The sequence below is a fragment of the Lactuca virosa genome, chromosome 5 (genome assembly GCF_052849685.1).
Source record: "Lactuca virosa cultivar CGN04683 chromosome 5, Lactuca_virosa_CGN04683_v6, whole genome shotgun sequence".
In the NCBI taxonomy this organism is placed as follows: Eukaryota; Viridiplantae; Streptophyta; class Magnoliopsida; order Asterales; family Asteraceae; genus Lactuca; species Lactuca virosa.
In genome coordinates this window covers 404,325,397-404,468,797 of record NC_136430.1, presented here as the reverse complement: position 1 = coordinate 404,468,797, position 143,401 = coordinate 404,325,397, and the positions used below count along the sequence as shown (strand labels likewise).

The window sequence follows — 143,401 nt, the reverse complement described above, 5'->3', positions numbered from 1 at the left end:
AAATGTATTTACCTGGTCACGGAAGGGAAATGCTTTCTTTTTCCCAAAATCAAACTCCTTGGGATTGTAGTGAACGAGTTCAGGCTCGGGGAATCCACCAGCCTACAAGGAGTAAATTGTAATTTTATGTTGTAAATTTCAGATTACAAATAATTTCGGTATTTATAGGGAAATTTAATTTACCTTAGCACATGCTCTTGCGAGTCCATCAAAAGTAACATATCTATCTCCTGATATGTTGAACACTTGCTTACTTGCTTTTGGGTTCCCCAACACCTTTATAAAAGCTGTAGCAAGATCCTACATTTACTCAGAAGTTGACACGTTTCATAAGTAAATTTGATTAAAATTGGATGAAAGTGACGTAAGTGATAAAGTATTTTGATATGTTACTAACCTTCACATGACCAAGTTGGGTTACTTGCAAACCCGAGTTAGGGATTGGGATTGGTCTGCCTGCTTTCAACCTATGGAAAAACCACTCTTCCACAGGGTTGTAATTCAATGGGCCATAGATATAAACGGGTCTTATTGAAGTGTAATTAACACCCTTTGACTCCAATAACGCCTCTGTCTCAAGTTTGCCCTTGTGTCGACTTTTAGGGTCAACAGCATCCGTCTATTGCCAAAAAAAAGAACAGAAATTTAATACTATATATAATTATAATAAAGAGGTATCTTTTAGATTATATTATAGAAAAATGATGATAAACTGACCTCGCAATGTGGTAAAAGATCAGATTTAAGGTAAACACCGGCTGAAGAGCAGTAAATGTACCTGCGATATAGTAAAATAGTAAAAAATACAAACAAAAAAAGATTAATTTTGCTTGATCATTGCCTCATTGGATTATTCTTGTGTGAATTTACAGGGCCTATGTTGAGAACTTACTGTTCTAGATTCGGTAATGCATCTAATATAGGCTCCACCTCGACTGCCTCACGCCCTGAGAAAATAAAAAGATTTTTTTTTTTTTTTTTTTTTGCTTATTATATTAAATCCTTCATTTATAGCACTATAGATGGAAAATTAAGAATTTTATGATTCTACGCACCATTTATATCATAGACAACATCGAAGCCTTCAGCAGCAAGACTAGTCTTCACAAAGTCAAAATCCTTCCTATCACCTTTCAAGTGTAATATCTAAATCATGAAAAATACCACTATTACTTGAGAACATAAGTATAAACATGAGAAACAATATAAGTAAGTCTAAACAAACCTTGGATTTGAAAGCATTGTATGCCTCATCTGCTTCACCAGGCAAGGGTTGTGTGATGGGTGCTTTTCCTCTAGTGAACAGAGTTACCTGTATAAATTGATCATCCAAATTTCATACAAGAATTAGTTATGAACGATTATATACATTGTAATATGGAGAATATGGAGAAATTGTAAGATTATTCATGTAAAAATGAATCAAACAAACATAGGAGAGAAGGGTAAATGAGGAAAAGTGAACCTGATGGCCTTCTTCAACCAGTAGCCTGGAAAGAAAGATCCCGATGAAACGTGTACCTCCCATTACAAGAATTTTTTTGGCACCAGATGCTGTTACGTTCAAAGCGCCTTTTGGTTGACATACTTTCCTCTTATACTGAAAACATACATCACAAAGGGGATTCATTAATATGCAAAATTAAACAAAGAATCATAAATTCAGAAACCCTATGTCCTGTGTTTGTTTCTTTTCTTTCCTTATGGCAATACAAAGGAGATTCAATTAGACATTTGATTCGAAGTAATTACGTTCCTAATTCGAGATTGATCATGATTACGCTACAAATTTTACACCAAAACTCTGGTAATCAGTAGAAATCGTTTCAGACGTGTTTTGCTTTTCAAGATTAAGCAATGCATGACAAGGGTAAACGGGTACCTGAATGGAGGTGTTGAATTTGGTGCCACAGAATGAGGATTGAGAAGAGGGGAGGAGTGAGACAGAAGGCTGCATCTTGAGGTTATGCTGCACCGTTGCAACACCACCCGCCATGGAGAAGCCGGTGAAGATGAATATGGGGATGAATATGAGAGACGGGGGTTGTGCCTAATGAAGAAGAAGAAGAAGAGTAGTCTGGTTTGCGACTCATATCCTGTGTCGTTGTTTGTGAGTCTCATTTTTTCGGGAAGAAGATAAGACGAAATGACCCCACAGTCGTTCCTTCGGTTATATCCATGAACTACACTCTCACCCATATCTTCCTTCTTTTCCCCATGGCCCCACAACCCCATTTGTCTAAATTAATAATTTTTTTTTTGTCTAAATTAATAATTGATATAAAAATATTAACACCATTATTTACAATTTTCATATTTATACTTCTCTTTAAATATCAAATTATCAAATTATCTTTCTTCAATATGGATACAATGGACGATGGTCAATTTGAATATGAATTTCACAAGCAAATATAGTTAATCTATAACATGAACTTTGAAACTTATACACAATTAAGATAAAAAAAAAAAACTTACCAAACGTAAAAAGCGATATCAACTAATTTGATAATGTGTATGATATATATAATATATTACACTGAAATATAATGAAGACTTACAATAAAAAAGACAACTTTTTATAATTCATAATATTATTAAGAATAAGAAAATGCATATATAGCTCCTTTCAAAAATACAAATCTGAAGCGCAGAATCATCATACATTTAATGAATTTTGATTTTTGATAATATGTGATTTTCTTATGCACAATAAATAAATAAATAAAATGTACTGTTTGGATGACCCATATCAAACTCTCACAAGACTTATCACATGGAGTTGAACCCTATACATTATAGAATTTCACACTTCAAACAATAGACTTCGTGATACCGACCAAATGAGTCTGTTTGCCGCTTGATTTCATAACAGAGCCGTTATTCCCGGCTGGCATAGAAGTCTCTCGCGCGGGCGAAGGAGATGCATTTCTCGCGGTTGAGTCATCAGTGATCATAAGAGAAGTGGCCTAGTTTATCGGATATCGGATTTCGTGCCTTTACCACTTAGCTTTGAAGTTGAATGCCAAATAAATAGGATAAGGCCTGGGCCAAGACGCCTTAAGTCATCGGGTGAAGCACCTGCAGATAGGGCATTCTATCACGAGTATTACAATAATGAAGAATGAATGTGTTTTTTATTTAAAGTATTATATCATATTTTTTCATTTTGATTTATGTATTGTATCACATTATATCGCAATGTGATGGTTATACAAGTTGTACTAACTTCAACTTTGCAAAAATAGGTGGAAATTCATGCTAATATGAAGAAAACCATTGTATGTTGCTATAGTACATAAAAAGGTACAATGTTGAGAATGAAAATTACACTAAAATATTTGACTAATATCTATTTATGTGCATTTAGCTTTATTTTATAGGGTTCATAGTGCTCTAATTTCTTGACTAGGTTATAGCTTATATGATGTTAGTAATTTTACTTTAACGATTCTTAACAATAAGAACGAGCTGACTTTCACCTCTCCCATTATTGCTCATACGAGAAGTAATAAAGAATGGCACAAGCTCGAGCCATACGTAGCATGAAAAACAAAGGGAATAGAGGTAAAAGAATAGAGTCCTAACCTTAGGAAAAACTTTAGGGACTACTTATAATCTTATGCTAAAAAATAAGGACAAATTTTGACAACATATACAAGTTTATGGATTGTTTATGTCTCTTCCCATATGTTTTTAGGGTTTAACAGCAAAAGGGGGTTTAAGCGGGTTCTTTTCTTCACCTCTGATCTCTCTGGTTTTCATTTCTCAAGACGCCATTATGTGGGCGCTTCGACGAACCTCCTCGATTGCTCTCAGGTAATGTTCCGCTTTCTTGTAAATGTCTACGCATATTTCTTGTTATCGTGTCATGATTCTCAAATTTGCGTAAATTATAGAAGAAATAACCTGGCTATTGCCTTACCATGATTGATCTTCCGAAAGTAGTAGCTCGATTTCACTGGCTTTTAGCGGTTGTAAGTCGGTTGCATCCTTTTAAACAAAACGTCTCTATGTTGCTTTACCAATCCCGAAACATTTTTGTTAATCGGGAAAAGGGGATGACATCGCCGGAAATACTGGTGTGTACTATTCTTAATGGCTACCAATAAGAAGCTTGGTATGCTGTCATAGCAACGATGGATGCAGCCCTGTTCTCAGTATTTGTAAATTTTACATAAATCTTCTTCTATAGGTTAACGTCGTTAGCAAAATATTCTTGAAATGTTGATAATCTATAGATTAACGAGGTTAGCCAGTTCATCTTCTATCGACTGACTTTTATCCTTAATATACCATATGTTTTCCATGTCCCTTTTTCTATAGATTAGCGAGTTTGTACATAGAGGCTATTGCTCATTTAGATATGAAATTGTATTGTATATGAATTAGATCAACATGTTTCTTTCGTTCACATTCACGCAGCATATTTATCTTTTCTATTACTTATTCACATTATCATCCAGGTCACAAACGTTTTCAGCAGTCACCTTTCGTGCATCATATCCTGAACACAAAACACCATTTTCTACCTACGTGGACAAAACCAGATTCACCAATCCTTCAAGAAACACATGTGAATCCCAGAAGATATTAAATAAATATTCTTCCAATACACATTCCAATGCCACTTCAAACCACTCCTATTCTTCAATGGCTAGCACAAAAAGCAGTGGAGAAGAAGATGATGATGAATTGGAGGATGGATTTTCTGAGCTTGAAGGAAACAATGATGAAGATGAAAGTGATAATGAATCAACCTCTGAACCTGAACTTTCAGAAAATGAGATGGAAGTATCAGTTCCGGAAATTACAAAAACCCATCAACAAAAAAGAGCTTCTTCAGCCATTTTCAAGGCTCTGATGGATTCTCCATTGCAGCCTGCTCAAAAGACCCTTGATAAATGGCTTGAAAAAGGAGACAGTGTAAGCAGATCAGACGTATCTATAGCCATGCTTGAACTCCGGAGGCGTAGGATGTATGGAAAAGCTTTACAGGTTCTTTAAGACATTTCATTCTGAATAATTTACCTGATTGAATAAATATGTTTTTGCTTATCAAATATTGACAGAAGTACAATGCTATTTCTTACTCCTGCAGCTGTCTGAATGGTTACAGACCCGAAAACAGTTAGAACTCAATGAAAAAGATTATTCTTCTCATATTGACTTAATCAGCAAAGTCAGCGGTCTCCAAGCTGCAGAAAACCACATTTCAAGAATCCCAAAGTCCTTTCAAGGCGAACTTCTCTACCGAACTCTCCTAGCAAACTCTGTTCGATCCACCAACACAACAAAATCCGAGCAAATCTTCAACAAAATGAAGGACTTAAAATTACCAATAACGCCCTTCGTCTGCAACCAACTCCTCCTTCTATACAAAAGAACCAACAAGAAAAAAATCCCCGATGTCTTAAAGCTAATGGAGGACGAAAACGTAAAACCATCACTTTTCACTTACCGAATGTTAATCGACATCAAAGGTCAAAGCAACGACATATCCGGAATCGAGCAAATCCTCGAGGTAATGAAAGCCGAAGACATCGACATCGACACGGATCCCAAAATACGCGCCATTTTAGCGCGACATTATATAAACTTTGGATTAAAAGAAAAAGCAAAAATTGTATTAAAAGAATTGGAAGGATCCGATTTGAAAGAAAACCGATCGGCTTGCGCGTATTTACTTCCACTTTACGCCTCCCTCGGAAGCCTAGAGGAAGTCAACCGAATCTGGTCAATCTGCGAGTCAAACCCGATGCTCAACGAATGCTTATACGCGATCACCGCATACGGAACCCTAAACAAAGTTGACCAAGCGGAAACCGTGTTTGACCAAATGTCGAAGCGATACAAACGGATTTCCGCGAGACATTACGCGGTGATGTTAAAAGTTTATGCGAATAACAAAATGTTATCGAAAGGGAAGGATCTTGTGAAACGGATGGCTGAGATCGGTTGCCAGATCGGGCCGTTGACTTGGGACGCGTTGGTCAAACTTTATGTCGAAGCTGGTGAGATTGAAAAAGCTGACTTGATTTTGCGTAGGGCTTCGGAGCAAAATTGGGTGAAGCCGTTTTTTAATAGTTATATGGTGGTTATGGATGAGTATGCGAAAAAGGGAGATGTGCATAATGCTGAGAAGATGTTTCATAGAATGAGACAAGATGGGTATGTGTCGAGGTTGAGGCAATATCATTCGCTTTTGAAAACTTATATAAATGCGAAGATGCCTGCGTATGGGTTTAGGGAACGGATGAAAGCGGATAATATTTTCCCGACTAAATCGTTGGCGGGACAGCTGGCGCAGGTGGACGCGTTTAAACGGACTGCAGTGTCTAATCTTTTGGATTAAGTAAAAAAAACGAGTTACGTGATTTGTTTGGAACTTTTAATGGTTTGGTTTTGATTTACATTTATGATGGAAGATAGAGGTAATTTGTTAGCTATGTTCAAACTTCAAATTCAAACTAGTGAGGTTTCGCATTTTGAGAGTGTATGCATCAAAATTAATTTTAGATACTTTTTCCAGATAAAATGATATTTTCTGTTAAGTTACTTACCCTTAGAAAATGTGAAGTTTAAGTGTTTAAATGAAAATAAAGATATAGGTGGCAACCAATCAACCATCTACCTCTACCTCCTCTAATAAACAAAACCTATAATTTGCCACATGTCCCCTTTCTATATTGCAAACCTGCCACGTGTCATCTAATGCATTTAATCCTATTTTATAAAATAATTAAAACTTAAAAATTTGCATAAATTGCATAAATGTAGGAAAAATCCCGATTTATTTTCAGCTTTCTCATTTTCGGATCATATAACTTTCAAAATTCAAATTAAAAATCCATGTTTTTTTGAAAACAATAACAATTTAGGTTCAATTTCATTGACTACAAATCTTATCTTTTTTAAACTCTTTTCAAGATTTAAATGAATCCCAACAAATCAGGAATTTCAAAATCATATTCTAACTCCGTTTATATTGTGCTTTGTCGTCTTCAACATCCATTCCCATTATCAATTATAATTCTTCTTTCTCATCTTCAATATTACGATTTCTGCATACTGTCGACATAAGAAATCTGGTGAGTTCATCTTCATAACTCAAAATTTATAACCTTTTTGTGAAAATATATTAATACCAATGCTGTTCTGTTTGCTAAAAACATCTGTTGTGAAATCATTATTCGTTATTTGTATTTTGATGTTCTTTGAAGTGTGATTTTCATTGTTGTGTTGGACAGAAAATGGTCCCAAGGGTATTTTAGTCTTTTATTGACTTTTTTTTTTACTTTCGTTATTTGTGTTTTGATGTTCTTTGAAGTGTGATGGGTTGTTACTAAAAGTGTACCAACAACAAGAAATTGATGATCAGTATGATTGCTAATGATCAACAATGTTGATATTGTTTTTGTATTTGAATGTGTGTGTTTTGATGCACAAATTACCTTTTTGGTGACAACTTTAATTTTGAAAGTTCCAGCACTAAATACCACTCTGGTCCTTTTATTTTTACTTTGGAGGTCAAATTTTATGTTATTAAAACATTACCTGAATGTTGTTTATGAATTCATGGCGTTGACATAACCTTTTTTTTGCATGTTTATAATCAGTGTAGTTAATCTTTTTTATTTTTCTTAAAATCCAAACATATTTGTTGTTAATTTTCAATTTTCTATTTTCAAATAGTATGTTTGACCCATAAAGTAAGAAATAAAAAACAGTGGCCGAAGTATCCACCTTTTGGATGATTCAAGTTAATTGAAATGTGTAAAAGTATAAATTGGATTTAAAGTACAGAAAATAACCCTCAAATTTCATTGGTGTTCCAATCAAACCCTCATTGATTTTTGCAAATAAGTTGGTAAAGTTCTGGAATGGACGATCTTTCTATAATTCAATTCTATTCATTTTTGCAAATAAGTTATTTTTTTTAATTTAAGATATCATTTTTAACGAATGTCATAAAACTACCCCCTCAAAGGTCTAAAGGAGAGCTTTTTTTTTTGTTTTTTCAGTTTTGGTCAATAAAAGAAATTGAAGATATTGAAGCTATAAATATAAAATAAATTGAACAAATCGATAATTTTTTCCTTTTTGGTCATTTTGGTGATTTTATGTTATTTTTTTGTTTTTGTTTTTTTTTTTTGCATATACTAGCATCCTACTTTTGTTTTTTGTTTTTTTTTACTTTTGTTTTTTCTGGAGGGCAAAATGGGCAGATGGGTGACATTTTCATGGTTATGTTGGATAGAAAATGGTCACAGGGGTATTTTAGTTTTTAATTGACTTTTTTGTTTTCTGTTTTATCTAACAAATAACTCCATTATCTTTACATCATTTAGAGGTACTTTATCTAATTAATCCTAACATAAGGTAAATTTTTTTTTACTGAAATCGATTATTTTTACCTTTTTGGTCATTTTGGTGATTTTTAGTGAAATCACATTACTCAGTTAATTAATAATTTCCAGATTGTTGGCTCTCAGTTTTTATATAATTGATTTTTTTTTTGAATTTTGTTGTTCATCTTTATATATCAAGTAAACGTATTATAGATTATATATGCTATTTTAAAATTTTGGGGGGACAAAGAAAATAGAAGTTGTAATTCCCTTTTCAAGTGAACTACAAATTGATTGTAATTCCCAAGTCTTTTCAATATTTATTCTCATTTCATTGACTTTTCTAATTTTTTTTACAGATATGGCTACTTCAAAGATTACATTCATAAAAGACATTGACCCAGTCAATTTGGATGAACACTGACTTATTTCTAGAGGGCAATATGGGCAGATGGGTGACATTTTCCTGATTTTGTTGGACAGAAAATAGCATCCTACTTTTGTTTTTTAGTTATTTTTTTGGTCATTTTGGTGATTTTTTTTTTTCATATAATAGCATCTTAATGCCAGCTATGCGTAGAGGGCCTGTCTTTTGAATTTTAGAGGAGTGAAGGATCTGCCCTTTGGGAATAAGTGCTTATATTAATCATCATTTTTGATTTTCTAATACAGATATATTGTTATATCTAACTGAAATTCTCCCATAGATACCTATATTTAAAGCCTAAGGAAAACCTTATTTGCTACCTTAACAAGAAAAAGCTGTACGTATGGAAATTTGTGAACTACAAAGTGTTTGTGTAAACTTGTGTAATGATACTGAACTAATTGAAGCACAATAAGTTGAAATTTCTAAATGCTCATAAACACATAAATTAGAGAAAACTAACACTGAAATTATTATACTGTGATAGTTTCTTCTCAACCTAATGCAAACAAAGATGCATCCTAACCCTAACAAACAAACATATAATAAAAATTCCTATTATACCCTTTTATAATAGTTTGATTTTATTACATTTTATACACCCCCGTCATATGAACACTGACTTATTTTTAAAAATTCATCATTTTTGTTAATTTCAAATTACATGATAAAACACCAAGCAGGAAATCAAATATAAAACCAAAATTTCACATGCTGTATTTTGAATTTTACGCACATTAACACTGAAAATTCAAATTTCGATTTTCAAGTTCAATCACCTAAACAGTTTAATAAATACTTAATCTTCAATTATTTGTGCATCTTCTGCAAAAAAAAAAAAAGAAAAATTAGGTTTTACCTTGATTCCTCTTCTTCAAACGTGTTGCAGCATCAGAGCCATTAATTCTTGAAAACCTTTTTTCCAGATTTTGACCTCCATCCAGGTATCTTTCTTCTATACTATCTATTCATTCCTTTTTCAAAACCAAAATCGCCACTAAGGTTGAAAAAAAAGTCATTATTGATACCAAATTGATAATTTTTACCACAAAAGTCAGATCGAGTCTTCAATTTTTTACCCTTTTATTCGCCTAGCACGCAGTGAGTCACCGATTCCACAATCGGCCGTCGTCGCTACCCTCTACATCTTCGTTGCCGTCGTTGCTTTCTTCTTTGCTTGCTGGAGTGTTTTGTTTGTCAAGGCTCGGCTTCTTAGTAATTCTTCGTTGTTAATTTTCAATTTTCAAATAGTTTGTTTGACCCATAAAGTAAGAAATAAAAAACAATGGCAACTTCATATATGTTATTTCTGTGATTTCAATATTCAAAAATAATACATTGAATTTGAATGTATTATTTAATATAATTAATATGTAATTTGACATCTATGGTTATTGTTATTTTTTTTTATAACTATAGTAAATTAATAAATTCAAACATGTCAACTTGATAAGTGTTATTTGGGTGATTTAAATATCGAGAGTAATAAATTGAGTTTTTATGTATTATTTAATATCTGTAACAATTGTTTCCATTGTTTTGAGTCATGAACAGTAAATATTAAACCTTTTTTTTTTTTTTTTTTTTTTGCAGATTCAATGAACAATATGGTGATGCAGTTATTCGTATTCCTAAAAATCTTCTTATTACTCAATCTTCTGATCCTATAGGTTCATTAGTTGAGTTTGTATATCCATCATTTCTTGACAACTTGAACGACCTCAAATATTTTGAAGAAAGATCAATACTTGCACCGAAAAATGAAGTTGTTCAAGAAATAAATGATTGTCTGCTTTCATTGTTTCCTGGAGAAGAAAAAGAATACCTCAGTTCAGATAGCATCTGCCAGAGTTTATTCACAATCAGTTTGATGAGAGTTTATATTCACCTGATGTTCTAAATGGACTTAAAATCTCCGGTTTGCCAAACCATAAGTTGATTTTAAAGGTCGGTGTTCCGGTTATGTTACTAAGAAATATCGACCAGAAAAATAGGTTATGTAATGGTACTAGACTTCAGCTCGTATCATTGGGTAATCGCGTCATAGAAACAGTGGTCTTAACTGGAAGTAACATTGGCCATCGAGTTTTGATTTCAAGGTTGTCTTTAACACCTTCAGACAACAAAATTCCATATAAGTTCAAAAGGAGACAATTTCCCCTAGCGGTTTGTTTTGCTATGACCATAAATAAAAGTCAGGGCCAATCTTTAAAAAGGGTCGGGTTGTTTTTGCGAGAACCGGTTTTCTCACACGGTCAGTTATACGTTGATTTATCTAGAGTAAAGAGCAGAGAAGGATTGAAGTTATTGATTTTAGATAAGGATGGTAATTTGACTAATAAAACTTCCAATGTTGTGTTCAAGGAAGTATTTCAAAATCTATGTTGAAGTTTTATGTTTATTTTTTTTAAATCAAATAAAGTTGTACTTACTTACCATCCACAATCAAATGCTTTTTTATATTTATTAATTTTTTTGGTCTATATAAATTTTTTAAGTTACCTCCCGTGGTTTCCACGGGTTATAACCTAGTTTTGCATAAAACAAAGTAGTTGCAGCCTATTAAATATGTAGTACCGCACTAACTTTAACTCGATATTGTTGGGCGAAGTGGGAAAATGGATGCATTTCCTTTTTATATATTAATATGGTAAAATAAGTTTGGGATTTTGTGTCTTCTTAGCTTCTGTCTATGTTTTCTTAGTGTTCTAAATACTTTGTTTATGAAGCACATAGTATTAAATCTTTTTGTATTTTTTCAAACCACTTTTTGATTAACGAATAACCGGCTATAGGAATATTGATATTGGTTGACAAGGGATATGAGTTAGGATATACCATGGAATATCAAGCTTTTAGATCTAAATGTTGAATTACACATGCTTTTGGGAGAGGTTGTGATAATTAAATGAACGAATACTTATGTAGAGTTCGTAATAATTTTTGTGTCAATTTGTAATGTGCGTGTTTGCGTGTTCTGTTATGTCAATTTCTTTACTTTGTGTAAATTGTTTATGTTGCGATTTCGTATATTTTTGTTACCTTAAGTTCACAGTTTATCTATTGACTTGAGATGCGTTTCTAATGTTCCTGTGATGCCTATATAAAGGAACATTGGTTAGAGGATTGAGTCAGAGTTTTGGGGATAAAATAGTTCTTTGCTTCTGTATCGAATTGTTCCGACTCATTAATCAAAGTGAAATCTTATTACCTTGTGTGTACTTGTGAACCTCATTATCGTTTGAATCGTGAATCTAATCGTTCTTTCACTTGGTATCAGAGCGGGTGATCATTTGAGCTTTTTCAAATCTCGATTTTGTTATTGTTCATCGTGTTCATCTTGTTTTCCAGATTTGTTCATCGAATTCTAGATCTATTCTGCATTTTGCAAATCTCTTTGCAAATTGATCTTTAATTCCTTGTTTGAATCTTTCGATTTGATTCTAAAACTCTTTTTTCAAGTTCATTGATTTGATTCTCGTTTCATTTCTTTAAAATGTCAAAAGAGGATTCACACTCAATCACGTTCAACCTTCCAAGCAATATCGATTCTACATCGAGAATTCCTATTCTATTACCTGAAGACTATGAAGTTTGGGTTCTTCACTTTTGTAACATCCCAAAGTAAGAAGGGAAAATTTTCATTTTTAAAACAACCAAAACACTCATTTATCATTTATTCAGACTCTTAAAGACATTTTATAATAAAAGCAGTTATCAGAGTACAATCCCAAAATCTCAAGGTTGCGGAAAAATATGGGTGTATGCGTTGCGATCAAGCTAGGACCTTCCCATTTGAATCGGGAGTACCTGAAACCATAAACAAAAAACTGTAAGCACAAAGCTTAGTGAGTACCCTAAAATACCACATACTATACATAACATACGAGTCATACATATCAACATGCAATAGGAGGTGCTATGTGCCAACCATAGTCTTGCCATTATGCCACGAGCCGTATCATGGTCTTTTCTTGCCAGGTCGGGGGCCAAAACCCTGGGTCTTACAGACAAGTGCCAGGAGCCACCTCTTGGTTTTCCATGCAAGCATCACAAAGACAACTAGCATACAGTCTACAACTACTTATCTACTTATCTTCCAGAGTCCAAACTATGGTCTTGCATACAAATTTGCTAGGAGCCACCTCCTAGTCTTTCATATAAATGCCAAGGGCCACCCCTGGTCTTCCTATAATACATAAACCAATAGGCCGACATTGGTGCCTTCTACCCAATAGTACAGTGAGGAGACTCACCTCAGACAATTGAAACCCATGGATAAAACTCTGACTGCACACCCGCTAAAATCCCCATGCTATCAAATACCAAAATGACAACCCATTAATAACTAGATCCTAACTCACACGAAGAGTCCAAATTAGGGTAAAAGACCTTTTTACCCTTCCTCTAACATGGCCTAAAGCCAAGGCCCAATCCAATGTCCAAAAGCCTAAAAATGTAAAATAACACCCAAGGCCCAGCTACGGCCCGATTTTACAAATTAGGCCCAATCCTTCTCATGGTCTTCACCCAATGGAGTCCACTAAAATCTATATAGCCCAACCATAACATTATGATGGCCCAAACATGGCCCAAAACAATCAAGCCCAAACTTAGACCAACACTGAAGCCCAAAACAAAGAAACTCAAGTATGCTGAGTATGTGGGGCGTACCCAGCTTGTACGCTCAGCGTACTACATGAGAGGCTTGTACGCGCAACGTACAAACTTGTACGCCCAACATACTCACCAATCATGGCCAACTTTTCCAATTCAACACTTAACCCATTAAGACTTTGATCTAAACTCAGATTTGACTTCCACAAGGTGGTTAATCACATAAAGTTGCCAAATTTATGTGCATGCATGGCTAAATGGGGCTCTAGAGCTCAAATGAGCTTAATAATTGACTTAATACATGCATGGGGCCAAAACCACCATAAAGTTTGCACCTTTATGCCCAAAGAACCCATAATATACCCAGATCTATAAGATTGAGCTCCAAAAACGACCCTAACTCCCAATCACCAATCAAAAGGACCAAAATGACCAAAAATGTGCCAAGAAGTAGATCTATGAAATGGAATGGCAAGGTTTGAACTTTATACCTTCCAAGCCACCAAAAGAAGATGCTAATGCTGGATCTCAAAGCCATCTTCCAAAGAATGAGTATTCAAGCTTCACCTTTGTCCTCTAGATGCACAAGATCATCCATAAGAGCTCAAAATCACCAAACATAGGCTAAGGAACGAATTAGGGTTTTTAGGGTATGGAGGCTGGCTAGGAAATGATCAAAAGAGGCAAACATGTGGCTTATAAAGGGTACACTTGAAAAAAAATAAGGTTTTCTTACTGAAGGGAGTACCCCTCGCGTACCCTTTGTATGCCTGGCGTACTCATGAACCATGCATGATGCCTTAATCCATTACGCCCAGTGTACATGGTGAGTACGCCCTGCGTACTCAACCATGCTCCAAAAACCCATGATCTTCAATTGGCCATAACTCCTTGGTCTTAAGTCCGTTTCCAACAAACTTTATATCCACGAAAAGGCGACGAGAAGCCCTACACTTCTATCAACTCACCTTCACCTTAGAACTTCCCGGACAAATACTCAAAATTCATAAAGACCCGAACTGTCAAAATTACGATTATACCCTTGAGCTCCAAAACACGAAAGAACACTCGGATCACTCAAACTACATTATCCCCACCCAAAGTGGCCTAAATCTCTTTTTCCCCAAGGCCCCAAAGCCTTATGATAATCGATAATTGGGCCACGGTCCCGAATAATGAAACGATTCAAAACTAAGTGTTACAACTTTGAAGATTATGTTTTAGGGATAGAAACTCATGGATCTTGCATCTGGCATGCAATCACAAAAGAAACATACAAGTATTCCAAGATGAAGACTGAAGTCAGAACTCAAGAAGCTTTTGACACCATTGTTGCTGATGACATTGAAATTGATTCTGTGGTGAAAGACAAATTGAAGTGCAATCTAAAAGCATTGAGAATCATAAGGTTTTCTCTTCCTCCTGACACTTTTCTTTGGTCAGTTCTTATCAAACTGCAAAAGAGATATGTGACAAATTGAAAGAATTATATTTTGGAGATGCTGATCTCACTCATTCTCTACAAACGTCACTTCTGTCTGAATTCGGATCTTTTGAGCAAAAGTCCGATGAAACTATTGAAGAAACTGTTAATCGATTTAATCATCTTTTAAGTCGTATGCTAATACGCAATTTGAAGAGTGAAATCAAAGAAAAAAAGGTCAGATTCATGAATAGTTTGAGGTCAGAATGGAAGTCAATTATTTCTGCTGTTAAAGCTCACTAACAATTCAAGAATTACTCTCTTGTACAAACTGTTGGTATACTGAAGTCTCATGAAGATGAAGGAAGCAAAGATGGTTACAAGTGTTGGTTCGTTGGCCTTGGTGACAAAAAGTGAAAGTTCAAAGCAAAAGAAGACAAAGATTGTGGTGGAAGATTCTGAATCTGATATCTCAGAGGAGGAACTTACAAAAGAAGACAAAGTCCTAATGTTAACTAATCCAAATAAATTCTTCAAAACAAACTTCTCTCGTTTAAAAAACAACAACAAAAACAAATCTACTAGAAACAATTACAAGCAAGGAAGTTAAAACTCTGAAAAATCCAAGAGTGAAAGTTTCAAAAACTTTCAAAGAAATGATGAAAAGAAGGAGAAGAAGTTACTTAGTGACTCAGGCTTTGACTGCAACTATTTTCATGGAAAGAATCATTTTGCAATGGAATGCATGTTATGAAAACAGAATGAGAAGAAGGAAAAAGACAAAGATGAAGCCTATTACGTGAAGAAAATCGAAGAACTTCGCAAGAATTCTAGCAAAGCAGTTCTAGTGGTAACTGAAGACAACAATGATTATGGAAACGTGGAAGTGTGGTCAACTGACTCGGAAGACGGTGAAGTTTGCAGACCGACTCATGGTGATTGTTTGATGGTAAAGGATGAGAAGAAGAATAACGAACACATGTGTTTCATGGTTACAAGTGCCATATCAGAAAATCAAGGCTACTTCACAGATGAAGGAACATTTTCAGATGCTTATTTTTCTGCGAAGACGGTGAAGGAGCATGTCATTGAGTGCGAAAAGGTAATTGATAAGGTACATTTTATTCTTAAATCTCTCGATATTCCTGTTTCTCGTTTTGATACTAAATTAACTAATTTGCATGATGTTGTTTCTGATTTAAGTGATATTTTAAAGAGAACTCACGTAAGAAATTCTAATCTTGATGACACTCTTAGTAGGATTACATCTAAGAATGAAGAAAGACGTATGCGAATAGAGGCTTTGGAATTAGATCTTGTTAGGTCTAAAGATCATGTAATAAAACTTAAGAAGACAATAGGAGTATGCTAAAACTGAGAAATATTTTTGTCTTATTGTGAAATGTCTTTACACTAACATTACACAATTGCATCTTGATTGTGAGATAGGATAAGGTTTGCATAAGATGATTTTACCTTTCTTAGAGTTAAAAGAAAATGAAATTGATGCTGAATGTTATAGATGTGAATCAATGGTATCATCAAATGAACCTGTTGAAGATTCTTACAAGGTTCGACTTGAGAAAATTGAAGAATACATTAAGTCCCAAGAGAACAAAAAGATGTTGAAAGAAGTTTTAACTGAAAATGATAAACAACAAATCAAAATCATTTCAATTGAGAAATATAACTTGTTGTGCAAGTAATTAAGTTCAGAAGAAAACCTCAATTATGAGAATATGTCTGAATTTGATGAAAGTGAAATGAGTGAAATATCAGTTAAAGATGAAGTTGATTGTTCATCTTTTGTGAATAATAATGAACAACCAAAAATAAATTTGATCTTTGAAGATTCAGTTGAGTTTGGACAGTTTGTTCAAAATGATGTAATGAAACATTTAAAAGTTCAAGCAACATTTTTTCCAAAAATTAAGGAAACTCCAAATCATGTTTTTGTGAAAAAGGGACTAGACAAAAATCGAACTTCAAAATTAACGTCAATGGTCAATATTGATAATGCGAAAGGTTGTGAAGAATCCTTTTGGTCCGCATCAATTGACAACATTGCTGAAATGAAAGGTTTTGTCTGAATTGACTTCGTGAAAAGCCAAAGGGAAATATGCTTCAGAACCATTGAACAATGTGAAATCTTCACAAAATGAAGCTAGACCAAGTGGAACAAAAGTTGTTCCAATTCATATTCAAAAAGAAAATGTGGTGAAAAGCAATTCTAAAAGCAAAAGGATGAGCAATGAATGCAAGATAAAAAAGAATTTGATTAAAAGAAAACAGTTGTGGAAGAAAAGTGAAATTGATAATAATGTTTCTCGTTTTAATAACCAAAATCAAAAGTTTATTGGTACGAAAAGATCTTCTAATCAAAATACTAATTCATTCATTCTTTCGAAAGGTAAATCCAACTCATCAACAAAAACAAAGTATATTCCAAAGAAAGAGTCGAAAGAACATGATGATAATATTGTAGCATATAAGGCAAAATTAAAAGAGGAAGAAGAAATTTTTTTTTTTTTGAAAAGATGGCAAAAAAAAGCAAACTCTAATTAGAAAACTTCTTTTGTTGAAATAGATCTTTGTGATGCAAAAATTCAAGTTTTCAAAATTCAAAAGGGGGTGAATAATACGTTGATCAGAAAATCATTTTGGATTGATAAAACAATGTTTTTTCTTGTTTCATCTTCTAAATCAAAATTCTCATCAGGGCCCAAGATGGTTTAGGTTCCTAAATCTGCTTAATTTTTTTAGGTGATTCGTGACAAGCAGTTCGATTCGGAATGGTACATTAATAGTGGATGTATTCGTCATATGACTGGAAGAAAATCGTAACTATGAGAATTTTGTACTTTAAAAGATGGTGGAAGAGTGAAATATGGGAACAATGCAACTAGAGAAATCAAAGGATATGGAATGATAACAAATGGCGAATTCACAATTCATAAGGTAGCTTATGTAGAAGGCTTACAACACAATCTAATTAGTGTTTCTCAACTTCTTGTAGTTACTGGTCTTTAAGTTTCTTTTGACGAAGAAGGTTCAAAAATTATACACAAAGAGCCCAATAAAACTATATTGAAGTTAAAAAGAAAAGGCGAAATGTACCCTCACAACCTGAATCATATTCAAGGAAAACCTTCTGTGTGTCTACTTGTAAAAGCATCATCAGATGATAGTTGGTTGTGGCATAGGAGAGTTTCGCATCTTAACTTCAAAGACATTAACAAACTTGTCCTCGGAGATCTGGTTAGAGGTCTTCCAATTCTCAAATATGATAAAGACCATTTGTGTGATGATTGCAAACTGGGAAAGCAAAGCAGAAAAAGTCATTCTTCGATCATGAATACCAAGACAATCGAACCACTGGAATTAATACATATTGATAGTTGTGGTCCATCATCAATTGAAAACATTGGCGGTAATAAATACATTTTGTTTATTGTTGATGATTTTTCTCGTTTCACTTGGCTATTCTTTCTTAAACAGAAATCTGAAACAACTATGAAGATGATTGACTTTATCAAGCAAATTGAACTTTAATTGCGAAAGCTTGTTCGGAATATACGAAGTGATAACGGAACGGAGTTTAAGAATCATGCTTTTGATGAGTTCTTAACTAACAAAGGAATCAATCATAACTTTTCTTCTCCGCATACTCCACAACAGAATGGTGTTGTTGAAAGACGAAATCGTTCTTTGTGTGAAGCTGGGAGAACCATGTTACCATTCGCAAAATTGCCATTATACTTTTGGGCTGATGAAATCACAACTGCTTGTTTTACACAAAATCATTCTTATATCAATAAACACTTTTTGATTACACCTTATGAACTTTTGAATAATCGTAACCTAACGTAAAATTCTTTCATATTTTTGGTTCCAAGTGTTTCATTTTTAACTCTAAAGAACATTGCAACAAGTTCGACATGAAAGCTGATGAAACAATAGTTTTAGGATATTCTATGAACTCCAAAGCATATCGTGTTTTGAACAAGAAGTCAAAGAAAATAGAAGAAACATACTATGTCAACTTTGATGACAAATATGTGAAGTCAATTCTATAGGATGTTGTCTAAATAGGAGAAATTTTTCCTAAATCTTGCAAGCAAACAACTCCTCTCACAAACCTTTATGGGGAATCTTTAGATTTGTTTGGTGAACCTAAAAAGGAAATATCTTTTAAACCAAAGCAACTGATAATCATGGTGATGAATTATTAAAATTAGTTGATGAAGCATTACAAAATGTTCAAACTTCAGAAGAAAATGTTGTTTATACTACTCATCCTGTTGAGGGGGAGAGTATAAAAAACTTTGATTATCTAATAATTGAAAATATTACACAATCAAATGAAAAGAAATATTGATGATTGTGTGTAGGGGGAGAGTTCAAATCCAAATTTCCAGGGGGAAAGTTCAATTTCAAATTATCAAGAAGAAGAAATTTCAGAAACTGAATTTGATGCTCAATCAGAAGTTGAAAAATCAATGCTGAGTTAAACCCTGATTATGATCTAAACTATCCACCTTTGACGAAATGGTCTAGAGATCATCCTCGAACTCAAGTCATTGGAGATATATTTTTGGGGGTTTTGAGTCGTTCGCAAAAAAGACGAAACAAGCATCTTTGAATACTAATAAAGAATTTTGCATGTTTAATTTTTTCACATCTAAAATCGAACCTAAATTGTTAAAATGGATCTTGATCATGCATATTGGGTAAAGGATATGCAAGAAGAATTGAATGAATTTGAGCGAAACAAGGTTTGAAGATTAATTCCAACTCCAGAGAATGCATCAGTTGTTGGTTTGAAGTGGTATTTTGGAACAAAATGGACAAAGAAGGAAATGTAATTCGGAATAAAGCACGAATTGTTGTCAAATGATATTGTCAAAAGGAAGGAATAGATTACGAAGAAACATATGCTCTTGTAGCAAGACTGGAGTCAGTTTTCATTTCTTTGGCTTATGTTGCTCATAAAATTTTTTGAAGTGTTTCAAATGGATGTGAAGTGTGCATTTCTCAACGGAGAACTAGAAGAAATAGTTTATGTTGAACAAACTCCAGGTTTCATAAATGAGAAATTTCCTAATCATTATTATGTGTTAGATAAATCAGTATATGGTCTTAAGCAAGCTCATCGTGGATGGTATGCAACTCTCGCTAAATTCTTAAAACAATCAAAATTTTAATAAGGTTCAGTTCATCCTACCTTCTTTCACAAGAAATCAGGTAATCATTTGATGATTGTTCAAATTTATGTTGATGACATCATTTTTGGTTCAATAGATCCTAATTTAACTGCTAAATTTCGTAAATTGATGGAAACTAAATTTGAAATGAGTTATATGGGTCCAATTAACTTTTTCCTTGGAATAAATATTAGACAGAGTACAGAGGGCGTATTCATCATTGAAGAAGATTTTATGAAGTTTTTACTTGCTAAGTTTGGCATGAATGGTGATTCAAAGGTTAAAGTTTCGATGACATTTGGGACGAAGCTCACTCCTTCTCTTGATAAACCTACAACTGATCTTAAATTTTACTGGCAAATGAGTGGTTCTTTATTGTATATAACATCTAGTCGTCCTGATATTATGTTTGTAGTTTGTTATTGTGCGAGATTTCAAGCTAATCCATGAGAACCACATATGATGGCCTTGTAGAATATTTTTAGATATCTTCGTAAGACTGCTTCACTTAGATTGTGGTATCCATCTAACTCTGGGTTCTTTTTTCAGACATACTCTGATTCTGATATTGGAGGTTGTGGTCTTGATCACAAAAGTAAATCAGGTGGATGCCATTTTTTAGATGGAAAACTTGTTAGCTGGCAATCAAAGAAACATACTTGCGTTTCGTTATCAACTATTGAAGGTGAATACATTATTGTGGCTTCATGTAATTCACAAATAATTTGGATTCAAAGTCAGATTAGAGACTATGGCATTAGCATGAAAAAGATTCCTTTGTATTGTGATTCAGAAAGTGCCATATGCATTTTCCATAATCATGTTCAACATTCAAATACAAAACACATTGCTTTAAGATACCATTTTATAAAAGACCATGTTGAAGATGGAAATGTTGAAGTCCATTTTGTACGATCAACGGATCAATTAGCTGACATATTCATGAATGCCTGACCAGAAATTACATTTAACAGAATTTTACAAGGGCTTGGATGAAAGATCTAGTATGCTCAAGAATCATATTAAAGTGATATTGCTAATTAACATATGATACTAAAGGGCCACACTAACAACAACTTGATATAATTGATTATATATTAGAAATTAATTTTAATAAATATTCAATAAACTATTATAATTAAATTATTTCTAGGAAATAGTAATTTTCATTAGCAAGTAACATTATATATAATTTATATGGTATGAATGAATAAGTCATGCACAACATTTTGGACTAGATAAATTCTTTTGTCTTTTACCACAAAGTTAAAGTTTATATTTTATAAACTTGGCATTTTTGTGTTGTCTCACAAAAATGTCATTAGTTGGTTATGTTTATGCACATATATTTTTATGCATGTTTGTGTTGTTTATTTTATGAAATTATTATGTGTGGTTGATAAATTAGTTTTTCACATGCTAAAATAATTTTGGACAAAATAAACATCACATGGAGTTTCGTTTTCAAAATTTATAACGTGGACATAAGATGTAACAACTTATTGTTTTAAAATAAAATCCGGTTTTATAAAAACGTTAATAACGTCAAATTTTGAAATACTCAAATATATGTTTTAAAATGGTGATTTTTTATAACTTATACAAACTCCAAATATATAAGTAATAAAAAAGAAGTTTTATTAAAGATATAAAAGGTTCAAATGCACTCAAACTTAATACCGCTTATTAAAATTGAATCGCGTCAAATCATATAAAAACAGCTTTTTATATCGAACCTTTAAAAGTGATTTTCTTTTGAAAATTGGTACCATGGTTTATTATATGCATGTAATAACCATGATATCATATGCTTTTTAAAACTGAAATTATAAAACATATAAAAGACCATTTTACAAACCTCAAATCTATGCAATCATTTTTGAAGAACACTCGCACATCTGTTGTATGTACTAGTGGGATAAAGGATACCTAACCACTTAGTGTTATCTTTTGATGGCCGGGTTGTCTTTGCGATTTCTATAACCAAGTTATAGGCTGATTACACATGTTTTTCAAATTGGACGATTTGATCGAAAATCTTTTGTGATAAACGATACCTAAGCAAGAGCGTTCTGAGGCATAGATAGGATCACACATGTCTAATTAAATTTATTATTAGCGATCCCATAAATCTAGGAATTATATAGTAAGATATAATTGATAATCGATATCTACCAAGGTGAATTCAAATGGATGAGATAAAGGATACCTAACCATTTATTTGTTTTGCAATTTGGATCTTAGATTTTGATAATTAATGTTTTTAGAAACTAAAAGGGTATTAATTATTAAAGAGTTTAAATATTGAAAATCCTAAATGATATTTGTTAAAATTTTGTAGTTAAATAATCCATTCTCATTACCATGAATTGTCATTTTCTTTAATGACTTAATGAAACAATAACATTCAATAGATACAACTTCAATGAATGGGTTCATGTATTAAGAGACAATCTCATGAGAGATATGAAATTGTATACACTAAAAGGTCCAAGCCCTAAACTATTTGCGTTGAGCAATAAGCCTGAACATGTTACCTAGTAAAGGCATCACTGTGATGCTAAAGATGTTTCTAACATCAAACTAGGAATAGTTCAAGGCCCAAAAGAGTCACCTTTTGTGATCTATGAGGCCCATGTTTTATGTACTGATCACCTTTAAGCCCACTAAATCCTATAAGGCCCACATAGATGGATCTTGTTTCTTTTGTGGAGAAAATGGACACTAGATCTGCTCTTCTTCTCATTTTGGAAAGAAATGTTGGAAAAAGTAGGGTTTGTAGTGGACACCTGGATACCACTTGGATCGTGAGAACACTTTCCGAACTGATATTTCTACCCTATGCCCGGGTTTCAAGAAATTCAACCTAGGATAATCCAAGAGGACACTTACGATTCTAGGCACAGAAGTCGTAAGCCAAATTACTAGAAGGATTCTATGTTTGTTTGATGAAAACGAGAGCTTAATAATTTCGTGTATCTCCTCTCAAAGAGAAGAGTCGTTTATATAATAAAGGAGATTAGGGTTTCTATTAGGGTTGGCTGTCATGGGTTGCTTCAGAAGTAAGTCAAGGAAATCCGGATTTTAATGAGGATTTAGGGTTTCCAAAACTGACGAATTTCGTCAGTTTTACCATAATCACCCTCAAGAATTCGTTAGCGGGACCCCAGCCAGGGGCTCTGCCCCTAGACCCCACCAAAGGGGTGCCGCCCCTTTGGAAACCCCGGACCCAGGGGCACTTCCCCCGGACCCCCGACTTGTCGTTGAACCGGATTCTAATTTGATCTTATACATGCGTGCACTCTGCACAAACCCATACAAATATTATAGTACAAATTATGAAGCCCATTAGCTCACATGTTAGTTCCAGTTACATAAAATGACATAGTGACACTAAAATCACCAAAAATCCTCCCCCATTTTAGTGTAACCCTTGAACAAACATAACCTTATCAAAACAAACCAAACTAGTACATAATGAAAATATCGAAACGATTGAATTTCCACTTAGTATCATACACTTGCAAATACTCGAGAATCAGGGTGTTCTAAGAATTGAACATATCAACCCATTTGAATACAAGAAAGTAAAATGCATACTAGTTTATTGAATTTCTAGCAAAATACAACTTGACACTAATATAAAGTCGTGTGTCCTAATCCTCTCATGATCGTATCAAGGTCAAGTCCAAAACCTCTTGAAATGCGGCTACACTTCACAATAACGTAGGCAACTCCTTTCCATGTATCTGCAAATACATTTATCAAAGGAATTATTAAGAAGTTAAACTTCAACCTGGCTAACTCGCAGAACCGAACACATACATGGGATGAATACTTAATGTGTTCCAATCTATAAGTATGATCTTTCCACATTGAATTCAACTCCTAATATTATATTAGGAGGGAATTGGATGTCTCATCATTATAGAATTAAATGGACTTTAATCCCATCCCGATTACAGACTTGTGCCAAATTTTGTTGCGATTTCACAAACTCAACCGAAATCACACCATTCATGATTAGTTCTCTAATCATACTATGTCTAACACCTAGGTGTCTAGACTTGCCATTATAAACCTGGCTATATGCCTTCGCCAAAGCGGTTGCACTATCACAAATAATAGAAATAGGTGCTATCGGTTTAGACCATAAAGGAATCTCATAAACTAAATTCCTTAGCCACTATGCTTCTTTATCAACAACTACTAACGCAACAAACTTAGATTCCATTGTTTAGTTTGTAATGCAAGATTGCTTCTCAGAAGCCCAAGAAATGGCACCTCCCCCAAGCAAGAATACCCTATACAGAAGTTGAGGAATGGTCTTCCATGTTGATTATCCAACTTGCATCCGAATGACCTTCTAAAAACGAAGGACTCTGCAAGTAACTCAAACCATAATCCATGGTTCCTTTGAGATACTTAAACACTCTATTCACTGCTTGCCAATGTTGAGCACTAGGATTACTAGTGTACCTGCTCAATTTACCCACATCAAAAGCAATATCAGATCTGGTACTTGTCATGGCATACATCACGCTACCAATAGCCTTAGTGTATTCCAACTATGAAATGGGAACGCCGTTATTTGGCATTAATTTCATACTTGGATCCATAGGAGTACTCACAGGAGAACAATCGGTAAATTAAACCGCTTGAGAATTTTCTCAATATAAGACTTTGAGTCATCAACAAACCTTTATTCATCCTTTTAATTCTTATTCCAAGAATTACATCAGCCTCTCCTAAATCTTTCATGGAAAACTTAGATGATAACAATTTCTTTGTTTCATCTACTTGATTTTGGTTGGTATCAAAGATCAATATGTCATCTACATATAAGCAAATAATCACTCCAGCTCTAGTAGCATCATCAAATCTACTATAAACACATTTGTCACATTGATTTGTCTTGAAACCAGAAGACAAAATAGCCTCATCAAATTTTTTATTCCATTGTTTAGGTGCTTGTTTCAGCCCATACAAAGATTTGACAAGTTTACACACCATATGCTCTTTACCGGGCATAATGAAACCTTCTGGTTTTTTTATGTAAACTTCCTCATCAAGATCACCATTTAAAAAGGCTATTTCACATCCACTTTGTGCATAACCAGATTATGGATACTTGCTAAGGCAATCAACAATCTAATAGTAGAAATATGTGCAACCGGAGCATACGTATCAAAATAGTCAACACTGGGTTTTTGTCTAAAACCTTGAATGACTAACCGGTATTTGAACTTGTCAATAATCCCATTAACATTCATTTTCTTTTTAAAAATCCATTTGCAACCAATTGATTTAGAACCTGGAGTCAAATCAGACAACACACATGTGTTGTTCTCAAGAGATGATGACATTTCATCATCAATTGCTTCCTTCCAAAAGGCACTATCACGAGACTCCATGGCCTCTTGTTATGTCTTAGGATCATCTTCAATACTATAACAATAAGAGTATTCAAGATTAATTTCATCCCTTGAACCTTCCACCAAATACAGTTGGCAGTCAGATCCGAAATTTTTTGCAATTTGGCCTTTTTTGCTTCTACGAAGCTCTTGTGGTTCTTGTACATTACCACCATCTTGAATTTCTAAATTTTTAACTTTATTAGTACCAAGAGTCAGATCCTTAGGCCTTTGAATTGATGAAAAATGCATCTCATCAAAAATTGCATCCCGTGATTCGATAACGGTGTTAATCGAAACCGAATCATTAGGTTCTATTACATAAAACCTATATGCCTTGGAATGTTCAACATATCCAATGAATATACAATCAATTCCACGTTCTCCCAAAATTTTCTTTTTTGGGCTCAGTGAGTTTTACAAGTGCCCGACATCCCCAAACCCGAAAATAACTCAGACTCGGCTTTTTCTTGAACCAAATTTCATATGGGACTGTTTTGTTCCTTTTATTTGGAACCCTATTTAATAAATAGCAGGCCATTAACATGGCCTCTCCCCAGAATCCTTCACTCAATCCTGAGTATGTTAACATCGGGTTTACCATTCCCTTTAAAACTCGATTTTTGTGTTCATCAATACTATTCTGTTGGGGCGTGTAAGGTGTCATGGTCTCATGAATGATACCCACTGATTGGAAGTATATAGGATCCATAGATTCAACTACTCTATCAGTCCTGAGACGTTTAACCGGAATGCCCAATTGCAATTCCACCTCAGTTTTGTATATTTTGAGTTTATCTAAGGCTTCATACTTAGAATATAACAAATACACATAGCAAAACCTAGTGTAGTCATCAATAAAAGTGACTACATACTTTTTATTTCCCAAAGAAGGAGTGGTGTGAAAATCACACATGTCAGTGTGTACAAGTTCCAAAACAGCTGAATTTCTAGTGACACTAGGAAAGGGCTGTTTTTTCACTTTTGTAAGCATGCATGTTTTACATTTATCATACGTCATATCAAAGGATGGAATTAATCCATCTTTTGATATATCATGCATCCTTCTAAATTTGACATGACCTAATCTTACATGCCAAAGCATAGATTTATCAACATTAGAAGCAGAAGTTACAAATGCATAATTTTGAACAGGTAATAATTTGTCAACAATATTCAAATGAAACATTCTATTATTTAAATATCCAAAGTCAACAAACATTCCACCCTTAGACAAAATAAACTTATCCGACTCAATTACTTCTTTAAAACCATAAAAACTCAAACAACTAGAACTGACAAGATTCTTGCGAATCTTAGGAACAAACAAAACATCAAAAAGCCTAATTGTCTTTCCAGAAGTAAATTCAGGACACACGACACCAACACCACAAATAGGAATAAATGAATCATCTCCCATTTTCAGCACCAACCCATCTTCAAGAGGAGTTAATGTTTCAAACATCTGTTTATCCTTGCATACATGGTTCGTTGCCCCACAGTCGATCCACCAAGCAACATCATCATCCTGTACATAGATTGATTCAGGAATGAATGAAACACAGTAAACATAATTCTGATTAGAATTATCAAAGTTAGTAAAAAACTGACCTCCTTTAACTTGGGCCGAAGACCCGTTCACCTTCCCATTGGCTCCATTGTTTCCAACAACATTGTTGCGTAAATTTACACGACAATCACGCTTGTAATGCCCAACTTGATTGCACCTCCAACAAACCAAATCCTTTCTCTTTTTTTGGAGTTGCTTGGGACATGTTCCTGCTTACGTTTTCCATGTCATTTGTGGTTCTGATTCCTTGGTTTGTTTTCAAACATATGAACCGAGAGCTATCAAGATTCAACTTTTCCTTTGGTCTTATCCGATTTGTCACTTTCCTTCGCACAAAGAGATTATTCAATATGAATGTGACTAACAAGTTGAACCAAAGACAATTCCTCTTTTTGATGTTTTAAGTTATGTTTGAAATCTTTCTAAGATGGAGGTATTTTGTCAATAATGGTTGACACAGCAATGGATTCATCCATATTCATACGGTACAGTTTAAACTGACCATATATTCCAAGGAGTTCATTGTATTGTTCAGTGATAGACCTTGAATCATCCATCTTATAATTATTTAAGTCATTGACCAGAAACTTCTTACTAGAAGCATCCTCAGTAATGTATTTCAATTTAGGGTTTCCAAAACTGAAGAATTTCTTCAGTTTTACCATAATCAACCTCAAGAATTCGTCAGCTGGACCCCAGCCAGGGGCTCTGACCCTTAGACCGCACCAAAGGGGTGCCGCCCTTTTGGAAACCCCGGACCCTGACTTGTCGTCGAACCGGCTTCTAATTCGATCTTATACATACGTCCACTCCGCACAAACCCGTACATATATTAGAGTACACATTATGAAGCCCCTTAGCTCACATGTTAGTTCCAGTTAAATAAAATGACATGGTGACACTAAAATCTCCAATAAGAAAGTCTGGAAGAGACTAGTATTTCAGGTATCTAGTAGATAGAACTCATACTTTTCATATAACACTTAGGTACTTGGTACTTAAATGGTAATCTAATATTTGTAAATGGATTGCAGATATTTACAGAAGAGTAACCAGCTGAGCACAATGAAGTTGGAACTACACTCTCGGAGTTTAGTTTATTAATTATGCTAGGAAAATAATTCACTTGTAATATGAAACAATGTTTTTTTGGAACAATGTATGTTTTAATTAGCTTGCCTAAATATATGTCTCAGTTTAATTTATAAATGATTGATTATTTTCTTAAATCATTTTTCATAATGATCACCATCATATTCAGAAATGATTAAAATGCTTTTTATGAGACTAGATCTCTTAATAAGAATTATAAAGTAAATATCAATGTTTTATAAATACAAGTTCTATATGCAAAATACTTTTGGCTTAAACTTGTTTTAAATCAAACTCATATTTGACATTGTTATCTTTATTATATAAATAAGATTCACATATTCCAACTTCAAGAAAATGGTCTTTGAAGGAAAATAATGTGGTTTATTTGACATATTGTAACAACCCGTTATTTTTCAAGTCAATAAAAGGCAAACCCCTTTAAATAAAAACTCGAATTTTATTGATTTTGTTGATTTGGTTAGGAACATAAGGGTTAAATATTATTTAAATTATATAAATGATGTTTTTATATAAGTATTTGGAATAAAATACACTTAAAAATTGACATTTTTCCCTTTGGAACCGAGAACCCTCGGACCGAAAACATTTTTTCGGCCGAGAACCCTCGGACCGCAAACCCTTCGGACCGAATTCCCCTTTCCGGCCGAAAACCCAACCGCTATATATATATTTTCCTCGAAAAATAAGTCATTTTCTCACTTTTTCAATCGAAAACACTCCCATTTTTCTTTCAAGTATCATACAAGAACCTTCAAACCTTCAAGAAAAATCCTTCAAATCTTCATAATTTTCACCAAGAACAATCTTCAAATCTTTAAGCTGACCAAAAACACCTGGACCGAGAACACGTTTCGGACCGAAAACACCATAAGACTGATTACGTGTTTAAATATTATAACCTGGTTCTCGGTTGAGGTTTTAAGACCGAAATCAAGGATTTCGGTGAAGGCTAGACCGAAAACCCTCATCAACACTCCAAATAATTCGCGGTAATTATTCCTTACATAAAATAAGTGTTGTCTAACACATTAATTAATTATTTCGCTAATTAAATATGATTACGTGTTTAAATATTATTAGGATACCGTTCTTCCCACGTACGCTAGCCCGATGATCATCTCTACAGTTCCACTATCCAGACTCGAACACACTAGAGGTGAGTTCATACCCCTACGTTTTCACTATTTTCAATATTTTTAGGGGGGGGGGATACAAGTTAAACACAAGGACTTTTGTGTTAACATTCAAACGATTTCAAACCATTTGCAATTGTTCCAAGCCGATTTATCACTGCATTTACCAAAATATATTTTTATATAATTTTAACCCTTTTGTAGCATGTCGAGCAAAAGGGTATTTTTCATAAACCTCTTACTACAGATTTATACACACCATTACATTTAAACTATAGTTGGTATAGTTTATGAATCGCTACACTATTTTGCTAAGTTCATTAAACAATACAAAAACATACATTTAAACTATAGTTGGTATAGTTTATGAATCGCTACACTATTTTGCTAAGTTCATTAAACAATACAAAAACATACATTTAAACTATAATACGTATAGTTTGGAAGACACTACACTATTTTACAAGCTCAAGAACACTAAACAGGAACAAAAACATACATTTAAACTATAATAGGTATAGTTTATTGAACACTACTCTATTTCACTAATTCAAGGATACACTACTAAATAATTATTTAAGTATAATTATTTTACACTACAAAGTACACTACTACAAGGTTATACATATAGTTTCAAGTACAAGAGAACACTACTACATTACACGTAAACTAGTTAATACAGGGTTGTGAGGCACTACTTCGAGGTACCCATCAAGGTACCGGTTCATGTCCTATAAATTATAACCAGAGTCTCCTGGAGGCAGAGCGTGAATTTGTGTATAGATATAACATGACTGACAATCCCGTACCTGAGCTGCTTGCAACAGCTAGACCGGCAGGCCTGGGGTGACAAATGTCATAACATTCTGACGCCTGAAGAACGTTGTAGAGGCCACTAGGTCATATCAAGCATGGTTATATGAAACTCACAATAGTATCAACTACAATATTTGTTTACGGGATTAACACTACTTCAAATGGTTTCATTTTAAATAATGAAACTACTGTACACTATTTTACACTACAGCTGGTGGATTTCCAGGCTCTCATATAAGTGGTTTTATTTTAAATAATGAAACTATAGTACACTACTTTACACTACAGCTGGTGGATATCCAGGCTCTCATATAAGTGGTTTTATTTTAAATAATGAAACTACAATACACTATTTTACACTACAGCTGGTGGATTCCAGGCATTCATACAATGAGGTTTTCATACAAACACTACTACAGTACACAACTTTTCTAGTACTGAATACACTAGTACAACATACAATTTCAAGAAACATTCATGTCATAGTTTTATTTATTAATAAGACTACAGTTTACTATTACGAAGTACAACTCACTATTTCAAAGTACAGATCACTATTTCAGAATACAGTAACTAGATACATTTTGGTCTTAAGGACTAAGACTACATTTTATTCACTAAAGAAAATATTGAGTTTTCTGGAAGTACACTATAACATTTTCAAAGAACAAAGACAAGTTTTCCATCTCAAATACATACTTATGAACTCACCAAATTAAATGTTGATACACTTTCAAAACCACTTGTATTCTCAGGGAACCGGTAGACAGGTACACCCGCAGGTTTTGAGAAGATGGAGCTTTTAGAGTCGCGTCTTTTATAATTTTGTTATACATTTTTGATGTCATACAAACTATGTATTGAACAGATGTAAATACTATATTTTATCAATGTAATGGTTGTGTTTGCTTTGATTACTATTATGCAATTGTTGTGATACTGTACATGGCGTCCTCCACCCCCGAACGTTTCCGTCGTTCGGGTTTGGGGGTGTGACAGATTGGTATCAGAGCATTGTTTATAGCGAACTAAGTATATCAAACCTAACAAGACATACAACTATAAGCACAATGGGGCCGAAGTGCTCTGACTAAAAGTATACTTTTAAAATATAAGTATTTTATAAGAAGTATACAAACATACATACATACCAGAAACAGTATCACAGAAAGAACTATAAAAAAGTATTTAGATGTTGGACACTGCAGTTAAACCTGGACAGTTATGTAATCATATCTGGGATAAATATAGCCTGATCAACTATATTTATTTGAGATACGACCAACATGTGTTTGGGAGTGATAGTGGTGTTGCAGCAAGTCTAAAACTTACCAACAATACATACGAGAGAAACTCTAGAACCAAACATGAAATTAAAATACTATAGGAATATTTTATGATTCTACAACACTAGAATGAAATAAGTGCAACTTTCATCATTTCGGAGCCTGCCGAGAGATGCATTGCAATAATTGCAACAAGAAGGGGCACACTGCCCACTTCTGCAAGGCACCAACACAACAAACCACTCAAGCCACTAACACTGGAGTGAGCCAGGATTGCTACGAATGTGGTGAAACATGGCATTTAAAGAGGGATTGCCCAAAAGCGAGGAATGTCGGAGGTGTGTGAAGAGTTTTAACGATGGGGCATGAGGAGGCCATGAATGAGCCTACCGTGGTTACCGGTACGTTCCTCCTCAATAACTCATATGCATGCATACTTTTCGATAGTGGTGCGGAGAAAAGTTTCGTGAGCCACAAGTTTAAACACTTACTTAAACAAAATCCCCAATCACTAAAAGACAAAGTCACCGTAGAAATGGAAAATGGAAAGACAGAGAGCACTAACGATATATACACAGTATGTACCCTCACTCTAAACAACTATTCCTTCCAAATCGACCTAATGTCGGTCACAATAAAAAGTTTCGATGTCATCATTGGCATGGATTGGTTAAGTCCTCACCATGCCAATATCTCGTGTTACGAAAAAGTCATTCGCCTTAATCTGCCAAGTAGCGAAACCCTCGTCATTTATGGCGACAAACCCGGCACGAACCTTCAAATCATTTCCTGCGTCAAAGCTCAAAAGTATCTTCGCAAAGAATACTACGCCTTCTTAGACCACACAGTGGATAAGAAACAAGAGGTAAAAGATATCAAGGATATTCCCAAAGTTTGTAACTTCCCCGAAATATTTCCCGAATATCTCCCAGGAGTACCTCCCGAACGTCAGGTCGAGATCAAAATCGACTTGATTCCCGGAGCTCCCCCCGTAGCCAAATCCCCATACCGCTTAGCACCGGCAGAAATGTAGTAATTGTCCAGTCAACTGAACGAACTGCTAAGCAAAGGATTCATCAGACCAAGCTTCTCTCCTTGGGGAGCACCGATCTTGTTCATGAAGAAGAAGGATGGATCATTCCGCATGTGCATAGACTACCGGAAACTAAATCAACTCACCATAAAAAACTGATATCCTTTACCACAAATCGACGACCTCTTTGACCAATTACAAGGAGCAAGTTACTTCTCAAAGATAGACCTCAGATCTGGGTATCATCAGCTGCGAGTCCAGGAGGAAGATATCCCCAAGACCGCATTCATAACTCGCTACGGTCACTATGAATTCGTAGTAATGCCCTTCATATTAACAAATGCACCCACGTTTTTCATGGACCTGATGAACCGTGTATGCTGCTCTTACTTAGATAAATTCGTAATATTATTCATCGATGACATACTAGTCTACTCACGAAGTAAGGAAGAACACAATCAATACCTACGAAAAGTCTTGGGAACATTAAGAGCAGAGAAGTTGTATGCGAAGTTCTCGAAATGTGAATTCTGGATTCGAAAGGTGGATTTCCTAGGTCACGTGGTCAACGAGGAATGGATACACGTAGATCCTTCCAAAATCAAATCAATCGAAAACTGGGCGACACCAAGAACCCCAACCGAAATTCTCCAATTTTTAGGTCTCGCTGGCTACAACCGGAGGTTCATACAAAACTTCTCCAAGATTGCAAAGCCACTCACCACCTTGACTCATAAAGGTGTAGCTTTCAACTGGGAGGAGAAATAAGAAACTGCTTTCCAAACACTAAAGCGAGCACTATGCAGCGCCCCAATCTTGTCCCTCCCAGAAGGGATGGAAGATTTTGTAGTTTACTGCGATGCGTCCAAGCAAAGGCTAGGTTATGTTCTTATGCAATGAGAAAAGGTCATTTCCTATGCCTCGAGACAGCTCAAGAATCACGAAGTCAACTATACCACACATGACCTCGAACTGGGAGCAGTGGTATTTGCTCTGAAGATCTAGAGACACTACCTTTATGGTACGAAGTGCACAATCTTCACGGATCATAAGAGTCTCCAGCACATCTTCGATAAAAAAAAATTCAACATGAGGCAACGACGATGGGTAGAACTATGAAATGATTACGAATGCGAGATTCACTATCATCCAGGCAAGGCCAATGTAGTAGCAGATGCCCTTAGTCGAAAAGATTACTCGGGCCGCCGAGTAAAGTCATTAACCATGACCATCCATTCACATCTGTCCACGTAGATAAAAGAGGCTCAGTTGGAAGCCTTGAAGCTAGAGAATGTGGTAGGCGAAACCTTAAGAGAAATGGATAAAAACCTAGAAGTTAAGGGTGACAGAGTTCGCTACCTCATGAATCGAATTTGGACACCGAAGTTCGGTGGGTACAGAGACGTTGTCATGAATGAAGCTCACAAGACCAGATACTCCGTTCATCCCGGTTCAGACAAGATGTACCTGGAACTCAAGAAACTTTATTGGTGGCCAAACATGAAGGCGGAAATCGCTACCTATATGGGCAAGTGCCTGACTTGCACCAAGGTCAAGGTAGAATACCAGAAGCCTTCGGGTTTACTATAACAACTAGAAATATCCGAGTGGAAGTGGGAGCGGATAACCATGGATTTCATAACCAAGTTGCCCAAGACAATGGGTGGTCTTGGCACCATTTGGGTAATCGTTGACAGGTTAATCAAATCCGCGCACTTCCTACCAATAAAAGAGAACGACAAGATGGAGAAGTTAACCAAGACGTACATTAAAGAGATAGTACGATTACATGGTGTGCCAATATCCATTATCTCTGACAGAGATAGTAGATTTACCTCACGGTTTTGGCAATCACTACAAAAGTCCTTGGGAACCAAAATCGACATGAGTACAACGTACCATCCTCAAACTGACGGGCAAAGTGAGAGAACTATTCAGACGTTGGAAGACATGAGCTTTTGTGATAGACTTTGGTAAAGCTTGGGATACCCACTTACCACTCGTCGAATTCTCGTACAATAATAGCTATCACACTAGCATCAAAGTTTCTCCGTTTGAAGCCCTCTATGGCCGTAAGTGCAGATCACCTATGTGCTGGGCTGAAGTGGGTGACACACAACTAGAAAAGAAGCAAGTTCCTGACAGCACTCTCACCGGCCCTGAGATCATAAGAGAGAGAACAGGACTGTCCAAATTCGGGAACGACTAAAAGCATCTAGGGACCGACAAAAGAGTTATGTGGATAAACGATGAAAGCCCTTGGAGTTTCAGGTTGGTGACCGCGTCCTGTTAAAGGTCTCACCCTGGAAAGGAATGATACATTTCGGAAGACGTGGAAAACTAAATCCAAGGTACATCGGACCATTCGAGATTCTTGCTAGAATTGGCCCGGTGACTTACAAACTTTAGCTACCGCAGGAACTCAGTAATATACATCCCACCTTCCACGTGTCCAATCTAAAGAAGTGTCTGTCCGACGAGACTCTTATAATCCCACTTGATGAAATCGAGATAAACGAGAGTCTACACTTCGTAGAGGAACCTGTGGAAAACATGGACAGGGAAATCAAGAGAACGAAACAAAGTCGTATACCAATAGTGAAGGTCCGTTGGAACGTCAAGCGAGGACCTGAATTCACGTGGGAACGAGAAGACCAAATGAAACAAAAATACCCGCATATTTACCCTAGTTCATGAGTAACCAATTTATAAATAATTTCGGGACGACATTCCCTCTAACGGGGGGATAATGCAACAACCGGTTATTTCGGGTCAATAAAAGTTAAAGAAAGTCAAATAAAAGTCAATTGTTCCAACAAATGTCAAATAGTTAAAATTAAATAATGAATTATACCCCACTTTAAGGGTTTTCGGTTTTGAGAATCAAAATCACAAGCCTTGGCCGAGAACCCTCCTTGACCGAGAACACTTCTTGGACCGAGAACACCTAGGCCGAAATCTCTCCCATGACCGAGATCCCTTTGGACCGAAATCCCCTAGACCGAAGACTAGGTTCTCAGTTGAAGCTTGACCGAAATCACCTATGATTTCGGTGAGGATAAGCCGAAATCTCAATTTGGAAACGGTAGCACATTATCCAATATGATAAAATACACTTACCAATGCAAATGTCAAATCACCTTTACCCCCAGATATATATATATATATATATATATATATATATATATATATATATATATATATATATATATATATATATATATATATATATATATATAGGGGATAGTTCAAATAAAAACAATAAATAGTGAGAGAACGTAAAAACAATATTTTTATGTTATTATTCTGCAATGAATTTTGTATCCACAACTTATATCATTATTCAACAATGAATAAATGAATAGTCACAAGTTAAAACTAAAATTATAATTTACTACAAAAATGCACGCACATGAAATTATAATAGAATAATAACATTCTAATGAATATATGAATAATTAAATGTTAATATTCATATTAGAATTACTTCAACAATACACATATACAACATTCATTACAGAATAATAACATAAATATAGTGTTTTTACGTTCTCACACTATTTACTGTTTTTATTTGAACTTACTTCTCTATATATATATATATATATATATATATATATATATATATATATATATATATATATATATATTCAACTGAAATCATTCCTCCCATTCCTCATTTTCACTTCAAAGTTCCTTCACATTTGCTCTCAAAACTCATACGGACACCTTCAGATATTCATACCATCATCAAATCTTCATCAGTTTCTCAAGAACACCTTAAAAAATGTTATTTTAAACAAATAAATAAATCATTATTACAACACATATATTAGGGTCTTGGCATAAATGTTACTTTTATTGTAATCTGTAATATAAATATTTATGTCAGCAGTTGCAAACTCAGAATTGTGATGATGATTTTTCATGAAACCTTTCCAATTATGAGGTTGTTATCTTAATATAATAAGTAAAATTGTTGTTTAATACAACTGGGGCTCGTAGAAGAACTAAACTCATTATTTCTCATTTATCTACAATGTTATATAACAGGGAACTCAAATTAATTGGAGTTCAAAAATTCATACTTTATTTTCGGTCGCAAGGTTATATCAGCAAGTATAAACTTAAGGTTTAGTCGTACCTTTGAAATATCCTTTATCAATATTGAGAATAAGTTTTGGTGCATTGTTAACCTTAGGCCCGCAAACGACTGTAAACTTATGTTTTAGTCAAACCATTGAAATATACTTTATCAATATTGGGTAGACATTTTGGTGCAATGTTTATCTTAGGCATGCAGTCTTAAACCTAACAATTGTATGTTTATTTTTATATTTATAATTTGAACAAATTACTGAAATAGTCCTTATGGTTTGGCTAAAGTTGCGCGTTTGGTCCCTATCTTTTGTTTTGCACTCGGACCATCCTCACGTTTTCTTTTTATTACCCGCCTGTTCCGTGGGTCCGTTAGTCATCAATTCCAAATGTTAAGTCCCCCACGTGCTTCACACATGAGAGGTACTTTCGTCATTTTATACATGGCGCCTAAATGCAATGCCAATCGTTTCTTCATTCCGATCATTTTACGATCACCTCCCCTCTCTCTCTCTCTCTCTCACTTAATCTGTAACTCAACAAAATCAAGTAGAAACCCTAACTCCTCAAAATTCTGCAATAATCATCGAAGCAACAATGGTGGGTTGGAGGATTAGAGCAAACATGGAAGAAATAGACGTTGAAAAACATTACGGTAACCCCTTATTTCCAAAAGTTAAATTTATCACTTACAAATTTTAAGCTAATAAGTTGAAGCTTTCTTTTTTACAGCTGGTCATCCAACTATCTTCTCCATCAGATTATTCTATGGTGGAGAGTTTACATTACTGCCTTGATGAAACAAAAGATAAGTACATTGATAGCATAAATTAAAGCTTGTAAATTAAAATTGACACAAAAAAACCCAACTGAACACTAATAACAGCCTCAAGGCCCTATTCTCATGTTGAAGCTCGTCCAATGACTTCTGCAAATCAGGGGAGATACTTTTTTCAGTTTTTTCACCATTAAAGTTGTTCTCATCAACCCAATCTATGAAACCATATTTTGCTCCCTGCATTTTGAGTAATTTTTTGTGTGTTAAAGGTATATGATATATAGATATACTTAAGAAGAAATTGCCCTTACCTTCCCAGTACAACAATAGAAAAGTCTTCCAAGGTTTTTCTTGGTAGTCGATCTTTGTATCACACCAACTTGACCACACTTGCAGTTTTTTTCCATTAGGGTCGATCGACACGTCACAGAAGAGGAAATGAAAAAGACAAAGAAAGGGCGTATTTCAAAATAAAGAGAATCAGGGTTTAAGGGTGTTCTAATAGATTTTTTATATAAAATGACGAAAATACCCCTCATGTGCGAAGCACGTGGGGGGACGTAAAGTTTGGAATTGACGACTAACGGACCCAGGGACTAGGCGGGTAATAAAAGGAAAACGTGAGGATGGTCCGAGTGCAAAACAAAAGATAGGGACCAAACGCGCAACTTTAGCCAAACCACAGGGACTATTTCAGTAATTTGTTCTTATAATTTTCATCATTTTCTTTATTAATAAGATTAATATAAATTAAATTAATAAATATAAGGTGAGGGTCATTTTTATAAACATCTAGCATTTATCACCAAAGATTTATAATATAGGTAATGTGTACAAGTGTAGTCTTTTAATTAATGAGTAATCATACACTACTTAGTATCGATGCACGAACACATAAAACAGTTACATTGCCTATTATGATAAGTTTTGGAACCCCAAACATCCGTTGTTTTATTATAATAGAGAACACCTCGTACACAAGCAAAGCGAGTTATGTTTAGATTACAATACATCCACTTCCTACATGCCATGCTACTCAACCACTTGTTATTACATTAACTACATAAAAACAAAACATGACATCATCAATATAAATACACATGCAAAAGTGATGTGTGCAACATACATAGCATCTACTTTCATACAAATTACATTTGGAGTATACACGTGACTAAAACTATCAACGGGAAAATGGAACACAAAATTTAATATATATTTGCTATATAACGTTAAAAGAAGTCAAATAAAGAAACCAAATGTCCCATGAATGGTGATGCGTGAACGTAAAAAAGTCACATGCTAGATTTCAACGTATGAAAAAAGGAACTCAAAAAAACAACAGAATGGTTCGGAGGAGTGGATAAATAAATAAAAAAAAATCAAAATTGTACCTAGTTTTTCATGCATATGCAATCACTTGTGCGTTTATTTTGTTCTTTTTGATTTTTATTTTTATATATTTATTTTTCAAGCATATGTGGTCTCTAATGTATGGAGTAACAAAATATTATAGTATTTCAAAAGAATCTAGTACCATCTTCGAATCTCTAAATACAATTCGTTAGGTCAACATATTTTTTATGTTTGGAACTCGACTAAAAGCTAATATTCTAATGGTAGATTATACACAAGGATCTAGTATCCATACATAACATACCTACAATACTATTTGAAAAAGTAGTATCATTTTTTCTTTTGCTTTTCCATTTGGAGTAACAAATGTTTGTGTGTCTTGCAACCAAAAGTATGCCAACATGCATGGGCATCGCAAAGTCGGTTGTCATTCCTTCTGAATGATGATGCATATGTATCGTTAAGTTACATAATAAATATGATGAGGTCCCCACTTCCAACTAGATACTTAAGAACACATGCGATATAAATACTCGACGAGCTAAGTCATGGCAGAAGGAATGGATAACCGGGGTGACGGGTACCAAGTTGTCTTGGACAAAAACCCCTCCACGGCTGCAATAATTGCCAAACAGTCTCAAAGAATTTCATCACTCAATTCTTCAACCAACCTAGAGTTCTCTCTCGTTGCTGTTGAAAAATAATTATGTTGGGCTCCTAAACAAATAATTATCCCTTTCGAGTTCTCTCTCTGCCGTGTTACTTACCTTTAGAAAATGTGAAGTTTAAATAGTGAAATGAAAATAAATATAGAGGTAGCAACCATTTTGCATGAAACAAAATAGTTGCAGCCTATTAACAATGTTATACCGCGGGTAACTTCAACTCAGTATTGTTGGACGAAATGGGAAAATTGATGCATTTCCTTCTTATCAATTAATATGGTAAAATATGTAAGGTATTTTTATGTGTTTTCTTACCTTTTGTAAATCTTTTCTTGTTAGGAATCGGATCAGGTACACGCAGCGGAAACACACTCTCACACACACACAAACTCACGAAAATAAAGCAAGAAGAACACAAGGATTTTACGTGGTTCGGATTCGGTGCAAATCCTACATCCACGGGCTGCAACTAGAGAATTTTATTAACACTCACAAGATTACAATTGGCTTGACACTCTACACTTGATGTTCTCTCAAGTTTTTGCACACAAAATATGCAAAACATACATGCATATATATAGGTGAGAGAGCCGCAATTTGCACATGAAATTGAGTCGTCGTAACAATAATACTCAAATGTGAAAGCCGCAAATGTTGAGTCGTCGTAACAATAGTACTCAAATGTGAAAGCCGCAAATGTTGAGTCGTCGTAACAATAGTACTCAAATGTGAAAGCCGCATGTTTTCAACCTTTCATATTTTACCTAACAATCTCCCACTTGAAAGTTTGAACAACATGGTCCGTCTCTGTCATCCAACTCCAGTAATCTTAAAACAACCAAGTCTTCCAAGCCTCCAGTTCCTAAGAACAAGCTAAACTTAGTCCCATTTCTCTAATTGCAGCCGCCCCTCATCTTCAAGTACTAGAAGGGACAGTTGAAGCTCCCACTAGCTCCAACTCAGTCGTGGCTAATCCCACCACCGACTCATCCTCTGTCTCAACCGGTTTGGACACTCCACCAGATCCAGAGATACACCGAGGACCACTAACACTCTCCCAACTTTGCAAACTTTCAACAGGAGAGACTTTTTCAGTCTTAGTCTTCAAAACCCAACGGCTCTTTGTAACTGTACCCGAAACACACCCCGTGCTCCCACTGTCACAGAATCCCCTGAATGGTTTAGAATTTCTGACTCGTTCAGCTAACATCCCCTTGGCTCCAGAATTCATGTTTGCAAAATGAACTCTCTTAGCCGTAGATTTAGCGAACCAGATTTTGTCTTGCTTAACAGGGACGGTCATACTTCCCTCAGCAGATACCTCAACCATATACAATGACCCACACTTCATACCATGAGCAATCACTAGATTATCATTGATCACCCTCCATTTACCACCACCAAACCTTACTTCCATTCCTTGTTTATCCAGCTGACCAACAGAAATCAATTTCTTCTTCAGCTCCGGAATCACCCTGACATCCTTCAGGCTCCATGTAGTTCCCAATGAAGTAACCAAATCAATATCTCCCATGCCCGTTACCTGAAGCATCTCGTCATTTGCCAAACGTACCTTTCCAAAATCTCCTTCTTTTAGATTCACCATCGTTTCCCCGTTGTCCATGGCGTGAAACGAAGCCCCTGAATCCATGACCCAAGAGTCCATAGAACTTTCCATATTGAGTATCAGTGCATCATCCTCAGACACACTCTCAGCACCAGCAATGTTTAATTCTTTCTTTGGACATTGACTCTTAACATGTCCCACCTCCTGGCAGTTCCAGCACTTCACATTCTTCTTAGTTCTAGATGAACTTCTTCCCCGACTCCCACTGCTTCCACTATTCCTGCTATTCCCTCTACCTCTTCCGACATTTAATAAATCAGAAGAGGAAGATCCACCTTGATTCTTGCGTCTGATATCCTCGCCTAGAACCAAATCTCTAACCCCTTCAAAAGTCATACCACTGGTCCCCACGGAACTCGTAACAGCAGTAACTGTTCCGGACCAGCTATCAGGTAGAGAAGCTAGTAGCAGTGATGCTTGAGTCTCGTTATCAAATTTAATTCCCACAGATGATAATCTGGACAGAATTGAATTTAGATTGTTAATGTGAACCGTAACTGAGCCCTCCTCATTCATCCTTGTAGTGAACAACTCCTTCATCAAGAACACCTTCTTAGCCGCCGATGGTTTCTCATACATATTTGACAGAGCCTCCATCATACCACGCGCCGTGGTTTCATTCATGATGTTGAAAGCAACGCTCTTCGTCAATGACAATGTAATAACCGCCTTGGCTTTCTTGTCCTTTGAGTTCCACGCATCTTCAAAAGCTTTTTCCATTTTCTCCGGTTTGTCTCCGAGTACCATGTCCAAGTCTTTCTGACATAGCAATGCTTCTAATTGCATTTTCCACCAGCTAAAATCAGAACCGTTGAACTTTTCGATTATGATCTTGTCTTCAGCCATTACGACAAACAAGATACAAATCAGGTACACTCGTGCGTGATAAAAAAAAACGATCGTACCCTCCAAACCTCGCTAACCAGGCTCTGATACCAGTTGTTAGGAATCGGATCAGGTACACGCAGCGGAAACACACTCACACACACACACAAACTCACGAAAATAAAGCAAGAAGAACACAAGGATTTTACGTGGTTCGGATTCGGTGCAAATCCTACATCCACGGGCTGCAACTAGAGAATTTTATTAACACTCACAAGATTACAATTGGCTTGACACTCTACACTTGATGTTCTCTCAAGTTTTTGCACACAAAATATGCAAAACATACATGCATATATATAGGTGAGAGAGCCGCAATTTGCACATGAAATTGAGTCGTCGTAACAATAGTACTCAAATGTGAAAGCCGCAAATGTTGAGTCGTCGTAACAATAGTACTCAAATGTGAAAGCCGCAAATGTTGAGTCGTCGTAACAATAGTACTCAAATGTGAAAGCCGCATGTTTTCAACCTTTCATATTTTACCTAACATTTCTTAATGTTTTAAATACTTTGTTTATCAAACACACAGTCACGTTAACATATGTGAATCCTTTTATATGTATTCAAACCACTTTTTAATCGCAAATCATCGACGAAAGGAATATTATATTAGTTGATAAAGGATATAAGTCATGATATATCATTAAATATCAAGATTTTTGACCTAAATTTTGTATTACACTTGTGCCTTTGAGAGTGGTGAAACTTAAATGAACAAATACTTTCCCGAGTTTTATACTAAAAAGTCTCATTATTTTGGAATTTTTTTTGATAAGTTCATAAATCTTTTTTTTTGAACAAAAATGTCTCATTATTTTGGGAAAATCACATAATCTATCTTTTCCAATTAAAAAAAACTTTTTCTTAATTTGGGGAAAATGTTAAACAATCAGGTTTATTCTATTTAAAAAAAGATTTAGGACTTTATCAAAAAAAATCTCAAAATAATTAGACTTTTCTGCATAAAACGCATACTTATCCTATCAATATTGCTTGATAAAAGGATATAAGTCATGATATACCAATGAATATTATGCCTTTAGATCTTGATTTTGAATTAAAATTATGTTTATGAGAGTTGTGATAATTAAACAAACCATTACTTAATACCGACCGAAATGTGTGTGTGACAACCCGAAACTTTTTCCGTTATTCCTTACCCAGTTTCCGTTTATAAAATTTGGGTTTTTATTTATTTCCGTTCATGTTAACACTATTTTGGTCTAACGGAATATTATAAGCTTAGTACAATCCAAGTTTGGGTCCAAAAATGAGTTTTTCCAAGTCAACGCATAGCATCCGGGCCAAACGACCATTCGAGAGGGGTTCACGGCCGCAAACATAGATTACGGCCGTAAACTTTGTTTACGACCGTAAACCCTATTTACGGCCATAAACCCTCCACCCTACCCCTTACCGTAAACTCACCCCCTATATAAGGGATGAGTGGCCTTCATTTCTCACTTTTCACACTCCAAAAGCTTTCTCTCTCTACTCTCTCTCTCTTTCTCTCTCTACAAACTTCGAAATTGCTCTAAATCTTCAAGAAGTGTTTTTCCACCTTAAATGTTATTTCAAATCTATTTCTAGTGGTAAATCCATGTTCCTAGCTCATAATTCTCATCTTTTTCTAGATTTTCTCTCTCACCAAGAACACCAAGAACACACACTAATGTTTTTGGACTCTAACCACCCTTTCAAGCTTCCATTACGTAAGTACTCTACCCTTAGCTTGTTGGATACAAGAATCTCTTGCTGAACATCTAGAAATCGTGACCAAAAGAGTGTTTACGGTCAAAGGCAATCTCCCTTGACCGTAAAATCTATTTATAGGGTGCAAAGTTGCCACAACACCCTCCTAAGCTTAGAAACGAGGCTTAGAACACTTCCAGAAGGCTAGAAAGGACCTTGAACATCGAAAATCACACTTATTCGCCAAGTGTTTACGGCCGTAAACACCTGGACCGTAAACCCAGGGACCGTAAACACCTGGACCGTAAACCCATGGACCGTAAACTCCTGATTACGGCCGCAAACACCCCTCTTCAAACAAATGTGATTCTAACACTTAGTTTTAAGTGTTTCCTAGTCCCTAAGGTGGTTTCCTTCCATAACAAATAGTGTTATGCCCTCACCTAATGTATATATGTACTTTTACATGCTAAATAGGATCCATTTGTGTCCGAGGCTTTATTTGACACTCAGCAATTCCTAGCAACTTACACTCGAATCCCATGTCAAAACAGTGAGTTCATACCCCTACGCTTTTTCCGAGTTTTTCATATTTTCAGGGGGGGAATACAAGCAAAAGTACAAGGAAACTTGGGCTCAAGTATATTATTTTGTATAAATAATTATATGTTCAGTATGCTTTTAACTCAGAAAACCGTTTTACCAATCGATTAAGAAATCAACTCATAGAAACAGTTTTCAAAACTAAAGCAAGGAACTTGTAAATCTTATCATAAAATGTGATTTTTATAAAGGATTTATACAAATCATAAACAAGATTTTCGATACTATTACTTGTAAGTTTGTTATTTTAGGATTGGAGACACGTCCTTGGTAACACTCCACCGGATTTCGTGAGTGTAGGACTAACTCTTATAACCAGAATCTCTTGTAGGGAGAATGTGACTATTGTGTATAGATCTATACGGGACTGACTATCCCGCACCTAAACTGCTAGCTACAGTTAGGTAGCCATGCCTGGGGTGACAAAGTCATAAAAGATACTGGCCCCGTTACGTGCCATATCCAGTTTAATGTATGGTTATAAAACTCGCAACCTAGATAACAGAGATTTACTTTGGTAATAATGAATCAAGTGAACTAACCTCAAAGTAATAACCGATTTGATTACTAGAGGGTATGGATAATACCCTTAGGATCTAGTTCACTACCTACTTCTTTATTAGTTTTATTTATGTAATAAGGCTAGTACATCTCATAGAGAGTAAACAGGGTTTTTCAAGGAAACTACATCTAACGATACAAGTATGGTAGATACTTGTACACCTCATTTCAGAATCGATAACCAACTATCAACTTTTAAGGAAAAGATAGGATTTTCCTGGGATAACTTAACTTTTCATAATCAGGCTGTTTAACATATAACTAATGGATAATCAAACCTCTTTCATAAGAAAATATAGGATTTTCTTGGGATACACTTTTCAAAGGATCAAAGAAACATTTCTTTTACCAGAACTAAACGCTTATGAACTCACCAGCTTTATGCTGATATTTTAAAACTGCTTGTATTCTCAGGGCATCAATAGACAGGTACTCCTGCCGACTTTTGGAGAAGACGGAACATTCTGAAGTCATGTCTTTTACTTTTGCTATATTGACTGATATGTATAAACCATGTTTTTGAACAATGTAAATACTCATATTATAATGTAATGTTTGTGTTTACTTCGCTTACTATGATACAACTGTTGTGATACTACACATGACATCCTCCGCCCCAGAAAGTTTCCACCATCGGTTTCGGGGTGTGACAGATTGGTATCAAAGCTATTGTTTATAGTGAACTAAGTATACCGAACCTTACATGGTATACAACTATAAACACTAAGGGGCCGAAGTGCTCTGAACTAAAAGTATACTTTTAAAAATATAAGTATTTTTACAAAAAGTATACAAGTATACCTACATACCAGAAACAATATCATGAGTAGAACAAAACAAAAGTATTTTAGATGTTGAACACTGCGGTTAAACCTGGGCAGTTATGTAATCATGTCTAGGGTCAATATAGCCTGATCAACTATATTTATTCGAGACATGACCAACATGTGCTTGGGAGTGACTTTGGTGTCGCAACAGGCCTAAAACTTACCCAGTATCCATTCAACAAGGTATCAAAAGAACAAAACATGCAACTTAAAATACTGTAGGAGTATTTTAGCCAGAGCCGAATACATTGTAGAAATTCATTTCTAGTGTTGCTACCTATTCGTTTCTTAGCGATAACTTACTTGCATTAGTAACCTTTCTTTGCTTATCGCTTGGTAGAACACTTTATTATCAGGACGAGATATATTTTGTTTCATATATCTTAAGGACTTACCATCCTCTTCTTCCTGGTTGTTTTTAGAACAAGATGCCTCCCCGAAAAAGACCCATCAGAAGAAATGATAACACTCCACCACCACCACCGCCCCCTCAGTTCGATCCCGCTATGTTCCAGGCAGCTATTACTGCTGCTGTGGCTGTCACAATGTCACAGATTAATTCTGGCGGATCTGGTGGGCAGGGAGGTGGTACTCATCCCCAAAATCATGAAGGTGGTCAGGGACACCAAAAGGAGTGCTCCTATAAGGATTTCATGAATGCGAAACCCACATCTTTCGACGGCAAAGGAGGTGTCATTGCCCTGACTCAATGGTTTGAGAAAATCGAGTCCATTTTTGAAATCTGTTCCTTTTCTGAAGCCAACAAAGTAAAATTCGCCGCTTGTACTTTCGCCAACAGGGCACTGACCTGGTGGAATGGTCGGGTCAAATCCCTAACCCTGCCAGTGGCAAATGCTATGGGTTGGGAAAGTTTAAAGGAACTCATGCTAGCTGAGTATTGCCCAAGAGGCGAAATGCAGAAACTAGAGCACGAACTCTGGAACCTAAGGATGAAGGAATCTGACATTGCTGCTTACACTTCTAGGTTTGAAGACCTATCACTACTTTGCCCGGGAATGGTCACCCCGGAAAGCAAGAAGATAGAGAGATACATTTGGGGACCGACACAACCCACCAAAGGAAATGTCTTGGCTGCTAGACCAAACACCTTTGACAGCGCTAAATGTATGGCGCAAACTCTCATAGATCACGGAGTTGATCTTGATAAAGTGGCAACCGCTCCTGAGCCAGCTAAAGGGAGTGGTGAGAAAAGAAAGTTTTGGAAGCAGCGGAAGGGCCAGTCTTCACAGGAGTCCTCGAAGAAACAACAAACGGTGGCAGTCCACGCTGCTACTACTCCTGCCGCTGCTCCTGCCACTCAAGCACCTACCAGTGGATATACTGGTACCCTACCTTGGTGCAACAAATGCAACTATCATCATCGCATCCCCGGCCCATGCCGAGAAATGTCATGCACCAGCTGTGGTAAAAAGGGACACACAGCTCGAGTTTGCAAAACACCAGTACCACCAACCAATCAGGCATCTGGAGCAGGTGTCGGTCAAGCCTGTTATGGCTGTGGGGAAGTCAGGCATTTCAAGAGAAACTGCCCCAAGGCAACAACAGCAGGTGGCACGGGGAGAGTGCTAACGATGGGTCAAGAAGAGGCAGTCGCTGATCCCACTGTTGTTTCAGGTACGTTCCTCCTCGACAACTCTTATGCATGCATTCTTTTCGATTCTGGTGGGGAGAGAAGTTTTGTTAGCCATGCATTCAAACATCTTCTTAAGCATAAGCCTCAACCATTAACTGAAACATTTATCGTCGAGATGGCTAACGGTGAGAAAGAGAGCACTAATGATATATATGTAGGCTGTACTCTTACCCTAAACGATCATTCTTTTCCCATCGACCTTATGCTAGTCTCCATAAAAAGCTTCGATTTCATCATCGGCATGGATTGGTTGAGCCCCAATCATGCTGATATCCTTTGTTACGAAAAAGCTATCCGCCTCAATCTCTCCTCTGATGAAACTCTCGTGATTTACGGTGATAAACTCAGTTCGAACCTCCGTATCATGTCATGCATCCAAGCCCAGAAACTCCTGCGAAAGGAGTGTTATGCATTCCTATCCCATGTCATTAACGAGAAGCAAGAAGTTAAAGACCTCGAGAGCATCCCCGAAGTCTGCAACTTTCCCGATGTTTTTCCTGAAGATCTTCCGGGAATCCCTCCCGAACGCCAAGTCGAGTTTCATATCGACTTAGTCCCCGGAGCTACCCCCGTAGCTAAATCCCCATACCGATTAGCGCCGGCAGAAATGCAGGAGTTATCCAGTCAGCTCAATGAGCTGCTCAGCAAAGGGTTCATCAGACCGAGTTCCTCACCCTGGGGAGCCCCGATCTTATTTGTGAAAAAGAAGGATGGATCCTTTCGGATGTGCATCGACTACCGCGAGCTGAATAAGCTTACAGTCAAAAACCGTTACCCTATTCCTCGAATCGACGAACTCTTCGATCAACTTCAAGGAGCCAGTTACTTTTCCAAAATAGACCTAAGATCAGGATACCATCAGCTGCGAGTCCATGAGAGTGATGTTCCTAAGACAGCATTTCGGACTCGGTATGGTCACTACGAATTTGTAGTGATGCCCTTCGGTCTAACCAACGCACTGGCAGTATTCATGGACCTGATGAATCGGGTGTGCCATTCTTTCCTGGACAAGTTTGTAATCGTGTTCATCGATGATATACTTGTCTATTCTAGAAGTGAATAAGATCATCGACAGCACTTGAGATCGGTGCTGGAAACCCTAAGGACAGAAAAACTGTACGCGAAATTCTCCAAGTGCGAATTCTGGATTCGAAAAGTAACCTTCTTAGGCCACGTGATAAGCGAGGAAGGCATACACGTGGACCCCTCCAAAATCAAAGCGATAGAGAACTGGTCAGCACCGAAGACACCCACATAAATCCGTCAATTCTTGGGTCTTGCTGGCTACTATCGCAGATTTATCCAGAATTTCTCAAGAATTGCCAAACCCTTAACCACTCTGACTCAGAAAGGCGTACCCTTTTGTTGGAGTGAAAAGCAAGACACTGCGTTCCAAACATTGAAGCGGGCCCTATGCAGCGCACCTATCTTGTCTCTACCCGAAGGGACGGAGGACTTCGTTGTCTACTGTGATGCACTCAATCAGGGCCTAGGCTGTGTGCTCATGCAACGGGGAAAAGTCATTGTTTATGCCTCAAGACAGATGAAAGCACACGAAGTCAAATATACAACGCACGACCTGGAATTGGGAGCAGTGGTCTTCGCATTGAAGATATGGAGACATTATCTCTACGGAACCAAGTGCACTATCTTCACGGACCATAAACGTTTGCAGCATATCTTCGACCAGAAGGAGCTGAACATGAGACAACGGCGATGGGTTGAGCTACTCAGGGATTACGAGTGCGAAATCCGCTACCATCCCGGCAAGGCCAATGTGGTGGCAGATGCCCTCAGCCGGAAGGAGTACTCAGGTCGTAGAGTGAAGGCACTAACCATGACTATCCATTCCCATTTGTCCGCACAAATCAAGGAGGCTCAGCTAGAAGCCTTAAAACCAGAGAACATGTCGGGTGAATCCTTGAGAGGAATGGAAAAGAACCTAGAAATCAAGGGAAACGGAGTCTATTATTTCATGGACCGGATCTGGACCCCAAAGTTCGGTGGTTACAGAGAGGTTGTGATGAACGAAGCTCACAAGACTAGATACTCCGTTCACCCAGGTTCGGACAAGATGTATCTCGATCTTAAGAAACTATATTGGTGGCCAAACATGAAAGCAGAGATCGCTACCTTCGTGGGCAAGTGCCTGACTTGCGCCAAGGTGAAGGTCGAATATCAGAAGCCCTCGGGTCTACTCCACCAGCCGGAGATACCTGAGTGGAAGTGGGAGATAATTACTATGGATTTTATCACCAAACTACCCAAGTCTCCGAGTGGGCACGACGCCATTTGGGTAATTGTCGACCGGCTAACTAAATCCGCCCACTTCCTGCCAATCAAGGAAAACTTCAAAATGGAGAGACTCACGAGAATCTACATCCGAGAGATAGTTCGACTGCATGGTGTGTCTGTGTCCATTATCTCCGATCGAGATAGCAGGTTCACTTCGAGGTTCTGGCAGCCACTACAGAAGGCTCTTGGAACTAAGCTGGATATGAGCAAAAGTGTATTCTGAATAAACTTTAATTAATGAGTAATCATACACTACTTAGTATCGATGCACGAACACATAAAAAATGATAAGGGAGTGTTTCCTCACTAGTCTTCTAAAAGTATTGGTTTAAGATCTATCGAATTTCCTTCTAAGCAGTTACATTGCCTATTATGATAGGTTTTGGAACCCCAAACATCCATTGTTTTATTATAATAGGGAACACCTCGTACACAAGCAAAGCGAGTTATGTTTAGATTACAATACATCCACTTGCTACATGCCATGCTACTCAACCACTTGTTATTACATTAACTACATAAAAACAAAACATGACATCATCAATATAAATTCACATGCAAAAGTGATGTGTGCAACATACATAACATCTACTTTGATACAAATTCCATTTGGAGAATACACGTGATAAAAACTATCAACAGAAAAATGGAACATAAAATTTAATATATATTTGCTATATGACGTTAAAAGAAGTCAAATAAAGAAACCAAATGTCCCATGAATGGTGATGCGTAAACGTAAGAAAGTCACATGCTAGATTTCAACGTATGAAAAAAGGAACCCGAAAAAACAACAAAATGGTTTGGAGGAGTGGGGAAATAAATATATAAATAAATCAAATTGTACCTAGTTTTTCATGCACAAGCAATGACTTGTGCGTTTATTTTGGGGTTTTTGTTTTTTATTTTTATATATTTATTTTTCAAGCACATGTGGTCTCCAAGTAACAAAATATTATAGTATTTCAAAAGAATCTAGTACCATCTTCGAATCTCTAAATACAATTCGTTTGGTCAACATATTTTTTATGTTTGGAACTCGACTAAAAGCTAATCTTTTAATGGTAGATTATGCACAAGGATCTAGTATCCAAACATAACATACCTACAATAGTGCAGTATTAATTTTTCTTTTGCTTTTCCATTTGGAGTAACAAATGTTTGTGTGTCTTACAACCAAAAGTATGGTACCGTGCATGGGCATCGCAAAGTCGCTTGTCATTCCTTATGAATGATGATGCATATGTATCGTTAAGTTACATAATAAATATGATGAGGTCCCCACTTCCAACTAGATTCTTAACAAGACATGCGATATAAATACTCGAAGAGCTAAGTGGACAAGAGAAAACACACTACTTTCCATCCATTACTCTAAACATTGGTTACTAACTTTCCTATTTCATATATCCACTATTAAAGATTAGCGATTTTTTAACCATGCCAGGAAAAGGAAATGCAGTTCTAAAAGGAGACTGCAAGGGTAAATGCCACCCGTCAACCATTAACGATAGTTTTGTGGAGACAAGGACACATCATTTCATGGTTAATGGAAAGCCGTTGTATTTTAATGGCTTTAACGCCTACTGGTTAATGTGTATGGCTTCTGATCCATCTACAAGGGTGAAGGTCACAGATGCATTTCAAGAATCTTCCAAGATAGGAATGAACCTGGTTAGGACTTGGGCTTTTAGTGATGGTGGCAACAAACCCCTGCAAACCTCTCCCGGTTTTTACAATGAGGACATGTTTAAGGTAACTTTATCTATTATTTTAGTCTCTATTTTTTATTCAACATGATCCGTAAACATTAAAAGGTAATTTCTTATCAACCATACGACAAATCGACACGGACATATTGAAATAAAAGTTAGTAATAATCAAGATCACAAACACTTAACACCTCTGTTTTATGTTACTTGTGATAACCATCTACACCTTTTCATTCCAGGGATTGGATTTTGTGATATCAGAAGCGAAAAAGTATGGGATTCACTTGATTCTCAGCTTGGTTAATAACTGGGATGATTTTGGAGGTAAAAAACAATATGTTCAGTGGGCAAGGGATCATGGAGGACAATACTTGAATAGTGATGATGAGTTCTTTACCAACGTTGTAGTTAAAGGATATTATAAGAATCATTTGAAGGTATATATATGTTTGGGAAACAATGTTTCCATTATATCACAAAAATTTTCTACAACAGCTGTATTTGCATTTTGTTAGAAAATTTGAACATGTTGCAAATACTGTTTTGCTACAGACCATTCTTACGAGACGCAACTCAATCACCGGGGTTGACTACAAGGATGATTCCACCATCTTTGCATGGGAGCTAATGAACGAACCCCGCTGCCAGTCTGATCTATCAGGGAAATTTCTACAGGTTGTTGTTTTCTCTGTTTTCTCACGGTTAAGTTGTTCATATGAGAAAATGCCCGAATCAATTATCCAGAAAGAAGGAAATCTTTTACTTTCAAATGATAGGAGTACATAGAGGAAACTGGTTTTTTATGAAACTATATGGTGCATAACCTATAACCATCGGTATCTCTTCTTTGTGCAGGAATGGATAGTAGAAATGGCAGCCGAAATAAAGTCCATTGATAAGAACCATCTTCTCGAAATCGGACTTGAAGGGTTTTATGGGGAATCAATGCCTGAAAAGAAGCAAACCAATCCGGGCTATGAAGTAGGGACCGACTTCATTACAAACAACGGCGTCAACAATGTGGATTTTGCTACAATCCATCTGTATCCCGACCAATGGTATGATCGAGTCTATACCGACATATAAACTCCATCACAATGCTTTTGTTCGTATATATACTTTGCATGTCACGCTAGCCAACACCCGAACGTAGTTAGCATCCTAAAAATGTTTCATGAAATGCATGTTTCTTATTTATAACTAAAACAATCTTTTATGTTATTTAATTTTATTGAATAACATATGTGGATATTTCGATATTTGACTTAGGGTTCCGGGAGCTAGCGATGAAGCTCGAGCTAAATTTGTTGAAAAATGGATTAATGCACATATTGAGGATTGTGATTCCATCTTGAGAAAACCTTTACTGATTGCAGAATTTGGCAAGTCCTCTTGGTCTTCAGGTTACACCGTAGAAGCAAGGGATGAGTACTTTGGTGGGATATTCAACACGGCCTATGAAAGTGCAAGAAACCGGGGTTCGTGTTCAGGTACAACTTTTTGGCAAGTCATGGCAGAAGGAATGGATAACTGGGGTGACGGGTACCAAGTTGTCTTGGACCAAAACCCCTCCACTGCTGCAATAATTGCCAAACAGTCTCAAAGAATTTCATCACTCTGCTCTTCAACCAACCTAGAGTTCTCTCCCGTTGCTTTTGAAAAATAATTATGTTGGGCTCCTGAACAAATAATTATCCCTTTCGAGATAAAATGATATTTCTATCGGCCGCGTTACTTACCTTTAGAAAATGTGAAGTTTAAATAGTGAAATGAAAATAAAGATAGAGGTAGCAACCATTTTGCATGAAACAAAATAGTTTCAGCCTATTAATAATGTTGTACCGCGGGTAACTTCAACTCAGTATTGTTGGACGAAGTGGGAAAATTGATGCATTTCATTTTTATCAATAAATATGGTAAAATATGTAAGGTATTTTTATGTGTTTTCTTAGCTTTTGTCTATCTTTTCTTAATGTTATAAATACTTTGTTTATCAAACACACAGTCACGTCAACATATGTGAATCCTTTTATATGTATTCAAACCACTTTTTGATCGCAAATCATCGACGAGAGGAATATTAATATTAGTTGATAAGGGATATAAGTCATGATATATCATTAAATATCAAGATTTTTTACCTAAATTTTGTATTACACTTGTGCCTTTGGGAGTGGTGATACTTAAATGAACAAATACTTTCCCGAGTTTTATACTGAAAAGTCTCAATATTTTGGAATTTTTTTTGATAAATTCATAAATCTTTTTTTTTTGAACAAAAAAGTCTCGTTCTTTTCGGAAAATCACATAATCTATCTTTTCCAATTATAAAAAACTTTTTCCTTAATTTGGGCAAAATGTTAAACAATCAGGTTTATTTTATTCAAAAAAAAGATTTAAGACTTTATCAAAAAAAATCTCAAAATAATTAGACTTTTCTGCATTAAACGCATACTTATCCTGACAAAGGATATAAGTGATGATATACCAATGAATATTATGCCTTTAGATCTTGATTTTGAATTAAAATTATGTTTGTGGGAGTTGTGATAATTAAACAAACCATTACTTAATACCGACCGAAATGTGTGTGTATGTGTATGTGTGTGAGAGAGTCAGCTGCGAGTGTACAAAGCTATTGGATCACTTTTTCCAAGTGATATTAACACAGAAAAAAAAACATCTTGTTAATATGCCGCTAAACCTATTTCAATATAATTTGTAGAATACTAATTCATTTTTTAAACAATATTACCTAAGTTTTAACAAACAAAAGAAAATCAATTAAAAACTATTTAAGTTATTTTTGACATCAAACTCCAAATAAAGAAGATAAATGATTAAGTTATGTATGCTGGTGAAGAAGATATAGTCTTAAGGAGTGATTAACACATATATTGGTGTCTTGGCGCAAATGTTATTTTTTTATTATCTAAAATCCAGTTTTTTTAAACAAATAGATAAATCATTATTAATACACATATATTAGGGTCTTGGCAAAGATGTTACTTTTATTATAATCTGTAATATGAATATTTCCAATTATAAGGTTGTTATCTTAATATAATAAGTAAAGTCATTGATTAATACAACTGGGGCTCGTAGAAGAACTAAACTCATTATTTCTCATTTGTCTACAATGTTATATAACAGGGAACTCAAATTAATTGGAGTTCAAAAATTCATACTTTATTTTCAGTCACAAAGTTATATCAGCAACTATAAACTTAAGGTTTAGTCGTACCTTTGAAATATCCTTTATCAATATTGGGAATAAATTTTGGTGCATTGTTAACCTTAGGCCCGCAAACGACTGTAAACTTATGTTTTAGTCATACCATTGAAATATACTTTATCAATATTGGGTAGACATTTTGGTGCAATGTTTATCTTAGGCATGCACTCTTAAACCTAACAATTGTATGTTTATTTTTATATTTATAATTTTCATAATTTTCTTTATAAATAAGATTAATATCAATTAAATTAATAAATATAAGGTGAGGGTCATTTTTATAAACATCTAGCATTTATCACCAAAGATTTATAATATAGATAATGTGTACAAGTGTAGTCTGAATAAACTTTAATTAATGAGTAATCATACACTACTTAGTATCGATGCACGAACACATAAAAAATGATAAGGGAGTGTTTCCTCACTAGTCTTCTAAAAGTATTGGTTTAAGATCTATCGAATTTCCTTCTAAGCAGTTACATTGCCTATTATGATAGGTTTTGGAACCCCAAACATCCGTTGTTTTATTATCATAGGGAACACCTCGTACACAAGCAAAGCGAGTTATGTTTAGATTACAATACATCCACTTGCTACATGCCATGCTACTCAACCACTTGTTATTACATTAACTACATAAAAACAAAACATGATATCATCAATATAAATTCAAATGCAAAAGTGATGTGTGCAACATACATAACATCTACTTTGATACAAATTCCATTTGGAGAACACACGTGATAAAAACAATCAACAGGAAAATGGAACATAAAATTTAATATATATTTGCTATATGACGTTGAAAGAAGTCAAATAAAGAAACAAAATGTCCCATGAATGGTGATGTGTAAACGTAAGAAAGTCACATGCTAGATTTCAACGTATGAAAAAAGGAACCCAAAAAAACAACAAAATGGTTTGGAGGAGTGGGGAAATAAATAGATAAATATATCAAATTGTACCTAGTTTTTCATGCACAAGCAATGACTTGTGCGTTTATTTTGGGCTTTTTGTTTTTTATTTTTATATATTTATTTTTCAAGCACATGTGGTCTCGGAGTAACAAAATATTATAGTATTTCAAAAGAATCTAGTACCATCTTCGAATCTCTAAATACAATTCGTTTGGTCAACATATTTTTTATGTTTGGAACTCGACTAAAAGCTAATCTTTTAATGGTAGATTATGCACAAGGATCTAGTATCCAAACATAACATACCTACAATAGTGCAGTATCATTTTTTTCTTTTGCTTTTCTATTTGGAGTAACAAATGTTTGTGTGTCTTACAACCAAAAGTATGGCACCGTGCATGGGCATCGCAAAGTCGCTTGTCATTCCTTATGAATGATGATGCATATGTATCGTTAAGTTACATAATAAATATGATGAGGTCCCCACTTCCAACTAGATTCTTAACAAGACATGCGATATAAATACTCGACGAGCTAAGTGGACAAGAGAAAACACACTACTTTCCATCCATTACTCTAAACATTGGTTACTAACTTTCCTATTTCATATATCCACTATTAAAGATTAGCGATTTTTAACCATGCCAGGAAAAGGAAATGCAGTTCTAAAAGGAGACTGCAAGGGTAAATGCCACCCGTCAACCATTAACGATAGTTTTGTGGAGACAAGGACACATCATTTCATGGTTAATGGAAAGCCGTTGTATTTTAATGGCTTTAACGCCTACTGGTTAATGTGTATGGCTTCTGATCCATCTACAAGGGTGAAGGTCACAGACGCATTTCAAGAATCTTCCAAGATAGGAATGAACCTGGTTAGGACTTGGGCTTTTAGTGATGGTGGCAACAAACCCCTGCAAACCTCTCCCGGTTTTTACAATGAGGACATGTTTAAGGTAACTTTATCTATTATTTTAGTCTCTGTTTTTTATTCAACATGATCTGTAAACATTAAAAGTAATTTCTTATCGACCATACGACAAATCGACACGGACATATTGAAATAAAAGTTAGTAATAACCAAGATCACAAACACTTAACACCTCTGTTTTATGTTACTTGTGATAACCATCTACACCTTTTCATTCCAGGGATTGGATTTTGTGATATCAGAAGCGAAAAAGTATGGGATTCACTTGATTCTCAGCTTGGTTAATAACTGGGATGATTTTGGAGGTAAAAAACAATATGTTCAGTGGGCAAGGGATCATGGAGGACAATACTTGAATAGTGATGATGAGTTCTTTACCAACGTTGTAGCTAAAGGATATTATAAGAATCATTTGAAGGTATATATATGTTTGGGAAACAATGTTTCCATTATATCACAAAAATTTTCTACAACAGCTGTATTTGCATTTTGTTAGAAAATTTGAACATGTTGCAAATACTGTTTTGCTACAGACCATTCTTACGAGACGCAACTCAATCACCGGGGTTGACTACAAGGATGATTCCACCATCTTTGCATGGGAGCTAATGAACGAACCCCGCTGCCAGTCTGATCTATCAGGGAAATTTCTACAGGTTCTTGTTTTCTCTGTTTTCTCACGGTTAAGTTGTTCATATGAGAAAATGCCCGAATCAATTATCCAGAAAGAAGGAAATCTTTTACTTTCAAATGATAGGAGTACATAGAGGAAACTGGTTTTTTATGAAACTATATGGTGCATAACCTATAACCATCGGTATCTCTTCTTTGTGCAGGAATGGATAGTAGAAATGGCAGCCGAAATAAAGTCCACTGATAAGAACCATCTTCTCGAAATCGGACTTGAAGGGTTTTATGGGGAATCAATGCCTGAAAAGAAGCAAAACAATCCGGGCTATGAAGTAGGGACCGACTTCATTACAAACAACGGCGTCAACAATGTGGATTTTGCTACAATCCATCTGTATCCCGACCAATGGTATGATCGAGTCTATACCGACATATAAACTCCATCACAATGCTTTTGTTCGTATATATACTTTGCATGTCACGCTAGCCAACACCCGAACGTAGTTAGCATCCTAAAAATGTTTCATGAAATGCATGTTTCTTATTTATAACTAAAACAATCTTTTATGTTATTTAATTTTATTGAATAACATATGTGGATATTTCGATATTTGACTTAGGGTTCCGGGAGCTAGCGATGAAGCTCGAGCTAAATTTGTTGAAAAATGGATTAATGCACATATTGAGGATTGTGATTCCATCTTGAGAAAACCTTTACTGATTGCAGAATTTGGCAAGTCCTCTTGGTCTTCAGGTTACACCGTAGAAGCAAGGGATGAGTACTTTGGTGGGATATTCAACACGGCCTATGAAAGTGCAAGAAACCGGGGTTCGTGTTCAGGTACAACTTTTTGGCAAGTCATGGCAGAAGGAATGGATAACTGGGGTGACGGGTACCAAGTTGTCTTGGACCAAAACCCCTCCACTGCTGCAATAATTGCCAAACAGTCTCAAAGAATTTCATCACTCTGCTCTTCAACCAACCTAGAGTTCTCTCCCGTTGCTTTTGAAAAATAATTATGTTGGGCTCCTGAACAAATAATTATCCCTTTCGAGATAAAATGATATTTCTATCGGCCGCGTTACTTACCTTTAGAAAATGTGAAGTTTAAATAGTGAAATGAAAATAAAGATAGAGGTAGCAACCATTTTGCATGAAACAAAATAGTTTCAGCCTATTAATAATGTTGTACCGCGGGTAACTTCAACTCAGTATTGTTGGACGAAGTGGGAAAATTGATGCATTTCATTTTTATCAATAAATATGGTAAAATATGTAAGGTATTTTTATGTGTTTTCTTAGTTTTTGTCTATCTTTTCTTAATGTTATAAATACTTTGTTTATCAAACACACAGTCACGTCAACATATGTGAATCCTTTTATATGTATTCAAACCACTTTTTGATCGCAAATCATCGACGAGAGGAATATTAATATTAGTTGATAAGGGATATAAGTCATGATATATCATTAAATATCAAGATTTTTTACCTAAATTTTGTATTACACTTGTGCCTTTGGGAGTGGTGATACTTAAATGAACAAATACTTTCCCGAGTTTTATACTGAAAAGTCTCATTATTTTGGAATTTTTTTTGATAAATTCATAAATCTTTTTTTTTTAACAAAAAAGTCTCGTTATTTTCGGAAAATCACATAATCTATCTTTTCCAATTATAAAAAACTTTTTTCTTAATTTGGGCAAAATGTTAAACAATCAGGTTTATTCTATTCAAAAAAAAGATTTAGGACTTTATCAAAAAAAATCTCAAAATAATTAGACTTTTCTGCATGAAACGCATACTTATCCTATCAATATTGCTTGACAAAGGATATAAGTCATGATATACCAATGAATATTATGCCTTTAGATCTTGATTTTGAATTAAAATTATGTTTGTGAGAGTTGTGATTATTAAACAAACCATTACTTAATGGAAATGTGTGTGTATGTGTCTGTGTGTGAGAGAGCCAGGTGCGAATGTACAAAAGCTATTGGATCACTTTTTCCAAGTGATGTTAACACAGAAAAAAAAACATCTTGTTAATATGCCACTAAACCTATTTCAATATAATTTCTAGAATACTAATTCATGTTTAAAAAATATTACCTAAGTTTTAACAAACAAAAGAAGATCAATTCAAAACTATTTAAGTTATTTTTGACATCAAACTCCTAATAAAGAATATAAATGATTAAGTTACGTATGCTGGTGAAGAAAATATAGTCTTAAGGAGTAATTAACACATATATTGGTGTCTTGGCGCAAATGTTAATTTTTGGTAATCTAAAATGCAATTTTTTTAAACAAATACATAAATCATTATTAATACACATATATTAGGGTCTTGGCACAAATGTTACTTTTATTGTAATCTGTAGTATGAATATTTATGTCACCAAACTCAGAATTATGATGATGATTTTTCATGAAACCTTTCCAATTATGAGGTTGTTATCTTATATAATAAGTAAAATCATTGATTAATACAACTGGGGCTCGTAGAAGAACTAAACTCATTATTTCTCATTTGTCTACAAGATTATATTATAGGGAACTCAAATTAATTGGAGTTCAAAAATTCCTACTTTATTTTCGGTCGCAAGGTTATATCAACAACTATAAACTTAAGGTTTCGTGGTACCTTTGAAATATCCTTTATCAATATTGGGATTAAATTTTGGTGCATTTTTAACCTTAGGCCCGCAAACGACTGTAAATTTATGTTTTAGTCATACCATTGAAATATACTTTATCAATATTGGGTAGACATTTTGGTGCAATGTTTATCTTAGGCATGCAGTCTTAAACCTAACAATTGTATGTTTATTTTTATATTTCTAATTTTCATAATTTTCTTTATAAATAAGATTAATATCAATTAAATTAATAAATATAAGGTGAGGGTCATTTTTATAAACATCTAGCATTTATCACCAAAGATTTATAATATAGATAATGTGTACAAGTGTAGTCTGAATAAACTTTAATTAATAAGTAATCATACACTACTTAGTATCGATGCACGAACACATAAAAAATGATAAAGGGAGTGTTTCCTCACTAGTCTTCTAAAAGTATTGGTTTAAGATCTATCGAATTTCCTTCTAAGCAGTTACATTGCCTATTATGATAGGTTTTGGAACCCCAAACATCCGTTGTTTTATTATAATAGGGAACACCTCGTACACAAGCAAAGCGAGTTATGTTTAGATTACAATACATCCACTTGCTACATGTCATGCTACTCAACCACTTGTTATTACATTAACTACATAAAAACAAAACATGACATCATCAATATAAATTCACATGCAAAAGTGATGTGTGCAACATACATAACATCTACTTTGATACAAATTCCATTTGGAGAATACACGTGATAAAAACTATCAACAGAAAAATGGAACATAAAATTTAATATATATTTGCTATATGACGTTAAAAGAAGTCAAATAAAGAAACCAAATGTCCCATGAATGGTGATGCGTAAACGTAAGAAAGTCACATGCTAGATTTCAACGTATGAAAAAAGGAACCCGAAAAAACAACAAAATGGTTTGGAGGAGTGGGGAAATAAATAGATAAATAAATCAAATTGTACCTAGTTTTTCATGCACAAGCAATGACTTGTGCGTTTATTTTGGGCTTTTTGTTTTTTATTTTTATATATTTATTTTTCAAGCACATGTGGTCTCGGAGTAACAAAATATTATAGTATTTCAAAAGAATCTAGTACCATCTTCGAATCTCTAAATACAATTCGTTTGGTCAACATATTTTTTATGTTTGGAACTCGACTAAAAGCTAATCTTTTAATGGTAGATTATGCACAAGGATCTAGTATCCAAACATAACATACCTACAATAGTGCAGTATCATTTTTTTCTTTTGCTTTTCCATTTGGAGTAACAAATGTTTGTGTGTCTTACAACCAAAAGTATGGCACCGTGCATGGGCATCGCAAAGTCGCTTGTCATTCCTTATGAATGATGATGCATATGTATCGTTAAGTTACATAATAAATATGATGAGGTCCCCACTTCCAACTAGATTCTTAACAAGACATGCGATATAAATACTCGACGAGCTAAGTGGACAAGAGAAAACACACTACTTTCCATCCATTACTCTAAACATTGGTTACTAACTTTCCTATTTCATATATCCACTATTAAAGATTAGCGATTTTTAACCATGCCAGGAAAAGGAAATGCAGTTCTAAAAGGAGACTGCAAGGGTAAATGCCACCCGTCAACCATTAACGATAGTTTTGTGGAGACAAGGACACATCATTTCATGGTTAATGGAAAGCCGTTGTATTTTAATGGCTTTAACGCCTACTGGTTAATGTGTATGGCTTCTGATCCATCTACAAGGGTGAAGGTCACAGACGCATTTCAAGAATCTTCCAAGATAGGAATGAACCTGGTTAGGACTTGGGCTTTTAGTGATGGTGGCAACAAACCCCTGCAAACCTCTCCCGGTTTTTACAATGAGGACATGTTTAAGGTAACTTTATCTATTATTTTAGTCTCTGTTTTTTATTCAACATGATCTGTAAACATTAAAAGGTAATTTCTTATCGACCATACGACAAATCGACACGGACATATTGAAATAAAAGTTAGTAATAACCAAGATCACAAACACTTAACACCTCTGTTTTATGTTACTTGTGATAACCATCTACACCTTTTCATTCCAGGGATTGGATTTTGTGATATCAGAAGCGAAAAAGTATGGGATTCACTTGATTCTCAGCTTGGTTAATAACTGGGATGATTTTGGAGGTAAAAAACAATATGTTCAGTGGGCAAGGGATCATGGAGGACAATACTTGAATAGTGATGATGAGTTCTTTACCAACGTTGTAGTTAAAGGATATTATAAGAATCATTTGAAGGTATATATATGTTTGGGAAACAATGTTTCCATTATATCACAAAAATTTTCTACAACAGCTGTATTTGCATTTTGTTAGAAAATTTGAACATGTTGCAAATACTGTTTTGCTACAGACCATTCTTACGAGACGCAACTCAATCACCGGGGTTGACTACAAGGATGATTCCACCATCTTTGCATGGGAGCTAATGAACGAACCCCGCTGCCAGTCTGATCTATCAGGGAAATTTCTACAGGTTCTTGTTTTCTCTGTTTTCTCACGGTTAAGTTGTTCATATGAGAAAATGCCCGAATCAATTATCCAGAAAGAAGGAAATCTTTTACTTTCAAATGATAGGAGTACATAGAGGAAACTGGTTTTTTATGAAACTATATGGTGCATAACCTATAACCATCGGTATCTCTTCTTTGTGCAGGAATGGATAGTAGAAATGGCAGCCGAAATAAAGTCCACTGATAAGAACCATCTTCTCGAAATCGGACTTGAAGGGTTTTATGGGGAATCAATGCCTGAAAAGAAGCAAACCAATCCGGGCTATGAAGTAGGGACCGACTTCATTACAAACAACGGCGTCAACAATGTGGATTTTGCTACAATCCATCTGTATCCCGACCAATGGTATGATCGAGTCTATACCGACATATAAACTCCATCACAATGCTTTTGTTCGTATATATACTTTGCATGTCACGCTAGCCAACACCCGAACGTAGTTAGCATCCTAAAAATGTTTCATGAAATGCATGTTTCTTATTTATAACTAAAACAATCTTTTATGTTATTTAATTTTATTGAATAACATATGTGGATATTTCGATATTTGACTTAGGGTTCCGGGAGCTAGCGATGAAGCTCGAGCTAAATTTGTTGAAAAATGGATTAATGCACATATTGAGGATTGTGATTCCATCTTGAGAAAACCTTTACTGATTGCAGAATTTGGCAAGTCCTCTTGGTCTTCAGGTTACACCGTAGAAGCAAGGGATGAGTACTTTGGTGGGATATTCAACACGGCCTATGAAAGTGCAAGAAACCGGGGTTCGTGTTCAGGTACAACTTTTTGGCAAGTCATGGCAGAAGGAATGGATAACTGGGGTGACGGGTACCAAGTTGTCTTGGACCAAAACCCCTCCACTGCTGCAATAATTGCCAAACAGTCTCAAAGAATTTCATCACTCTGCTCTTCAACCAACCTAGAGTTCTCTCCCGTTGCTGTTGAAAAATAATTATGTTGGGCTCCTGAACAAATAATTATCCCTTTCGAGATAAAATGATATTTCTATCGGCCGCGTTACTTACCTTTAGAAAATGTGAAGTTTAAATAGTGAAATGAAAATAAAGATAGAGGTAGCAACCATTTTGCATGAAACAAAATAGTTGCAGCCTATTAATAATGTTGTACCGCGGGTAACTTCAACTCAGTATTGTTGGACGAAGTGGGAAAATTGATGCATTTCATTTTTATCAATAAATATGGTAAAATATGTAAGGTATTTTTATGTGTTTTCTTATCTTTTGTCTATCTTTTCTTAATGTTATAAATACTTTGTTTATCAAACACACAGTCACGTCAACATATGTGAATCCTTTTATATGTATTCAAACCACTTTTTGATCGCAAATCATCGACGAGAGGAATATTGATATTAGTTGATAAGGGATATAAGTCATGATATATCATTAAATATCAAGATTTTTTACCTAAATTTTGTATTACACTTGTGCCTTTGGGAGTGGTGATACTTAAATGAACAAATACTTTCCCGAGTTTTATACTGAAAAGTCTCATTATTTTGGAATTTTTTTTGATAAATTCATAAATCTTTTTTTTAGCAAAAAAGTCTCGTTATTTTCGGAAAATCACATAATCTATCTTTTCCAATTATAAAAAACTTTTTTCTTAATTTGGGCAAAATGTTAAACAATCAGGTTTATTCTATTCAAAAAAAAGATTTAGGACTTTATCAAAAAAAATCTCAAAATAATTAGACTTTTCTGCATGAAACGCATATTTATCCTATCAATATTGCTTGACAAAGGATATAAGTCATGATATACCAATGAATATTATGCCTTTAGATCTTGATTTTGAATTAAAATTATGTTTGTGAGAGTTGTGATAATTAAACAAAGCATTACTTAATACTGACCGAAATGTGTGTGTATGTGTCTGTGTGTGAGAGAGCCAGGTGCGAATGTACAAAAGCTATTGGATCACTTTTTCCAAGTGATGTTAACACAGAAAAAAAAACATCTTGTTAATATGCCACTAAACCTATTTCAATATAATTTCTAGAATACTAATTCATGTTTAAAAAATATTACCTAAGTTTTAACAAACAAAAGAAGATCAATTCAAAACTATTTAAGTTATTTTTGACATCAAACTCCTAATAAAGAAGATAAATGATTTGGTGAAGAAAATATAGTCTTAAGGAGTAATTAACACATATATTGGTGTCTTGGCGCAAATGTTAATTTTTGGTAATCTAAAATGCAATTTTTTTAAACAAATACATAAATCATTATTAATACACATATATTAGGGTCTTGGCACAAATGTTACTTTTATTGTAATCTGTAGTATGAATATTTATGTCACCAAACTCAGAATTATGTCACCAAACTCAGAATTATGATGATGATTTTTCATGAAACCTTTCCAATTATGAGGTTGTTATCTTATATAATAAGTAAAATCATTGATTAATACAACTGGGGCTCATAGAAGAACAAAACTCATTATTTCTCATTTGTCTACAAGATTATATTATAGGGAACTCAAATTAATTGGAGTTCAAAAATTCCTACTTTATTTTCGGTCGCAAGGTTATATCAACAACTATAAACTTAAGGTTTCGTGGTACCTTTGAAATATACTTTATCAATATTGGGATTAAATTTTGGTGCATTGTTAACCTTAGGCCCGCAAACGACTGTAAACTTATGTTTTAGTCATACCATTGAAATATACTTTATCAATATTGGGTAGACATTTTGGTGCAATGTTTATCTTAGGCATGCATTCTTAAACCTAACAATTGTATGTTTATTTTTATATTTATAATTTTCATAATTTTCTTTATAAATAAGATTAATATCAATTAAATTAATAAATATAAGGTGAGGGTCATTTTTATAAACATCTAGCATTTATCACCAAAGATTTATAATATAGATAATGTGTACAATTGTAGTCTGAATAAACTTTAATTAATGAGTAATCATACACTACTTAGTATCGATGCACGAACACATAAAAAATGATAAGGGAGTGTTTCCTCACTAGTCTTCTAAAAGTATTGGTTTAAGATCTATCGAATTTCCTTCTAAGCAGTTACATTGCCTATTATGATAGGTTTTGGAACCCCAAACATCCGTTGTTTTATTATCATAGGGAACACCTCGTACACAAGCAAAGCGAGTTATGTTTAGATTACAATACATCCACTTGCTACATGCCATGCTACTCAACCACTTGTTATTACATTAACTACATAAAAACAAAACATGATATCATCAATATAAATTCAAATGCAAAAGTGATGTGTGCAACATACATAACATCTACTTTGATACAAATTCCATTTGGAGAACACACGTGATAAAAACAATCAACAGGAAAATGGAACATAAAATTTAATATGTATTTGCTATATGACGTTGAAAGAAGTCAAATAAAGAAACAAAATGTCCCATGAATGGTGATGTGTAAACGTAAGAAAGTCACATGCTAGATTTCAACGTATGAAAAAAGGAACCCGAAAAAACAACAAAATGGTTTGGAGGAGTGGGGAAATAAATAGATAAATAAATCAAATTGTACCTAGTTTTTCATGCACAAGCAATGACTTGTGCGTTTATTTTGGGCTTTTTGTTTTTTATTTTTATATATTTATTTTTCAAGCACATGTGGTCTCGGAGTAACAAAATATTATAGTATTTCAAAAGAATCTAGTACCATCTTCGAATCTCTAAATACAATTCGTTTGGTCAACATATTTTTTATGTTTGGAACTCGACTAAAAGCTAATCTTTTAATGGTAGATTATGCACAAGGATCTAGTATCCAAACATAACATACCTACAATAGTGCAGTATCATTTTTTTCTTTTGCTTTTCCATTTGGAGTAACAAATGTTTGTGTGTCTTACAACCAAAAGTATGGCACCGTGCATGGGCATCGCAAAGTCGCTTGTCATTCCTTATGAATGATGATGCATATGTATCGTTAAGTTACATAATAAATATGATGAGGTCCCCACTTCCAACTAGATTCTTAACAAGACATGCGATATAAATACTCGACGAGCTAAGTGGACAAGAGAAAACACACTACTTTCCATCCATTACTCTAAACATTGGTTACTAACTTTCCTATTTCATATATCCACTATTAAAGATTAGCGATTTTTAACCATGCCAGGAAAAGGAAATGCAGTTCTAAAAGGAGACTGCAAGGGTAAATGCCACCCGTCAACCATTAACGATAGTTTTGTGGAGACAAGGACACATCATTTCATGGTTAATGGAAAGCCGTTGTATTTTAATGGCTTTAACGCCTACTGGTTAATGTGTATGGCTTCTGATCCATCTACAAGGGTGAAGGTCACAGACGCATTTCAAGAATCTTCCAAGATAGGAATGAACCTGGTTAGGACTTGGGCTTTTAGTGATGGTGGCAACAAACCCCTGCAAACCTCTCCCGGTTTTTACAATGAGGACATGTTTAAGGTAACTTTATCTATTATTTTAGTCTCTGTTTTTTATTCAACATGATCTGTAAACATTAAAAGGTAATTTCTTATCGACCATACGACAAATCGACACGGACATATTGAAATAAAAGTTAGTAATAACCAAGATCACAAACACTTAACACCTCTGTTTTATGTTACTTGTGATAACCATCTACACCTTTTCATTCCAGGGATTGGATTTTGTGATATCAGAAGCGAAAAAGTATGGGATTCACTTGATTCTCAGCTTGGTTAATAACTGGGATGATTTTGGAGGTAAAAAACAATATGTTCAGTGGGCAAGGGATCATGGAGGACAATACTTGAATAGTGATGATGAGTTCTTTACCAACGTTGTAGTTAAAGGATATTATAAGAATCATTTGAAGGTATATATATGTTTGGGAAACAATGTTTCCATTATATCACAAAAATTTTCTACAACAGCTGTATTTGCATTTTGTTAGAAAATTTGAACATGTTGCAAATACTGTTTTGCTACAGACCATTCTTACGAGACGCAAATCAATCACCGGGGTTGACTACAAGGATGATTCCACCATCTTTGCATGGGAGCTAATGAACGAACCCCGCTGCCAGTCTGATCTATCAGGGAAATTTCTACAGGTTCTTGTTTTCTCTGTTTTCTCACGGTTAAGTTGTTCATATGAGAAAATGCCCGAATCAATTATCCAGAAAGAAGGAAATCTTTTACTTTCAAATGATAGGAGTACATAGAGGAAACTGGTTTTTTATGAAACTATATGGTGCATAACCTATAACCATCGGTATCTCTTCTTTGTGCAGGAATGGATAGTAGAAATGGCAGCCGAAATAAAGTCCAGTGATAAGAACCATCTTCTCGAAATCGGACTTGAAGGGTTTTATGGGGAATCAATGCCTGAAAAGAAGCAAAACAATCCGGGCTATTTAGTAGGGACCGACTTCATTACAAACAACGGCGTCAACAATGTGGATTTTGCTACAATCCATCTGTATCCCGACCAATGGTATGATCGAGTCTATACCGACATATAAACTCCATCACAATGCTTTTGTTCGTATATATACTTTGCATGTCACGCTAGCCAACACCCGAACGTAGTTAGCATCCTAAAAATGTTTCATGAAATGCATGTTTCTTATTTATAACTAAAACAATCTTTTATGTTATTTAATTTTATTGAATAACATATGTGGATATTTCGATATTTGACTTAGGGTTCCGGGAGCTAGCGATGAAGCTGGAGCTAAATTTGTTGAAAAATGGATTAATGCACATATTGAGGATTGTGATTCCATCTTGAGAAAACCTTTACTGATTGCAGAATTTGGCAAGTCCTCTTGGTCTTCAGGTTACACCGTAGAAGCAAGGGATGAGTACTTTGGTGGGATATTCAACACGGCCTATGAAAGTGCAAGAAACCGGGTTCGTGTTCAGGTACAACTTTTTGGCAAGTCATGGCAGAAGGAATGGATAACTGGGGTGACGGGTACCAAGTTGTCTTGGACCAAAACCCCTCCACTGCTGCAATAATTGCCAAACAGTCTCAAAGAATTTCATCACTCTGCTCTTCAACCAACCTAGAGTTCTCTCCCGTTGCTTTTGAAAAATAATTATGTTGGGCTCCTGAACAAATAATTATCCCTTTCGTGATAAAATGATATTTCTATCGGCCGAGTTACTTACCTTTAGAAAATGTGAAGTTTAAATAGTGAAATGAAAATAAAGATAGAGGTAGCAACCATTTTGCATGAAACAAAATAGTTGCAGCCTATTAATAATGTTGTACCGCGGGTAACTTCAACTCAGTATTGTTGGACGAAGTGGGAAAATTGATGCATTTCATTTTTATCAATAAATATGGTAAAATATGTAAGATATTTTTATGTGTTTTCTTAGCTTTTGTCTATCTTTTCTTAATGTTATAAATACTTTGTTTATCAAACACACAGTCACGTCAACATATGTGAATCCTTTTATATGTATTCAAACCACTTTTTGATCGCAAATCATCGACGAGAGGAATATTAATATTAGTTGATAAGGGATATAAGTCATGATATATCATTAAATATCAAGATTTTTTACCTAAATTTTGTATTACACTTGTGCCTTTGGGAGTGGTGATACTTAAATGAACAAATACTTTCCCGAGTTTTATACTGAAAAGTCTCATTATTTTGGAATTTTTTTTGATAAATTCATAAATCTTTTTTTTTTAACAAAAAAGTCTCGTTATTTTCGGAAAATCACATAATCTATCTTTTCCAATTATAAAAAACTTTTTCCTTAATTTGGGCAAAATGTTAAACAATCAGGTTTATTCTATTCAAAAAAAAGATTTAGGACTTTATCAAAAAAAATCTCAAAATAATTAGACTTTTCTGCATGAAACGCATATTTATCCTATCAATATTGCTTGACAAAGGATATAAGTCATGATATACCAATGAATATTATGCCTTTAGATCTTGATTTTGAATTAAAATTATGTTAGTGAGAGTTGTGATTATTAAACAAACCATTACTTAATGGAAATGTGTGTGTATGTGTCTGTGTGTGAGAGAGCCAGGTGCGAATGTACAAAAGCTATTGGATCACTTTTTCCAAGTGATGTTAACACAGAAAAAAAAACATCTTGTTAATATGCCACTAAACCTATTTCAATATAATTTCTAGAATACTAATTCATGTTTAAAAAATATTACCTAAGTTTTAACAAACAAAAGAAGATCAATTCAAAACTATTTAAGTTATTTTTGACATCAAACTCCTAATAAAGAATATAAATGATTAAGTTACGTATGCTGGTGAAGAAAATATAGTCTTAAGGAGTAATTAACACATATATTGGTGTCTTGGCGCAAATGTTAATTTTTGGTAATCTAAAATGCAATTTTTTTAAACAAATACATAAATCATTATTAATACACATATATTAGGGTCTTGGCACAAATGTTACTTTTATTGTAATCTGTAGTATGAATATTTATGTCACCAAACTCAGAATTATGATGATGATTTTTCATGAAACCTTTCCAATTATGAGGTTGTTATCTTATATAATAAGTAAAATCATTGATTAATACAACTGGGGCTCGTAGAAGAACTAAACTCATTATTTCTCATTTGTCTACAAGATTATATTATAGGGAACTCAAATTAATTGGAGTTCAAAAATTCCTACTTTATTTTCGGTCGCAAGGTTATATCAACAACTATAAACTTAAGGTTTCGTGGTACCTTTGAAATATCCTTTATCAATATTGGGATTAAATTTTGGTGCATTTTTAACCTTAGGCCCGCAAACGACTGTAAATTTATGTTTTAGTCATACCATTGAAATACACTTTATCAATATTGGGTAGACATTTTGGTGCAATGTTTATCTTAGGCATGCAGTCTTAAACCTAACAATTGTATGTTTATTTTTATATTTCTAATTTTCATAATTTTCTTTATAAATAAGATTAATATCAATTAAATTAATAAATATAAGGTGAGGGTCATTTTTATAAACATCTAGCATTTATCACCAAAGATTTATAATATAGATAATGTGTACAAGTGTAGTCTGAATAAACTTTAATTAATGAGTAATCATACACTACTTAGTATCGATGCACGAACACACAAAAAATGATAAAGGGAGTGTTTCCTCACTAGTCTTCTAAAAGTATTGGTTTAAGATCTATCGAATTTCCTTCTAAGCAGTTACATTGCCTATTATGATAGGTTTTGGAACCCCAAACATCCGTTGTTTTATTATAATAGGGAACACCTCGTACACAAGCAAAGCGAGTTATGTTTAGATTACAATACATCCACTTGCTACATGTCATGCTACTCAACCACTTGTTATTACATTAACTACATAAAAACAAAACATGACATCATCAATATACATTCACATGCAAAAGTGATGTGTGCAACATACATAACATCTACTTTGATACAAATTCCATTTGGAGAATACACGTGATAAAAACTATCAACAGAAAAATGGAACATAAAATTTAATATATATTTGCTATATGACGTTAAAAGAAGTCAAATAAAGAAACCAAATGTCCCATGAATGGTGATGCGTAAACGTAAGAAAGTCACATGCTAGATTTCAACGTATGAAAAAAGGAACCCGAAAAAACAACAAAATGGTTTGGAGGAGTGGGGAAATAAATAGATAAATAAATCAAATTGTACCTAGTTTTTCATGCACAAGCAATGACTTGTGCGTTTATTTTGGGCTTTTTGTTTTTTATTTTTATATATTTATTTTTCAAGCACATGTGGTCTCGGAGTAACAAAATATTATAGTATTTCAAAAGAATCTAGTACCATCTTCGAATCTCTAAATACAATTCGTTTGGTCAACATATTTTTTATGTTTGGAACTCGACTAAAAGCTAATCTTTTAATGGTAGATTATGCACAAGGATCTAGTATCCAAACATAACATACCTACAATAGTGCAGTATCATTTTTTTCTTTTGCTTTTCCATTTGGAGTAACAAATGTTTGTGTGTCTTACAACCAAAAGTATGGCACCGTGCATGGGCATCGCAAAGTCGCTTGTCATTCCTTATGAATGATGATGCATATGTATCGTTAAGTTACATAATAAATATGATGAGGTCCCCACTTCCAACTAGATTCTTAACAAGACATGCGATATAAATACTCGACGAGCTAAGTGGACAAGAGAAAACACACTACTTTCCATCCATTACTCTAAACATTGGTTACTAACTTTCCTATTTCATATATCCACTATTAAAGATTAGCGATTTTTAACCATGCCAGGAAAAGGAAATGCAGTTCTAAAAGGAGACTGCAAGGGTAAATGCCACCCGTCAACCATTAACGATAGTTTTGTGGAGACAAGGACACATCATTTCATGGTTAATGGAAAGCCGTTGTATTTTAATGGCTTTAACGCCTACTGGTTAATGTGTATGGCTTCTGATCCATCTACAAGGGTGAAGGTCACAGACGCATTTCAAGAATCTTCCAAGATAGGAATGAACCTGGTTAGGACTTGGGCTTTTAGTGATGGTGGCAACAAACCCCTGCAAACCTCTCCCGGTTTTTACAATGAGGACATGTTTAAGGTAACTTTATCTATTATTTTAGTCTCTGTTTTTTATTCAACATGATCTGTAAACATTAAAAGGTAATTTCTTATCGACCATACGACAAATCGACACGGACATATTGAAATAAAAGTTAGTAATAACCAAGATCACAAACACTTAACACCTCTGTTTTATGTTACTTGTGATAACCATCTACACCTTTTCATTCCAGGGATTGGATTTTGTGATATCAGAAGCGAAAAAGTATGGGATTCACTTGATTCTCAGCTTGGTTAATAACTGGGATGATTTTGGAGGTAAAAAACAATATGTTCAGTGGGCAAGGGATCATGGAGGACAATACTTGAATAGTGATGATGAGTTCTTTACCAACGTTGTAGTTAAAGGATATTATAAGAATCATTTGAAGGTATATATATGTTTGGGAAACAATGTTTCCATTATATCACAAAAAATTTCTACAACAGCTGTATTTGCATTTTGTTAGAAAATTTGAACATGTTGCAAATACTGTTTTGCTACAGACCATTCTTACGAGACGCAACTCAATCACCGGGGTTGACTACAAGGATGATTCCACCATCTTTGCATGGGAGCTAATGAACGAACCCCGCTGCCAGTCTGATCTATCAGGGAAATTTCTACAGGTTGTTGTTTTCTCTGTTTTCTCACGGTTAAGTTGTTCATATGAGAAAATGCCCGAATCAATTATCCAGAAAGAAGGAAATCTTTTACTTTCAAATGATAGGAGTACATAGAGGAAACTGGTTTTTTATGAAACTATATGGTGCATAACCTATAACCATCGGTATCTCTTCTTTGTGCAGGAATGGATAGTAGAAATGGCAGCCGAAATAAAGTCCACTGATAAGAACCATCTTCTCGAAATCGGACTTGAAGGGTTTTATGGGGAATCAATGCCTGAAAAGAAGCAAACCAATCCGGGCTATGAAGTAGGGACCGACTTCATTACAAACAACGGCGTCAACAATGTGGATTTTGCTACAATCCATCTGTATCCCGACCAATGGTATGATCGAGTCTATACCGACATATAAACTCCATCACAATGCTTTTGTTCGTATATATACTTTGCATGTCACGCTAGCCAACACCCGAACGTAGTTAGCATCCTAAAAATGTTTCATGAAATGCATGTTTCTTATTTATAACTAAAACAATCTTTTATGTTATTTAATTTTATTGAATAACATATGTGGATATTTCGATATTTGACTTAGGGTTCCGGGAGCTAGCGATGAAGCTCGAGCTAAATTTGTTGAAAAATGGATTAATGCACATATTGAGGATTGTGATTCCATCTTGAGAAAACCTTTACTGATTGCAGAATTTGGCAAGTCCTCTTGGTCTTCAGGTTACACCGTAGAAGCAAGGGATGAGTACTTTGGTGGGATATTCAACACGGCCTATGAAAGTGCAAGAAACCGGGGTTCGTGTTCAGGTACAACTTTTTGGCAAGTCATGGCAGAAGGAATGGATAACTGGGGTGACGGGTACCAAGTTGTCTTGGACCAAAACCACTCCACTGCTGCAATAATTGCCAAACAGTCTCAAAGAATTTCATCACTCTGCTCTTCAACCAACCTAGAGTTCTCTCCCGTTGCTGTTGAAAAATAATTATGTTGGGCTCCTGAACAAATAATTATCCCTTTCGAGATAAAATGATATTTCTATCGGCCGCGTTACTTACCTTTAGAAAATGTGAAGTTTAAATAGTGAAATGAAAATAAAGATAGAGGTAGCAACCATTTTGCATGAAACAAAATAGTTGCAGCCTATTAATAATGTTGTACCGCGGGTAACTTCAACTCAGTATTGTTGGACGAAGTGGGAAAATTGATGCATTTCATTTTTATCAATAAATATGGTAAAATATGTAAGGTATTTTTATGTGTTTTCTTAGCTTTTGTCTATCTTTTCTTAATGTTATAAATACTTTGTTTATCAAACACACAGTCACGTCAACATATGTGAATCCTTTTATATGTATTCAAACCACTTTTTGATCGCAAATCATCGACGAGAGGAATATTAATATTAGTTGATAAGGGATATAAGTCATGATATATCATTAAATATCAAGATTTTTTACCTAAATTTTGTATTACACTTGTGCCTTTGGGAGTGGTGATACTTAAATGAACAAATACTTTCCCGAGTTTTATACTGAAAAGTCTCATTATTTTGGAATTTTTTTTGATAAATTCATAAATCTTTTTTTTTTAACAAAAAAGTCTCGTTATTTTCGGAAAATCACATAATCTATCTTTTCCAATTATAAAAAACTTTTTCCTTAATTTGGGCAAAATGTTAAACAATCAGGTTTATTCTATTCAAAAAAAAGATTTAGGACTTTATCAAAAAAAATCTCAAAATAATTAGACTTTTCTGCATGAAACGCATACTTATCCTATCAATATTGCTTGACAAAGGATATAAGTCATGATATACCAATGAATATTATGCCTTTAGATCTTGATTTTTAATTAAAATTATGTTAGTGAGAGTTGTGATTATTAAACAAACCATTACTTAATACTGACCGAAATGTGTGTGTATGTGTCTGTGTGTGAGAGAGCCAGGTGCGAATGTACAAAAGCTATTGGATCACTTTTTCCAAGTGATGTTAACACAGAAAAAAAAACATCTTGTTAATATGCCACTAAACCTATTTCAATATAATTTCTAGAATACTAATTCATGTTTAAAAAATATTACCTAAGTTTTAACAAACAAAAGAAGATCAATTCAAAACTATTTAAGTTATTTTTGACATCAAACTCCTAATAAAGAAGATAAATGATTTGGTGAAGAAAATATAGTCTTAAGGAGTAATTAACACATATATTGGTGTCTTGGCGCAAATGTTAATTTTTGGTAATCTAAAATGCAATTTTTTTAAACAAATATATAAATCATTATTAATACACATATATTAGGGTCTTGGCACAAATGTTACTTTTATTGTAATCTGTAGTATGAATATTTATGTCACCAAACTCAGAATTATGATGATGATTTTTCATGAAACCTTTCCAATTATGAGGTTGTTATCTTATATAATAAGTAAAATCATTGATTAATACAACTGGGGCTCGTAGAAGAACTAAACTCATTATTTCTCATTTGTCTACAAGATTATATTATAGGGAACTCAAATTAATTGGAGTTCAAAAATTCCTACTTTATTTTCGGTCGCAAGGTTATATCAACAACTATAAACTTAAGGTTTCGTGGTACCTTTGAAATATCCTTTATCAATATTGGGATTAAATTTTGGTGCATTTTTAACCTTAGGCCCGCAAACGACTGTAAATTTATGTTTTAGTCATACCATTGAAATACACTTTATCAATATTGGGTAGACATTTTGGTGCAATGTTTATCTTAGGCATGCAGTCTTAAACCTAACAATTGTATGTTTATTTTTATATTTCTAATTTTCATAATTTTCTTTATAAATAAGATTAATATCAATTAAATTAATAAATATAAGGTGAGGGTCATTTTTATAAACATCTAGCATTTATCACCAAAGATTTATAATATAGATAATGTGTACAAGTGTAGTCTGAATAAACTTTAATTAATAAGTAATCATACACTACTTAGTATCGATGCACGAACACATAAAAAATGATAAAGGGAGTGTTTCCTCACTAGTCTTCTAAAAGTATTGGTTTAAGATCTATCGAATTTCCTTCTAAGCAGTTACATTGCCTATTATGATAGGTTTTGGAACCCCAAACATCCGTTGTTTTATTATAATAGGGAACACCTCGTACACAAGCAAAGCGAGTTATGTTTAGATTACAATACATCCACTTGCTACATGTCATGCTACTCAACCACTTGTTATTACATTAACTACATAAAAACAAAACATGACATCATCAATATAAATTCACATGCAAAAGTGATGTGTGCAACATACATAACATCTACTTTGATACAAATTCCATTTGGAGAATACACGTGATAAAAACTATCAACAGAAAAATGGAACATAAAATTTAATATATATTTGCTATATGACGTTAAAAGAAGTCAAATAAAGAAACCAAATGTCCCATGAATGGTGATGCGTAAACGTAAGAAAGTCACATGCTAGATTTCAACGTATGAAAAAAGGAACCCGAAAAAACAACAAAATGGTTTGGAGGAGTGGGGAAATAAATAGATAAATAAATCAAATTGTACCTAGTTTTTCATGCACAAGCAATGACTTGTGCGTTTATTTTGGGCTTTTTGTTTTTTATTTTTATATATTTATTTTTCAAGCACATGTGGTCTCGGAGTAACAAAATATTATAGTATTTCAAAAGAATCTAGTACCATCTTCGAATCTCTAAATACAATTCGTTTGGTCAACATATTTTTTATGTTTGGAACTCGACTAAAAGCTAATCTTTTAATGGTAGATTATGCACAAGGATCTAGTATCCAAACATAACATACCTACAATAGTGCAGTATCATTTTTTTCTTTTGCTTTTCCATTTGGAGTAACAAATGTTTGTGTGTCTTACAACCAAAAGTATGGCACCGTGCATGGGCATCGCAAAGTCGCTTGTCATTCCTTATGAATGATGATGCATATGTATCGTTAAGTTACATAATAAATATGATGAGGTCCCCACTTCCAACTAGATTCTTAACAAGACATGCAATATAAATACTCGACGAGCTAAGTGGACAAGAGAAAACACACTACTTTCCATCCATTACTCTAAACATTGGTTACTAACTTTCCTATTTCATATATCCACTATTAAAGATTAGCGATTTTTAACCATGCCAGGAAAAGGAAATGCAGTTCTAAAAGGAGACTGCAAGGGTAAATGCCACTCGTCAACCATTAACGATAGTTTTGTGGAGACAAGGACACATCATTTCATGGTTAATGGAAAGCCGTTGTATTTTAATGGCTTTAACGCCTACTGGTTAATGTGTATGGCTTCTGATCCATCTACAAGGGTGAAGGTCACAGACGCATTTCAAGAATCTTCCAAGATAGGAATGAACCTGGTTAGGACTTGGGCTTTTAGTGATGGTGGCAACAAACCCCTGCAAACCTCTCCCGGTTTTTACAATGAGGACATGTTTAAGGTAACTTTATCTATTATTTTAGTCTCTGTTTTTTATTCAACATGATCTGTAAACATTAAAAGGTAATTTCTTATCGACCATACGACAAATCGACACGGACATATTGAAATAAAAGTTAGTAATAACCAAGATCACAAACACTTAACACCTCTGTTTTATGTTACTTGTGATAACCATCTACACCTTTTCATTCCAGGGATTGGATTTTGTGATATCAGAAGCGAAAAAGTATGGGATTCACTTGATTCTCAGCTTGGTTAATAACTGGGATGATTTTGGAGGTAAAAAACAATATGTTCAGTGGGCAAGGGATCATGGAGGACAATACTTGAATAGTGATGATGAGTTCTTTACCAACGTTGTAGTTAAAGGATATTATAAGAATCATTTGAAGGTATATATATGTTTGGGAAACAATGTTTCCATTATATCACAAAAAATTTCTACAACAGCTGTATTTGCATTTTGTTAGAAAATTTGAACATGTTGCAAATACTGTTTTGCTACAGACCATTCTTACGAGACGCAACTCAATCACCGGGGTTGACTACAAGGATGATTCCACCATCTTTGCATGGGAGCTAATGAACGAACCCCGCTGCCAGTCTGATCTATCAGGGAAATTTCTACAGGTTCTTGTTTTCTCTGTTTTCTCACGGTTAAGTTGTTCATATGAGAAAATGCCCGAATCAATTATCCAGAAAGAAGGAAATCTTTTACTTTCAAATGATAGGAGTACATAGAGGAAACTGGTTTTTTATGAAACTATATGGTGCATAACCTATAACCATCGGTATCTCTTCTTTGTGCAGGAATGGATAGTAGAAATGGCAGCCGAAATAAAGTCCACTGATAAGAACCATCTTCTCGAAATCGGACTTGAAGGGTTTTATGGGGAATCAATGCCTGAAAAGAAGCAAAACAATCCGGGCTATGAAGTAGGGACCGACTTCATTACAAACAACGGCGTCAACAATGTGGATTTTGCTACAATCCATCTGTATCCCGACCAATGGTATGATCGAGTCTATACCGACATATAAACTCCATCACAATGCTTTTGTTCGTATATATACTTTGCATGTCACGCTAGCCAACACCCGAACGTAGTTAGCATCCTAAAAATGTTTCATGAAATGCATGTTTCTTATTTATAACTAAAACAATCTTTTATGTTATTTAATTTTATTGAATAACATATGTGGATATTTCGATATTTGACTTAGGGTTCCGGGAGCTAGCGATGAAGCTCGAGCTAAATTTGTTGAAAAATGGATTAATGCACATATTGAGGATTGTGATTCCATCTTGAGAAAACCTTTACTGATTGCAGAATTTGGCAAGTCCTCTTGGTCTTCAGGTTACACCGTAGAAGCAAGGGATGAGTACTTTGGTGGGATATTCAACACGGCCTATGAAAGTGCAAGAAACCGGGGTTCGTGTTCAGGTACAACTTTTTGGCAAGTCATGGCAGAAGGAATGGATAACTGGGGTGACGGGTACCAAGTTGTCTTGAACCAAAACCCCTCCACTGCTGCAATAATTGCCAAACAGTCTCAAAGAATTTCATCACTCTGCTCTTCAACCAACCTAGAGTTCTCTCCCGTTGCTTTTGAAAAATAATTATGTTGGGCTCCTGAACAAATAATTATCCCTTTCGAGATAAAATGATATTTCTATCGGCCGAGTTACTTACCTTTAGAAAATGTGAAGTTTAAATAGTGAAATGAAAATAAAGATAGAGGTAGCAACCATTTTGCATGAAACAAAATAGTTGCAGCCTATTAATAATGTTGTACCGCGGGTAACTTCAACTCAGTATTGTTGGACGAAGTGGGAAAATTGATGCATTTCATTTTTATCAATAAATATGGTAAAATATGTAAGGTATTTTTATGTGTTTTCTTAGCTTTTGTCTATCTTTTCTTAATGTTATAAATACTTTGTTTATCAAACACACAGTCACGTCAACATATGTGAATCCTTTTATATGTATTCAAACCACTTTTTGATCGCAAATCATCGACGAGAGGAATATTAATATTAGTTGATAAGGGATATAAGTCATGATATATCATTAAATATCAAGATTTTTTTACCTAAATTTTGTATTACACTTGGTGATACTTAAATGAACAAATACTTTCCCGAGTTTTATACTGAAAAGTCTCATTATTTTGGAATTTTTTTTGATAAATTCATAAATCTTTTTTTTTAACAAAAAAGTCTCGTTATTTTCGGAAAATCACATAATCTATCTTTTCCAATTATAAAAAACTTTTTCCTTAATTTGGGCAAAATGTTAAACAATCAGGTTTATTCTATTCAAAAAAAAGATTTAGGACTTTATCAAAAAAAATCTCAAAATAATTAGACTTTTCTGCATGAAACGCATACTTATCCTATCAATATTGCTTGACAAAGGATATAAGTCATGATATACCAATGAATATTATGCCTTTAGATCTTGATTTTGAATTAAAATTATGTTAGTGAGAGTTGTGATTATTAAACAAACCATTACTTAATGGAAATGTGTGTGTATGTGTCTGTGTGTGAGAGAGCCAGGTGCGAATGTACAAAAGCTATTGGATCACTTTTTCCAAGTGATGTTAACACAGAAAAAAAAACATCTTGTTAATATGCCACTAAACATATTTCAATATAATTTCTAGAATACTAATTCATGTTTAAAAAATATTACCTAAGTTTTAACAAACAAAAGAAGATCAATTCAAAACTATTTAAGTTATTTTTGACATCAAACTCCTAATAAAGAATATAAATGATTAAGTTACGTATGCTGGTGAAGAAAATATAGTCTTAAGGAGTAATTAACACATATATTGGTGTCTTGGCGCAAATGTTAATTTTTGGTAATCTAAAATGCAATTTTTTTAAACAAATACATAAATCATTATTAATACACATATATTAGGGTCTTGGCACAAATGTTACTTTTATTGTAATCTGTAGTATGAATATTTATGTCACCAAACTCAGAATTATGATGATGATTTTTCATGAAACCTTTCCAATTATGAGGTTGTTATCTTATATAATAAGTAAAATCATTGATTAATACAACTGGGGCTCGTAGAAGAACTAAACTCATTATTTCTCATTTGTCTACAAGATTATATTATAGGGAACTCAAATTAATTGGAGTTCAAAAATTCCTACTTTATTTTCGGTCGCAAGGTTATATCAACAACTATAAACTTAAGGTTTCGTGGTACCTTTGAAATATCCTTTATCAATATTGGGATTAAATTTTGGTGCATTTTTAACCTTAGGCCCGCAAACGACTGTAAATTTATGTTTTAGTCATACCATTGAAATATACTTTATCAATATTGGGTAGACATTTTGGTGCAATGTTTATCTTAGGCATGCAGTCTTAAACCTAACAATTGTATGTTTATTTTTATATTTCTAATTTTCATAATTTTCTTTATAAATAAGATTAATATCAATTAAATTAATAAATATAAGGTGAGGGTCATTTTTATAAACATCTAGCATTTATCACCAAAGATTTATAATATAGATAATGTGTACAAGTGTAGTCTGAATAAACTTTAATTAATGAGTAATCATACACTACTTAGTATCGATGCACGAACACATAAAAAATGATAAAGGGAGTGTTTCCTCACTAGTCTTCTAAAAGTATTGGTTTAAGATCTATCGAATTTCCTTCTAAGCAGTTACATTGCCTATTATGATAGGTTTTGGAACCCCAAACATCCGTTGTTTTATTATAATAGGGAACACCTCGTACACAAGCAAAGCGAGTTATGTTTAGATTACAATACATCCACTTGCTACATGTCATGCTACTCAACCACTTGTTATTACATTAACTACATAAAAACAAAACATGACATCATCAATATAAATTCACATGCAAAAGTGATGTGTGCAACATACATAACATCTACTTTGATACAAATTCCATTTGGAGAATACACGTGATAAAAACTATCAACAGAAAAATGGAACATAAAATTTAATATATATTTGCTATATGACGTTAAAAGAAGTCAAATAAAGAAACCAAATGTCCCATGAATGGTGATGCGTAAACGTAAGAAAGTCACATGCTAGATTTCAACGTATGAAAAAAGGAACCCGAAAAAACAACAAAATGGTTTGGAGGAGTGGGGAAATAAATAGATAAATAAATCAAATTGTACCTAGTTTTTCATGCACAAGCAATGACTTGTGCGTTTATTTTGGGCTTTTTGTTTTTTATTTTTATATATTTATTTTTCAAGCACATGTGGTCTCGGAGTAACAAAATATTATAGTATTTCAAAAGAATCTAGTACCATCTTCGAATCTCTAAATACAATTCGTTTGGTCAACATATTTTTTATGTTTGGAACTCGACTAAAAGCTAATCTTTTAATGGTAGATTATGCACAAGGATCTAGTATCCAAACATAACATACCTACAATAGTGCAGTATCATTTTTTTCTTTTGCTTTTCCATTTGGAGTAACAAATGTTTGTGTGTCTTACAACCAAAAGTATGGCACCGTGCATGGGCATCGCAAAGTCGCTTGTCATTCCTTATGAATGATGATGCATATGTATCGTTAAGTTACATAATAAATATGATGAGGTCCCAACTTCCAACTAGATTCTTAACAAGACATGCGATATAAATACTCGACGAGCTAAGTGGACAAGAGAAAACACACTACTTTCCATCCATTACTCTAAACATTGGTTACTAACTTTCCTATTTCATATATCCACTATTAAAGATTAGCGATTTTTAACCATGCCAGGAAAAGGAAATGCAGTTCTAAAAGGAGACTGCAAGGGTAAATGCCACCCGTCAACCATTAACGATAGTTTTGTGGAGACAAGGACACATCATTTCATGGTTAATGGAAAGCCGTTGTATTTTAATGGCTTTAACGCCTACTGGTTAATGTGTATGGCTTCTGATCCATCTACAAGGGTGAAGGTCACAGACGCATTTCAAGAATCTTCCAAGATAGGAATGAACCTGGTTAGGACTTGGGCTTTTAGTGATGGTGGCAACAAACCCCTGCAAACCTCTCCCGGTTTTTACAATGAGGACATGTTTAAGGTAACTTTATCTATTATTTTAGTCTCTGTTTTTTATTCAACATGATCTGTAAACATTAAAAGGTAATTTCTTATCGACCATACGACAAATCGACACGGACATATTGAAATAAAAGTTAGTAATAACCAAGATCACAAACACTTAACACCTCTGTTTTATGTTACTTGTGATAACCATCTACACCTTTTCATTCCAGGGATTGGATTTTGTGATATCAGAAGCGAAAAAGTATGGGATTCACTTGATTCTCAGCTTGGTTAATAACTGGGATGATTTTGGAGGTAAAAAACAATATGTTCAGTGGGCAAGGGATCATGGAGGACAATACTTGAATAGTGATGATGAGTTCTTTACCAACGTTGTAGTTAAAGGATATTATAAGAATCATTTGAAGGTATATATATGTTTGGGAAACAATGTTTCCATTATATCACAAAAAATTTCTACAACAGCTGTATTTGCATTTTGTTAGAAAATTTGAACATGTTGCAAATACTGTTTTGCTACAGACCATTCTTACGAGACGCAACTCAATCACCGGGGTTGACTACAAGGATGATTCCACCATCTTTGCATGGGAGCTAATGAACGAACCCCGCTGCCAGTCTGATCTATCAGGGAAATTTCTACAGGTTCTTGTTTTCTCTGTTTTCTCACGGTTAAGTTGTTCATATGAGAAAATGCCCGAATCAATTATCCAGAAAGAAGGAAATCTTTTACTTTCAAATGATAGGAGTACATAGAGGAAACTGGTTTTTTATGAAACTATATGGTGCATAACCTATAACCATCGGTATCTCTTCTTTGTGCAGGAATGGATAGTAGAAATGGCAGCCGAAATAAAGTCCACTGATAAGAACCATCTTCTCGAAATCGGACTTGAAGGGTTTTATGGGGAATCAATGCCTGAAAAGAAGCAAAACAATCCGGGCTATGAAGTAGGGACCGACTTCATTACAAACAACGGCGTCAACAATGTGGATTTTGCTACAATCCATCTGTATCCCGACCAATGGTATGATCGAGTCTATACCGACATATAAACTCCATCACAATGCTTTTGTTCGTATATATACTTTGCATGTCACGCTAGCCAACACCCGAACGTAGTTAGCATCCTAAAAATGTTTCATGAAATGCATGTTTCTTATTTATAACTAAAACAATCTTTTATGTTATTTAATTTTATTGAATAACATATGTGGATATTTCGATATTTGACTTAGGGTTCCGGGAGCTAGCGATGAAGCTCGAGCTAAATTTGTTGAAAAATGGATTAATGCACATATTGAGGATTGTGATTCCATCTTGAGAAAACCTTTACTGATTGCAGAATTTGGCAAGTCCTCTTGGTCTTCAGGTTACACCGTAGAAGCAAGGGATGAGTACTTTGGTGGGATATTCAACACGGCCTATGAAAGTGCAAGAAACCGGGGTTCGTGTTCAGGTACAACTTTTTGGCAAGTCATGGCAGAAGGAATGGATAACTGGGGTGACGGGTACCAAGTTGTCTTGGACCAAAACCCCTCCACTGCTGCAATAATTGCCAAACAGTCTCAAAGAATTTCATCACTCTGCTCTTCAACCAACCTAGAGTTCTCTCCCGTTGCTGTTGAAAAATAATTATGTTGGGCTCCTGAACAAATAATTATCCCTTTCGAGATAAAATGATATTTCTATCGGCCGCGTTACTTACCTTTAGAAAATGTGAAGTTTAAATAGTGAAATGAAAATAAAGATAGAGGTAGCAACCATTTTGCATGAAACAAAATAGTTGCAGCCTATTAATAATGTTGTACCGCGGGTAACTTCAACTCAGTATTGTTGGACGAAGTGGGAAAATTGATGCATTTCATTTTTATCAATAAATATGGTAAAATATGTAAGGTATTTTTATGTGTTTTCTTAGCTTTTGTCTATCTTTTCTTAATGTTATAAATACTTTGTTTATCAAACACACAGTCACGTCAACATATGTGAATCCTTTTATATGTATTCAAACCACTTTTTGATCGCAAATCATCGACGAGAGGAATATTAATATTAGTTGATAAGGGATATAAGTCATGATATATCATTAAATATCAAGATTTTTTTACCTAAATTTTGTATTACACTTGTGCCTTTGGGAGTGGTGATACTTAAATGAACAAATACTTTCCCGAGTTTTATACTGAAAAGTCTCATTATTTTGGAATTTTTTTTGATAAATTCATAAATCTTTTTTTTTAACAAAAAAGTCTCGTTATTTTCGGAAAATCACATAATCTATCTTTTCCAATTATAAAAAACTTTTTCCTTAATTTGGGCAAAATGTTAAACAATCAGGTTTATTCTATTCAAAAAAAAGATTTAGGACTTTATCAAAAAAAATCTCAAAATAATTAGACTTTTCTGCATGAAACGCATACTTATCCTATCAATATTGCTTGACAAAGGATATAAGTCATGATATACCAATGAATATTATGCCTTTAGATCTTGATTTTGAATTAAAATTATGTTTGTGAGAGTTGTGATAATTAAACAAACCATTACTTAATACTGACCGAAATGTGTGTGTATGTGTCTGTGTGTGATGTGTGTGAGAGAGCCAGGTGCGAATGTACAAAAGCTATTGGATCACTTTTTCCAAGTGATGTTAACACAGAAAAAAAAAACATCTTGTTAATATGCCACTAAACCTATTTCAATATAATTTCTAGAATACTAATTCATGTTTAAAAAATATTACCTAAGTTTTAACAAACAAAAGAAGATCAATTCAAAACTATTTAAGTTATTTTTGACATCAAACTCCTAATAAAGAAGATAAATGATTTGGTGAAGAAAATATAGTCTTAAGGAGTAATTAACACATATATTGGTGTCTTGGCGCAAATGTTAATTTTTGGTAATCTAAAATGCAATTTTTTTAAACAAATACATAAATCATTATTAATACACATATATTAGGGTCTTGGCACAAATGTTACTTTTATTGTAATCTGTAATATGAATATTTATGTCACCAAACACAGAATTATGATGATGATTTTTCATGAAACCTTTCCAATTATGAGGTTGTTATCTTATATAATAAGTAAAATCATTGATTAATACAACTGGGGCTCGTAGAAGAACTAAACTCATTATTTCTCATTTGTCTACAAGATTATATTATAGGGAACTCAAATTAATTGGAGTTCAAAAATTCCTACTTTATTTTCGGTCGCAAGGTTATATCAACAACTATAAACTTAAGGTTTCGTGGTACCTTTGAAATATCCTTTATCAATATTGGGATTAAATTTTGGTGCATTTTTAACCTTAGGCCCGCAAACGACTGTAAATTTATGTTTTAGTCATACCATTGAAATATACTTTATCAATATTGGGTAGACATTTTGGTGCAATGTTTATCTTAGGCATGCAGTCTTAAACCTAACAATTGTATGTTTATTTTTATATTTCTAATTTTCATAATTTTCTTTATAAATAAGATTAATATCAATTAAATTAATAAATATAAGGTGAGGGTCATTTTTATAAACATCTAGCATTTATCACCAAAGATTTATAATATAGATAATGTGTACAAGTGTACTCTGAATAAACTTTAATTAATGAGTAATCATACACTACTTAGTATCGATGCACGAACACATAAAAAATGATAAAGGGAGTGTTTCCTCACTAGTCTTCTAAAAGTATTGGTTTAAGATCTATCGAATTTCCTTCTAAGCAGTTACATTGCCTATTATGATAGGTTTTGGAACCCCAAACATCCGTTGTTTTATTATAATAGGGAACACCTCGTACACAAGCAAAGCGAGTTATGTTTAGATTACAATACATCCACTTGCTACATGTCATGCTACTCAACCACTTGTTATTACATTAACTACATAAAAACAAAACATGACATCATCAATATAAATTCACATGCAAAAGTGATGTGTGCAACATACATAACATCTACTTTGATACAAATTCCATTTGGAGAATACACGTGATAAAAACTATCAACAGAAAAATGGAACATAAAATTTAATATATATTTGCTATATGACGTTAAAAGAAGTCAAATAAAGAAACCAAATGTCCCATGAATGGTGATGCGTAAACGTAAGAAAGTCACATGCTAGATTTCAACGTATGAAAAAAGGAACCCGAAAAAACAACAAAATGGTTTGGAGGAGTGGGGAAATAAATAGATAAATAAATCAAATTGTACCTAGTTTTTCATGCACAAGCAATGACTTGTGCGTTTATTTTGGGCTTTTTGTTTTTTATTTTTATATATTTATTTTTCAAGCACATGTGGTCTCGGAGTAACAAAATATTATAGTATTTCAAAAGAATCTAGTACCATCTTCGAATCTCTAAATACAATTCGTTTGGTCAACATATTTTTTATGTTTGGAACTCGACTAAAAGCTAATCTTTTAATGGTAGATTATGCACAAGGATCTAGTATCCAAACATAACATACCTACAATAGTGCAGTATCATTTTTTTCTTTTGCTTTTCCATTTGGAGTAACAAATGTTTGTGTGTCTTACAACCAAAAGTATGGCACCGTGCATGGGCATCGCAAAGTCGCTTGTCATTCCTTATGAATGATGATGCATATGTATCGTTAAGTTACATAATAAATATGATGAGGTCCCCACTTCCAACTAGATTCTTAACAAGACATGCGATATAAATACTCGACGAGCTAAGTGGACAAGAGAAAACACACTACTTTCCATCCATTACTCTAAACATTGGTTACTAACTTTCCTATTTCATATATCCACTATTAAAGATTAGCGATTTTTAACCATGCCAGGAAAAGGAAATGCAGTTCTAAAAGGAGACTGCAAGGGTAAATGCCACCCGTCAACCATTAACGATAGTTTTGTGGAGACAAGGACACATCATTTCATGGTTAATGGAAAGCCGTTGTATTTTAATGGCTTTAACGCCTACTGGTTAATGTGTATGGCTTCTGATCCATCTACAAGGGTGAAGGTCACAGACGCATTTCAAGAATCTTCCAAGATAGGAATGAACCTGGTTAGGACTTGGGCTTTTAGTGATGGTGGCAACAAACCCCTGCAAACCTCTCCCGGTTTTTACAATGAGGACATGTTTAAGGTAACTTTATCTATTATTTTAGTCTCTGTTTTTTATTCAACATGATCTGTAAACATTAAAAGGTAATTTCTTATCGACCATACGACAAATCGACACGGACATATTGAAATAAAAGTTAGTAATAACCAAGATCACAAACACTTAACACCTCTGTTTTATGTTACTTGTGATAACCATCTATACCTTTTCATTCCAGGGATTGGATTTTGTGATATCAGAAGCGAAAAAGTATGGGATTCACTTGATTCTCAGCTTGGTTAATAACTGGGATGATTTTGGAGGTAAAAAACAATATGTTCAGTGGGCAAGGGATCATGGAGGACAATACTTGAATAGTGATGATGAGTTCTTTACCAACGTTGTAGTTAAAGGATATTATAAGAATCATTTGAAGGTATATATATGTTTGGGAAACAATGTTTCCATTATATCACAAAAATTTTCTACAACAGCTGTATTTGCATTTTGTTAGAAAATTTGAACATGTTGCAAATACTGTTTTGCTACAGACCATTCTTACGAGACGCAACTCAATCACCGGGGTTGACTACAAGGATGATTCCACCATCTTTGCATGGGAGCTAATGAACGAACCCCGCTGCCAGTCTGATCTATCAGGGAAATTTCTACAGGTTCTTGTTTTCTCTGTTTTCTCACGGTTAAGTTGTTCATATGAGAAAATGCCCGAATCAATTATCCAGAAAGAAGGAAATCTTTTACTTTCAAATGATAGGAGTACATAGAGGAAACTGGTTTTTTATGAAACTATATGGTGCATAACCTATAACCATCGGTATCTCTTCTTTGTGCAGGAATGGATAGTAGAAATGGCAGCCGAAATAAAGTCCACTGATAAGAACCATCTTCTCGAAATCGGACTTGAAGGGTTTTATGGGGAATCAATGCCTGAAAAGAAGCAAAACAATCCGGGCTATGAAGTAGGGACCGACTTCATTACAAACAACGGCGTCAACAATGTGGATTTTGCTACAATCCATCTGTATCCCGACCAATGGTATGATCGAGTCTATACCGACATATAAACTCCATCACAATGCTTTTGTTCGTATATATACTTTGCATGTCACGCTAGCCAACACCCGAACGTAGTTAGCATCCTAAAAATGTTTCATGAAATGCATGTTTCTTATTTATAACTAAAACAATCTTTTATGTTATTTAATTTTATTGAATAACATATGTGGATATTTCGATATTTGACTTAGGGTTCCGGGAGCTAGCGATGAAGCTCGAGCTAAATTTGTTGAAAAATGGATTAATGCACATATTGAGGATTGTGATTCCATCTTGAGAAAACCTTTACTGATTGCAGAATTTGGCAAGTCCTCTTGGTCTTCAGGTTACACCGTAGAAGCAAGGGATGAGTACTTTGGTGGGATATTCAACACGGCCTATGAAAGTGCAAGAAACCGGGGTTCGTGTTCAGGTACAACTTTTTGGCAAGTCATGGCAGAAGGAATGGATAACTGGGGTGACGGGTACCAAGTTGTCTTGGACCAAAACCCCTCCACTGCTACAATAATTGCCAAACAGTCTCAAAGAATTTCATCACTCTGCTCTTCAACCAACCTAGAGTTCTCTCCCGTTGCTGTTGAAAAATAATTATGTTGGGCTCCTGAACAAATAATTATCCCTTTCGAGATAAAATGATATTTCTATCGGCCGCGTTACTTACCTTTAGAAAATGTGAAGTTTAAATAGTGAAATGAAAATAAAGATAGAGGTAGCAACCATTTTGCATGAAACAAAATAGTTGCAGCCTATTAATAATGTTGTACCGCGGGTAACTTCAACTCAGTATTGTTGGACGAAGTGGGAAAATTGATGCATTTCATTTTTATCAATAAATATGGTAAAATATGTAAGGTATTTTTATGTGTTTTCTTAGCTTTTGTCTATCTTTTCTTAATGTTATAAATACTTTGTTTATCAAACACACAGTCACGTCAATATATGTGAATCCTTTTATATGTATTCAAACCACTTTTTGATCGCAAATCATCGACGAGAGGAATATTATTATTAGTTGATAAGGGATATAAGTCATGATATATCATTAAATATCAAGATTTTTTACCTAAATTTTGTATTACACTTGTGCCTTTGGGAGTGGTGATACTTAAATGAACAAATACTTTCCCGAGTTTTATACTGAAAAGTCTCATTATTTTGGAATTTTTTCTGATAAATTCATAAATCTTTTTTTTTAACAAAAAAGTCTCGTTATTTTCGGAAAATCACATAATCTATCTTTTCCAATTATAAAAAACTTTTTCCTTAATTTGGGCAAAATGTTAAACAATCAGGTTTATTCTATTCAAAAAAAAGATTTAGGACTTTATCAAAAAAAATCTCAAAATAATTAGACTTTTCTGCATGAAACGCATACTTATCCTATCAATATTGCTTGACAAAGGATATAAGTCATGATATACCAATGAATATTATGCCTTTAGATCTTGATTTTGAATTAAAATTATGTTTGTGAGAGTTGTGATAATTAAACAAACCATTACTTAATACTGACCGAAATGTGTGTGTATGTGTCTGTGTGTGATGTGTGTGAGAGAGCCAGGTGCGAATGTACAAAAGCTATTGGATCACTTTTTCCAAGTGATGTTAACACAGAAAAAAAAAACATCTTGTTAATATGCCACTAAACCTATTTCAATATAATTTCTAGAATACTAATTCATGTTTAAAAAATATTACCTAAGTTTTAACAAACAAAAGAAGATCAATTCAAAACTATTTAAGTTATTTTTGACATCAAACTCCTAATAAAGAAGATAAATGATTTGGTGAAGAAAATATAGTCTTAAGGAGTAATTAACACATATATTGGTGTCTTGGCGCAAATGTTAATTTTTGGTAATCTAAAATGCAATTTTTTTAAACAAATACATAAATCATTATTAATACACATATATTAGGGTCTTGGCACAAATGTTACTTTTATTGTAATCTGTAATATGAATATTTATGTCACCAAACTCAGAATTATGATGATGATTTTTCATGAAACCTTTCCAATTATGAGGTTGTTATCTTATATAATAAGCAAAATCATTGATTAATACAACGGGGGCTCGTAGAAGAACTAAACTCATTATTTCTCATTTGTCTACAAGATTATATTATAGGGAACTCAAATTAGTTGGAGTTCAAAAATTCCTACTTTATTTTCGGTCGCAAGGTTATATCAACAACTATAAACTTAAGGTTTCGTCGTACCTTTGAAATATCCTTTATCAATATTGGGAATAAATTTTGGTGCATTGTTAACCTTAGGCCCGCAAACGACTGTAAATTTATGTTTTAGTCATACCATTGAAATATACTTTATCAATATTGGGTAGACATTTTGGTGCAATGTTTATCTTAGGCATGCAGTCTTAAACCTAACAATTGTATGTTTATTTTTATATTTATAATTTTCATAATTTTCTTTATAAATAAGATTAATATCAATTAAATTAATAAATATAAGGTGAGGGTCATTTTTATAAACATCTAGCATTTATCACCAAAGATTTATAACATAGATAATGTGTACAAGTGTAGTCTGAATAAACTTTAATTAATGAGTAATCATACACTACTTAGTATCGATGCACGAACACATAAAAAATGATAAGGGAGTGTTTCCTCACTAGTCTTCTAAAAGTATTGGTTTAAGATCTATCGAATTTCCTTCTAAACAGTTACATTGCCTATTATGATAGGTTTTGGAACCCCAAACATCCGTTGTTTTATTATAATAGGGAACACCTCGTACACAAGCAAAGCGAGTTATGTTTAGATTACAATACATCCACTTGCTACATGCCATGCTACTCAACCACTTGTTATTACATTAACTACATAAAAACAAAACATGACATCATCAATATAAATTCACATGCAAAAGTGATGTGTGCAACATACATAACATCTACTTTGATACAAATTCCATTTGGAGAATACACGTGATAAAAACTATCAACAGAAAAATGGAACATAAAATTTAATATATATTTGCTATATGTCGTTAAAAGAAGTCAAATAAAGAAACCAAATGTCCCATGAATGGTGATGCGTAAACGTAAGAAAGTCACATGCTAGATTTCAACGTATGAAAAAAGGAACCCGAAAAAACAACAAAATGGTTTGGAGGAGTGGGGAAATAAATAGATAAATAAATCAAATTGTACCTAGTTTTTCATGCACAAGCAATGACTTGTGCGTTTATTTTGGGCTTTTTGTTTTTTATTTTTATATATTTATTTTTCAAGCACATGTGGTCTCGGAGTAACAAAATATTATAGTATTTCAAAAGAATCTAGTACCATCTTCGAATCTCTAAATACAATTCGTTTGGTCAACATATTTTTTATGTTTGGAACTCGACTAAAAGCTAATCTTTTAATGGTAGATTATGCACAAGGATCTAGTATCCAAACATAACATACCTACAATAGTGCAGTATCATTTTTTTCTTTTGCTTTTCCATTTGGAGTAACAAATGTTTGTGTGTCTTACAACCAAAAGTATGGCACCGTGCATGGGCATCGCAAAGTCGCTTGTCATTCCTTATGAATGATGATGCATATGTATCGTTAAGTTACATAATAAATATGATGAGGTCCCCACTTCCAACTAGATTCTTAACAAGACATGCGATATAAATACTCGACGAGCTAAGTGGACAAGAGAAAACACACTACTTTCCATCCATTACTCTAAACATTGGTTACTAACTTTCCTATTTCATATATCCACTATTAAAGATTAGCGATTTTTTAACCATGCCAGGAAAAGGAAATGCAGTTCTAAAAGGAGACTGCAAGGGTAAATGCCACCCGTCAACCATTAACGATAGTTTTGTGGAGACAAGGACACATCATTTCATGGTTAATGGAAAGCCGTTGTATTTTAATGGCTTTAACGCCTACTGGTTAATGTGTATGGCTTCTGATCCATCTACAAGGGTGAAGGTCACAGACGCATTTCAAGAATCTTCCAAGATAGGAATGAACCTGGTTAGGACTTGGGCTTTTAGTGATGGTGGCAACAAACCCCTGCAAACCTCTCCCGGTTTTTACAATGAGGACATGTTTAAGGTAACTTTATCTATTATTTTAGTCTCTATTTTTTATTCAACATGATCTGTAAACATTAAAAGGTAATTTCTTATCAACCATACAGACAAATCGACACGGACATATTGAAATAAAAGTTAGTAATAATCAAGATCACAAACACTTAACACCTCTGTTTTATGTTACTTGTGATAACCATCTACACCTTTTCATTCCAGGGATTGGATTTTGTGATATCAGAAGCGAAAAAGTATGGGATTCACTTGATTCTCAGCTTGGTTAATAACTGGGATGATTTTGGAGGTAAAAAACAATATGTTCAGTGGGCAAGGGATCATGGAGGACAATACTTGAATAGTGATGATGAGTTCTTTACCAACGTTGTAGTTAAAGGATATTATAAGAATCATTTGAAGGTATATATATGTTTGGGAAACAATGTTTCCATTATATCACAAAAATTTTCTACAACAGCTGTATTTGCATTTTGTTAGAAAATTTGAACATGTTGCAAATACTGTTTTGCTACAGACCATTCTTACGAGACGCAACTCAATCACCGGGGTTGACTACAAGGATGATTCCACCATCTTTGCATGGGAGCTAATGAACGAACCCCGCTGCCAGTCTGATCTATCAGGGAAATTTCTACAGGTTCTTGTTTTCTCTGTTTTCTCACGGTTAAGTTGTTCATATGAGAAAATGCCCGAATCAATTATCCAGAAAGAAGGAAATCTTCTACTTTCAAATGATAGGAGTACATAGAGGAAACTGGTTTTTTATGAAACTATATGGTGCATAACCTATAACCATCGGTATCTCTTCTTTGTGCAGGAATGGATAGTAGAAATGGCAGCCGAAATAAAGTCCATTGATAAGAACCATCTTCTCGAAATCGGACTTGAAGGGTTTTATGGGGAATCAATGCCTGAAAAGAAGCAAAACAATCCGGGCTATGAAGTAGGGACCGACTTCATTACAAACAACGGCGTCAACAATGTGGATTTTGCTACAATCCATCTGTATCCCGACCAATGGTATGATCGAGTCTATACCGACATATAAACTCCATCACAATGCTTTTGTTCGTATATATACTTTGCATGTCACGCTAGCCAACACCCGAACGTAGTTAGCATCCTAAAAATGTTTCATGAAATGCATGTTTCTTATTTATAACTAAAACAATCTTTTATGTTATTTAATTTTATTGAATAACATATGTGGATATTTCGATATTTGACTTAGGGTTCCGGGAGCTAGCGATGAAGCTCGAGCTAAATTTGTTGAAAAATGGATTAATGCACATATTGAGGATTGTGATTCCATCTTGAGAAAACCTTTACTGATTGCAGAATTTGGCAAGTCCTCTTGGTCTTCAGGTTACACCGTAGAAGCAAGGGATGAGTACTTTGGTGGGATATTCAACACGGCCTATGAAAGTGCAAGAAACCGGGGTTCGTGTTCAGGTACAACTTTTTGGCAAGTCATGGCAGAAGGAATGGATAACTGGGGTGACGGGTACCAAGTTGTCTTGGACCAAAACCCCTCCACTGCTGCAATAATTGCCAAACAGTCTCAAAGAATTTCATCACTCTGCTCTTCAATCAACCTAGAGTTCTCTCCCGTTGCTGTTGAAAAATAATTATGTTGGGCTCCTGAACAAATAATTATCCCTTTCGAGATAAAATGATATTTCTATCGGCCGCGTTACTTACCTTTAGAAAATGTGAAGTTTAAATAGTGAAATGAAAATAAAGATAGAGGTAGCAACCATTTTGCATGAAACAAAATAGTTGCAGCCTATTAATAATGTTGTACCGCGGGTAACTTCAACTCAGTATTGTTGGACGAAGTGGGAAAATTGATGCATTTCATTTTTATCAATAAATATGGTAAAATATGTAAGGTATTTTTATGTGTTTTCTTAGCTTTTGTCTATCTTTTCTTAATGTTATAAATACTTTGTTTATCAAACACACAGTCACGTCAACATATGTGAATCCTTTTATATGTATTCAAACCACTTTTTGATCACAAATCATCGACGAGAGGAATATTAATATTAGTTGATAAGGGATATAAGTCATGATATATCATTAAATATCAAGATTTTTTTACCTAAATTTTGTATTACACTTGTGCCTTTGGGAGTGGTGATACTTAAATGAACAAATACTTTCCCGAGTTTTATACTGAAAAGTCTCATTATTTTGGAATTTTTTTTGATAAATTCATAAATCTTTTTTTTTAACAAAAAAGTCTCGTTATTTTCGGAAAATCACATAATCTATCTTTTCCAATTATAAAAAACTTTTTCCTTAATTTGGGCAAAATGTTAAACAATCAGGTTTATTCTATTCAAAAAAAAGATTTAGGACTTTATCAAAAAAAATCTCAAAATAATTAGACTTTTCTGCATGAAACGCATACTTATCCTATCAATATTGCTTGACAAAGGATATAAGTCATGATATATCAATGAATATTATGCCTTTAGATCTTGATTTTTAATTAAAATTATGTTTGTGAGAGTTGTGATAATTAAACAAACCATTACTTAATACTGACCGAAATATGTGTGTATGTGTCTGTGTGTGAGAGCCAGGTGCGAATGTACAAAAGCTATTGGATCACTTTTTCCAAGTGATGTTAACACAGAAAAAAAAACATCTTGTTAATATGCCACTAAACCTATTTCAATATAATTTCTAGAATACTAATTCATGTTTAAAAAATATTACCTAAGTTTTAACAAACAAAAGAAGATCAATTCAAAACTATTTAAGTTATTTTTGACATCAAACTCCTAATAAAGAAGATAAATGATTTGGTGAAGAAAATATAGTCTTAAGGAGTAATTAACACATATATTGGTGTCGTGGCGCAAATGTTAATTTTTGGTAATCTAAAATGCAATTTTTTTAAACAAATACATAAATCATTATTAATACACATATATTAGGGTCTTGGCACAAATGTTACTTTTATTGTAATCTGTAATATGAATATTTATGTCACCAAACTCAGAATTATGATGATGATTTTTCATGAAACCTTTCCAATTATGAGGTTGTTATCTTATATAATAAGTAAAATCATTGATTAATACAACTGGGGCTCGTAGAAGAACTAAACTCATTATTTCTCATTTGTCTACAAGATTATATTATAGGGAACTCAAATTAGTTGGAGTTCAAAAATTCCTACTTTATTTTCGGTCGCAAGGTTATATCAACAACTATAAACTTAAGGTTTCGTCGTACCTTTGAAATATCCTTTATCAATATTGGGAATAAATTTTGGTGCATTGTTAACCTTAGGCCCGCAAACGACTATAAATTTATGTTTTAGTCATACCATTGAAATATACTTTATCAATATTGGGTAGACATTTTGGTGCAATGTTTATCTTAGGCATGAAGTCTTAAACCTAACAATTGTATGTTTATTTTTATATTTATAATTTTCATAATTTTCTTTATAAATAAGATTAATATCAATTAAATTAATAAATATAAGGTGAGGGTCATTTTTATAAACATCTAGCATTTATCACCAAAGATTTATAATATAGATAATGTGTACAAGTGTACTCTGAATAAACTTTAATTAATGAGTAATCATACACTACTTAGTATCGATGCACGAACACATAAAAAATGATAAGGGAGTGTTTCCTCACTAGTCTTCTAAAAGTATTGGTTTAAGATCTATCGAATTTCCTTCTAAGCAGTTACATTGCCTATTATGATAGGTTTTGGAACCCCAAACATCCGTTGTTTTATTATAATAGGGAACACCTCGTACACAAGCAAAGCGAGTTATGTTTAGATTACAATACATCCACTTGCTACATGCCATGCTACTCAACCACTTGTTATTACATTAACTACATAAAAACAAAACATGACATCATCAATATAAATTCACATGCAAAAGTGATGTGTGCAACATACATAACATCTACTTTGATACAAATTCCATTTGGAGAATACACGTGATAAAAACTATCAACAGAAAAATGGAACATAAAATTTAATATATATTTGCTACATGACGTTAAAAGAAGTCAAATAAAGAAACCAAATGTCCCATGAATGGTGATGCGTAAACGTAAGAAAGTCACATGCTAGATTTCAACGTATGAAAAAAGGAACCCGAAAAAACAACAAAATGGTTTGGAGGAGTGGGGAAATAAATAGATAAATAAATCAAATTGTACCTAGTTTTTCATGCACAAGCAATGACTTGTGCGTTTATTTTGGGCTTTTTGTTTTTTATTTTTATATATTTATTTTTCAAGCACATGTGGTCTCGGAGTAACAAAATATTATAGTATTTCAAAAGAATCTAGTACCATCTTCGAATCTCTAAATACAATTCGTTTGGTCAACATATTTTTTATGTTTGGAACTCGACTAAAAGCTAATCTTTTAATGGTAGATTATGCACAAGGATCTAGTATCCAAACATAACATACCTACAATAGTGCAGTATCATTTTTTTCTTTTGCTTTTCCATTTGGAGTAACAAATGTTTGTGTGTCTTACAACCAAAAGTATGGCACCGTGCATGGGCATCGCAAAGTCGCTTGTCATTCCTTATGAATGATGATGCATATGTATCGTTAAGTTACATAATAAATATGATGAGGTCCCCACTTCCAACTAGATTCTTAACAAGACATGCGATATAAATACTCGACGAGCTAAGTGGACAAGAGAAAACACACTACTTTCCATCCATAACTCTAAACATTGGTTACTAACTTTCCTATTTCATATATCCACTATTAAAGATTAGCGATTTTTTAACCATGCCAGGAAAAGGAAATGCAGTTCTAAAAGGAGACTGCAAGGGTAAATGCCACCCGTCAACCATTAACGATAGTTTTGTGGAGACAAGGACACATCATTTCATGGTTAATGGAAAGCCGTTGTATTTTAATGGCTTTAACGCCTACTGGTTAATGTGTATGGCTTCTGATCCATCTACAAGGGTGAAGGTCACAGATGCATTTCAAGAATCTTCCAAGATAGGAATGAACCTGGTTAGGACTTGGGCTTTTAGTGATGGTGGCAACAAACCCCTGCAAACCTCTCCCGGTTTTTACAATGAGGACATGTTTAAGGTAACTTTATCTATTATTTTAGTCTCTATTTTTTATTCAACATGATCTGTAAACATTAAAAGGTAATTTCTTATCAACCATACGACAAATCGACACGGACATATTGAAATAAAAGTTAGTAATAATCAAGATCACAAACACTTAACACCTCTGTTTTATGTTACTTGTGATAACCATCTACACCTTTTCATTCCAGGGATTGGATTTTGTGATATCAGAAGCGAAAAAGTATGGGATTCACTTGATTCTCAGCTTGGTTAATAACTGGGATGATTTTGGAGGTAAAAAACAATATGTTCAGTGGGCAAGGGATCATGGAGGACAATACTTGAATAGTGATGATGAGTTCTTTACCAACGTTGTAGTTAAAGGATATTATAAGAATCATTTGAAGGTATATATATGTTTGGGAAACAATGTTTCCATTATATCACAAAAATTTTCTACAACAGCTGTATTTGCATTTTGTTAGAAAATTTGAACATGTTGCAAATACTGTTTTGCTACAGACCATTCTTACGAGACGCAACTCAATCACCGGGGTTGACTACAAGGATGATTCCACCATCTTTGCATGGGAGCTAATGAACGAACCCCGCTGCCAGTCTGATCTATCAGGGAAATTTCTACAGGTTCTTGTTTTCTCTGTTTTCTCACGGTTAAGTTGTTCATATGAGAAAATGCCCGAATCAATTATCCAGAAAGAAGGAAATCTTTTACTTTCAAATGATAGGAGTACATAGAGGAAACTGGTTTTTTATGAAACTATATGGTGCATAACCTATAACCATCGGTATCTCTTCTTTGTGCAGGAATGGATAGTAGAAATGGCAGCCGAAATAAAGTCCATTGATAAGAACCATCTTCTCGAAATCGGACTTGAAGGGTTTTATGGGGAATCAATGCCTGAAAAGAAGCAAAACAATCCGGGCTATGAAGTAGGGACCGACTTCATTACAAACAACGGCGTCAACAATGTGGATTTTGCTACAATCCATCTGTATCCCGACCAATGGTATGATCGAGTCTATACCGACATATAAACTCCATCACAATGCTTTTGTTCGTATATATACTTTGCATGTCACGCTAGCCAACACCCGAACGTAGTTAGCATCCTAAAAATGTTTCATGAAATGCATGTTTCTTATTTATAACTAAAACAATCTTTTATGTTATTTAATTTTATTGAATAACATATGTGGATATTTCGATATTTGACTTAGGGTTCCGGGAGCTAGCGATGAAGCTCGAGCTAAATTTGTTGAAAAATGGATTAATGCACATATTGAGGATTGTGATTCCATCTTGAGAAAACCTTTACTGATTGCAGAATTTGGCAAGTCCTCTTGGTCTTCAGGTTACACCGTAGAAGCAAGGGATGAGTACTTTGGTGGGATATTCAACACGGCCTATGAAAGTGCAAGAAACCGGGGTTCGTGTTCAGGTACAACTTTTTGGCAAGTCATGGCAGAAGGAATGGATAACTGGGGTGACGGGTACCAAGTTGTCTTGGACCAAAACCCCTCCACTGGTGCAATAATTGCCAAACAGTCTCAAAGAATTTCATCACTCACCTCTTCAACCAACCTAGAGTTCTCTCCCGTTGCTGTTGAAAAATAATTATGTTGGGCTCCTGAACAAATAATTATCCCTTTCGAGATAAAATGATATTTCTATCGGCCGCGTTACTTACCTTTAGAAAATGTGAAGTTTAAATAGTGAAATGAAAATAAAGATAGAGGTAGCAACCATTTTGCATGAAACAAAATAGTTTCAGCCTATTAATAATGTTGTACCGCGGGTAACTTCAACTCAGTATTGTTGGACGAAGTGGGAAAATTGATGCATTTCATTTTTATCAATAAATATGGTAAAATATGTAAGGTATTTTTATGTGTTTTCTTAGCTTTTGTCTATCTTTTCTTAATGTTATAAATACTTTGTTTATCAAACACACAGTCACGTCAACATATGTGAATCCTTTTATATGTATTCAAACCACTTTTTGATCGCAAATCATCGACGAGAGGAATATTAATATTAGTTGATAAGGGATATAAGTCATGATATATCATTAAATATCAAGATTTTTTACCTAAATTTTGTATTACACTTGTGCCTTTGGGAGTGGTGATACTTAAATGAACAAATACTTTCCCGAGTTTTATACTGAAAAGTCTCAATATTTTGGAATTTTTTTTGATAAATTCATAAATCTTTTTTTTTTGAACAAAAAAGTCTCGTTATTTTCGGAAAATCACATAATCTATCTTTTCCAATTATAAAAAACTTTTTCCTTAATTTGGGCAAAATGTTAAACAATCAGGTTTATTCTATTCAAAAAAAAGATTTAAGACTTTATCAAAAAAAATCTCAAAATAATTAGACTTTTCTGCATTAAACGCATACTTATCCTGACAAAGGATATAAGTGATGATATACCAATGAATATTATGCCTTTAGATCTTGATTTTGAATTAAAATTATGTTTGTGGGAGTTGTGATAATTAAACAAACCATTACTTAATACCGACCGAAATGTGTGTGTATGTGTATGTGTGTGAGAGAGTCAGGTGCGAGTGTACAAAGCTATTGGATCACTTTTTCCAAGTGATATTAACACAGAAAAAAAAAACATCTTGTTAATATGCCGCTAAACCTATTTCAATATAATTTGTAGAATACTAATTCATTTTTTAAACAATATTACCTAAGTTTTAACAAACAAAAGAAAATCAATTAAAAACTATTTAAGTTATTTTTGACATCAAACTCCAAATAAAGAAGATAAATGATTAAGTTATGTATGCTGGTGAAGAAGATATAGTCTTAAGGAGTGATTAACACATATATTGGTGTCTTGGCGCAAATGTTATTTTTTTATTATCTAAAATCCAGTTTTTTTAAACAAATAGATAAATCATTATTAATACACATATATTAGGGTCTTGGCAAAGATGTTACTTTTATTGTAATCTGTAATATGAATATTTCCAATTATAAGGTTGTTATCTTAATATAATAAGTAAAGTCATTGATTAATACAACTGGGGCTCGTAGAAGAACTAAACTCATTATTTCTCATTTGTCTACAATGTTATATAACAGGGAACTCAAATTAATTGGAGTTCAAAAATTCATACTTTATTTTCAGTCACAAAGTTATATCAGCAACTATAAACTTAAGGTTTAGTCGTACCTTTGAAATATCCTTTATCAATATTGGGAATAAATTTTGGTGCATTGTTAACCTTAGGCCCGCAAACGACTGTAAACTTATGTTTTAGTCATACCATTGAAATATACTTTATCAATATTGGGTAGACATTTTGGTGCAATGTTTATCTTAGGCATGCAGTCTTAAACCTAACAATTGTATGTTTATTTTTATATTTATAATTTTCATAATTTTCTTTATAAATAAGATTAATATCAATTAAATTAATAAATATAAGGTGAGGGTCATTTTTATAAACATCTAGCATTTATCACCAAAGATTTATAATATAGATAATGTGTACAAGTGTAGTCTGAATAAACTTTAATTAATGAGTAATCATACACTACTTAGTATCGATGCACGAACACATAAAAAATGATAAGGGAGTGTTTCCTCACTAGTCTTCTAAAAGTATTGGTTTAAGATCTATCGAATTTCCTTCTAAGCAGTTACATTGCCTATTATGATAGGTTTTGGAACCCCAAACATCCGTTGTTTTATTATCATAGGGAACACCTCGTACACAAGCAAAGCGAGTTATGTTTAGATTACAATACATCCACTTGCTACATGCCATGCTACTCAACCACTTGTTATTACATTAACTACATAAAAACAAAACATGATATCATCGATATAAATTCAAATGCAAAAGTGATGTGTGCAACATACATAACATCTACTTTGATACAAATTCCATTTGGAGAACACACGTGATAAAAACAATCAACAGGAAAATGGAACATAAAATTTAATATATATTTGCTATATGACGTTGAAAGAAGTCAAATAAAGAAACAAAATGTCCCATGAATGGTGATGTGTAAACGTAAGAAAGTCACATGCTAGATTTCAACGTATGAAAAAAGGAACCCGAAAAAACAACAAAATGGTTTGGAGGAGTGGGGAAATAAATAGATAAATAAATCAAATTGTACCTAGTTTTTCATGCACAAGCAATGACTTGTGCGTTTATTTTGGGCTTTTTGTTTTTTATTTTTATATATTTATTTTTCAAGCACATGTGGTCTCGGAGTAACAAAATATTATAGTATTTCAAAAGAATCTAGTACCATCTTCGAATCTCTAAATACAATTCGTTTGGTCAACATATTTTTTATGTTTGGAACTCGACTAAAAGCTAATCTTTTAATGGTAGATTATGCACAAGGATCTAGTATCCAAACATAACATACCTACAATAGTGCAGTATCATTTTTTTCTTTTGCTTTTCCATTTGGAGTAACAAATGTTTGTGTGTCTTACAACCAAAAGTATGGCACCGTGCATGGGCATCGCAAAGTCGCTTGTCATTCCTTATGAATGATGATGCATATGTATCGTTAAGTTACATAATAAATATGATGAGGTCCCCACTTCCAACTAGATTCTTAACAAGACATGCGATATAAATACTCGACGAGCTAAGTGGACAAGAGAAAACACACTACTTTCCATCCATTACTCTAAACATTGGTTACTAACTTTCCTATTTCATATATCCACTATTAAAGATTAGCGATTTTTTAACCATGCCAGGAAAAGGAAATGCAGTTCTAAAAGGAGACTGCAAGGGTAAATGCCACCCGTCAACCATTAACGATAGTTTTGTGGAGACAAGGACACATCATTTCATGGTTAATGGAAAGCCGTTGTATTTTAATGGCTTTAACGCCTACTGGTTAATGTGTATGGCTTCTGATCCATCTACAAGGGTGAAGGTCACAGATGCATTTCAAGAATCTTCCAAGATAGGAATGAACCTGGTTAGGACTTGGGCTTTTAGTGATGGTGGCAACAAACCCCTGCAAACCTCTCCCGGTTTTTACAATGAGGACATGTTTAAGGTAACTTTATCTATTATTTTAGTCTCTATTTTTTATTCAACATGATCTGTAAACATTAAAAGGTAATTTCTTATCAACCATACGACAAATCGACACGGACATATTGAAATAAAAGTTAGTAATAATCAAGATCACAAACACTTAACACCTCTGTTTTATGTTACTTGTGATAACCATCTACACCTTTTCATTCCAGGGATTGGATTTTGTGATATCAGAAGCGAAAAAGTATGGGATTCACTTGATTCTCAGCTTGGTTAATAACTGGGATGATTTTGGAGGTAAAAAACAATATGTTCAGTGGGCAAGGGATCATGGAGGACAATACTTGAATAGTGATGATGAGTTCTTTACCAACGTTGTAGTTAAAGGATATTATAAGAATCATTTGAAGGTATATATATGTTTGGGAAACAATGTTTCCATTATATCACAAAAATTTTCTACAACAGCTGTATTTGCATTTTGTTAGAAAATTTGAACATGTTGCAAATACTGTTTTGCTACAGACCATTCTTACGAGACGCAACTCAATCACCGGGGTTGACTACAAGGATGATTCCACCATCTTTGCATGGGAGCTAATGAACGAACCCCGCTGCCAGTCTGATCTATCAGGGAAATTTCTACAGGTTCTTGTTTTCTCTGTTTTCTCACGGTTAAGTTGTTCATATGAGAAAATGCCCGAATCAATTATCCAGAAAGAAGGAAATCTTTTACTTTCAAATGATAGGAGTACATAGAGGAAACTGGTTTTTTATGAAACTATATGGTGCATAACCTATAACCATCGGTATCTCTTCTTTGTGCAGGAATGGATAGTAGAAATGGCAGCCGAAATAAAGTCCATTGATAAGAACCATCTTCTCGAAATCGGACTTGAAGGGTTTTATGGGGAATCAATGCCTGAAAAGAAGCAAAACAATCCGGGCTATGAAGTAGGGACCGACTTCATTACAAACAACGGCGTCAACAATGTGGATTTTGCTACAATCCATCTGTATCCCGACCAATGGTATGATCGAGTCTATACCGACATATAAACTCCATCACAATGCTTTTGTTCGTATATATACTTTGCATGTCACGCTAGCCAACACCCGAACGTAGTTAGCATCCTAAAAATGTTTCATGAAATGCATGTTTCTTATTTATAACTAAAACAATCTTTTATGTTATTTAATTTTATTGAATAACATATGTGGATATTTCGATATTTGACTTAGGGTTCCGGGAGCTAGCGATGAAGCTCGAGCTAAATTTGTTGAAAAATGGATTAATGCACATATTGAGGATTGTGATTCCATCTTGAGAAAACCTTTACTGATTGCAGAATTTGGCAAGTCCTCTTGGTCTTCAGGTTACACCGTAGAAGCAAGGGATGAGTACTTTGGTGGGATATTCAACACGGCCTATGAAAGTGCAAGAAACCGGGGTTCGTGTTCAGGTACAACTTTTTGGCAAGTCATGGCAGAAGGAATGGATAACTGGGGTGACGGGTACCAAGTTGTCTTGGACCAAAACCCCTCCACTGCTGCAATAATTGCCAAACAGTCTCAAAGAATTTCATCACTCACCTCTTCAACCAACCTAGAGTTCTCTCCCGTTGCTGTTGAAAAATAATTATGTTGGGCTCCTGAACAAATAATTATCCCTTTCGAGATAAAATGATATTTCTATCGGCCGCGTTACTTACCTTTAGAAAATGTGAAGTTTAAATAGTGAAATGAAAATAAAGATAGAGGTAGCAACCATTTTGCATGAAACAAAATAGTTTCAGCCTATTAATAATGTTGTACCGCGGGTAACTTCAACTCAGTATTGTTGGACGAAGTGGGAAAATTGATGCATTTCATTTTTATCAATAAATATGGTAAAATATGTAAGGTATTTTTATGTGTTTTCTTAGCTTTTGTCTATCTTTTCTTAATGTTATAAATACTTTGTTTATCAAACACACAGTCACGTCAACATATGTGAATCCTTTTATATGTATTCAAACCACTTTTTGATCGCAAATCATCGACGAGAGGAATATTAATATTAGTTGATAAGGGATATAAGTCATGATATATCATTAAATATCAAGATTTTTTACCTAAATTTTGTATTACACTTGTGCCTTTGGGAGTGGTGATACTTAAATGAACAAATACTTTCCCGAGTTTTATACTGAAAAGTCTCAATATTTTGGAATTTTTTTTGATAAATTCATAAATCTTTTTTTTTTTGAACAAAAAAGTCTCGTTATTTTCGGAAAATCACATAATCTATCTTTTCCAATTATAAAAAACTTTTTCCTTAATTTGGGCAAAATGTTAAACAATCAGGTTTATTCTATTCAAAAAAAAGATTTAAGACTTTATCAAAAAAAATCTCAAAATAATTAGACTTTTCTGCATTAAACGCATACTTATCCTGACAAAGGATATAAGTGATGATATACCAATGAATATTATGCCTTTAGATCTTGATTTTGAATTAAAATTATGTTTGTGGGAGTTGTGATAATTAAACAAACCATTACTTAATACCGACCGAAATGTGTGTGTATGTGTATGTGTGTGAGAGAGTCAGGTGCGAGTGTACAAAGCTATTGGATCACTTTTTCCAAGTGATATTAACACAGAAAAAAAAAACATCTTGTTAATATGCCGCTAAACCTATTTCAATATAATTTGTAGAATACTAATTCATTTTTTAAACAATATTACCTAAGTTTTAACAAACAAAAGAAAATCAATTAAAAACTATTTAAGTTATTTTTGACATCAAACTCCAAATAAAGAAGATAAATGATTAAGTTATGTATGCTGGTGAAGAAGATATAGTCTTAAGGAGTGATTAACACATATATTGGTGTCTTGGCGCAAATGTTATTTTTTTATTATCTAAAATCCAGTTTTTTTAAACAAATAGATAAATCATTATTAATACACATATATTAGGGTCTTGGCAAAGATGTTACTTTTATTGTAATCTGTAATATGAATATTTCCAATTATAAGGTTGTTATCTTAATATAATAAGTAAAGTCATTGATTAATACAACTGGGGCTCGTAGAAGAACTAAACTCATTATTTCTCATTTGTCTACAATGTTATATAACAGGGAACTCAAATTAATTGGAGTTCAAAAATTCATACTTTATTTTCAGTCACAAAGTTATATCAGCAACTATAAACTTAAGGTTTAGTCGTACCTTTGAAATATCCTTTATCAATATTGGGAATAAATTTTGGTGCATTGTTAACCTTAGGCCCGCAAACGACTGTAAACTTATGTTTTAGTCATACCATTGAAATATACTTTATCAATATTGGGTAGACATTTTGGTGCAATGTTTATCTTAGGCATGCAGTCTTAAACCTAACAATTGTATGTTTATTTTTATATTTATAATTTTCATAATTTTCTTTATAAATAAGATTAATATCAATTAAATTAATAAATATAAGGTGAGGGTCATTTTTATAAACATCTAGCATTTATCACCAAAGATTTATAATATAGATAATGTGTACAAGTGTAGTCTGAATAAACTTTAATTAATGAGTAATCATACACTACTTAGTATCGATGCACGAACACATAAAAAATGATAAGGGAGTGTTTCCTCACTAGTCTTCTAAAAGTATTGGTTTAAGATCTATCGAATTTCCTTCTAAGCAGTTACATTGCCTATTATGATAGGTTTTGGAACCCCAAACATCCGTTGTTTTATTATCATAGGGAACACCTCGTACACAAGCAAAGCGAGTTATGTTTAGATTACAATACATCCACTTGCTACATGCCATGCTACTCAACCACTTGTTATTACATTAACTACATAAAAACAAAACATGATATCATCGATATAAATTCAAATGCAAAAGTGATGTGTGCAACATACATAACATCTACTTTGATACAAATTCCATTTGGAGAACACACGTGATAAAAACAATCAACAGGAAAATGGAACATAAAATTTAATATATATTTGCTATATGACGTTGAAAGAAGTCAAATAAAGAAACAAAATGTCCCATGAATGGTGATGTGTAAACGTAAGAAAGTCACATGCTAGATTTCAACGTATGAAAAAAGGAACCCGAAAAAACAACAAAATGGTTTGGAGGAGTGGGGAAATAAATAGATAAATAAATCAAATTGTACCTAGTTTTTCATGCACAAGCAATGACTTGTGCGTTTATTTTGGGCTTTTTGTTTTTTATTTTTATATATTTATTTTTCAAGCACATGTGGTCTCGGAGTAACAAAATATTATAGTATTTCAAAAGAATCTAGTACCATCTTCGAATCTCTAAATACAATTCGTTTGGTCAACATATTTTTTATGTTTGGAACTCGACTAAAAGCTAATCTTTTAATGGTAGATTATGCACAAGGATCTAGTATCCAAACATAACATACCTACAATAGTGCAGTATCATTTTTTTCTTTTGCTTTTCCATTTGGAGTAACAAATGTTTGTGTGTCTTACAACCAAAAGTATGGCACCGTGCATGGGCATCGCAAAGTCGCTTGTCATTCCTTATGAATGATGATGCATATGTATCGTTAAGTTACATAATAAATATGATGAGGTCCCCACTTCCAACTAGATTCTTAACAAGACATGCGATATAAATACTCGACGAGCTAAGTGGACAAGAGAAAACACACTACTTTCCATCCATTACTCTAAACATTGGTTACTAACTTTCCTATTTCATATATCCACTATTAAAGATTAGCGATTTTTTAACCATGCCAGGAAAAGGAAATGCAGTTCTAAAAGGAGACTGCAAGGGTAAATGCCACCCGTCAACCATTAACGATAGTTTTGTGGAGACAAGGACACATCATTTCATGGTTAATGGAAAGCCGTTGTATTTTAATGGCTTTAACGCCTACTGGTTAATGTGTATGGCTTCTGATCCATCTACAAGGGTGAAGGTCACAGATGCATTTCAAGAATCTTCCAAGATAGGAATGAACCTGGTTAGGACTTGGGCTTTTAGTGATGGTGGCAACAAACCCCTGCAAACCTCTCCCGGTTTTTACAATGAGGACATGTTTAAGGTAACTTTATCTATTATTTTAGTCTCTATTTTTTATTCAACATGATCTGTAAACATTAAAAGGTAATTTCTTATCAACCATACGACAAATCGACACGGACATATTGAAATAAAAGTTAGTAATAATCAAGATCACAAACACTTAACACCTCTGTTTTATGTTACTTGTGATAACCATCTACACCTTTTCATTCCAGGGATTGGATTTTGTGATATCAGAAGCGAAAAAGTATGGGATTCACTTGATTCTCAGCTTGGTTAATAACTGGGATGATTTTGGAGGTAAAAAACAATATGTTCAGTGGGCAAGGGATCATGGAGGACAATACTTGAATAGTGATGATGAGTTCTTTACCAACGTTGTAGTTAAAGGATATTATAAGAATCATTTGAAGGTATATATATGTTTGGGAAACAATGTTTCCATTATATCACAAAAATTTTCTACAACAGCTGTATTTGCATTTTGTTAGAAAATTTGAACATGTTGCAAATACTGTTTTGCTACAGACCATTCTTACGAGACGCAACTCAATCACCGGGGTTGACTACAAGGATGATTCCACCATCTTTGCATGGGAGCTAATGAACGAACCCCGCTGCCAGTCTGATCTATCAGGGAAATTTCTACAGGTTCTTGTTTTCTCTGTTTTCTCACGGTTAAGTTGTTCATATGAGAAAATGCCCGAATCAATTATCCAGAAAGAAGGAAATCTTTTACTTTCAAATGATAGGAGTACATAGAGGAAACTGGTTTTTTATGAAACTATATGGTGCATAACCTATAACCATCGGTATCTCTTCTTTGTGCAGGAATGGATAGTAGAAATGGCAGCCGAAATAAAGTCCATTGATAAGAACCATCTTCTCGAAATCGGACTTGAAGGGTTTTATGGGGAATCAATGCCTGAAAAGAAGCAAAACAATCCGGGCTATGAAGTAGGGACCGACTTCATTACAAACAACGGCGTCAACAATGTGGATTTTGCTACAATCCATCTGTATCCCGACCAATGGTATGATCGAGTCTATACCGACATATAAACTCCATCACAATGCTTTTGTTCGTATATATACTTTGCATGTCACGCTAGCCAACACCCGAACGTAGTTAGCATCCTAAAAATGTTTCATGAAATGCATGTTTCTTATTTATAACTAAAACAATCTTTTATGTTATTTAATTTTATTGAATAACATATGTGGATATTTCGATATTTGACTTAGGGTTCCGGGAGCTAGCGATGAAGCTCGAGCTAAATTTGTTGAAAAATGGATTAATGCACATATTGAGGATTGTGATTCCATCTTGAGAAAACCTTTACTGATTGCAGAATTTGGCAAGTCCTCTTGGTCTTCAGGTTACACCGTAGAAGCAAGGGATGAGTACTTTGGTGGGATATTCAACACGGCCTATGAAAGTGCAAGAAACCGGGGTTCGTGTTCAGGTACAACTTTTTGGCAAGTCATGGCAGAAGGAATGGATAACTGGGGTGACGGGTACCAAGTTGTCTTGGACCAAAACCCCTCCACTGCTGCAATAATTGCCAAACAGTCTCAAAGAATTTCATCACTCACCTCTTCAACCAACCTAGAGTTCTCTCCCGTTGCTGTTGAAAAATAATTATGTTGGGCTCCTGAACAAATAATTATCCCTTTCGAGATAAAATGATATTTCTATCGGCCGCGTTACTTACCTTTAGAAAATGTGAAGTTTAAATAGTGAAATGAAAATAAAGATAGAGGTAGCAACCATTTTGCATGAAACAAAATAGTTTCAGCCTATTAATAATGTTGTACCGCGGGTAACTTCAACTCAGTATTGTTGGACGAAGTGGGAAAATTGATGCATTTCATTTTTATCAATAAATATGGTAAAATATGTAAGGTATTTTTATGTGTTTTCTTAGCTTTTGTCTATCTTTTCTTAATGTTATAAATACTTTGTTTATCAAACACACAGTCACGTCAACATATGTGAATCCTTTTATATGTATTCAAACCACTTTTTGATCGCAAATCATCGACGAGAGGAATATTAATATTAGTTGATAAGGGATATAAGTCATGATATATCATTAAATATCAAGATTTTTTACCTAAATTTTGTATTACACTTGTGCCTTTGGGAGTGGTGATACTTAAATGAACAAATACTTTCCCGAGTTTTATACTGAAAAGTCTCAATATTTTGGAATTTTTTTTGATAAATTCATAAATCTTTTTTTTTTTGAACAAAAAAGTCTCGTTATTTTCGGAAAATCACATAATCTATCTTTTCCAATTATAAAAAACTTTTTCCTTAATTTGGGCAAAATGTTAAACAATCAGGTTTATTCTATTCAAAAAAAAGATTTAAGACTTTATCAAAAAAAATCTCAAAATAATTAGACTTTTCTGCATTAAACGCATACTTATCCTGACAAAGGATATAAGTGATGATATACCAATGAATATTATGCCTTTAGATCTTGATTTTGAATTAAAATTATGTTTGTGGGAGTTGTGATAATTAAACAAACCATTACTTAATACCGACCGAAATGTGTGTGTATGTGTATGTGTGTGAGAGAGTCAGGTGCGAGTGTACAAAGCTATTGGATCACTTTTTCCAAGTGATATTAACACAGAAAAAAAAAACATCTTGTTAATATGCCGCTAAACCTATTTCAATATAATTTGTAGAATACTAATTCATTTTTTAAACAATATTACCTAAGTTTTAACAAACAAAAGAAAATCAATTAAAAACTATTTAAGTTATTTTTGACATCAAACTCCAAATAAAGAAGATAAATGATTAAGTTATGTATGCTGGTGAAGAAGATATAGTCTTAAGGAGTGATTAACACATATATTGGTGTCTTGGCGCAAATGTTATTTTTTTATTATCTAAAATCCAGTTTTTTTAAACAAATAGATAAATCATTATTAATACACATATATTAGGGTCTTGGCAAAGATGTTACTTTTATTGTAATCTGTAATATGAATATTTCCAATTATAAGGTTGTTATCTTAATATAATAAGTAAAGTCATTGATTAATACAACTGGGGCTCGTAGAAGAACTAAACTCATTATTTCTCATTTGTCTACAATGTTATATAACAGGGAACTCAAATTAATTGGAGTTCAAAAATTCATACTTTATTTTCAGTCACAAAGTTATATCAGCAACTATAAACTTAAGGTTTAGTCGTACCTTTGAAATATCCTTTATCAATATTGTGAATAAATTTTGGTGCATTGTTAACCTTAGGCCCGCAAACGACTGTAAACTTATGTTTTAGTCATACCATTGAAATATACTTTATCAATATTGGGTAGACATTTTGGTGCAATGTTTATCTTAGGCATGCAGTCTTAAACCTAACAATTGTATGTTTATTTTTATATTTATAATTTTCATAATTTTCTTTATAAATAAGATTAATATCAATTAAATTAATAAATATAAGGTGAGGGTCATTTTTATAAACATCTAGCATTTATCACCAAAGATTTATAATATAGATAATGTGTACAAGTGTAGTCTGAATAAACTTTAATTAATGAGTAATCATACACTACTTAGTATCGATGCACGAACACATAAAAAATGATAAGGGAGTGTTTCCTCACTAGTCTTCTAAAAGTATTGGTTTAAGATCTATCGAATTTCCTTCTAAGCAGTTACATTGCCTATTATGATAGGTTTTGGAACCCCAAACATCCGTTGTTTTATTATCATAGGGAACACCTCGTACACAAGCAAAGCGAGTTATGTTTAGATTACAATACATCCACTTGCTACATGCCATGCTACTCAACCACTTGTTATTACATTAACTACATAAAAACAAAACATGATATCATCGATATAAATTCAAATGCAAAAGTGATGTGTGCAACATACATAACATCTACTTTGATACAAATTCCATTTGGAGAACACACGTGATAAAAACAATCAACAGGAAAATGGAACATAAAATTTAATATATATTTGCTATATGACGTTGAAAGAAGTCAAATAAAGAAACAAAATGTCCCATGAATGGTGATGTGTAAACGTAAGAAAGTCACATGCTAGATTTCAACGTATGAAAAAAGGAACCCGAAAAAACAACAAAATGGTTTGGAGGAGTGGGGAAATAAATAGATAAATAAATCAAATTGTACCTAGTTTTTCATGCACAAGCAATGACTTGTGCGTTTATTTTGGGCTTTTTGTTTTTTATTTTTATATATTTATTTTTCAAGCACATGTGGTCTCGGAGTAACAAAATATTATAGTATTTCAAAAGAATCTAGTACCATCTTCGAATCTCTAAATACAATTCGTTTGGTCAACATATTTTTTATGTTTGGAACTCGACTAAAAGCTAATCTTTTAATGGTAGATTATGCACAAGGATCTAGTATCCAAACATAACATACCTACAATAGTGCAGTATCATTTTTTTCTTTTGCTTTTCCATTTGGAGTAACAAATGTTTGTGTGTCTTACAACCAAAAGTATGGCACCGTGCATGGGCATCGCAAAGTCGCTTGTCATTCCTTATGAATGATGATGCATATGTATCGTTAAGTTACATAATAAATATGATGAGGTCCCCACTTCCAACTAGATTCTTAACAAGACATGCGATATAAATACTCGACGAGCTAAGTGGACAAGAGAAAACACACTACTTTCCATCCATTACTCTAAACATTGGTTACTAACTTTCCTATTTCATATATCCACTATTAAAGATTAGCGATTTTTTAACCATGCCAGGAAAAGGAAATGCAGTTCTAAAAGGAGACTGCAAGGGTAAATGCCACCCGTCAACCATTAACGATAGTTTTGTGGAGACAAGGACACATCATTTCATGGTTAATGGAAAGCCGTTGTATTTTAATGGCTTTAACGCCTACTGGTTAATGTGTATGGCTTCTGATCCATCTACAAGGGTGAAGGTCACAGATGCATTTCAAGAATCTTCCAAGATAGGAATGAACCTGGTTAGGACTTGGGCTTTTAGTGATGGTGGCAACAAACCCCTGCAAACCTCTCCCGGTTTTTACAATGAGGACATGTTTAAGGTAACTTTATCTATTATTTTAGTCTCTATTTTTTATTCAACATGATCTGTAAACATTAAAAGGTAATTTCTTATCAACCATACGACAAATCGACACGGACATATTGAAATAAAAGTTAGTAATAATCAAGATCACAAACACTTAACACCTCTGTTTTATGTTACTTGTGATAACCATCTACACCTTTTCATTCCAGGGATTGGATTTTGTGATATCAGAAGCGAAAAAGTATGGGATTCACTTGATTCTCAGCTTGGTTAATAACTGGGATGATTTTGGAGGTAAAAAACAATATGTTCAGTGGGCAAGGGATCATGGAGGACAATACTTGAATAGTGATGATGAGTTCTTTACCAACGTTGTAGTTAAAGGATATTATAAGAATCATTTGAAGGTATATATATGTTTGGGAAACAATGTTTCCATTATATCACAAAAATTTTCTACAACAGCTGTATTTGCATTTTGTTAGAAAATTTGAACATGTTGCAAATACTGTTTTGCTACAGACCATTCTTACGAGACGCAACTCAATCACCGGGGTTGACTACAAGGATGATTCCACCATCTTTGCATGGGAGCTAATGAACGAACCCCGCTGCCAGTCTGATCTATCAGGGAAATTTCTACAGGTTCTTGTTTTCTCTGTTTTCTCACGGTTAAGTTGTTCATATGAGAAAATGCCCGAATCAATTATCCAGAAAGAAGGAAATCTTTTACTTTCAAATGATAGGAGTACATAGAGGAAACTGGTTTTTTATGAAACTATATGGTGCATAACCTATAACCATCGGTATCTCTTCTTTGTGCAGGAATGGATAGTAGAAATGGCAGCCGAAATAAAGTCCATTGATAAGAACCATCTTCTCGAAATCGGACTTGAAGGGTTTTATGGGGAATCAATGCCTGAAAAGAAGCAAACCAATCCGGGCTATGAAGTAGGGACCGACTTCATTACAAACAACGGCGTCAACAATGTGGATTTTGCTACAATCCATCTGTATCCCGACCAATGGTATGATCGAGTCTATACCGACATATAAACTCCATCACAATGCTTTTGTTCGTATATATACTTTGCATGTCACGCTAGCCAACACCCGAACGTAGTTAGCATCCTAAAAATGTTTCATGAAATGCATGTTTCTTATTTATAACTAAAACAATCTTTTATGTTATTTAATTTTATTGAATAACATATGTGGATATTTCGATATTTGACTTAGGGTTCCGGGAGCTAGCGATGAAGCTCGAGCTAAATTTGTTGAAAAATGGATTAATGCACATATTGAGGATTGTGATTCCATCTTGAGAAAACCTTTACTGATTGCAGAATTTGGCAAGTCCTCTTGGTCTTCAGGTTACACCGTAGAAGCAAGGGATGAGTACTTTGGTGGGATATTCAACACGGCCTATGAAAGTGCAAGAAACCGGGGTTCGTGTTCAGGTACAACTTTTTGGCAAGTCATGGCAGAAGGAATGGATAACTGGGGTGACGGGTACCAAGTTGTCTTGAACCAAAACCCCTCCACTGCTGCAATAATTGCCAAACAGTCTCAAAGAATTTCATCACTCAGCCTTCAACCAACCTAGAGTTCTCTCATGTTGCTGTTGAAAAATAATTATGTTGGGCTCCTGAACAAATAATTATCCCTTTCGAGATAAAATGATATTTATCGCTGCCGCGTTACTTACCTTTAGAAAATGTGAAGTTTAAATAGTGAAATGAAAATAAAGATAGAGGTTGCAACCATTTTGCATGAAACAAAATAGTTACAGCCTATTAATAATGTTGTAGCGCGGGTAACTTCAACTCAGTATTGTTGGACGAAGTGGGAAAATTGATGCATTTCCTTTTTCTATTAATATAGTAAAATAAGTGTGGGGTTTTATGTGCTTATTTTCCTTTGGTCTATCTTTTCTTAATGTTTTAAATGCTTTGTTTATCATGAAACTCATCATTAACGTATAGATGTATCATTTGCATCTAGTATTAACAAATTCTTAGAATATAGCGTAAAGCACAAAATAATAAGGACGGTTTGTTAATTAAAATCTATTTTCATTTCTTTATGGTTTTTTTGTTATATCAGAATTGAATACCTTATGGCGTAATTTATTAAGGAACTCGCCAAGTTCTGTGCCTTGTGCTCATTTTGACATTTTATTAAAAACATGTTGAATTGTTATATGTAATTAAGAATATTTGTTATTTTGGTAGTTATCCCTAAAAATTTATTATAGAATATTTTAGACAAAATTGCTAAAATTGTCCTTGTGGTATGTTAAAAATTGTCATTTTTGTCCAAAAAGTTTTGAACTAGCACCAACGGTCCAAAACTTTGATTTTTTTAAGAGTTTGATCTAATTTGTTTTGAATTTTTTTCGAATCACTGGTTTTCCTTTATTAATTTCTTTTTCTATTTATTTTAAAATTTTATTATTTTTTTTTATTTAAAATTAAACAACCTCATCTCTCTCTCTCTCTCTCTCTCTCTCTCTCTCTCTCTCTCTCTCTCTCTCTCTCTCTCTCTCTCTCTCTCTCTCTCTCACAGATCACCACCTTCTATCGGACCACCACCACTTGTCAGACCAGTGTCGTTTGTCGGATCACATTGCTTGCCCGACCACCGTCGTCTACCGGACTATGCTGCTTGCCGACCCACCCTAGTTACCAGAGACGTTTTTTTGCCAGACCATCCAAACCACCTCCGGAGACGTAGATCTGAACCACTTCGTTACCACCGTTAAGATCCGTCAAAAACCCTAAACTTTCGTCACTGTCTCGCTCTCACCTTCACCGATTTTGGGTTTGCAAACTATAGCTCCAAGTTCTCTGTTCATTGTCATTCTCAGTTTAGATCTGTTATCCTGGTAAGGTGACGTGAAGATGGTGTTGGTGGTGGCGTGTTGGCGTTTAAAATTGACGAAGAAGGAGAGAAACGAAGTCGGTGGCGAGCTAGGGTTTGCTGAGGAAGATGTGGGTGAACTCCGACGAAGGGTTTCTACACTGTCCTTCGTCTTAACCTCACCACCCCTTCGTCTTCTACAAACACAAGAGGCTCGCAGGAGAAGGAAATAGACGATGCCGCCTCTCTAAACTCATTTTCCAGGTTGTGGTGGTGGTGGCATTTTGATTCTCCGGCGGTAGTTTCTGGAGATGGCATCGCTGATTTCCAATGTGTGTGTGAGAGAGAGAGAGAGAGGGAGAGAGAGAGAGAGAGAGAGAGAGAGAGAGAGAGAGATTGAAGTATGTCTATGGGGTGGGGGTATTAAATTAGGTTTATATTTTCTTTTTTGTTTTTTTTTAATTATGGAAAATGTAAAATAAACGTTCGGGGGCGGAGGACGTCATGCTCAGTATCATAACCATAGTGAAGAAAGTAAACACAACCATCATAAATATAATTTAAAAGGTTACATCGTTGCAAATATACATGTTTCCAAATAAATTACATATGATGTCAAAATAGCTCAAAAATATGCGTCTTAGCGTCTTGCCTTCAAATTCTTGTGGTTACCTGTATTACTGAATACCTGAGAATACAAGTTGTTTTTGAAAGAGTATCAGCATTAAAGCTGGTGAGTTCATAAGCAATTTATGAATGAAAAATGGATGTTGTTCCTTAAAGTTTGTTGCAAGTTTGTTTCCAGAAAATCCAATATTTTCTAAAAGGTTTATTGTAGTCTTAACTGAACCAAGACTTAGTGTATGTAAGTAAATCGTCATACTTATGTGTGGTTTTATATTTAAATAAAACTTCTTTTTGTAAAATTCGTAAATCTCCGTGAACGGTGTGTTTTGTTAATTCCCCATGTGAGTTGTTATAACCATGCTAAAACTCGAAGGCCTCGTACTCGACGTTCTTCGGGCGTCGGAATGTTATGACATTTGTCACCCCAGACCTGCCGGTCTAGCTGTTGCAAGCAGCTTAGGTGCGGGTTTGTCAGACCCAATATAGATCTATACACAACTATCACGCTCTCCCTACAAGAGATTCTGGTTATAACTACAGGACTTTTCGGTTGTACTTAAGAGTACCCTGAAGGTGAATGACTCACAAATTTATTCTTTAACAAGTTCATGTAGTTTGTAATGAAATACCCGTTTTGTAAATCGATTGTGTTGCTATCTCTTTGTTAAACGAAGTGTTCAAACTATACCTATTATAGTTTATCAAGTGTGTTTTACGTGTAATGAATCCTTGTTATGCATGACTTTGTATTTCAATAAAATGACATTGAAAATACTAAGTGTAAATCGTACACACCTTGCTCAGCATGTTACAATGTGTGAATAACTCTTAAACATGTTTTTGACAGTTTTACCCTTAACTGTCCCTGTTTTAGAATATTTATAGAAAAATCATCGTAAGTCGAAACTGAATCCGTAAACTCTGAGAGTTTGGAAAAAGAGTCTACTATATTCATAAATTTTCCTATAATTTTTGGTGGTCTCAAACCAGTGTGAAAATGTTCATCTTCACAGCTTGGTCCGATTTTGTTACTGCAGTGATAGGCAGTTTTGTAAAAATCACCATAAATTGTATAAAAATCGTATGGAGATGTGCAAATAGCCATTTTAAAGGTATAAACCTGAACTATTTGCATGTTAAACAGTTTTGAAAAATATTAAGTTTAAGTTGGGTAAAACAGTTCGTGAACAGGTCACAACTTTTATGTTGTAAGCTGTCAAGTTAAGTTTTAAATATGTTTTGGTGTTTTAACTTGTATTCCCCCCCCCCCCCCCTGAAAAATAAAGAAAGCTGGAAAATGTAGGGGTATGAACTCACCTTGAGTGATTTCTTGAAGAGTGGAAGGTTGAAGACGAGGAGTATCAAGTCAAGAACACTTGATGAACACGTGAATCGTTGGATGATCCTAAGAACGATTTTCGGTGTTAAAATGTGTGTAGATGATTCAAGGATGTTAAGAAAACATGGAATAACACTTGAGTTTAGATGAAATACTTACCAAAAAGTGAAGTAATAGCTCAAGAACTCCTTCAAAAAGTGGCTGGAAGTAGAGAGGAAAAGAAGCTTTCTTGAGGGGTAAGAGAAGTGTAAGCGTTTGATGGTGAAGGAAATGATCAAGGCAAACCAAGAAATCCTCCAGGGATTTCTTTATATAGGAGGTTGCTGGAGCAACTTGCAAGATTGATAGGATGTTTGCCTTGGTTTGTGTGATATGGATAAGGTTGGCTAATGAGGAGGTGACACATGGAAGGCAAGTGGGCACACTTGACCCACTTGATATTCTAGGCTATTTTCTTTATTGTAAAATAATGATTTATAATTAATAAATCCTTGAGATATGAATAAAATATGAGTTTAGGGAGTTTAAAATGATAAAAATATGAATTTGGTGAAAAATCCACGTCAAAAACGGGCTTAACAGGCGAAAGTAGTCGAAAACCGGACAATAGGAGCGAACCTGCGAGGGGTTCGGTTCTTTGGTGTTGAGGACCGAAAGTGGGGAGAAGGAACCGAAGGGGAGGCTCGGGCCCGAAGGTGATAGGGAAGCGAAATGGACCGAGGGCTCGGTTCATTTCGGGTGTTCTTGAGGTTCGGTCCGAGACTGGGAGGGTTCGATCCTGAGAGGCTAAGTTCGGTTCTCAAAGGGACTTTCGGTCCTTAAGCAGTTCGGTCCCTATGGGTTCGGTTCCTAGAGGTTTCGGCCCTATTTAGCTGTTTTTCAAGTAAACTTCCCGTTTCAAGCGGTTTTTGGCCAAGTTAAGGGCCGGGATGACCCGGATGACTATAAAAAGTTGAGAGAGATTTTGAGAGAGATTTGGGAGAGATTTAATTTTAGCCATTATTATTGTATAAACTCGTAATGCAAGGTTCGTGAACCCCGTTATGCTTCGTTTATGATTGTTTTAAGTCCCCAAAAGGGTCCATAGTCGTGTTTTGATGCGTTTAACTCCCTTCTTAGGGTTTTTAAATCGTTAAACACATAAAATTCCCGAGACACTTGAATTCTTGACATACGAATGCACATTTTTATAGAATAACTTTTAACATACAAGTACTAGTTAAGTTTGACCGGTTTGACTTGTTGACTTTGACTTTGACTTGAATTTGACGGTTGTCACATTATCCCCCCACTAGAACGAATTTCGTCCCGAAATTTGCATTTTGAGTGGGACTTCAAGTGTTGGGGAATAAATGTGGATATTTTTGCTTCATTTGGTCCTCACGTTCCCAAGTAAATTCGGGTCCTCGCTTGGCGTTCCATCGGACCTTTACAATGGGAATGCGGCTTTATTTCGTCGATTTGACCTCTAGATCTATGATTTCAACAGGTTCCTCTATGAAGTGGAGGTTCTCATTGATCTCAATTTCTTCCAAAGGAATGACAAGGATCTCATCAAACAAACATTTCTTTAAGTTTGACACATGAAAGGTAGGATGAACGTGGTTGAGTTCCTGCGGTAATCGTAGCTTGTATGCCACCGGGCCAATCCTGGCGAGGATTTCGAATGGTCTGATATACCTTGGATTTAATTTCCCATCTTTTCCAAAAAATATTAATCCCTTCCAAGGTGATACTTTCAGTAGTACTCGATCTCCAACTTGGAACTCCAAAGGCTTCTGTCTCTTATCCGCGTAGCTCTTTTGTCGGTCTTGCGAAGCCTTCATTCGTTCTCGAATTTGGACGATCTTTTCTTTTGTTTCCCTTATGATCTCTGGGCCAGTGAGTGCGCTGTTAGGAACTTGCCCTCTTGCTAGTTGTGTATTGCCCACCTCAACCCAGCACAGGGGTGATATGCACTTACGGCCATAGAGGGCTTCGAACGGAGCAACTTTGATGCTAGTGTGATAACTATTATTGTATGAGAATTCGATAAGGGGTAAATAAGCATCCTAAGCTTTACCAAAGTCTATCACACAAGCTCTTAGCATGTCCTCTAACCTTTGAATGGTTCTTTCACTCTGCCCGTCGGTTTGTGGGTGGTAGGTTGTACTCATGTCCAGTCTAGATCCCATAGATTTCTGCAGTGACTGCCAGAACCGTGACGTGAACCGACTATCTCTATCGGAGATAATGGATATCGGTACTCCGTAAAGTCGCACAACTTCTTTAATGTAGATCCTTGTCAGTTTCTCCATTTTGTCTGTTTCTTTTATTGGTAGGAAGTACGCGGATTTGGTTAATTTGTCGATGATTACCCAAATGGTGTCAAGTCCACCCGCTGTCTTGGGTAACTTGATAATGAAATCCATCGTAATCCGCTCCCACTTTCACTCGGGTATCTCTGGCTGTTGAAGTAGTCCCGAGGGCTTTTGATACTCCACCTTAACCTTGGCGCAAGTCAGACACTTGCCCACAAAGGTAGTTATTTCGGCTTTCATGTTCGGCCACCAATACAACTTCTTGAGATCTAAATACATCTTGTCTGAGCCGGGATGCACTGAGTAACGAGTTTTATGAGCTTTGTTCATGACAACGTCCCTGAATCCACCAAATTTTGGTGTCCAGATCCGGTTCATGAGACAACGAACCCCGTCATCCCTGACTTCAAGATTTTTTTCCATTCCTCTCAACGCTTCACCTGCCACGTTCTCTGGTTTTAAGGCTTCTTCCTGTGCCTCTTTGATTTGTGCGGACAGGTGTAAATGGATGGTCATGGTTAACGCCTTTACTCGGCGGCCCGAGTATTCCTTTCTGCTCAAAGCGTCTGCAACCACGTTGGCTTTTCTGGGGTGATAACGAATCTCACATTCGTAATCGTTTAGTAATTCCACCCATCGTCTTTGCCTCATGTTGAGTTCTTTTTGATTGAGGATATGCTGAAGGCTTTTGTGATCGGTGAAGATGGTGCACTTGGTGTCGTAGAGGTAATGTCTCCAGATTTTTAGGGCGAAAACTACTGCTCCCAGTTCAAGATCGTGCGTCGTGTAGTTTACCTCGTGCGTCTTCAGCTGTCTTGAGGCGTAGGCAATGACTTTTCCTCGTTGCATTAGCACACACCCTAGACCTTGGTTTGAGGCATCGCAATAAACCACAAAGTCCTCTGTTCCATCCGGTAGGGAAAAGATCGGAGCACTGCACAGGGTTCGTTTCAGTGTTTAGAACGCAGCCTCTTGCTTATCCCCCCAGACGAAAGTCACTCCTTTTTGGGTCAAGGTGGTGAGGGGCTTCGCGATTTTGGAGAAGTTTTGAATGAATCTTCGATAGTAACCGGTGAGTCCTAAAAATTGTCGGATTTCTGTGGGTGTTCGCGGTGCTGCCCAGCTTTCGATTTCCTTGATCTTTGAAGGGTCCACATGTATTCCTTCCTTGCTGACTACATGTCCAAGGAAATTCACTTCTCGAATCCAGAACTCGCACTTTGAGAATTTTGCGTACAATTTCTCCGCCCTCAGTGTCTCCAGGACTTGACGTAAATGTTGGTTGTGTTCTTCCTTACTTCGGGAGTAGACTAGTATATCATCGATGAAAACAATCACGAACTTGTCTAAGTAAGGTCGACACACCCGATTCATCAGGTCCATAAACGTCGCGGGTGCATTTTTTAAGCCGAAAGGCATCACTACAAACTCGTAGTGACCATAGCACGTTCTGAAGGCTGTCTTGGGAATATCCTCCTCTTGAACTCGTAGTTGATGGTACCCTGATCTAAGGTCAATCTTCGAGAAGAAACTTGGTCCTTGTAGCTGGTCGAAGAGGTCATCGATTCGAGGCAAAGGGTATCGGTTTTTAATGGTGAGTTTGTTTAATTCACGGTAGTCAATGCACATAGGGAACGATCCGTCCTTTTTCTTGACGAACAAGACCGGTGCTCCCCAAGGTGAGAAGCTTGGCCTAATGAAACTAATGTGATTACCCCTGTAATTGGAATAATTCACGAGGCACAAGATTCAGGGAAAAGGAATCACTTTTATTTCATCACCAAAAAACTTCCACTTAACATAGAAAACCAAACAATTAATAGGCTAAACTACCCGTGAAAAAGGGAACTACCCTTCACGATTATTAAGAGCTAAACTGATAACAACTAACTAATTTTAAACTAAGATAAGATAAAATACTTGTTGATTTCCCACGTGATTCCCTTTCAATCGGATCCTAACTGGACGGGCCCGGGTCTTGACGGGGCCTAGCTGCATCATCCTCCCCCACTTCGAAAGGACTCGTCCTCGAGTCAAATGGGTCGTCCAGCTCAGGGAGGAACGGAGATAGATCTGCAACATTGAATGTGGCCGACACATTATAGTGCCCAGGTAGATCTATCTTGTACGCGTTATCATTAATCGGTTTCAATACCTTGAATGGTCCATCTGCACGGGGCTGTAACTTACTCGCTCGACCCCCAAGAAACCTATCCTTGCTAAGATGGATCCACACGAGATCACCCTCCTCAAACACCACCTTCTTACGTCGCAAATTGGCCCTCCTTTGATACACAATATTGTTATTGGTGATTTGCTCGCGTACCTGTTTGTGGATATTCTTAATCTGATCTGCCCTCTCTTCCCCTTCAGCACTAAAGTACTCAGCAGCAGGTAAGGGGGCCAAGTCCAAAGGCGTGAAAGGATTTCGACCATACACAATAAGAAAAGGACTCATCCCTGTTGACTGATGCGTGGACCTGTTATAGGCGAACTCGGCTTGAGGAAGTACTAAGTCCCATTGCTTTGGATTCGACCCCACAAGACTCCGCAGCAAATTTCCAAGGCTTCGATTCGTAACCTCTGTCTAACCATCACTTTGCGGGTGGTGCGCGCTACTAAAGTGAAGTCGGGACCCCAACCGCTTCCACAACGTACGCCAAAAGTGACTCACAAATTTCACATCCCGATCAGAAGTCAACGACTTAGGCACACCATGCAACCTCACAATCTCCGTAAAGTACAAACGAGCCACCTGACTAGCATCATAGGTCTTGGCGCATGGAACAAAATGACTCATTTTAGAGAACCTATCCACCACCACCATGACGGAGTCTTTCTGCCGTTGCGTGCGAGGAAGTCCTACCACGAAATCGAGACTAACATCTTCCCATGGGCCCTCTGGAACTGGTAACGGCATGTAGAGACCCGCATTTGATCGATGTGTTTTGGCAACATGACATGTTCGACAGCGATCAACAATCCGCGTGACAGCAACACTCATCTTTGGCCAAAAAAAACGTTCTTTTACTAGTTTTAACGTTTTATCTCGCCCAAAATGCCCCGCCAACGCCCCTTGGTGTCCCTCCAACACAATCGCATCCCGCAACGAACACTGGGGCACACACAACCGAATACCTTTAAAAAGAAACCCGTCATGTAGCGAATACCCCTGAGACGGTCCAGCCCGACAGGTGGTCCAAATAGCTGAGAAATCCGGACCGTCCGAATATAGCGTTGCAAATTGTTCAAACGCATCCACACGAACTTGGAGTGACGTAAGTAATCCGCGACGGCAGCTAAGAGCATCAGCCGCTGTGTTTGTTTCCCCAGACTTATGACGAATGACAAATGAAAACTCTTGTAAGAACTCAACCCATTTAGCATGTCGAGGGTTTAGCTTATGTTGGCCCTGAATAAAACGCAATGCCTGGTGATCCGAAAACAAAATAAATTCGGTATGCAAAAGATAATGTCTCCAGAACTCCAAACTTCGGACAATAGCATAGAATTCTTTGTCGTAAGTACTATACTTTTGTTTAGCTTCATTTAGTTTTTCGCTAAAGAAGGCAATAGGGCGACCCCCTTGACTAAGCACACCACCAATACCAAAACCCGACGCATCACACTCAACTTGGAACGTGTCTTTGAAGTTTGGTAGCGCCAAAACTGGGGCGCTGGTGAGGCAGTGTTTTAATTCCTCAAATGCGACTGTTGTTGCCGGTGACCAGTAGAAGACTTTCCCTTTCAAGCAGTCGGAAATAGGGGATGCCACGACGCTAAAGTTACGGATAAACCTGCGGTAAAACGATGCCAAGCCCATGAAACTACGCACCTCGTGAATCGTGGATGGTACAGGCCATGAGGTGATGGCATCAACTTTCGATTCGTCCATGCGGATCCCGTTACCCGATATTAGATAACCCAAAAACAATACCTCAAAAGACAAGAAACAACACTTGGTACCGTTTACGTAAAGTTTCTGGTCTCGTAATATCATGAAAACTGAACGAAGATGCTCAAGGTGCTGATGAACCGTGTGACTAAAAACAAGAATATCATCGAAGTACACGACGACACACTGACCAATAAGGGGCTTGAATATGTGATTCATCAACCGCATGAATGTACTAGGCGCATTTGAGAGCCCAAACGGCATTACCATCCATTCGTATAATCCATCTCTCGTTTTAAAGGCGGTTTTCCATTCATCTCCTGGTCTCATTCTGATCTGGTGGTACCCGCTTCGTAGATCAATTTTCGAGAAAACGGAGGAACCGTATAGCTGGTCCAGCAAATCGTCCAAACGGGGTATGGGAAAACGGTACTTAATTGTGATTTTGTTGACCGCGCGGCTGTCAATGCACATTCGATACGTCCCGTTAGCTTTTGGAACAAGGAGAGCGGGGACGGCGCACGGGCTCATGCTCTCACGAATCAGCCCCTTGTCTAGAAGCTCGGTAACTTGGCGTTGTAGCTCCCCGTACTCGGTTGGGTTCATCCGGTAGGCTGGTTTATTCGGGATGACTGCTCCGGGGATGAAGTCAATACAATGTTGGATCTCGCAAACTAGTGGAAGGCCTGCGGGTATTTCTTCTGACAACACATCTGCAAATTCACTAAGGAGGGGTCGTACTTCAGGTGGCGGTTCGGTGGTTGTGTTGTTGTTGACTTCTGTTATGACCATCGCGAACACGAAGGGTGGCTTTGTGTTTCTTGTGAAATCCAAGAAAGCTGACTTGGTAAGAACCAGGGCTTTTGTTCCCATAGCACGCGCGTCAAGGGGTACTAGCTGAACATTCACACCTTCTTTCTTGAATGTGTAGGTATTCAAGTATCCGTCATGCTTTGCGCGCCGATCGAACTGCCAAGGTCGCCCTAGGAGGATGTGACAAGCATCCATGGGGATGACCTCACACCACACCTCATCCGAGTATCGAGTGCCAATGCTGAATTGGATGAGCACATGTGTCGCACCTTAACCACGTTCCCCTTTTTTAACCACGTGAGCTGGTAGGGTTCGGGATGGTCTTCTCTTTTCAACCCCAGTTTGTCGACCATTGATTATGCCACCATGTTCTCACAGCTACCCCCATCAATGATAATGGTGCACACTTTCCCTTTGACTGTGCAACGGGTCCGGAAAATGTTGTTTTGAAGCCATCGATTATCATCCGGGTTGTGACACGAGTTAGTGCTGAGGACCCTCTGGACAATGAGGGCTTCCCCTTTGTCTGGGTACATGATCTCTAAATCAATATCCTCCAGTTCTTGAGTTTCCTTTTCGTTTTCAGTGTCATACATGGGCGTTGTGTCTTGGGTGAGGGTGATAAGTTGGGTATTGGGACAGTCCCTCGCGAAGTGACCAAGACCCCCACACTTGAAACATCGGGGTGGCCCACGCGTTGTCGTCGCGGGTGTGGTGGTGGTGGAACTACTCGATCCTTCAGTTCTGGACGAATGGAAACGATTACTGGATGGTCCACCTGTAGCGGGTCGAGTCACAGTTTTGGTCATGTTCTTCTGTTTTTCAACCTTGAGGGCTAACTGGCACACATCATTGAAAGACCAATATTGTTGTAACTGGATTACATCAGCAATTTCAGGCCTTAAAACCCCCAAAAACCTGGCGACTAACTGTTCTTCTTCCTCCTCTATCCCACATCTGATTCGTAACCTGTCAAATTCAGAAATCACTTCCTCCACTGTAGTAGATTTCTGAGAAACATTATTGTAATCCAAGAAAGCATCTTGGCGGAATGTTGGGGGAAGAAACCTCTCCCGTAAGAGCTTTCTCATCTTCTCCTACGTGGTCACTCGAGGTTTTCTTTCACGTGCTCTTTTCTTTTTCATGTTTTCCCATCATAATGAAGCATATTTACGCAATTTAAGGGCTACTAGTTTTACCTTCACATCCTCAGGTACGTCTCGTAATTCAAAAACACGCTCCATTGTTTGGAGCCAATCAAGAAAAACATCCGGGTCATTCCTTCCGTCAAACTCAGGCACTTCAATCTTGATTCCGAGATTCCGGAGCGGATCTGATCGCTACTCCCTTAGGTCACGGGGTTGCCGCTCGGGTTGCAGCCGAAACTCTCGTGCAAACGGGTTTTGTCGTTCCTCCCAAACATCTACGTCTGTTTCTGTTTCCTCGTCGGATCGCCGCTCCTGCTGCGCTTCAAGGTCTCGGACCAATTGCTGCAGTCTTGCAATCTCCTCAACGTCTCGTGGGTTCCAGGGGGTTCTTCATTGCCTCGGTCGGCGTTTCTATAGAGATGCCCTTGCCCTCGACTGCCACGATTGCCTCGATCTCCCATGATTGAATCTTGGTGGCGCTCTGATACCAACTAATGCGATTACCCCTGTAATTGGAATAATTCACGAGGCACAAGATTCAGGGAAAAGGAATCACTTTTAATTCATCACCAAAAAACTTCCACTTAACATAGAAAACCAAACAATTAATAGGCTAAACTACCCGTGAAAAAGGGAACTACCCTTCACGATTATTAAGAGCTAAACTGATAACAACTAACTAATTTTAAACTAAGATAAGATAAAATACTTGTTGATTTCCCACGTGATTCCCTTTCAATCGGATCCTAACTGGACGGGCCCAGGTCTTGACGGGGCCTAGCTGCATCAGAAACCCTTGCTTAGCAGTTCATTCAATTGACTGGACAATTCCTGCATTTCGGCTGGGGCTGGACGATATGGTGATTTGGCTACAGGGGTAGCCCCAGGAATTAGATCAATTCGGAATTCGACTTGTCGAGCAGGGGGCACTCCTGGAAGGTCTTCCGGGAATATGTCGGGGAAATTACAGACCTCCTGAATGTCTTTGATGTTTTTCACTTCTTGTTTCTTGTCCACGACGTGGGCTAAGAAGGCGTGATACTCCTTGCAGAGATACTTTTGAGCCTTGACACAAGAGATGATCTGAAAGTTCGAGCTAGGCTTGTCGTCATAGACGACGAGGGTTTCGCCATTTAGCAGATTAAGGCAAATGGCCTTTTCGTGACATAGAATTCCGGCATGGTGAGGGCATAACCAATCCATGCCAATGATACCATCAAAACTTTTTATGGTGACCGGCATAAGGTCGATTTGGAAAGAGTGATTCTTTAAGGTGAGGGTACACCCGGTGTAAATGTCGTTAGTGTTCTTTGTTTTTCCGTTAGCCATTTCTACGGTGAATGTGTCTTTTAGTGTTTGTGGTTTTTGTTTAAGCAAGCGTTTAAATTGATGACTCACGAAGCTTTTCTCCGCGCCACTACCGAAAAGAATGCATGTGTATGTATTGTTGAGGAGAAATGTACCGGTGACCACAGTTGGATCTGCAACCGCTTCCTCATGACCTATCGCCGGGACTCTGCCCACTTCACCAGAGTTGGGGTTTCTTGCCTTCGGGCAGTTCCGCTTGAAGTGTCCTGCTTCTCCACAACCATAGCAGGTTCGACTTGCTCCGGTGTTGGCAGCTTGTGCGTTTTGTTGGACTGGAGCTTTACAAAATCGGGCGGTGTGCCCCTTTTTGTTGTAGTTGGTGCACTGCATTTCACGGCATGCGCCGTTGTGATGAAAGTTGCACTTGTTGCACTTGGGTAGGTTCCCGGCGTATTGCCTTATCGGAGTTGGGGTGGCAATGGCTGTGGCAGCGTGCACAGCAACCACTTGTTGCTTTTTGGCAGGGTCTTGAGTAGGTTGACCCTTCTTCTTGTTCCAGAACTTCCTTTTGTTGCTTCCCCCTTTCGCTTGCTCGGGGGTGGTTGTCACAGTGCCATGGCTAGCTTCATGGTCGATGAGTTGTTGTGCCAGATGTTTGGCACTGTCAAAGGTAGTTGGTTTTGAGGCCAATATGTTTCCTTGAACTTGGGGAGATAGTCCCCATATGTATCTTTCCACCTTTTTGCTTTCCGAAAGAACCATCCCGGGACACAGCATGGCTAGATCGCTAAACCTTAAGGTATAAGACAGGATGTCAGAGCCTGTCATTTTGAGACTCCAAAGTTCTCCTTCCAACTTCTGTATCTCGCCCCTTGGGCAATACTCCTTTATTAACATGGTTTTCAGGTCTTCCCATGTTATCGAATTAGCCACAGGAAGTGTCAATGCCTTGACGTGGCCATTCCACCAGGTGAGGGCCCTATCAGAGAATGTGCATGCTGCAAATTTGACCTTGCTTGCTTCAGGGCATGCGCATATTTCGAAGATGGATTCAGTTTTCTCGAACCATTGCAGCAATGCTATGACACCTCCGCTTCCATTGAAGGTTTTGGGTTTGGCATTTGTAAAGTCTTTGTAGGTACACTCTCTCGAGCGTCCCTGGCTGTCCCCTTCATTAGAATTTGTGGCACCATTACTCGCACCACCCGCATTATTAGTGCTGATTTGGGACATTGCGGCTGCTACTGCGGCAGTCACGGCAGCCTGGAACATTACTGGGTCGAACTGAGGGGGTGGTGGTGGTGGCGGCGCTGTAGTTCCTGCGGCGCTGGCGCGTCTAGGATTTCTACGAGGTGGCATTTTCTGCCATATCAAGAATGAAAAGACGATAAGTCTTTGATGACACTCACAAGTCGAGAGTTAAAACTAATCATTATTAGTTCTTTATATGCATCATGATTTCGACTTGTAAAGATATAATAGGAATCCATTCATACTAGAGGTCTATAGATAATGAAATATAGACTTTATGAATGTTGATAGTTTTGATTCACATGCAATGTCTGTGATAGAATCCATACCGGGCTCATCCAACAATCGTTTGATGTATAATATTTATATAAATTTAAGATTTAATAAACTTCCGAATCTAATGGGTCTGCCCTGGATCCACAACCAAACAAGGAACAGGATCCAAGGCGGAACCATCATTTCTAGGTCGACCCGGTCTTAATTATATATAACTTTGATTTATACATCAAGCAATCATAGATTGACCACCAGTAAATTTAATCTGAAAATAATCCATGTCATGAACCTTATGTAATGTTCCCAATAAAACAAATAGCGTGCCAATTTCATTGATATAACTTGGTATACAATATTTGGGAAATTTTGACCCTACAGGGGTCTATGCTACATCAATGTATGGAAAAATTTTGACCGCCTAACAGATCCCGGAAGTGTAAACACTTAAATCGCAAGATCGGACATACAATAATAGAAAAATAATCGTAATATTTATCCGCAAAACTAGATTAAACAGAAGTGAGCAATGCAAACACTACTTGCGGCAGTTGAAGCTCTGAGGGTCACGAAGTGAAGACACGAAGTTCCTCGTTTCCCTCATTTCAGCTCTGGATTCTGCCGCTTGGCGTTCTGCTTCTGCCAGACGTCCTTCTAAAGTGGCTCGGTGTTCCCGGATCTCTCGTACTTCGGCTTGGGTCGCGGCCATTTCCCGTCGAAGAACCTCGGTGCGGTCTCGAGTCCGATAGTGGTCATCATCCAACCGGCGAAGGCGAACGGAGTTGACTTGGCTGGTGGCACCAATTTCCATGAGGTGGTGGAGGTTCACCCTTGTTTGCTCCTCGTGGCGTGCGACACGGTGAACTATGATAGGAAGGGCTCTGTCGGCTAATCCTCCTCTACTGAGGTCGTAAAAACCTCGTTGCATGCCATAAGGAGGACGTTGACCTTGCTCTCGGCTCCATCTATGTATAGTTTCGGCCCATTGGGGCGTCGGGCCCTGGAAGTGTTACGGAGGGATAGGGGCAGGGTGTGGATTGTAAACTTCGGGTTCTGAGTCGGTTCCATCTGAGTCTTCTTCCTCTTCCATGGGTTCTTCATCCTCCATGGGTTCTTCTTCTTCCATGGGTTCCTCTTCGGAATCTTCCATTGGGTCTTCCACAATCCAACCGGCATTCCCTTGGTTGGGGAAGTAAGGGTCATCCGGTAAGTGAAATCCTGCCATTGCGCCTGTACGAGAATAGGGATAAGAAGGATATCGCGAGAAATTTTGGGAGTTAGAAGTTAGTTATCGCAATTTATAATGTGATTATTACGGTTTTTGTGTTAAAATACTCCTACAGTATTTTTATGTTTAATTCTCGAAGTTTTTGGTAAGTTGTAGACTTGTTGCTCATCATGATTCTTCTTCCGCATACGTTGGTCATACCTTGGCTAAATATAGTTGATCAGGCTATATCCATCCAACATCTGACTACATATCCCGAAGCTGGATCATGGTGTCCAACTTGTCTCAATACTTTTATGTTATTGCCAATATGATATTGAATTTAATGAGTGCGATAGTACGTGTACTTTTATAAAAATACAAATTTTTATTTTTAAAGTACTTTTGAAAAGCTACGTCAGAGAATTTTTGTCCCGTTATATTTATAGTTTGTATATCTTACGTGGTTCGATATACTTAGTTCACTATAAACAAAGCTCTGATACCAATCTGTCACACCCCCAAACCGGAACGGCGGAAACGTTCGGGGGCGGAGGACGTCATGCTCAGTATCATAACCATAGTGAAGAAAGTAAACACAATCATCATAAATATAATTTAAAAGGTTACATCGTTGCAAAAATACATGTTTCCAAATAAATTACATATGATGTCAAAATAGTTCAAAAATATGCGCCTTGGCGTCTTGCCTTCAAATTCTTGTGGTTACCTGTATTACTGAAAATCTGAGAATACAAGTTGTTTTTGAAAGAGTATCGGCATTAAAGCTGGTGAGTTCATAAGCAATTTATGAATGAAAAATGGATGTTGTTCCTTAAAGTTTGTTGCAAGTTTGTTTCCAGAAAATCCTATATTTTCTAAAAGGTTTATTGTAGTCTTAACTGAACCAAGACTTAGTGTATGTAAGTAAATCGTCATACTTATGTGTGGTTTTATATTTAAATAAAACTCCTTTTTGTAAAATTCGTAAATCCCCGTGAACGGTGTGTTTTGTTAATTCCCCATGTGAGTTGTTATAACCATGCTAAAACTCGAAGGCCTCGTACTCGACGTTCTTCAGGCGTCGGAATGTTATGACATTTGTCACCCCAGACCTGCCGATCTAGCTGTTGCAAGCAGCTTAGGTGCGGGTTTGTCAGGCCCAATATAGATCTATACACAACTATCACGCTCTCCCTACAAGAGATTCTAGTTATAACTACAGGACTTTTCGGTTGTACTAAAAAGTACCCTGAAGGTGAATGACTCACAAATTTATTCTTTAACAAGTTCATGTAGTTTGTAATGAAATACCCGTTTTGTAAATCGATTGTGTTGCTGTCTCTTTGTTAAACGAAGTGTTCAAACTATACCTATTATAGTTTATCAAGTGTGTTTTACGTGTAATGAAACCTTGTTATGCATGACTTTGTATTTCAATAAAATGACAATGAAAATACTAAGTGTAAATCGTACACACCTTGCTCAGCATGTTACAATGTGTGAATTACTCTTAAACATGTTTTTGACAGTTTTACCCTTAACTGTCCCTGTTTTAGAATATTTATAGAAAAATCATCGTAAGTCGAAACTGAATCCGTAAACTCGGAGAGTTTGGAAAAAGAGTCTACTATATTCATAAATTTTCCTATAATTTTTGGTGGTCTCAAACCAGTGTGAAAATGTTCATCTTCACAGCTTGGTCCGATTTTGTTACTGCAGTGATAGGCAGTTTTGTAAAAATCACCATAAATTGTATAAAAATCGTATGGAGATGTGCAAATAGCCATTTTAAAGTTATAAACCTGAACTATTTGCATGTTAAACAGTTTTGAAAAATATTAAGTTTAAGTTGGGTAAAACAGTTCGTGAACAGGTCACAACTTTTATGTTGTAAGCTGTCAAGTTAAGTTTTAAATATGTTTTGGTGTTTTAACTTGTATTCCCCCCCCCCCCCCTGAAAAATAAAGAAAGCTGGAAAATGTAGGGGTATGAACTCACCTTGAGTGATTTCTTGAAGAGTGGAAGGTTGAAGACGAGGAGTATCAAGTCAAGAACACTTGATGAACACGTGAATCGTTGGATGATCCTAAGAACGATTTTCGGTGTTAAAATGTGTGTAGATGATTCAAGGATGTTAAGAAAACATGGAATAACACTTGAGTTTAGATGAAATACTTACCAAAAAGTGAAGTAATAGCTCAAGAACTCCTTCAAAAAGTGGCTGGAAGTAGAGAGGAAAAGAAGCTTTCTTGAGGGGTAAGAGAAGTGTAAGCGTTTGATGGTGAAGGAAATGATCAAGGCAAACCAAGAAATCCTCCAGGGATTTCTTTATATAGGAGGTTGCTGGAGCAACTTGCAAGATTGATAGGATGTTTGCCTTGGTTTGTGTGATATGGATAAGGTTGGCTAATGAGGAGGTGACACATGGAAGGCAAGTGGGCACACTTGACCCACTTGATATTCTAGGCTATTTTCTTTATTGTAAAATAATGATTTATAATTAATAAATCCTTGAGATATGAATAAAATATGAGTTTAGGGAGTTTAAAATGATAAAAATATGAATTTGGTGAAAAATCCACGTCAAAAACGGGCTTAACAGGCGAAAGTAGTCGAAAACCGGACAATAGGAGCGAACCTGCGAGGGGTTCGGTTCTTTGGTGTTGAGGACCGAAAGTGGGGAGAAGGAACCGAAGGGGAGGCTCGGGCCCGAAGGTGATAGGGAAGCGAAATGGACCGAGGGCTCGGTTCATTTCGGGTGTTCTTGAGGTTCGGTCCGAGACTGGGAGGGTTCGATCCTGAGAGGCTAAGTTCGGTTCTCAAAGGGACTTTCGGTCCTTAAGCAGTTCGGTCCCTATGGGTTCGGTTCCTAGAGGTTTCGGCCCTATTTAGCTGTTTTTCAAGTAAACTTCCCGTTTCAAGCGGTTTTTGGCCAAGTTAAGGGCCGGGATGACCCGGATGACTATAAAAAGTTGAGAGAGATTTTGAGAGAGATTTGGGAGAGATTTAATTTTAGCCATTATTATTGTATAAACTCGTAATGCAAGGTTCGTGAACCCCGTTATGCTTCGTTTATGATTGTTTTAAGTCCCCAAAATGGTCCATAGTCGTGTTTTGATGCGTTTAACTCCCTTCTTAGGGTTTTTAAATCGTTAAACACATAAAATTCCCGAGACACTTGAATTCTTGACATACGAATGCACATTTTTATAGAATAACTTTTAACATACAAGTACTAGTTAAGTTTGACCGGTTTGACTTGTTGACTTTGACTTTGACTTGAATTTGACGGTTGTCACAAGGACATTTATTTTCACATGAAGATATTTTGGTCCAGCCTTGTTTCTCACTTTTTATGGTTTATGTTGATGTCATTACACCTAAACTAGGGCATATGTTTGCATTACTTAGTACTTACCCCTTAATGATAGTAAACAAAACCCAAGAAACCCTTTTATCTCTTTCATTAACTCAAAAGTCTCGTGAACCCTAACTAGTTCATGCTTTCTATAAAGTCACAATTGTTGATGGTCTACCACAACCACCAAACACCATCTTCTTCAATGCTGCAAACTATCCCTCACCACCATCCAAAATCTTGTCCACCAATGTAAGTTAAAAATTCAGATCACATAAATCAAAAGATAAGAACCACGATGTGCCTACCAAATCAAGTTTCAAAAATGTTTTTTTTTTCGCTTCCACACCAATTGATTCCTCAACGATAAGAATCTAGAGGAGGAAGAACCAGGATCTCAAAGTTTCATCTTTACATTCATATGTGTTTAAATTCAAATTCTTCAAAGATAAGAACCAAGATCTAGATCCCAAAGGATAATAGACTCCATTGAACATTTAATAACAAAGTCCCTTTGTCTATGTGATAATACACACCACAAAACAAACACATGATTAAAAACAAGACGTTGGTTTCAATTTTCATACAGACTTGCTCTTGGAATACGCCTCCCAACCTTGAACTCGGTATTCCCGGGCCGCATCAACAGGATTAGCAGCTTTTATGATTCCACGCCCCACAATTATAATATCACTACCTCTTTCACAAATTACCTACAAAAAAGATATATATGTAAATAGATTGATATTACTACAACGTGTAAGAATTTAAAATTAGTTTGTTTGAAGAAGAGTTACAGAGTTTGGAGTGTTGTATTGTTGGCCTAAAGCATCGCCGCCTTTAACCAACTGAACTCCGGGGGTTGCGTGAATGAAGGATGGATTAGACGGGCAGGCTGACCATGATGCCGGGTTGACCGAGATAAAACCAATTACAAAATCGGAATGTTGTTCCGCTATTTTCACTGCTGCAGCTGTGTAATCACCAGTGGCAAAGTTTCCAGCAGAGCTCATTTCTGCAAGAAGCAGTAACCCCCTTCCACGAGCCAAACCCTGTGGGACCCGTTGTAATAAATTAAATGCAAAGATAGTTGAAGGACCTAAGACGTACGATTAGAAAGTTCAGGGACCTGGATGGGACAAATGGAATAGTTTGTTGCCATTTTAATGTAAGATGCAAACCTTTAATTTCAAGCCGTCAACAATTCCAGGACCTGATATAATGTGACAATTCACGATATCTGCCCATTCCAATATACGAAAAATACCCCTGCAATATAATCAACAAAATAAAATAACAAGGGCATTCACGTCTTTTGCACAGATAAGAGATAAAAGTATGTTGCTATTTCTAGCATTTAGCCCAAAATACAAACACTGTGGTTTTGATTTCTAGAGGATGTGACTAACTTACCCTTCATATTGCATTGTTACAGTGTTGCCAATGTCAGCAAATTTTCGATCTTCAAAAATGAGAAAATTGTGTTTGTCTGCAATCTTCACAAGATACAAGGAAGGTCAGTATCATTCTCTATTAAATTGTTTTTTTTTCTATATTACAGACAATTAATCAATTTGAAAACCAAAAGTTAGCATTCTTGCAAAATTTAAAGCTCAAAAGCTTTTTAGGGTTTAGAGATCATACTGAACGAAGCTTTGATCCAAAATCTGGGGTGAAATCAGGAAGAATGTCCACATGGGCTTTTAACATACAGATCTCGGGTCCAATCTGCATAAATCAATAAACAAACAACTTAACCCACAAAATCAACAACACAAGTACAAAACTGTTTTCATGTGTCATTTGTGGTCTTTCACATTCAAGATTATACATATCTAGTTAATTTTAGTTTGTATATTTTGGGTTAATTTACTTATACAGTTATATTTTAAAGTAATAAGTATTACATAAAATATTTAATTGTGTTATAAAATGTAAATGTAATATTTTAATTTAATAAAACGATTGTTTTAACAATAAATTGAAAATAAATTATATACAGATAACTTGTTTAATAATATAACTTCCAAAAGTTATCCTAACAAAAACATGCAAGACAATTTCATAAAACAGTGCAGGTATATTTGAAAATCAAAATAAGTTAGAAAAAAGCTATAATACTTTTTGGTGTAAAAAGTAGTGTAGTCAGAGTTCAATGTCACAAATCTATAAAATAAAATCTGAAAATAGATCATTTTAGCCAAAAAAATCAACATTATAACTAATTTATGTACTTGCAATCTCATGTTGACATGAAGTAATTGGGATGATTTCTGACCTTATCAGCAATGGCCAACAACTCAGAAGCAGTTGATACATCAGCAGATAAACACAAATTGCTTTCTTTCTTCACCATGATTTCAAACAGTCTCTTCCCAGTTGGATTCTTAGCCAACTTAGCTCGATCGTCATACGGGATCCGGGCCTTAACGGAAGTATCCTTAGCAACCACCGGAGCAACCTTCTTGTTCTCTTCTAAAAACTTAAGCACCATAGCCTCCGTCTCCTCGGAAACCCTACCTTTCTCCTTCAAAACCCTAACCATGTCTGTAAGCTTCACCATTGAGTGAAGCGTAATCCCATTAGCCGCAAGGTTTTCTCTCCCACCCTGCTCCCTGTCAATCAGAACCACAGCGTCATTAACCTTAAGCCCGGCGGCACGCAATGGCGCCGCCGTCTCGAGAACTGAAGTTCCACTTGTGACTAAGTCTTCAACAACTAAACAAATCTGATTGGGTTGGAAAGCGCCCTCGATGACTTTTGAAGTACCGTAATCCTTGATTTCTTTGCGGCGCATGAGCATTGGGACATCGGAAGAAGTGGATATGACGGTGGCAATGGGGAGGGCGGTATAAGGGACGCCGCAGATGACGTCGTAGGCGGCGGAAGCAGGGAGGGTGGAGATAATGGTTTCGGAAATGAGGCGAAGGAGTTTAGGGTATGAGACGATGAGGCGGAGATCGATGTATATGGGTGAAAAGATGCCGGATTTCAACTTGAAGTTTCCAAATTTCACGGCGGATATCTCGTGCAGTTGAAGGATGAGCGACTCCATTGTTGACGATGATGATGGAGAAGACATATTTCTGCTTTATGCAAATGTGCGTTTGCTTTGCTTTGGTGGTGCTTATGCGTTTCGGCGTTAATGGAGGGCTGCTTTATAGGAAAAACGGCATCGACGGCATCGACTGCAGTTGCACTTTTCAAAAAGCCGCGTTGCGTTAGGGATTCCTGTCTAATTTTTTCAAGTTATTATGGAAAATAATACCAATTATCCTAACATTTAGAGAAATTAACAAATTAAGCACACATATTTATTTTTAATTTTATTTTTTAAGATTATTTATTTTGAGAAGCCGATTCGTATTCCTTATATGTTTTTGGGCCTTAGCTGACCTCATCAAAACCAGCGATAGTAAATTATAAATAGATAAAATGGGCCTAATCCACTATAACTTATAGTCTTATATCACAATTTTTGGGCCCTAGCTGAGGGGAGGCCCAGACAATGGCCTATAGCTTACGGTGGCTATGGAGTGCCGATTAAATTAATAGGACGAGAATAAGACACTACCATTGGACTAGAAACCATTGGGTTTAATGTTATAAAGGAAGAATTGCAACCCCATTTTATTTTCGCCTTTTGAATCGAGTCGCATATATCAATTTTTTCAACCCTTCGGATTTCACTTAACAGTTCTTCTTCGTTCTCTTATAAGATTAGTTGAAGCACTACCTTCATCAATCAATTCTTCTGACTCACTGAGAAGTTTCAATAACTCCTTTTCTTACCAACTTTTTCATGCAACATTTTTAAGGACTGTTCACATATATGTTTTTTTAAAAGCCTTCATCTTGTTTTTTAAAACAATAAATTTATTTCCATTGTCCTCTGTCTCACCCGTGGACCATAATTGCTTGACCATATTTCCGAATTCTTCCATAACTAACCAAGAATTATATAAGTTAAATGGAGTTAAGCCATAATCACTAGCCTCTTGTGAAAATATAATCAACTTATGACGTGTGACAAATCTATTTTTTAACCATGTTATTGAGTTTTTTTTTTAAATGAAGGAAATAAAAGATAATAGAATGTGTCATGTATTTCATTTAAGAAAGAAAAGTAAATGAAATGAAATGAAAATTAAGTCTTTTTCCCCTTTAAAATATAAGGATAATGACTTAAAAAGGTAACACAGTTTAGATTGTGTACAGATTTAGTCATTTATGTTTATTTTTATACAAATTTAGCCATTTATGTTATATATATATATATATATATATATATATATATATATATATATAGTCACTTATATTTTTTTATTGAGAAAGTTGAAAATTTAGCCAAATATGTTAATTACTTTGTGGAAAATAGCCAAAAAAACCCAAATTACATTTTTAGCCACCAAAATTGCAGATGGACTAAACTCATCTGCTATTTTAGCAAGTCATTTGTGAACGAACAAGTCACTAAAGCACGTATGTGCTTTAGCGACTTGTACCTTCTTTGTATGCTTAAAATCGCAGATGGACTAAGTCCATCTGCGATTTCCTCTCCATTTCAACTGTGATTTTGGGTTTTTTTTATTTTTATTTTTATTATTTTTATTTTTACTACAAAATTGATAGAGTTTGACTACGAAACAACATTATTATATATAAAATTTTGCAAAAATTATCAGTTTAGTTGTTATTTCTTTGGAAAATTTCTTTAAAACCTCTCTAATAAAATGAATGAATATTTGGGTTGACTTGTAACCGGTGGGAGGTGGAAAGTTATTGAAACAATTTTTGAATAATAAAGCAAAAAAAATTGTTTCCTAGAGAGAGTTTTCCAACAAAAAAGAGTGAAAAATAAAGCAAAAAAAGTTATGTTTTTATACTTGGCACGGCTATGTTCGTAGATGGACTAGTCCATCTGCGAACATACAAGTCGCTAAAGCAAAGTCGTGCTTTAGCGACTTGTACGTTTGCAGATGGGTTGCTAAAATCGCAGATAGACTTAATCCATCTGTGATTTTGATAGCTAAAATGTAATTTGGGTTTTTTTTTTTGCTATTTTCCACAAAATAATTAAAATATTTGGCTAAATTTGCAATTTTCTCTTTTTTATTTTGTACACATACTATTATTACATTTAATGGTCATGTGTGTACAAAGTAAAATATAATTGACTAAACATATACAAAAAAATATAAATAACTAAACATGTACAAAAATAAACATAAGTGGCTAAATCTTTCTATCTCTTATAAATGAGGCTATTTAAGTGAATGTGGTTCAAGATATGTCAAGTATCTTGAATCATATTCATTTGAAACTCTCAAACTCTTCATGTTATGTTACTTAAATGATTATTTGATTAAATATTTTGTTTATATATAAAACACTTGCTTCTCTTCTCTTTTCATTTTGTTTTTCTTCTCTTTTTATTTTTGTTATCTTGAGTGCATGTGAATGAAGAAGTTTCTGCCAAGAAAGAAACACCTGCAAACTTTCTAACTGACCCGTTGGAAAGAAGATCAACACTTAAACCAACTAATGTTTTAGTTTTTGGATGGCTGGAGGGAAGCATGTATGTGTGGATCTAACAGGGGTTTCCCTTCTTGTGGGTTGGGGGAGTGGGGTTCTCACTGTGGGGCAAGCCACTTTAAAAGTTGCATCATGCAAAGTGGTAAAGCATGAGAAAGTGTGCATGGAAAATCAACACATATTTTTACCTCTTGTATTTGATAATTTCGGTTTCCTTGCGTCAGGTGTTATGGAGCTCCTCAATAGAGTCCAACGGGTCATGCATAGTAATGTTATGACCCAGAGATCTATAAATATTGTTTTTAAAATAATTAGTTTTGTCCTTCAAAATGGGTTGCAACACAGCTTGTTGTTCGTTTACCTGATACGTCTATGTAAAACTTTTATTATTTATATCAATTAAATTATTGCTAGAAAAATCTTTCCTCATCTTTTTTCATCTTTTTTCTTAAAATTCAATAAGACATTTGTTGTGTACAAGAGTCAATACAAAAGTTTTTGGTACTTAAAGATGATTAAGAATTGCCTCAAATTTGTACGTTTAGAGCAAAAAGAAAAGTCAATCCAAAAGTTTTTGGTATTCAAAAATGATGAAAATTGTCACAAGGTTGTACGTTTAAGGTCAAAAGTAAAATGTTGTCAAATTTTATGTGTTATGTGTTATGTGTTGCAAATGTGTTTGCGAAAGAACAAAAAGATAGAAACAAGGAGTTAATTAGGTGAGATTGTATATTTAGAGCTAAAAGAAAATTGTTAGTGTCTTTTTGATATTTTTAAAATGTGTTTAAACAATAATTGTATTTTGATGAGTTCTTTTTACATGCCAATTTTATTTTAATGGCGTATCTTTCGATTCTTATCTTTTTTAGAATTATTCTTTGGCAAAATTTTCATATCATAGTGTTCAACTTCCAAAAAATTATTTCAAAACGGTTTTTCAAAGAATGCATATGATTGTTCTATTGTAACTTAATACACATAACTATGATTAATTTTATTGATTGTATATTAGGGTTGAAAATTATTGACTACTAATTCTAAACATATGCAATTATTTGTAACACCCATAAAATTCAAGTCAATTTAAAACTTTTTAAAACATCTAGAAACCATTAAGTTATTACAATTTGTTTTCAAAATAGTTTAAGCATCAGAGTATCCCCGGAATCAATCATGAAAATATGAGGAGGTGCACGATCATGCCTTCGTCTTCCCGTGATCATCAGAAGTACCTGAAACAAATCAACAATTGTAAGCCCGAAGCTTAGTGAGTTCCCCCAAAATACCAACGTCATACAAATATAACCATATCATATAACGAATACATAACAAACAGCATGCATAATGAGCCTTCAGCATGACTGGACCGCCTCGTAGGGCCTACAGTCTATCTGGACCGCTCCCCGAGCCTTCGGCATGACTGGACCGCCTCGCAGGGCATACATCCTATCCGGACCGCTCGTCGGGCCTTCGGCCTGACTGAATCCCTTTGCAGGGCCTTCAGGTTACCCGAACCGCCCTGGTATTTGGCCTTCAGCACAAAGCAGGACCGTCTCAACCCATCCCCAAATCAAACCAACATGTGCACATAAATATCATACGCTAGCATATATAACAGTCTGTCGATCTAACAGATCAATAATCATAACAACATCCTATAACCAGGATACAGATCTAACCGATCAATAACATATCAACCATCCTATAAGCAGGATACCAATCTAACAGATCAATAATCATAACAACATCCTATAAACAGGATACAGATCTAACCGATCAATAACATATCAACCATCCTATAATCAGGATACCGATCTAACAGAACACTAACATAACATAATCCTATAAACCAGGATACAGACCTACCAGGTCATTAAGCATATCACCATCCTAATTACCAGGATGTAAATCAATAAGCATATCATGCAATAAACCCGGATACAAATCTGATAAGGGTCGGCATTGGTGCATTAGACCCTGTTGATATAGTGAGGAGAACTCACCTGACACTGCTGAAGCCCCGCAGATAAAACTCCAGCTGCTAATTGACAGATTCCCGAACTGTCAACATCAAACAACACCCAATTAATAATTGGGTTCCAAGCCCAAGGTCCAACTCACACACCAAAAGCCCAAAAGTCAAGTAATGGATCAAAGCCCAACATATGGCCCAATTTTCCAAATTGGGCCTGGTCTTTCCTTAAGGCCCATTCAATTATTCTAGTCCAAACTCTTGGTATTCCCATGGCCCAATATCACGTAATCATAAAGGCCCAATTATGGCCCATATATGGCCCAATTTTTGAAATTGGGCCCAAGACTCTCACATGGGCCTTATCCTAAAACCCATACAATTATTTAGTCCATTTACTTATTCTTGGAAAGCCCATTAATATTCCAATCACCAAAGCCCAATAGAAAGGCCCAACTCAAGGCCCAAGTGAAATTAGGGTTTCCACATGAAATGACGATTAAGGTTAAGTGTTTCTTACTTAACCCATTAAGGACTTAATCCATTAAGTCAAATATTATCTTAGGTTAATTTCTAATGATTATTAATTATTATTTTAGCTTTATTAAATAATTCTCGTGCGGTCCCGATAAATCCCAAAATTAGGGTTTCAAGGCATTAGGGTTTTCCAAACCCTATTTAGGGTTTCCAACCCAATTACCAACCCATTAATCAAATGGTTGGGCTTTTAGGTCAATTAGGGCTTCATTGGGCCCATTAGGGTTTCATTGGGCCCACTTGTCCAAGCATCCCCAAACGAGTCCAAAACACAACAAAGCACACCGCCACTCCACACGACAGCTGGTGGCGGCAGGAGGCGGCAGCCACCACCTCACGGTAGTGGTTATGGATTTTTCTATTATTATTTCGGCCGATTACAATACAATTTACAACCCAAAATCCCGAATAAACACACACACACACATTAAGGTAAACACACACACTCACACAGCCACCCTATGGCGACAGGCGGTGGTCGGAGGTGGCAGCCACCACCTCACGGTGGTGGTGGTGGCCCACTTTTACATTTCTAATCAACAAAACATCCACATAACACAACTCGATCCTAGCAGCAACCCACGTCAACATATGCTAAAAAAACAAAACGAACACCACCACCCACCTGGTGGCGTGTTGCGGTGTCGTTGACACAAAAGGAGGGCAGCATCGAAGTTGACGACGGCAGCCACCATGGCCGACCGCCATGGTGGTTCTTCGTGACTCCCTCTTGACAGAAACCACACGCACACGCAACTTCCTCACAAACCACGAACCACAGAACACCAAAATGTCGCGAGCAACCAAAAACGCATCCAATCTCAGCCGCTTTGGGAGGCAGGGGCAACCGGTGCACCACAAAAAAAACAGTCACCCGGAGTTGTGATAGCGACGGGTACAGTTGGGGCGTATCATTGATGAAATAGAAAGGGAAAGGCGACAACGACACATCCCGGTGGTTTTCTAGCCACACACCACGTCCAGCGACGTAGTGATGGCGGTGTTTCGATAGCAGAATCGGCAGGTGACATGGTGGCGACAGGAGGATGAAGAGGGAGTGGGGGCGGCCGATATCTCATTTAGGGTTAGGGTTAGAACGAGGGGGTGACGGGTTATAAGTCCCGCTTACTCTCAAACATTGGCCCATATTGTCAATTTCAGTCCCTCCTCCATTATTCTTCTCAATTCAAATCCTAAAACTTACCATTTGAACCCTTCCTTCCATAAATCCTTACATATAAAGTCCATATAATACCAACACCCCTTGACTTATGAAAATATTTACAAATAGTAACGCCCCGATTCTCAGGTATTGTTTAAATAAGAATTTAATTGGTTTCAAGGCCTACTCGACGAGTTGGTTGCCTTACTCGTTGAGTAGCAGCGGGTTGGTTTGCGTATTTAGTGGCCTACTCGCCGAGTCCAAGAAGGGACTCGACGAGTAGGAGCTGGCAGATGAAAACCCTAAATCCCGGGGTTTTGCACCCTATTTAAAGAAGCATAAGCCTCCTTTGGCCTCTTTGCAGTCCATTGAGAGTCCAGAAGAACCCTAACTCGAGTGTGTGTGTATTATTTGGAAATTTTAGCTTGGAGGAAGATTTTTGGTGAGGGAATCTCTTGGGAAGCAAGCTAGTTGAAGCAAAAGCTTGTGGGCTTCAAGTTCTGCATCAGAAAGGGCTCTCTTGAAGGTATTAAATCGTTTTTCCCTTGGCTTCTAGATTCATAAAGCCATCAGCCTTGTCTAGTATGAGCCTTCTCTAAAGGATGTGATTTCATTGCAAGCTTAGTTGTGCCATCTTAGGGTCTTAAAGCCTTGCATGCACGTAAAGTTTGCAACTTTACGTGATAAGCATGCCTAAGGAAGTTGGATCTGCAATTTGGGGCTTTGGCATGGCTTAGAAAGTGTCTGCATGGAAAAAGGGCTGAAGAGACTCGGCGAGTCGCATAGTCGACTCGGCGAGTCGCATAGTCGACTCGACGAGTCATATGAAGATAGGCATTGAACTCGATGAGTTGGATGAACAACTCGGCGAGTCCGATGAAGATTGTCGTAGACTCGACGAGTGGATGAACAACTCGGCGAGTCGGTTGAGGTTTCCCCAATTTATGTATGTGTGTGCAACCTTCGAGTCGCAAGAAGGAAAACTCGACGAGTGGCCTTAGAGTTCCAATCGCGAGCCTTAGCACTCGACGATTCACTCCGGTGACTCGGCGAGTGGTCAGGTATTTCATGGAACTCGGCGAGTAGCTGAGGGTACTCGGCGAGTTAGGGTCAACATGGACTGTTGACCTTGACTGATGACTTTGACTTTGACCAAAGGTTGACTAGTTGACTGATGGGGTACCTTGAGAGGTTGAGAACTTACAGTATGGTTATACTATGGTAATAGGTGGTGGAGTTTGTGCCAGTGATCCGAGGGTTGAAGTTTATCCTCTGAGTCGACATCTGCAAGGTGAGTTATCCTCACTATATCGATAGGGTCTAAGGCACCAAGGCCGGCCCTTTAGTTGTTATTGTTATGGTATGCTACATGTGGTTATGACCTGTTAGATCGGAATCAGGATAGA

At 35.5% G+C, this 143,401-nt stretch overlaps 15 protein-coding genes and 1 pseudogene across 15 annotated transcripts in view; 14 read left to right on the top strand and 2 right to left on the bottom strand.

Moving 5' to 3' along the window:
• The window catches only part of CRB (chloroplast RNA binding protein), a 2,499-nt gene extending 401 nt beyond the window's left edge, over positions 1–2,098 (bottom strand). Inside the window, exons 1-9 of the mRNA XM_079047667.1 lie at positions 1,883–2,098; positions 1,466–1,600; positions 1,226–1,312; positions 1,056–1,146; positions 893–947; positions 718–778; positions 398–619; positions 184–300; positions 13–102 (exon numbers count right to left, since the gene is read on the bottom strand). Of these exons, the coding sequence (XP_078903793.1) occupies positions 13–102; positions 184–300; positions 398–619; positions 718–778; positions 893–947; positions 1,056–1,146; positions 1,226–1,312; positions 1,466–1,600; positions 1,883–1,996 (972 nt within the window). The 5' untranslated portion in view covers positions 1,997–2,098. The remainder of the gene's footprint in view (positions 1–12; positions 103–183; positions 301–397; positions 620–717; positions 779–892; positions 948–1,055; positions 1,147–1,225; positions 1,313–1,465; positions 1,601–1,882) is intronic.
• A 1,631-nt stretch (positions 2,099–3,729) lies between these two features.
• LOC145111383 (pentatricopeptide repeat-containing protein At1g80270, mitochondrial-like) lies at positions 3,730–6,558 on the top strand. Its single transcript, XM_079047666.1, has 3 exons — positions 3,730–3,819; positions 4,467–4,998; positions 5,102–6,558. Exons 1-3 carry the CDS (start codon positions 3,782–3,784, stop codon positions 6,353–6,355), a joined length of 1,824 nt encoding a protein of 607 aa, XP_078903792.1. The 5' UTR covers positions 3,730–3,781; the 3' UTR covers positions 6,356–6,558.
• Positions 6,559–50,871: 44,313 nt separating this feature from the next.
• LOC145113926 (mannan endo-1,4-beta-mannosidase 4-like) lies at positions 50,872–52,809 on the top strand. Its single transcript, XM_079049965.1, has 5 exons — positions 50,872–51,186; positions 51,383–51,580; positions 51,696–51,818; positions 51,999–52,201; positions 52,413–52,809. Exons 1-5 carry the CDS (start codon positions 50,872–50,874, stop codon positions 52,807–52,809), a joined length of 1,236 nt encoding a protein of 411 aa, XP_078906091.1.
• Positions 52,810–55,939: 3,130 nt separating this feature from the next.
• On the top strand, positions 55,940–57,876 carry LOC145113924 (mannan endo-1,4-beta-mannosidase 4-like). Its single transcript, XM_079049964.1, has 5 exons — positions 55,940–56,254; positions 56,450–56,647; positions 56,763–56,885; positions 57,066–57,268; positions 57,480–57,876. Exons 1-5 carry the CDS (start codon positions 55,940–55,942, stop codon positions 57,874–57,876), a joined length of 1,236 nt encoding a protein of 411 aa, XP_078906090.1.
• A 3,183-nt stretch (positions 57,877–61,059) lies between these two features.
• LOC145113923 (mannan endo-1,4-beta-mannosidase 4-like) lies at positions 61,060–62,997 on the top strand. Its single transcript, XM_079049963.1, has 5 exons — positions 61,060–61,374; positions 61,571–61,768; positions 61,884–62,006; positions 62,187–62,389; positions 62,601–62,997. Exons 1-5 carry the CDS (start codon positions 61,060–61,062, stop codon positions 62,995–62,997), a joined length of 1,236 nt encoding a protein of 411 aa, XP_078906089.1.
• Positions 62,998–66,190: 3,193 nt separating this feature from the next.
• On the top strand, positions 66,191–68,127 carry LOC145113922 (mannan endo-1,4-beta-mannosidase 4-like; annotated as a pseudogene).
• A 3,183-nt stretch (positions 68,128–71,310) lies between these two features.
• Positions 71,311–73,248, top strand: LOC145113921 (mannan endo-1,4-beta-mannosidase 4-like). The gene is made up of 5 exons (XM_079049962.1): positions 71,311–71,625; positions 71,822–72,019; positions 72,135–72,257; positions 72,438–72,640; positions 72,852–73,248. Exons 1-5 carry the CDS (start codon positions 71,311–71,313, stop codon positions 73,246–73,248), a joined length of 1,236 nt encoding a protein of 411 aa, XP_078906088.1.
• Positions 73,249–76,424: 3,176 nt separating this feature from the next.
• On the top strand, positions 76,425–78,362 carry LOC145113920 (mannan endo-1,4-beta-mannosidase 4-like). Its single transcript, XM_079049961.1, has 5 exons — positions 76,425–76,739; positions 76,936–77,133; positions 77,249–77,371; positions 77,552–77,754; positions 77,966–78,362. Exons 1-5 carry the CDS (start codon positions 76,425–76,427, stop codon positions 78,360–78,362), a joined length of 1,236 nt encoding a protein of 411 aa, XP_078906087.1.
• Positions 78,363–81,531: 3,169 nt separating this feature from the next.
• Positions 81,532–83,469, top strand: LOC145113919 (mannan endo-1,4-beta-mannosidase 4-like). The gene is made up of 5 exons (XM_079049960.1): positions 81,532–81,846; positions 82,043–82,240; positions 82,356–82,478; positions 82,659–82,861; positions 83,073–83,469. The coding sequence occupies exons 1-5, from the start codon at positions 81,532–81,534 to the stop codon at positions 83,467–83,469; spliced, it is 1,236 nt and encodes a 411-aa protein (XP_078906086.1).
• A 3,186-nt stretch (positions 83,470–86,655) lies between these two features.
• On the top strand, positions 86,656–88,593 carry LOC145113918 (mannan endo-1,4-beta-mannosidase 4-like). The gene is made up of 5 exons (XM_079049959.1): positions 86,656–86,970; positions 87,167–87,364; positions 87,480–87,602; positions 87,783–87,985; positions 88,197–88,593. Exons 1-5 carry the CDS (start codon positions 86,656–86,658, stop codon positions 88,591–88,593), a joined length of 1,236 nt encoding a protein of 411 aa, XP_078906085.1.
• Positions 88,594–91,778: 3,185 nt separating this feature from the next.
• On the top strand, positions 91,779–93,717 carry LOC145113917 (mannan endo-1,4-beta-mannosidase 4-like). The gene is made up of 5 exons (XM_079049958.1): positions 91,779–92,093; positions 92,291–92,488; positions 92,604–92,726; positions 92,907–93,109; positions 93,321–93,717. Exons 1-5 carry the CDS (start codon positions 91,779–91,781, stop codon positions 93,715–93,717), a joined length of 1,236 nt encoding a protein of 411 aa, XP_078906084.1.
• Positions 93,718–96,891: 3,174 nt separating this feature from the next.
• LOC145113916 (mannan endo-1,4-beta-mannosidase 4-like) lies at positions 96,892–98,829 on the top strand. The gene is made up of 5 exons (XM_079049957.1): positions 96,892–97,206; positions 97,403–97,600; positions 97,716–97,838; positions 98,019–98,221; positions 98,433–98,829. Exons 1-5 carry the CDS (start codon positions 96,892–96,894, stop codon positions 98,827–98,829), a joined length of 1,236 nt encoding a protein of 411 aa, XP_078906083.1.
• Positions 98,830–101,961: 3,132 nt separating this feature from the next.
• Positions 101,962–103,899, top strand: LOC145113915 (mannan endo-1,4-beta-mannosidase 4-like). Its single transcript, XM_079049956.1, has 5 exons — positions 101,962–102,276; positions 102,473–102,670; positions 102,786–102,908; positions 103,089–103,291; positions 103,503–103,899. Exons 1-5 carry the CDS (start codon positions 101,962–101,964, stop codon positions 103,897–103,899), a joined length of 1,236 nt encoding a protein of 411 aa, XP_078906082.1.
• Positions 103,900–107,032: 3,133 nt separating this feature from the next.
• Positions 107,033–108,970, top strand: LOC145113914 (mannan endo-1,4-beta-mannosidase 4-like). Its single transcript, XM_079049955.1, has 5 exons — positions 107,033–107,347; positions 107,544–107,741; positions 107,857–107,979; positions 108,160–108,362; positions 108,574–108,970. The coding sequence occupies exons 1-5, from the start codon at positions 107,033–107,035 to the stop codon at positions 108,968–108,970; spliced, it is 1,236 nt and encodes a 411-aa protein (XP_078906081.1).
• A 3,133-nt stretch (positions 108,971–112,103) lies between these two features.
• Positions 112,104–114,011, top strand: LOC145113913 (mannan endo-1,4-beta-mannosidase 4-like). The gene is made up of 5 exons (XM_079049954.1): positions 112,104–112,418; positions 112,615–112,812; positions 112,928–113,050; positions 113,231–113,433; positions 113,645–114,011. The coding sequence occupies exons 1-5, from the start codon at positions 112,104–112,106 to the stop codon at positions 114,009–114,011; spliced, it is 1,206 nt and encodes a 401-aa protein (XP_078906080.1).
• Positions 114,012–133,164: 19,153 nt separating this feature from the next.
• LOC145111363 (uridine 5'-monophosphate synthase / UMP synthase (PYRE-F) (UMPS)) lies at positions 133,165–136,021 on the bottom strand. Its single transcript, XM_079047648.1, has 6 exons — positions 135,068–136,021; positions 134,434–134,517; positions 134,203–134,285; positions 133,971–134,058; positions 133,587–133,841; positions 133,165–133,502 (listed from the first exon to the last, which is right to left on the bottom strand). The coding sequence occupies exons 1-6, from the start codon at positions 135,869–135,871 to the stop codon at positions 133,371–133,373; spliced, it is 1,446 nt and encodes a 481-aa protein (XP_078903774.1). The 5' UTR covers positions 135,872–136,021; the 3' UTR covers positions 133,165–133,370.
• Positions 136,022–143,401: the final 7,380 nt, after the last annotated feature.

Excerpts from the sequence above, each read along its gene's own strand:
- LOC145113926 (XM_079049965.1), top strand. The coding sequence starts at position 50,872 with ATGCCAGGAAAAGGAAATGCAGTTCTAAAAGGAGACTGCAAGGGTAAA. Across the intron at positions 51,819-51,998 it reads TATCAGGGAAATTTCTACAG|GAATGGATAGTAGAAATGGC; the intron begins GTTGTTGTTTTC and ends TTCTTTGTGCAG. Across the intron at positions 52,202-52,412 it reads CATCTGTATCCCGACCAATG|GGTTCCGGGAGCTAGCGATG; the intron begins GTATGATCGAGT and ends TATTTGACTTAG.
- LOC145111383 (XM_079047666.1), top strand. The coding sequence starts at position 3,782 with ATGTGGGCGCTTCGACGAACCTCCTCGATTGCTCTCAG. Across the intron at positions 3,820-4,466 it reads ACCTCCTCGATTGCTCTCAG|GTCACAAACGTTTTCAGCAG; the intron begins GTAATGTTCCGC and ends ATTATCATCCAG. Across the intron at positions 4,999-5,101 it reads TGTATGGAAAAGCTTTACAG|CTGTCTGAATGGTTACAGAC; the intron begins GTTCTTTAAGAC and ends TTACTCCTGCAG.
- LOC145113924 (XM_079049964.1), top strand. The coding sequence starts at position 55,940 with ATGCCAGGAAAAGGAAATGCAGTTCTAAAAGGAGACTGCAAGGGTAAA. Across the intron at positions 56,648-56,762 it reads ATTATAAGAATCATTTGAAG|ACCATTCTTACGAGACGCAA; the intron begins GTATATATATGT and ends GTTTTGCTACAG. Across the intron at positions 57,269-57,479 it reads CATCTGTATCCCGACCAATG|GGTTCCGGGAGCTAGCGATG; the intron begins GTATGATCGAGT and ends TATTTGACTTAG.
- LOC145113917 (XM_079049958.1), top strand. The coding sequence starts at position 91,779 with ATGCCAGGAAAAGGAAATGCAGTTCTAAAAGGAGACTGCAAGGGTAAA. Across the intron at positions 92,094-92,290 it reads ACAATGAGGACATGTTTAAG|GGATTGGATTTTGTGATATC; the intron begins GTAACTTTATCT and ends TTTTCATTCCAG. Across the intron at positions 93,110-93,320 it reads CATCTGTATCCCGACCAATG|GGTTCCGGGAGCTAGCGATG; the intron begins GTATGATCGAGT and ends TATTTGACTTAG.
- LOC145113919 (XM_079049960.1), top strand. The coding sequence starts at position 81,532 with ATGCCAGGAAAAGGAAATGCAGTTCTAAAAGGAGACTGCAAGGGTAAA. Across the intron at positions 81,847-82,042 it reads ACAATGAGGACATGTTTAAG|GGATTGGATTTTGTGATATC; the intron begins GTAACTTTATCT and ends TTTTCATTCCAG. Across the intron at positions 82,862-83,072 it reads CATCTGTATCCCGACCAATG|GGTTCCGGGAGCTAGCGATG; the intron begins GTATGATCGAGT and ends TATTTGACTTAG.
- LOC145111363 (XM_079047648.1), bottom strand. The coding sequence starts at position 135,871 with ATGTCTTCTCCATCATCATCGTCAACAATGGAGTCGCTCATCCTTCAA. Across the intron at positions 134,518-135,067 it reads TGTTGGCCATTGCTGATAAG|ATTGGACCCGAGATCTGTAT; the intron begins GTCAGAAATCAT and ends TGATTTATGCAG. Across the intron at positions 134,286-134,433 it reads TTGGATCAAAGCTTCGTTCA|ATTGCAGACAAACACAATTT; the intron begins GTATGATCTCTA and ends TATCTTGTGAAG.
- LOC145113916 (XM_079049957.1), top strand. The coding sequence starts at position 96,892 with ATGCCAGGAAAAGGAAATGCAGTTCTAAAAGGAGACTGCAAGGGTAAA. Across the intron at positions 97,207-97,402 it reads ACAATGAGGACATGTTTAAG|GGATTGGATTTTGTGATATC; the intron begins GTAACTTTATCT and ends TTTTCATTCCAG. Across the intron at positions 98,222-98,432 it reads CATCTGTATCCCGACCAATG|GGTTCCGGGAGCTAGCGATG; the intron begins GTATGATCGAGT and ends TATTTGACTTAG.
- LOC145113918 (XM_079049959.1), top strand. The coding sequence starts at position 86,656 with ATGCCAGGAAAAGGAAATGCAGTTCTAAAAGGAGACTGCAAGGGTAAA. Across the intron at positions 86,971-87,166 it reads ACAATGAGGACATGTTTAAG|GGATTGGATTTTGTGATATC; the intron begins GTAACTTTATCT and ends TTTTCATTCCAG. Across the intron at positions 87,365-87,479 it reads ATTATAAGAATCATTTGAAG|ACCATTCTTACGAGACGCAA; the intron begins GTATATATATGT and ends GTTTTGCTACAG.
- LOC145113913 (XM_079049954.1), top strand. The coding sequence starts at position 112,104 with ATGCCAGGAAAAGGAAATGCAGTTCTAAAAGGAGACTGCAAGGGTAAA. Across the intron at positions 113,051-113,230 it reads TATCAGGGAAATTTCTACAG|GAATGGATAGTAGAAATGGC; the intron begins GTTCTTGTTTTC and ends TTCTTTGTGCAG. Across the intron at positions 113,434-113,644 it reads CATCTGTATCCCGACCAATG|GGTTCCGGGAGCTAGCGATG; the intron begins GTATGATCGAGT and ends TATTTGACTTAG.
- LOC145113921 (XM_079049962.1), top strand. The coding sequence starts at position 71,311 with ATGCCAGGAAAAGGAAATGCAGTTCTAAAAGGAGACTGCAAGGGTAAA. Across the intron at positions 72,020-72,134 it reads ATTATAAGAATCATTTGAAG|ACCATTCTTACGAGACGCAA; the intron begins GTATATATATGT and ends GTTTTGCTACAG. Across the intron at positions 72,258-72,437 it reads TATCAGGGAAATTTCTACAG|GAATGGATAGTAGAAATGGC; the intron begins GTTGTTGTTTTC and ends TTCTTTGTGCAG.
- LOC145113923 (XM_079049963.1), top strand. The coding sequence starts at position 61,060 with ATGCCAGGAAAAGGAAATGCAGTTCTAAAAGGAGACTGCAAGGGTAAA. Across the intron at positions 61,375-61,570 it reads ACAATGAGGACATGTTTAAG|GGATTGGATTTTGTGATATC; the intron begins GTAACTTTATCT and ends TTTTCATTCCAG. Across the intron at positions 61,769-61,883 it reads ATTATAAGAATCATTTGAAG|ACCATTCTTACGAGACGCAA; the intron begins GTATATATATGT and ends GTTTTGCTACAG.
- LOC145113914 (XM_079049955.1), top strand. The coding sequence starts at position 107,033 with ATGCCAGGAAAAGGAAATGCAGTTCTAAAAGGAGACTGCAAGGGTAAA. Across the intron at positions 107,348-107,543 it reads ACAATGAGGACATGTTTAAG|GGATTGGATTTTGTGATATC; the intron begins GTAACTTTATCT and ends TTTTCATTCCAG. Across the intron at positions 108,363-108,573 it reads CATCTGTATCCCGACCAATG|GGTTCCGGGAGCTAGCGATG; the intron begins GTATGATCGAGT and ends TATTTGACTTAG.
- LOC145113915 (XM_079049956.1), top strand. The coding sequence starts at position 101,962 with ATGCCAGGAAAAGGAAATGCAGTTCTAAAAGGAGACTGCAAGGGTAAA. Across the intron at positions 102,909-103,088 it reads TATCAGGGAAATTTCTACAG|GAATGGATAGTAGAAATGGC; the intron begins GTTCTTGTTTTC and ends TTCTTTGTGCAG. Across the intron at positions 103,292-103,502 it reads CATCTGTATCCCGACCAATG|GGTTCCGGGAGCTAGCGATG; the intron begins GTATGATCGAGT and ends TATTTGACTTAG.
- LOC145113920 (XM_079049961.1), top strand. The coding sequence starts at position 76,425 with ATGCCAGGAAAAGGAAATGCAGTTCTAAAAGGAGACTGCAAGGGTAAA. Across the intron at positions 76,740-76,935 it reads ACAATGAGGACATGTTTAAG|GGATTGGATTTTGTGATATC; the intron begins GTAACTTTATCT and ends TTTTCATTCCAG. Across the intron at positions 77,134-77,248 it reads ATTATAAGAATCATTTGAAG|ACCATTCTTACGAGACGCAA; the intron begins GTATATATATGT and ends GTTTTGCTACAG.